Source organism: Nansenia antarctica, assembly GCF_963989245.1.
Source record: "Nansenia antarctica genome assembly, chromosome: 8".
Lineage (NCBI taxonomy): Eukaryota > Metazoa > Chordata > Actinopteri > Argentiniformes > Microstomatidae > Nansenia > Nansenia antarctica.
The window spans coordinates 58,521,287-58,665,465 of record NC_137678.1 but is presented as its reverse complement, the minus strand read 5'-3'; the positions used below and the strand labels follow the sequence as shown (position 1 = coordinate 58,665,465).

Genomic DNA, 144,179 nt, shown 5'->3' with positions numbered 1-144,179 from the left:
TTACCTGTGTGCAGGAAGAACAACAGACGGCGCAGGCGGCAGACCAGAATAGATGATCGTGGAATGAAGATATTATTATTATGCCGTCTGTTGTTCTTCCTGCACACAGTTAAAAATATCCAGGACCAGCAACAAACCCGGCGATTTTTTTACTTGCTCCGGACAAGTGTTACTGTCGAATCCTGTGAACACAATAGGCTACTTGTGGACAGGATTCACAGCATGTGTATGACTTACTGATCAGTTGTACCACAATGGTGTTGTCCTCCTTTTCTAATTCGCTGCCGTATTTTCACAATATCCTCCATGTTTAGTTTCTTCCCACACTGGACGTAGCACTGGCGCCTGTCGTCATGACCAGAACAAGCAGAAGCATCCATCATTGCCCAGATGGGGAGTTCACAGTGCAAGGAATCCTATGAATAAAGATGATCAAAATATTAAAACAAGAGAGAAGAAATGTAATATATTTGGGAAACAGTAGCCAAGCTATATGTAGGTCCATATATACAAATATATATGCATTTTGGACACTGACAGAATTGTTGTTATTTTAGCTGTTTACCAAAACATATTCAAGTTACAGTTATAGAATGAATATGGCCTTAAAGTGCAGACTAAATACCCTCTTTAATTTGAGGGTATTAATATCCAAATTGGAGGAAATTGGGTGTAGAAATTACAGCTCTTTAATATGTAGCCCCCTCTTTTTCAAGAGACCAAAAGGAAAATACCCTACGCTTCGTGCTTTGAATTGCCGTATTACCCTACATGGAACCGTTGGAATTGTTTTGATAGCACATTTTGTTTAGGAATTACGGTAATGAGAACAATGTGTGTAAAATGCATGGCCGTTTTTATTAAGGCGTTTATTTTATATAAAACGATTTATGACAGTTTTATAGTGGTATTGACAAAAACCGTTGCTATTTTCAAAAACCGGGGTTTACGGTACAACCGTCAAATCGCCCAACCCTAGTATCTGTGAGATCTACGCAGTGTTTCCTATATTCCTGATGCTGAGCTGCACTTTCCCCTCTTTGTGTATTCCGGTAAGCTGTCTCCAGTTAAAAGGTAGAAACCCATGCTACTTTACTGAGCTCTCTGAATTAATTCAGGAAGAAACCACGCTTGTCCTGAAGCCAGAGCTACTGATAGACTATCCTTCAGCTCAGAAATAGATGTACTGCCATGATTATAAAGTCTAAATCAAGTTACTATTTAAACACCATCTCTGATTCTGGCGGTGATCCAACTACATATTGGAAAGCAGTTAAATCACAATAAATAGTTCCTCTCGCTGTCAACGTCATCAACTTTTATCCAAGTCTAACATCATATAGGCGGTGGGCCGAAGCTGTCTATCTGCTTTCGTTTGTGAAATGATCGATCTACAACTACAGACTAGTTGATTTTTTCATATAAGCTAAATAGTTTTTTTTGGAACATGTTTCCGTCAGTTGGTAGACGTTGGTCGATCAACGTTTTATGAAAAGTAAACTTACGATCCATAAGTTAATAAGGAGAATGATTGGGGCTACTATGCCGCTAACCAATCAAAACCAGTTAAAGCGTCACCTGACTTGACGTCTGCCAATGATATTCCTTCAAAATACGGAACTAGGAAGTAAACAACGTATTATCTGGAAAGACGAGAAGACTGAGTTGTTTCGGATAACTTTACTGTCAAGTAATGTTTCAGGTAAGATGTGCACGTCATACTAATTCATATCACATAATTAATGAACAAGTCCATGTCATGTTGTGTCAATACAAACATGTTCTAATATGCTATTTTAGTGAAAAATCCAACCAAACGTCACCCGCGATTGTGAAGCTAATGAATTAACAAGCTATCTAACTTTAAAGGGTACAATAGCTAAGTTACCAATGTCAACTATGTCTATTCTCAATCATTTCAGTAATAATTGTGCCAAATTGGGACCAGTAACATTAACTTGTGTGTGAGTACGTTACAGTATGTGCAAGCATGTTTTTGATATTGTCAATCGTCTCACTTTTACGAGGTGAGCTGGTAAGACAAAACCCAAGACTAAATGTATCTTCACTTGCCTTGCCTATAATTGACGAGACTAGACAAAGATTCAAGTGTTTAGAGAACATTTATAACACTAGTGTGTTTTCGCAGGGCACGCAGTACACAGACACATGTCTGTACATGGTAGGTTGTTAGATTTGCATGTGCATCTCCCTTTCACACATTTTGTTTTTTTGCAGGAGCAGTATACAAGCTCTAAAACTGAAATATTTGTCCCGTCTGCATATTATGCACTGGGCGGGAAGAAGATGTGGTTTTTTATTTAGGCTGAACGTAGTGGTAGTCTTTGAGCGGAGAAGTCTAGGCTTTGGTGGTGTATCATTTTCAGTTTGACCTTCTGCTTCTACTACATTGTAAGGGAGGGGGGGAGGGAAGGGAGAGAGAGAGAGAGAGAGAGAGAGAGAGAGAGAGAGAGAGAGAGAGACATATGATACTCTATGCATTGTAATAGTAATGCTTCCAAAGTTATAGCCTAGTTTATTTACAACTCTCCTAATCTGTTTCCCCAGGTAACCCCAGATGCTCAGCCCTGGACTGCACTGCACATCTTCTGGACCTGACCTGACAGGGCTGACCCTGACCCATTGATGCCTTGTTCATATCTTGTTCATGTCATATCTTAGCTTGTTTATATCATATTGTTAATAATGTTAATGTCATATCATGTCATATTAATCTTAGCTTGTTTATATCATATTGTTCTTATAAATAACTTATTGCTATAAAACACACCTGCAGCCTCCTGTACTGATTTTTCCCTTCTCTTGCGGGCTCTTTCAATGTTTCGTATGTTGGCATACTGCATATAGCATTGTCTATGGTAGCCAATATTGTGGTTATAGTGGTTCTCCAGCTGCACAGCCGCAGAGAGGAAAGCGCTACAGAGAGTCGTGAGATCGGCCCAGTAGATCATCGGCGCCCCCCTCCCCTCTCTGGAAGAGCTGTACAACACACGCTGCCTCAGGAAGGCCTCCAAGATCTCCAGAGACCCATCCCACCCTGGGAACGAACACTTTGTTCGGCTGCCCTCGGTCAGGCAGTTCAGGACCATGTCAGCAAGGACAAATAGACTGAAGCTCAGCTTCTACCCTAGGGCCATTCAGGCCCTGAACACAGCAAATACCTAGGTTCTAGGCCCTGGACAATCTAGACAATTTGATGGCAGCTACTAGATTGTAATCAAGTGCAATACTGAAACACAACTGTGAACATTTCAAACCTGCAAACTGCGACACTTTAAATGAATGTGCAATAATACTATGTGCAATATGACAACCCTCTGGTACATAAGGTTCAGAGATAGGAAATGTTAGGATATGTATAGCATAGCATAGAGTACAGCACAGTGTTTTATTTGTATAGTATAGTATAGTGGATAGTGTACATAGCCTTTATTTATGTAAACCAGCTCTTTTCCCTTCTTGTTTTTAGTATTTTTTTTCCTAGCACCAGGGGAGCCCCCCCTCCCAAATATATATAATACCTATAGTTATATATATATTTTTACAGCCCTTTCTGCAATTTGGCTTTCTGCAGTGTGAAGATTCACCCACTGTAGAGAACAATGTACAAATTTGGTCCAACTTGCATCTGAAAATGCTGTAATATTGTCCGTTCGGTTTGTTAAATGCATACAACACTCCATAATTCATCACATCTCGTTATTTCCCAGCGGTTGCTAGGGTTAACATACAGTCAGTTGCTAGGATCTAGTTCCAAGATGGCCGCGCGCTTAGACGCTGCGGCTCGGGGGGCGACCACACTGGTGTTTCATTGTGTTTTAAATTACCTTTGTATGTTCACTCTTTTTTTAGTACTTATAGGGAACAGTTGTGTATATAGTACCTACAGCAGGCTCGACTTATTAGAAGTCGGCACGCAAAACGACAGGATAGTTAGGGCGGATTTCCTGGAGCAATACAACATTGACACGGACATCGCCAGGCTACCGGGAGAGCCCTGGTTCACAGTCCCCTCCCTGAGGCGGAGACGCCGGCGGCGGGATCGTAGGAAAAAGCGAGGCCGGAGGGGAGGCCTGCTAGCAAGGCTAAGGAGAAGCCCAAACAAGCCAGCTATTCCAAGCATTTTCCTCTCAAATGTCAGATCCCTGACAAATAAGATGGATGAACTGAGACTACAGGTGGCAAAAAACAGCATCGTAGGGGATAGCTGTGTGATTATTCTGACCGAAACCTGGCTAAATGACAACATTGTGGACGCTAACGTTAGCTTAGAGGGCCGAACGCTTCATCGCGCTGACCGCACGGAGCTTAGCGGTAAGTCAAGAGGAGGTGGGATCATAATATCGACGAAGGATAGCTGGTGCTTAAACACGAAAACTGTAAGTAGCCACTGCTCACCAGACCTAGAATACTTGACTGTTAAATGCCGACCCACATACCTGCCTAGGGAGTTTAACGCGGTGCTAATTACATGTGTGTATATTGCACCTAGCTCAGACAGCAAAGTAGCATTGGCGCGACTATACGACGTCATTAGTAGCCAACAAAGTACTGATCCACAGGCTATTCACATCATAGCGGGGGACTTTAATCATGTCGACCTGAAGGCAGTACTACCCAAGTTCTACCAGCATGTAAAATGTGCAACGAGAGGAGAAAAAACACTGGATAAGGTATACACCAACATCAAACGTGCTTACAAGGCTAGTCCGCTAGCTCATCTAGGCATGTCTGACCATGTGTCAATCCTCCTGATTCCTGCATACACCACAATGGGGAAAAGTGCTCCCACCACCACTAAGACTGTCAGAACCTGGCCAGAAGGGTCCGCTCCACTGCAGATCTGCCTAAATGACACCCTATGGCAGGAATATGAGCATGAGGACCTGGAACAGTACACGTCGTCGGTTCTGAACCACATAGTGAACTGCACCAACTCAGTCACCGTGGACAAACGGGTCCGGGTCTACCCCAACACGAAGCCATGGATGACTGGGAAGGTCCAAAAACTGTTAAATGAGAGGGACAACGCCTTCTTCGCAGGGAAGCGCACACCGCTGTACAGCTCCACCAGGGCCAACCTAAAGCGCGGCATCAAAGCGGCCAAGGCAGAGCACAGAGAGAAGATTGAGGAATGCCTACTGAGCAACGACTCCAGGCGGATGTGGCAGGGGGTTCAGCAGATGACAAACTTCAGAGCCAACAGGCTCACAGCCGCAGAGGACGACCCCCTGCAGGCGGGAAAGCCTCGGGGCCGGATGGCGTCCTGGGACGGGTGCTGAGAGACTGCGCCGACCAGCTGGCCGGGGTTTTCACCAACATCTTTAACCAGTCCCTGTCCCAGGCCACCGTCCCACCCTGCCTGAAAACCTCAACTATCATCCCAGTCCCGAAGAAAAGCACGGTGAGCTGCCTAAACGACTACCGCCCGGTGGCACTCACACCAATCATCATGAAGTGCTTCGAGAAACTAGTCCGGGCCCACATACTCACACGCCTCCCGCCCAACCTGGATCCATACCAGTTCGCCTACAGAGCCCACAGGTCCACAGAGGACGCCATAGCGACGACTCTCCACGCCACTCTATCCCACCTGGAGAGGGGAAACAGCTACGCGAGACTGCTCTTCGTGGACTTCAGCTCCGCCTTTAACACCATCCTTCCAGACAGGCTAGTGACCAAACTACTAGACCTGGGTCTATCACACTCTATATGTGCGTGGATCAAGGACTTCCTGACCGACCGCCCCCAGAGGGTGCGGGTGGGCCCCCACACCTCCACAGCCCTCAGCCTCAGCACTGGGTCACCCCAGGGCTGCGTGCTAAGCCCCATCCTCTACAACCTCTACACCCACGACTTTACCCCCATCCACCCCAGCAACTACATCGTAAAGTTTGCAGACGACACCACCGTGGTGGGATGTATCTCGGGGGGGACGAGGCGGCGTACAGGGATGAGGTAGAGCAATTGAGCAAGCTGTGCAAGGTAAACAACCTGCTGCTAAACAAGTCAAAGACCCAGGAATTCATCGTAGACTACAGGAGGAAAAAGTCCGAGATCCTGCCCCTGCTCATCGACGGAGAGAGCGTGGAGATGGTCTCAAACCTCCGTTTCCTGGGACACATCATGCGGGATGACCTGGCCTGGAAGGACAACACTAAAGGCACCATCAAGAGGGCACAACAGCGGCTATACACCCTGAGATGCCTCAAGAAACAACACAGCAAGCAGGAGATGCTGGTGGCCTTCTACCACGGCGCAGTGGAGAGCATCCTCACCTTCGGCATCTCCAACTGGTACCACAGCTGCACGGCAGCGGAGAGAAGCGATCTACAGAGAGTCGTGAGAACAGCACAGGGGATCACCGGCGCCACCCTCCCCTCTCTGGAGGAGCTGTACAAAACACGCTGTCTCAGGAGGGCCTCCAAGATCTCCAAGGACCCGACCCACCCTGGGCACGAACACTTTGTCAAGCTGCCCTCGAACAGGAGGTACAGGACCCCGGCCGCTAGGACAAACAGACTGAAGGACAGCTTCTACCACAGGGCCGTCAAGGCCCTGAACACAGAAAAGGCCTAAGTTCTGGGCCCAGGACAAGTCCAGACGGATTGTATGGCAGCTAGTGCTGAGGCACAAACATGTACATTTTCAAGCCTGCAAACTGTGACACTTTAAAAAAAATGTGGAAAAATACTTTCTTGTGAAATATGACAACCCTATTTGACTATCTGTGCAGTATAGTACAGTGGATTGTGTACATAGCCTCTATTGATGTAAACCAGCTCCTTACCTTCTTGTGATTTTATGCATCTATGCTTTTTCCAAAATGTGTTTCTTTTTCCTTTCTTAAACACCAGGGGAGCCTCCCCTCCTAAATTTCGTTGTTTGGTACCTGTACTGTAACAATGACAAATAAAGTCTATCTATCTATTAACAGCCATTGTTTACATTTCGGGGTCCTAATGAAGCCGTACTCGAATTCTGATTGGTTTATCAACTAGAGCGACCAGCGATGTGCCTGAGCAGACAGACTATTAATTAAAAAATAAGTTTGTGAAAATCTCCGACATAATACAGCTGCAAACAAAATTGTTATAGACTTAGAATTACTTAATATCGTATGTAAGAGATCGTTTACTCTGTAGATGGAAAAATATAAACTTCGCGATAAACGCATTCGGCCCACCACCTAATATGGATACAAACAGAGTGGCGCTTTCCACCAGCATTTTATCAATCACTCCCACTCCTACCGTCAGGTCGGCGCCTCCGTTGTTGTTCAAGCTAGTGTCGCTTTCCCAGTCTTTGTGTAATAAGTGAAGTTGTTGTAATGTTTGCCCTCTGGCACAGTTATAAACTTAATAAATGACTCGTGTTGTCTTCAGTCTCAGCACTGTGTGCGTTTATGGATCCACCATCTTAGTTCCACATCCCGTTTCCTGGTCTCGCGAGAATAACTGACGTCTTTATGACGTCTGAAGTTTATTTGTATAGCATTTTTCATACACCAGGGGCAATTCAAAGTGCTTTACAGTTTTTTGAAATACAAATATGATACACAAACAAAATACAAATATGATGCCTTAGGTTAGGAGAGAGACGTCAGCTATTCCCGTGAGACCAACGAACAGGTCCATACACCGTCCGCTAGGTGGCGGTAATGCGCCTTAAGTTGGTCGCAAACCTTCAAACTGAGAAGAAGAAGAAGCCCAACGAACGGGATGTGGAACTAAGATGGCGGATCAATAAACACACACAGTGCTGAGACTGAAGACAACACGAGTCATTTATTACGTTTATAACTGTGCTAGAGGGCAAACATTACAACATGTTCACTTATTACACAAAGACTGGGAAAGCGACACTAGCTTGAACAACAACGGAGGCGCCGACCTGACGGTAGGAGTTGGAGTGATTGATGAATGAAGCAGAGAGCTGCTAGATACAATGGTCAGTAGAGAGCTGCGTTAGTGATACACGATCATTATTACATACTTATTCATTACAATCAAATACAATCATGTTCATAGATGTGGCTTTGTTTGGCTAGTTAACCAGCCAACTCTGTAACATTACCCTTGGCCTAGTGAATTACTCATGACATGACGTAGGCCTACTAGTTCCCTCTCGTCCGCATTTCAGACAGCAAATGTTACCAGCCCTTTATAAACAAGCACAAACACTTTCCACCACTTATCCATGGCACTTTTTGTTCAGTAAAAGATTGCATTTCATGTTCGAAAGGCGCTATATAAATAAAGCTTTACTTACTTACTTACTTACTTACTTACTTACTTTTACACTGCTGTACTGAAAAGGTACTGAACCGTGACTTCAAAACCACAAACTGAAATGTGTCTGTACCGTTACACCCCTATATATTTTAAATGTAACAATACAAACTTGATCTATTCAAATCTGTAATCTCTTACCTTTCATTCGCTATTTTCATTTCGTCTGCACTCTTATCCTGTGGCCTGTAAATGGTATTTGAAAATCATGGCATGATCAGCCTATTTGCTGTGTTGTCAACACAGAAAAAGCTAAACTTTTGGTTTTCCCTTGAAAAAGAGGGGGCCACATATTAAGGAGCTGTAATTCCTAGACCCTTCCTCCAATCTGGATAGGAATACCCTCAAATTAAAGAGGGTATTTAGTCTGCACTTTAAGGCCATATTCATTCTATAACTGTAACTTGAATATGTTTTGGTAAACAGCTAAAATGTCCAAAATGCATATATATATATATATATATATATATATATATATATGTGGACCTACATATAGCTTGGCTACTGTTTTCCACTTCTGGTAAAAAAATAACATAAAATATGTTTTGATTAAATTTCTTCACTCTTGTTTTAATATTTTGATCATCTTTATTCATAGGATTCCCTGCACTGTGAACTCCCCATCTGGGCAATGATGGATGCTTCTGCTTGTTCTGGTCATGACGACATGCGCCAGTGCTACGTCCAGTGTGGGAAGAAACTAAACATGGCGGATATTGTGAAAATACGGCAGCGAATTAGAAAAGGAGGACAACACCATTGTGGTACAACTGATCAGTAAGTCATACACATGCTGTGAATCCTGTCCACAAGTAGCCTATTGTGTTCACAGGGTTCGACAGTAACGCTTGTCCGGAGCAAGTTAAAAAATCGCCGGTTTTGTTGCTGGTCCTGGATATTTTTAACTGTGTGCAGGAAGAACAACAGACGGCATAATAATAATATCTTCATTCCACGATCATCTAGTCTGGTCTGGCGCCTGCGCCGTCTGTTGTTCTTCCTGCACACAGGTAAAAATATCCAGGATCCAGCAGCGTTGTCGGGCTCGCGCAAACAAATCCGGCGAATTTTTTACTTACTCCGGGCAAGCGGGCAAGCGTTACTGTCTAACCCTGGTTCAATAATTCACCATAGGGTGCCAGGTGTACAGTATGCTAATGGTGGTCATTGAATTGATATGATGAATTATACTGCCAGGTGCATAACTATAATCTTAGCCAAGTCATTGTATTAGCTCAGTACATTTCAGCAGCAGCTAAACAGTTGGTAATTAAAGGGCAGAACTATAAGCACATCTAATAGATGAATGTCATGTATGATAACGCAGCAAGCTTGCTTGAAAGGGAGCTGCCAGTCAAGCGTGCAAAGTCCACGCCCATACAGCCCTCTAATAGAAGATTATTGTAATTTTTTCTTGTGTAAAGTATTGGACACAAAATACAATTGGAACCGTTTAATGTCTACTTTCCAGACCCTTTAATTACAAAGAAATGCAATCAGTAATCCATAGATTATTGCATTTGCAGGACATGTCCTGTCAGTCTAGATGGGCTTTCAGTGAACTGGTTGGCTGTCATTTATAATTGACTCTGCACTGTTTGTGCCTCCATTGTTTCTAGCTGCAGGTCCTCTTCAGCTCATGTAACCATGTATGAACCAGAGTCCACAGAGTCCCCCGGATCTGGCAGTGGTTCTCCAGCCCTGAAAATCACACAGTGGGGTCCAGAGAATGTGGCAGTGAAGCTGGAGGAAGAAGATGTAGAGGAGAATGGTGTGATGGTGAAAGAAGAAGTGGAGGAGAAGAGAGTGATGGTGAAAGAAGAAGATGGAGGTGCAGCTGTAATGCAGAAGGGTGTGATGGTGAAAGAAGAAGATGGAGGAGAAGAAATGAGGGAGGAGGGAGTGATGGTGAAAGAAGAGGTCGAAGTAGAAGTGGAGATTGAAGACACGGATGGTAAGTCTTTGTTGTATAGTGGTGAGGTTCATTGCACTGCTGTAAAATCAATGCTGCCAGTGGCAAGGCAAGTTTATTTGTATGGCACATTTCATACAACAGGGGCAATTCAAAGTGCTTTACATCCATTATTTAAAAATACAGCAAGAGGAGCATAGCAAGAAAATAAAAACGACTGAATAAAAGCAAATATAAGAGGTAAATAGATAAAACATTTAACAAGACAATAGTTCATGGATAAAAGACATTGATAGAAGTGTTTAATCATAACTGCTGCAAAACATGAAGGTTTTCAGCTTAGATTTAAATAGGTTTAGGGTTTGCGCCTGTTGATTTCTTCAGGGAGTTTGTTCCAGGAGCATGCAGCAGCGTGACTGAAAGCTGCTGCACCGTGTTTTGTTTTTACTCTTGGAATTATTAGCTGATTAGTCTCAGCTGACCTTAGGGGCCTTGCGGGAATATAGGGTGGGAGGAGATCTGATATGTATTTTGGTCCAAGACCATTTTCTGTGAGAGACTGGTAGCCAGTGTAGGGATCTCAGGATTTGTGTAATGTGTTCAAATGTATTCATTTTTGTTAGGACCCTAGCAGTTGCGTTTTGGATGAGCTGCAGCTTACGAACAGACCCTTTACATAGGCCTGTTAGTAGACCATTACAATAATCAAGTCTACTCGAAACAAATGCATGGATGAGTTTTTTTTCAAGGTCTTATTTGGACATTCATTCAAACCTTTATTTAAACTCGTAAGTTACTGAGGTTGCCCTCATTTGAAACCTCTCATTCTTGTTATGTTTTTCAGGTGATAGTAGGCTGATTTAGTTATCGAGTTTATGTTGAAGTTTAGAGTCTAGAATTACAATAAGATTTCTGACCTGTTTTTTAGTTTAGAGAGAGAATCAAGTTTTGCACTGACTTTCGATCTTTTGTCAGGTTTACCGAATAAAATTATCTCTGTTTTGTCCTTGTTTAATGAAGAATGGACAGACTCTCACATGTTCATTCTTCCCACGGGCAGTTCAGTTCAAACCCTGTATGTCTGATATGTTTGGAGACCATGGCGATTATTAAAAGCGGCAATGTAAAGCGTTACAAGACTAAACCCATCTTTTGAGCAGAAACATACACACTCAAATCTGAACCGAGGACATAGAAAATACACGACAGGGCTCGACAGTGCGACTGTTTTGGTCGCATTTGCGAGTGAATATATTTCTGTGCGACTATTGAAATACATTCAATAGCACCAGTGCGACTAAAAGACTGCTGAAGTACTGTCATGCGCAGTCAATCTTATGTGTATAAGCGATGAGGGAATGAAAACAGTGTCGCAGAAATGCTTCACGCCTGTCCTATATGCGCTTAAAATGCGCATAATGGCTTGACGCCAGCTGGTGAAACCGTAAACCACTCGCGTGAAACGGCTATATGTATACTTTGTGGAATAGGTTCATTGTTATTGTTTGAGGCTAACGGTAAGTGATACATGGCTTGTAAATATACTTTAATTTTAGGACGTGCTCAAAAGCAAGGACTGTGTGATCATCTAATTATGTGTAGTTATGTGTTTTTAGCATGTTGATGTTCTATCAGCATGTTGTTATGTTATTAAAATACAATTTAGACGTTCGTAGCGCTGTGTTTTGTTAGCCGCTAGCTGTTAGCAGCGTTTGCTTCCGGTTTCATGACAAAGTTTAACCCTATATGTGCCTGAGGTCTAACAACATTCAAATGACTAACTTCGTCATCTTTTTTCGGATTTCAATATATGACACGTCATTTGAAAGCTTATGATCTGTAGTTCCAATCCACAACACGTCACATTTGAAAGTGTTTATGTATTTTTTTTACATTTGAAAGTGTATATTTTATATTATACAATATACCAGTCATATTCTGGAATGTGTCTAAATGTTAAAGTTCCATAAGTATAAGCAAAATAAAGTAAAAAAAACAGTTTGTAAATAAATAGTAGCATTAAAAAAAAAAACGGACGGTGAACCGTGACCCAAAAACCGAGGTTCATACCGAACCGTGGGCCAACTGAAATTAATATTCTTACTTCCCCTTTACATTGTGTGAGTCCATTTTTATTACAGCCAAGAGCCGGTTATGGTAATGTTGATATTTTATGATTATGATAATTTGTTGTCGTCATACGAAAACTGCACAATTTTCATTGTGCTCCTGAAATTCTTGGTGTGCTACTATATGTGTCAACATGGCAGCACAGTGCTGCTACCTGGGGAAAAGGGAAGCGTCACGCCCTGCACGATGCAGAGCCCAATATGATCCATCCACCAGAATTCAAACACATTCATTCACTGCCCAACAACGTGCTAATGAATGTTCCCTTCAAGTTGCTTGCATTTTGCGTCAACATAAAACACATTTACTGACGGTCATGAGTGGTAGCTGAAACCTTCCTTGTGGGGAAACAAAAATAAGAGTTTTGTGAAAAGATCAAGCAGATCAAGCGATGTACCTATGTAGGTGTAGAGATACCTACGTCAGCATCATCAGCCACAAGGGAAACCGAAATATTAACCCAGGACATGCTAGCAAAACAGAAGAGAGAGGGAAACTCAAGCTACACTTTATATTTCGTTTTTTAATTTATTTTTCAAAAATGTGCACTTTATTTTAAGATGAACATTTTTCAAAAGCTCTGTTATGTATCTTTACATTTAAATGCAGCCCTTATTTTACATGAGAAAATAACATTTATTAGTACTTATTAATCTCTCCACTTCAAAGTGAAAATCTACAATATTGTTGAAATATTATTGAATTGTACTTTAATATGTATATTTACTATATGTATATATGTTACGGTACATGTGGGAATACGGTACATGTGGGAAAACTAGGGTTAGGGTTAGACTTGGTACATGCTAGCATGTCTAACCCTACCCCTAATCCTAACCCTACCCCTAATCCTAACCGTAGCACCCTAGCACCTAACCCTAGTTTTCCCACATGTACCGTAACATATATAAACCCCTCAAAAAAAAGTTCCGAAACGTTATTTTGGTTGATTAATCCTCCCCTTTAATAATACCAATTGGTATTGTATTTTATATCGTTGGAAAGCCTGATTAGTCACCTGTACAACGAGGTACAACTTATAATAATAATAATAATTAATAATTCATTAAATGTATATAGCGCTTTTCCGAGGCTCAAAGACGCTGACAATATAGGGGATATGGGAAACACAAAAACAACAAGTAACATGGAACACAGAGTCAGAGTGGCAGTATAGGTGAGACGAGAGAAGGGCAGGGGGAGGTGGGGGGCAGGTGAGATGGCCGGGAGTCCAGGGCAAAACGACAGGAGCAGCAGGAGGGCGAAACCAAGCTGAAGATGAAACCAGAGTACAGGTGGGAGCAGGTCAGTGGATAGGCTGGGAGCGACCAGCAGTTGGTGGGCAGCGAGCCGTGTAAGCGTGAACCAGAGCGACAGCGCGGTGCCGCCGTTGCCGTTGTCATCTGTATTGCCAGCCTGGGACCGAACCCGCGCGGCCGGCCAGCCTAGCCGTGCCATGCCAGCGACCAAATCCCGCAGTAGTGAGTGAGGGTTGGGAAGGACTGACCCTCACCTGCGGAGATGGCAACCCCCAAACCGGGGAGGGAGTGGTGGCTACCTCCCGGGACGAGGGTAGTAGCACAGCACGGCCAGGCTAGCGATGTCTGAGAGCGGCGCTGAAATGCAGCGGGTCGGTCAGCAACACAGAGCCGGGGGACAGGAACGATGGTGTCAAGAAGTGTGAATCCAGTGGGAGTTAGGGGTCCAGTGATGGGGTTAGTGGTGGCGGTGAATACTGTAGTCCGGTAGTGGAGGCGGTGAATACTGTAGTCCGGTAGTGGAGGCGGTGAGTACTGTAGTCCGGCAGTGGAGGCTGTGAGTACTGTAGTCCGGCAGTGGAGGCGGGGAGTACTGTAGTCCGGCAGTGGAGGCGGTGAGAGGCGGGAGATGGCGGGGGGGGAAAGCAGCGGAGGTCGGCGAAAAAAATCAAACAAAACAAAGTGAAAAAATACTTGGAAAAGAAAACAAGAAAAATAAAAAGCGGAGACCTCCGGGGGAAGACGGGCACACAAAACAAGGTAGACGCCGAAAACAAGAAACTATAGACACTTTAGGACAGGACACAAAAAGACAGGACAGGGAAACAGAAGCGGCAGTCACAACGCGGACGCCAGCGATGCTCTGAACTAGGGCTGCAACGTTTAGTCGACATAATCGACGACGTCGATCATAAAATCTCGTCGAAGTGGAATTTTAGTGTCGACGCATCGTATATATTTTTTTTTTAAAAAGCACCCGGGAGCCATGCAAGAATCAGCTGGGTAAGTTTAAGCTAACGTTGTTAGCCAACTGGCTAACGTTATATTGTTAGGGTCGTAATGTTTATGTTAGCTTTACTGTTACATGTTGGAAAACAACGTCTCATGGACAGGGCTGTACATGCTATGAGCGTTTGTGCTATTCATTTATTTGCCCTGTGGCACGCGTGTGACAGACAGAGGCGCTTGTATGTAACGTTACGTAGCAGGGGTTTTCCATGTTGAAGCCAGGAGAACGCGAGATGAAATGAAGTGAGGGGTGGTCGCTATTAAAATACCAGGTAGTCATGGTGGATGATCATGAATGATGCTTGATAAGTGAATGCTATTTCAATTATGTTGAGTCCGGGTGACATTCACAGGTGTGCAGACTTGAGAAGGTGAGGTACAACATGCACACAACTAATCGAAAAAATAATCGACAGATTAGTCGACTACCAAAATAATCGTTAGTTGCAGCCCTACTCTGAACCCAGAAACGCAGCTACGGCAAACGCAACAGGACAAACGACTGTAGGGATCATGCATTCATGGAATGAACAACACAGCTAAACATGTGGGTAGCGGCCCAAAAATATTTGCCAAAATCCCCTATATTCTTCTGTTGGTATTCACTCTCGTTTTGAGTTGCTTGGTGGATTGGATGATTGCACTCTCCCACAGTAATAAGGAAAAAACAACACATATTGGCCATTTTTACACTTTATTCATTTTACACTGTCAGGGACCTCAGTAGCGTGTGGAAGATCCATACGCAGTCACAACAGCTTGGCACCTCCTCCTCATGCTGGTCACACACTGCTGTGGGACGGCATCCCATTCCTCAACCAGGATTTGCCGCAAGTCAGCCAACATGGTTGCGTTGGTCACTCTGGCACATACAGCACGCCCAAGCTGATCCCACAAGTGTTCAATTGGGTTGAGGTCTGGACTCACGGCAGGCCATTCCGCCCTCTCCACTGCTCTGTGATTATCCTGGCTCTGTGGGGGCGAGCGTTGTCCTCCTGGAGGATGGAGTTAGGTCCCAGAATCTGGAGATATGGGATCGCCACTGGCCCCAGAATATCATTCCTGTCAATTAGGTACCATTCAGGTGCCAGTCACACACCTGTGACTGACATACACCTGCCAGCACTTGAAGCTCAAAACGAGAGTGAATACCAACAGAAGAATATTGCAGGGGATTTTGTAAAAAAAAATTGGCCCGCTACCCACACGTTTAGCTGTGTTACTCATTCCACGAATGCATGATCCTTACAAGTTGTAGCTCGTTGTAAAGGTGACTAATAAGGCTTTCCAACGATATAGAATAAGAATCGACTGAAATAACGTTTCCAAACTTTTTTTGAGGAGTTTATATATAGGCACTGAATCATAACGTAATCTAGACATTATAATGTTCCAGACCTTTGCTTGAGGATATTTTCTCTAATTGGACCTTGTTGAATTTTAGCTGAATACCCCTGATATAGTCGTCCGGTGAGAGGGCTATGTATGTCATCTGCATATTTGTGGTAGGCAATTTTGTTCTTTTTTATGATGTGTCCCAATGGAAGCATCTAGAGATTGAATAGGAGGGGGGCTGACCCTTGGGGAACCCCACATGTCATTTTTATTTGGTCGCACACAAAGTTGCCAATGGAGACATAATAGCTTCTGTCCTGTAGGTAGGATCTAAACCAGTCTAGTAGCACTTGCCCTGGCAACTGAAGGGCGCAGTTCAGCCAGCTTTGATGAAACGCCTCCTAGGATTACGGTGCTAGTTGTCCGTCTTCCATTCCGTTTCAAAGCCTTCTAAATCATCCGAATCAGTTATAACATTGTCATAATAATAATAGTAATAACTTTTATTTGTATAGCGCTTTTCCTGCAAACGTTGCATCATCAATATCACTCCCTTCAAAACTAACTTCAGAAACTTCTCCGCTGTTGCCAAGATATCGTGAAAAAATATATAATCTGCACGTGCGTAGATACTCCCACGTGTATATGTTGATGCATTCCATTGGCCAAGAGACCAGAAGAATGTGGAAAAAATACACATACTACAAAATGTCGTATCCGCTTTCCCGGCTTGAAAGGTAGAACAACGCAACAGCGCCCCCGGTTTAAATGAGTTAACCATTGTGTTACTCCCCCAATCCACTTGGTCATACAATTTGACCTTTTGACCCTTGTATTATGTTGGGACAAACTCACACGTATATGACGTACAGGCATGTTTATATTATTTTATTTTGTTACACTTTTTCTTTAACAATATATTTGAGAAACCAGAGAGACACCATCATGTTTTGCAGTATAAACTATAGTTATATATCTATTTAAAATAATATTCTTCTTTTTGACAACTTTGCTCAATGTTTTGCACAAAATGTGTTTGTAACCCTGTATATGTTCATATTCTTACAGATGAGCAGAGCTCCAACCCAGGTTCAGACAGCGAGCCCAGCTCCACCACATCAGGAAACCATAAACAACACAGACACTCAGGAGAGAAAACACACCACTGCTCCCAGTGTGGCAAGAGTTTCAAGGAGGCAGGACACCTGAAGACACATCAGAGAATACACACTGGAGAGAAACCTTACCAGTGCTCCCAGTGTGGGAAGAGTTTCAATCATACAGGACAGCTAAAGAGACACCAGAGAATACACACAGGAGAGAAACCATACCAGTGCACACATTGTGGAAAGAGTTTCAATCGGGAACAAAACCTAAAGAGCCACCTGAGAATTCACACAGGAGAGAAACCATACCAGTGCTCCCAGTGTGGGAAGAGTTTCAATCGGGAACAAAACCTAAAGAGCCACCTGAGAATTCACACAGGAGAGAAACCATACCAGTGCACACAGTGTGGGAAGAGTTTCCCTCGGGCAGATAACCTAAGGACGCATCAGAGAATACACTCAGGAGAGAAACCATACCAGTGCACACAGTGTGGCAAGAGTTTCAATCAGGAACAACACCTAAAGAGCCACCTGAGAATTCACACAGGAGAGAAACCATACCAGTGCACACAGTGTGGGAAGAGTTTCAGTACAGGAGGAAGCCTGGAGACGCATCAGAGAACACACACCGGAGAGAAACCATACCACTGCTCCCAATGTGATAAGAGTTTCAGTACAGGAGGAAGCCTGGAGACGCATCAGAGAACACACACCGGAGAGAAACCATACCACTGCTCCCAATGTGATAAGAGTTTCAGTCAATCAGGACACCTAAAGAGGCATCAGAGAACACACACAGGAGAGAAACCATACCACTGCTCCCAATGTGGGAAGAGTTTTAGTGAAGGAGGAAGCCTGAAGAGGCATCAGAGAACACACACAGGAGAGTAACCATACCACACCACCTTATACCACCCTCTACCACCCTCCCATCACCCTCTACCACCCTCCCATCACCCTCTACCACCCCCTATCACACTCTACCACCCATATACCACCCCCCTATCACCCCCTACCATTCCTAAATAAACATTACTTAAATAATAATAATAAATAAATGTTACTTAGCGTGTGCTTGATCAGTGTGGTTGATTTCACATGACAGTCGACATTACTCATTCCAGGTCCCGCGTTTCTCTGGTATAAAGCTCTCCCGCTGCTTCCTGATACCAATACTCATATCTATAATAAGGACAACAAGATAAACACGGAGGACGTCTAACATTCTTTTTAATTTATTTTAATTTATGGGTTTTTCAGTTCAGTTTCAGTCACAAACACACATGTAGGCCTACATCACAAACATATCAACAGAAAACAAAACAAAACAAACAAACAATAAACAAATAATGATGAAAGAAAAAGAATTACAACAACAATATATATTATCAAATTAATGCAAAAGTAAAAAATAAAAAACATAGGAGGGGAAAAAAATCAAATAAAAGTACAAAGGTCAGATAGGTAGGTAGGTCAAAGGTCAGATAGGTAGGTAGGTCAAAGGTCAGGTAGGTAGGTAGGTCAGATAGGTAGGTAGGTCAAAGGTCAGATAGGTAGGTAGGTCAGATAGGTAGGTCAAAGGTCAGATAGGTAGGTAGGTCAGATAGGTAGGTAGGTCAGATAGGTAGGTAGGTCAAAGGTCAGATAGGTAGGTAGGTCAGATAGGTAGGTCAAAGGTCAGATAGGTAGGTAGGTCAAGGTTGCTGCTAGGTCAAGAGAGGGATAAAGGTTTCAGTTGGGAGGTGGCGGGGTCATTTTAATGGCATCTATATCATGTGAAAATGGCTGCCAGATTTGGTCAAATTTGAGTAGGAAGCCTCGTAGGGTATGCTTGATTTTCTCCAGTTGCATGAAATGCAGTATGTCTTCAATGACGTCTAACATTCATAACCACACATTTTAAGACGGACATTCACACATCAGAACATCTCAGTAGCCTAGTTAATGGCAGGAGTGAGTTCTAAGCAGAGTGTTGAAAGTCTCTAGATCCGGCGCATATATGTGTATTGACTTAAATGTGGCAGACTTTGCATTCCTCAACACCTTCTGAGAAGGAGTGTGTGTGTTGGACCCGTGTGGTTGAGTTTACATGACAGTGGACATTACTCACTTCTCTGTTATAAAGCTCCCCAGCTCCTTCATGATACCAATACTCGTATCTATTTCCACCTACATCGTTTTTATGCACCTGATAGAACACAAACATAAATGGTTGAAAGGATTTCAACACATCCATGCTATTTAATGTAACAGCAATGTCAGAAAGATTCCCCAGATTAGAGAGGGATAACAGTCTCACTCTGGTCAAAGTGATTGCACCAGGTTGGGTCTTGGTTCGTGGTCAGTGTATCTCTTGGTCATTCATTCATTTTGAGAGACCGCATTTCCAGTATAAATGCGCCTCCCAATCAGTCTGATTAAGAACACCTGTGCTGACCTACAATGCAATGGTTGATCTTGTTTATGGGACTATATTCTGTGGCGGAAGGATATGTATTCTGAAACGATTAATGATTGTAAATAAATGAATTTACATTTATGTTACAACTGTGTATTTTTTATATTATATGGTGGCTGTTGTAGAAAAGCAATTGACCATCGGAGGGCGGGGGTTGTGGAGACATTTACCACTGGTACTGAGCTTGGCCTCGTGCCACAACCCTGTACCAGTGGTAAATGTCTCCACAATCCCCTTCCTCTCATGGTAAATCGCTTACTTTTTATTCATATTCTTAGACCGCATGTTCGTTTACAAGACAAGAGTGCCTCTCTCTCGTTCGATCTCACCTGAGAAGTGACAGATGTGATGATATGTTTGTGTCCAACACCAAGCCTATAGAGGGACATTCTGGTTGGTCCTACCCGGTGTGACAGGCTGCATCATGTTTGTGGTGGGCTTTCCTGTTGGGCCTAATTTACACCTGTCAACATTTGAAAAGCTCCTGGGGCGTGCCACCACCCGTATACCGTTGTCCATATAGAATACCCAGAGTTCCCACACCTTCTGAAACATCACATTCAAGCACGGCAAGGCAAGTTTATTTGTATAGCTATAGCACATTTCATACAACAGGGGCAATTCAAAGTGCTTTACATACATTATTTAAAAATACAGCAAGAGGAGCATAGTAAGAAAATACAAATTACAATGAATAAAAGCAAATAAAAGAAGTAACTAGATAAAACATTTAATAAGACAATAGTTAATGGAAAAAAAGACATTGATAGAAGTGTTTGTGTTTAATCATAACTGCTGCAAAACATGAAGTTTTTTTTAGCTTAGATTTAAATATTTTAAGGGTTTGGGCCTGTTTGATTTCTTCAGGGTGTTTGTTCCAGGAGCATGCAGCAGCGTGACTAAAAGCTGCTGCACCGTGTTTTGTTTTTACTCTTGGAGTGATTAGCTGATTAGTCTCAGCTGACCTTAGGGGCGTTGCGGGAATATAGGGTGGGAGGAGATGAAGAGAAAACATCTTGGATTGAACAGCCTTGATCGTATTGTGTGTGGTGTGCGTCGATATTCCCATTTCAGCACCCCACATACATAAAGATTATCATTACGACAGTCTAGTCTCGTTCCCCAAGCCAGAAATCAAACGTGATCTAACGTAGTACCCTGACTGACCTGTACGAGGCAGCCATGTGACAGGGCAAATAAAGTGCCGAAGAACGAAAAGAAGAAGTCAGCTCGCTTCTTGATTGGCTACATTCCATCCACGTCACAATCGGACTCGCAAGTAGGGTCTCGTTCCCCAAGCCAGAAATCTAACGTCATCTAACGTCATCTAACGTAGTATCCTGACTGACCTTATAACAACTCCCCCTCCTACTTATGAAACGACTGTGTTATCACAAAAAAAGGTATAAACAGAACAACCACAAGGCAAGACAGACCCCGTAACTTCAATGTAAATAATATCTGTATTAGACCCTCTTTAGGGTTTCAAGCACACACAATAAACAACAAATGAAATACAAAGGAATAATAAATTCACTTCACTCCTCCAGCAATAATAATAAACTGAATTTCTCAATAATTATAAAGTAGGTGCTTCAAAATGATTACAGGAGTTTAGAATGTTTCTTTTCCAGTTACTCTTCTGCTTGTACATAAAGCAGAACATGCCCTCCACTTATACATCAGAACTGGACCATTTTGATTCTGATGACTGACAGTTATCTATATCTACCCCTCAGGACCTCATCACTATGAGCAGTTATCTATATCTACCTCTCAGGACCTCATCACTATGAGCAGTTATCTATATCTACCTCTCAGGACCTCATCACTATGAGCAGTTATCTATATCTACCTCTCAGGACCTCATCACTATGAACAGTTATCTATATCTACCTCTCAGGACCTCATCACTATGAACAGTTATCTATATCTACCCCTCAGGACCTCATCACTATGAGCAGTTATCTATATCTACCTCTCAGGACCTCATCACTATGAGCAGTTATCTATATCTACCTCTCAGGACCTCATCACTATGAGCAGTTATCTATATCTACCCCTCAGGACCTCATCACTATGAACAGTTATCTATATCTACCTCTCAGGACCTCATCACTATGAGCAGTTATCTATATCTACCCCTCAGGACCTCATCACTATGAACAGTTATCTATATCTACCCCTCAGGACCTCATCACTATGAACAGTTATCTATATCTACCCCTCAGGACCTCATCACTATGAACAGTTATCTATATCTACCCCTCAGGACCTCATCACTATGAACAGTTATCTATATCTACCCCTCAGGACCTCATCACTATGAGCAGTTATCTATATCTACCCCTCAGGACCTCATCACTATGAACAGTTATCTATATCTACCCCTCAGGACCTCATCACTATGAACAGTTATCTATATCTACCTCTCAGGACCTCATCACTATGAGCAGTTATCTATATCTACCTCTCAGGACCTCATCACTATGAACAGTTATCTATATCTACCCCTCAGGACCTCATCACTATGAGCAGTTATCTATATCTACCCCTCAGGACCTCATCACTATGAGCAGTTGGTTATCCAGTATATCCACTTCCCTGCTGTGCTGCATGGCTCCTGAGGGGTATTCCACGAAGCTCGATAAAGTTCTAAGCCTCGATAAAGTTTTAAGCCTCGAAAATGTTAGCTTGCGTTCGGTGCCATCAATGTGGCTCAAATAATTCGCTGCTTGGTTGAGCTCCTTCTGAGTCAGATATAATTAGCCTGCTCGCGACCAGGCTAAAACACAGGCTATAGTGAGACGCGCGTCAAAAAAGGCACACAGGCGGAAACTAAACCCCGAACGACAGTTCCTCATGTGTCTTTTAGGAAATATTAGTTCCCACTTCACACGAGATAGATAGATTAGATAGTTTGACTGTGTGATAGATAGATAATTTGATATTTTGAAAGTGTGATCGATCGATAGATAGTTTGATTGTGTGATAGATAACTTGATATTTTGAAAGTGTGATAGATAGATCGATAAATCAATAAAGAAAAGAGTTTAAAAAAAAAAAGTAATTGTGTCAACTTGCATTGCTGTCATCACAGCGGTCTGGCTGGCGTAGTGGTTAAGGCAGCCGACTGGAGTTCCAAGTGTTCGAGACTTGACTAAGTCTTTTTTTTTTTTTTTTTTTTACATTTAACCGAAGATTTCATGCAAAGGCTTCAAACACCATTGTAATCGTGTCCGTTCTTGTAAATTAGCCTGCACCATAATTTTAAAGCCTACATACTTTTTTAGATGAGATTTTAGATTAGATTCAGACAACGAAATGCAGTAAAAAGTGTGTCTGAAGAGGGATTTGAACCACCGATATAAAATGACGAATTAATCCTATGGCAGCGGTCGGTACCACTAGGCCAGGGGTGCTCACACTTTTTGGAACCAAGATCTACTTTTCAAGTAGCCAGTCTGCCAAGATCTACCAGTCTAGTTTCAACATCGCAAACGTACATGCACGTACTACAAACACACACACACACACACACACACACACACACACACACACACACAGTTCCCAGCCTGCATAGTAAACTCACAATACACTTTCCCTCTCTCTGTCACACAGCCACAGGAGAAGACCATCACAAACCCTCCCTCTTTGCTATTCTCGCTCACACACATTCACACACACACACACACACACACACACACACACACACACACACACACATTTGCCAGTCTGCATAGGGAGCCATAGCACAAACCCTCCCTCTCTCTCCCCCTCTCTCTCCCTCTCTCACTCTCTTACACACACACACACACACACACACACACACACACACACACTCACTTTCTCTCACTCACACACTGACAGCCAGTCTGCAGTACCATAGCCAACTACTGATCCAACAAACAGAAAAGTAAACCAGATACAAAACAGGTAGTTCCCTAGTTTGAAAGGAGGAAATAAATGCATTTCTCTACCTTAGTGGGAGACCTGGCACTGGGAGGAGGCAGCTAGTTTCTAGTAGTCAGGGCTGTAGGAGCTGGTTGCAAGGTGTCATCAGCCACTGTGGATCTGTCATCGAAAAGGCAATCTGCAGCCTCGAGAAACTTTTTTCACAATTTCGCCGTCTTTGAATGACTTCTTGTGTTTAACAAGAACGTGACTGACGCGATAAGAAGCTATCGTTGCAGCCGTACGTTTTCGCTCTTTTGCCACATTTCCCTTCTTCGAAATAGCCATCGTAGGTTTGCAGATCAGACAGACGCATTTCCAATATCACATCGTGTAAAAAAGTCCTCCTCCCATTCTGGATGGAAGTTATACGTTATTGGTTTCTTACTTGGTCCAGCTTCCCCACTCATTTGTATAGCCTTTATTTAGTATTATATAGTAAATAGTAGAAATTGGAAGGCTAACTAGGTAATTAGTCTCGCCGGTATTTTGTATTTTGTAGTTGGTGCTGTTGACTGCGCATGCGTGGTGAACCGCGTGTTAGGTGTAGGTGAAAAGATCAGATCTCAGACTGGCTTACCTGTACGTCAATCAAGTGGCAAAAGCCATAGTGAGGATGGATGATAGGCGAACTTTCTTTTTCGTTTTCGTGTTTTTTTTCTTATTTTTATTATTTTTTTCCGTTTTGTTCAATGCCATGCGATCTACCCATACTACCTTTGCGATCGACCGGTCGATCGCGATCGACGTATTGGGCACCCCTGCACTAGGCCATTGTGGCATTATGACGGTTTGTAGCCTGCTGCTGATATCACCACAGTAGTAAATATTCATTTATTAAAATATGAACATAACAATAACTGGGGCTAGTATGACCTACGCATTTAATCGGTCAGCAATTTCTTGCCAAACCATTTCCCTCGCCTTGTTAATTACGGCAGTATTGCACTATTTTACATCTTATTTTTCCGTCTTCATAAAAATCAATAATTCGGAATGCTGCGCAAATGTAGTACCCCTGCAGAGTGGAGTATCTTCATTTCGACAGATCGACTCTTCGGGGCTGCGTATGTCTGCATGCACGCGCCCATATCGAAGATTTGTAAGCCTGTCTTCTGTGAACACTGATGACACAAGGCTGATCCTCGTTCAAGGAATCACCTGAGGCTTGAATTCCAATCTCGAGTTGCCTGAGCGCCGCATTTATTTATATCGCGGCTATACTGATCCACCTTTAGTGGAATGGCCCCCTGGTCAGGAGAACCCTGGTAACCATGATGATGGGCGGTTATGTCCACTGTGTGCTGCTACAAGGCTGCACTCCGACCACTAACGCCAGGTGAGTCCTGTACGTTTAACAACACCAATATAAAACTCATCAATCATTTGGCAAACAGAAGAAAGTTGAAAGTTTAAACGTCAAACTTGATTACAGACGTCAGTAGGTTGAATTACAGTAATACATCATACACTAATCCAAGTTTACAGCCCAATTAGTTTCTCTACTCTTTCTATAAGATATTCTCCTGAACTGTGGGGGATAGGATATGTAGGACCCTTTATTGGGGCCATGTGGGCATTCTAAAGATGGCTCCTTGTGGCCTGGGCCCTACCCCCTGGCCTATAGCCCAGGTGACATCATGTAGGGTCTGCCTAGTTGCTACAGTAAAATGATAGGACCATTGTTGAAGCTATATTTGCATATCAAAAAGGTATAAAGGTGATGAAGGTGAAACAAATGAAATCAGCTGCCTCTTGACCACTCCAGCCAGCTCTCTCATCATTCCAGCCAGCATCACCAACAACTTGTAACTTGTACTTTTGTTTAATAAATAGTCTTAAAACTCAGAAGGTTATTCGTGATCTATCTCAAACAAGTTACTTAAGAAGAAACAACACTAGCGAGTTTGTGTTGTGATTCTCAACAACGTTGAAACGTAGTTCCATGATTCAAAAAATCTGAACATTTTAATTGGTTGCCGACATGCGGACCAAATGATTAGACTGTGTCAGAAATGAGTCCACCTAGCAGTTTAGTTTAGTTTATTAGTTTATTATATCGAGGACAATCCAAATACATGAACCATATAAAATACAGTAAAAAAAGTCAGTGTTAGCCTAGTCAGCTAATTTTCAGTTGAAGTCCCCGGCCAGTTGCAACATGGCATCCTGAAAAGTAACGTCATTAATTAAAATAAAACATTTAAATATTCTAAGAACACGTGACTGAGACAAGGTACCCCAACATCACACTTGACAAAAAACACAAGTAAACAAGCTGAGGTGATTACAAGCGGCTGCAACAAACACTAACAGCGCATAGGGGACAGGGACACATGAAGTCATAGCAAACACGTAGAAGCACACAAGCCAGAGCATGTTTACAAACCACACCACATACACACTTATGGGAGCAGCGACATTTCAAGCACCTAGAAGCCACAGGACAATTACAGGCCACACAACATTAAGCACTTACAAACAGCAATACATTAAACAAACCAAAACATACAAAAAAGGCGTTATGGAGAGGCAGCACAGGAGTCCATCCCAGTAGCGTAGCCACGTTAGGCCCAGGCCCGCCCACTTTACTCATGGGCCCATCCTGAGAAAGCTTCGGTGTAGTTTATTTTCTCATTATTATTAAAAAACCATCGCCAAAAACTATCACCCATTGAGAATATCCGAGCATTCAAACCAAAACAAATAAGAAAATATGTGAACAAATATCAAGTTGAATTACTGTTGTATGCAGGGGCGCCGCTAGGGGGGGGGAAGGTTAGGACGATTCTAAGGGCCCAGCACTGACAGGGGCCCAAGATAATCTTTTTTTATATATTATATTTATAATAATATTATTATTATTATCATAAGGACGTTAATGTAGCCGACTTCAAATTATAATTCTATGTATTAAAAAAAGTCACCAAAGAAACAAACTGGAGTTTTGTTTCTCTATGTTTGACAAAATTAAGCCTTATTATTTACCTGTGTAGTGCCGAGAGACGGGAGTCGGAGGCGGCGTATCAAATATCACAGCTAGACATTTATTGACAGACATGAACGAGTCTCAACCACACGCTTCAAGCAGTAACTATATCTGACGTAACAACTTCGGTACCACGCACTTAACTCTCCGTGCGGAACAATACTCCCAACCCATAGTTCCGTGGGTGAATTATGTCAACCCACCACACCCCTCTATTTAGTCATTGCATGGTTCAGTCCACCGCGCGCGAGCTGCTAGACTAGAGGAACGTTACCGCAAATATTCTGACCAGGAGAGAGACGATGTCGTGAAAGGCGAAGTCAGTCAGGGCCTCAAAAGAGAAAAGCGAAGCCAAAGTCAGGGTCTCACAAGAGAAAAGTAAAGAACGAGGAGAGTGACAAAAAATAAAAATAAAGAAGACTGTTCCGGTTACGATGTGAAAGGAGGTAGACGCGTGGAGGGTGGCTCCCAGTATTTAATCTTTTAAATCTCAACTATCGTGATCCCTTAAACATATTTTTAAGAAAAACAATTAGAAAAAGTTCAGTTGTACAACTTGTCTCGAGGATATGCCCAACAAACGCACCAAAAGGGGCACACGATCATCTACACCTCAACAGCTAAAAGAAGACGCTAGCGAAGTAGCTAATATGGCGGCCGAAGCCTCAGCGAACCTGCCTACCGACCTACAAAATCTCCGCTTAATGCTAGTCACAGACATGAAGGACATGATTAAGGGATTGATTGAAAGCGCCCTCTCTCCACTCAAGGAGTCTTTAGATGCTGTGCAATCAACCACCCTTGACCATGGTAAACGCATTGCTGAATTAGAAAGGGCGCTCAACGGATACAGTGACACGACTATAGCCCTGGAAAAGACCTGTGAACGACTTAGCTCCGAGAATGAAGCTCTCGCTAGCCGCGCGGAGGACATTGAAAATCGGTCCCGCAGGTGCAACCTACGAGTCATCAATATTCCAGAGAACGCGGAGGGAACGGACACTGTTAAGTTCATGGCTGAGTTCTTTACAGAGGTCTGCAAAGATGTCTATCCAACTCCCCCCGTGCTGGACCGTGCACATCGGATTGGCCAAGTACGCCCTGGACCAGGGCTGGACTGGGACAAAAATTAGGCCCTGCCATGTGGCTCAGACCGGCCCAACACAATCGGTCCGACACCCCGATCAACATGCTGGCAGTCTGTTGAATATACCAATTGTAAAACCCCTTATGTAGCTCAAGCCCCTCTTGCCTATCACCTTCACCACATCCACAACACACTCCAAAACCTGGCGTTTCTTTCTTACTTGCTGCCTATGAGCAGACATCTGACTGCCAGCAAACTTGCTCTGGATATCTCCTTTTCTACTTCTTAGAAAATAGGCTTCAGCACACTTTCGGTGTGTAGCACTCTTTTCATGCTCCTCCACATTCTGTTGCGCACATCTCCATCCTGTCATTCCAGTAATACATTTTCTGGGGTCAGTGCTATTGCCAAATGCCATACAGACAAAACAAAACAATGTATGCTGTTCTTCGCAATATGTGAGCCACTTCCTACTGGTGCCATCTGCACATGTGAAATACTTTTGTGCCGCTGTATTTTTGGTTCTCTGCTGAGGGTGGTAATCTAAAAAGTGATCTAGCATGGAAGGCTCAGGACAGGCAAAGTAATTGAAGTCCTGAACGTGGCACTCTGTTTCCTCTGTTTCATCTTTTTCTCTCTCCTTTTCCTCTCTTTCCCTGACACTCTGCTTTTCTGGGGAGGGCAGCAGCAGCTCAACCTGGTTCAACAAGACATGGACAGAGAAGTAAACTAACTGGTTGTCAAAATCAGCAAAGTTCTCATTTACATGTACACACAGGCTGCATGATTGCATTATGTTACACCAGAAGCCCAGTCATTTCAAATGGAAGGTTGCAAGACAACATTATTGGGTTGCAGACTGCATGAGTTTTATTTCTCCATGCAATAAAAAGCATTCATTAGTTCTGAACTAGGCTAGTGTAGATTTTTTTAAAAAATATTTTTATTTTCAAATAAAAAGTATTATTAACACCCATTGTTGGTATTGCATTTATGTCAGTGACAGTGATACCTCAACTTGCTAGCTAGCAACAAAATAGAAAGTCACAAAATGCAGAACACCCCCATCTAACGTTAGCTATAGAGTCCACAGCCAAGCAGCACTAACGTTACACCACGAGAGAGATCACTGTGTGTGCATGAATTCCAGCCAAGTCCTGGTGAAGCGCAATGCAATCATGCTGCCTGTACGGGTTAGCATAAGTCATAAGACATTCTCTGCTGCTGCTCCCTTAATCTGGCCAATGCAAGCGACTAACATAACTTTGCTTTTGTAAAACCAAGTAACAACATTGCTTACCTCTCTAGCTGTGTCCTCTGTCTCCTCCTCAATTGCTAACGGCACATCAGTGCTAACGTTAGTTAGCGGTAAAGATTTTGCTGTGGCAGCCGCAGCTGTAGTAGCTTCTTACTTTTTTTCTCCCTAATTTTCTGGGCACCCCCTTTCACTATCTTATCTACGGACATGACACTGTACTTGGGTTGTCGGCCGAGGGATCAGAGTGGGGGAGGGGGCCGATGGACAGCAGGGCCTAAGCATGTGATTGGGCCAGCCCATGTGTTAGTATAAACGGGGGCCGCCGCTTGATTCAGCGCTAGTTGATGCCGCGTTATTTTGGGCCGCGCTATTTTGGGCTCGGCCGCGCTAGTTTGGGCTCGGCGGTGCTATTATTATTAAAAAAAAATTAAATTGGGGGGGGGGGGGGGGGGGTCAGGCGGCCCGACCGGCCCAAAACTAGCGCGGCCCATCTGCCAGCGGGCAGAAAGATTGTATGGCCAGTCCAGCGGTGCCCTGGACCCACTGGACAACCCAGAGTGATGATTGTCCGTTTCCATTACTACCAGGACAAAGCCCGGGCTCTGAGATGCGATCGTAATCAGCTCGTATGGCGTGGACGTAAAGTACCATTCTTCCCAGACTACAGCATCAACACATCCAAGCAGCGTGCATCATTCGCCCGAGTGAAATCACTGCTCTACGAGAAGAAGGTCAAGTTCTGTCTAATTTATCCTGCTCTTCTAAAAGTGGACTTCAAGGACAAAATCTACGACTTCAAGACTGCCCCAGAAGCACAACGGTTTTATAACCAACCGCTGGAGCGGATGGTGGCGGGGATGCTGACTAGTATATGGCCATATGCGGTGAGCATAAGCTATTCTGTAGCTGACACCGCAAGAGGAAACGATTACCTTCATGACTGCTAGTATAAAGTTAAAGCTATGCTTAGCCTAACTAACTTCTATATAGCATTAACCATTTTTCTTTTTGCCCCGTAATAACGTTACCGTGAACTGTTGACAACCCACGAAGGATTGAATGTATATGACCCTGATCATAAGCCACCGGGGCTGGCTAGCTCTATGTTTTGTTTATACTGTGCTTATTTTTCACCGGGAGGCTGCATCGCTTTTTTGAACTGCGATACTATGAGAGGACAATTGGACCTATAACCGAACTTATATGCCTGATTCGATTGAACACTTTATACACGGACCAGTTTAATTAATCACTGAAAACCGTTCAGACTCTCCATAGGCTTCATAGGATGATGATAACGTGAGTAAACAGTCCCCAGGTCATTATCCAGCTAACTCTGAGCTAATTTCAGGGATTGCTCAACTCATTGACTGTTGTTATTACATAGTTACATAGCGCTGTATTATGGGTTTACTTCTTACCTTGACTAACTGTTTATATACGCGCGCATGCTTAAGTTGACGTTACTTAGCGCTGTATTTCGGGTATACTTTCTCCTATTGCTAATATGTGTGTGTTGGTGTGCATGTGTTTGAATTGACGTTGCGTGATGCTGTATTACGGACCTACTTCCTTCTTTGATTGAATGTGTGTGAGTGTGCTTAACAGTATTGACGCTTCAAACGCCTTTATTACTTTTCATCTATAGCCGGATAGCTCTTGTATGATAGGCTACCTAGAACTAAAATAACACCGGAGCAGGAGCTGGGGTTCGTTGAGGGGATCTGTGACATATCTAAAGGGGCGTGCGTTTATACGCGCGCATATCATTCACGGGGCGGGTGCATACATGCATAGGCAGGTGTGTGTGTGTGTGTGTGTGTGTGTGTGTGTGTGTGTGTGTGTGTGTGTGTGTGTGTGTGTTGCTGTGTGTGTGCTTGTTGCTGTGTGTGTGCGTGTTGCTGTGTGTGTGTGTGTTGCTGTGTGTGTCTGTGTGTGTGTATGTGTGTGTGTGTGTGTGTGTGTGTTGCTGTTTGTGTGTCTGTGTTGCTGTGTGTGTATGTGTGTTGCTGTGTGTGTGTGTGTGTGTGTGTGTGTGTGTGTGTTGCTGTGTGTGTGTGTTTGTGTGTTGCATATATTCTGAACCCCGGCAGCTCTGTTTTAGCGACACTGGATATGGGCTATATTCATTCATCATATTGACACTGTTTCTTTTTGTTTTTTTGTTGTTTGTTGTTGTTTTTCTTGTACTCTGGGAGCCACCCTTAGTGCTTTAAGGTTAGAATGTATAAGAGTTGCGTTAACTGGGAACATTTTGGATGTTTTTTCCCTCTGTCTTTTTCGTTTGGGGAAGAAGACTTAGGGACTGGGGAGGGACTGTCTGCAGAAAAGTGCTACTCACACCAGAGGTTTTATTGTTTGCTTTCTCTTTTTATTCATTTTCTTTCTTTTCTTTCTGTACCTATTTTACCCCATCTATTTTGTTTTGTCATCTGCTTTGTTAAACAAGGAATCATTCGCTCTCCAAGACTCAATCGAAGTAGGCCTTGCAAAGGCATTACACTCACTGTAAGGATGCTTACAATTACTTACCTGCTACACTCACAATATGACCAATTTAGGCAATAAGGATAAATACTCAAATGTTCGGTTCCTATCATGGAATTTGAAAGGCTTGAATGGTCCAGTCAAAAGATCTAAGGTTTTTCTACACTTAAAACGTCTAAAAGCAGATGTTAATGTTAATGTTAATGTTAATGTTAATTTTATTTATAATGCGCCCCCCATCCAACTTTTACATCGGCCCGGGGCGCAGCCCGGGTAAAGGAACAGATAAAGACAAGGACAAGGACAAGGAACACAGAAAGCAAACAGATACAGACTACTTAAACGAACATCTCAAGGGATACAATTTACAACAAATAGGGAGTAGACTTAGGGAACATCATTGACGAAGAGGTGGGTTTTTAACTTGGCTCTAAAGGAGTCCAGAGTGGGGGCAGACTTGATGGCGGAAGGGAGCGCGTTCCACAGGGTCGGTGCTATCACCGCAAAGGCACGGTCACCCTTCCTCTTGAGGTTGGTGCGGGGGACCCTCAGGCTGAGTTGGGCGTCGGACCTGAGCCTGGGCCTTGAGGTGGAAGACAGGTCCAGGAGGTCCTTGATGTAGGGTGGGGCGAGACTGTTGAGAGCTTTGTAGACAAAGGTGCAGATCTTGAACTTCACTCTCTTCTTTACTGGGAGCCAGTGAAGGGAGATGAGGACAGGGGAGATGTGGTCCCTCATTTTAGTGCCTGACACCAGCCTGGCAGCGGCATTTTGGACTAGCTGCAGGCGGTAGATGGTCTTATCAGGAAGTCCAGCATAGAGTGAGTTGCAGTAGTCGAGCCTAGATGAAATTAGCATGAGGACGACCCTCCTCAGGTCACTGGGGGTGAGGAAGGACTTGATCTTGGCTATGATACGTAGTTGGTAGAAACATGACTTCACGACGGAGCTCACTTGTCGGTTAAGGTTGAGCTCGGAGTCAAAGATGACACCGAAGTTCTTGACATGTGGTCTGACAAGGGTGGACAGGCTTCCCATGTTGGTGCTGAGCTGAGTGATGACGGTGGTGTTGCCGATGAGGAGGATTTCCCCCTTGCTCTCATTCAGCTGTAGGAAGTTCTGGGCCATCCACTCCTTCACATCGTGGAGGCAGTCCATCAGGCGCATCAGATCGGCGGGGTCGTCAGTGTTGATTGATAAGTAAAGCTGGGTGTCGTCCGCATAGCAGTGGAATGAGATCTGGTAGCGTTGAGGGATTAGACAGAGGGGGAGCATGTACGTAGAGGGAGAACAAGTTAGGGCCGAGGATGGAGCCCTGAGGGACCCCACAGGTGAGGTTGGCTTGTCTGGAGGAGCTGTCTGCTATGTGGACGGCGTAGGTTCTATTGCTGAGGTAAGGCTTGAACCAGGACAAGGCGGTGTCGGTGATGCCAACCTCCTGCTGGAGTCGATTAAAGAGGATGGCAGATGTAGCCTTTTTGCAGGAAACTCATCTTCGGCTGTCAGATCATGTTAGACTACGTAGTAACTGGGTAGGCCAATACTTTCACTCGAGCCTCAATAGTAGGTCGAGAGGTGTAGCTATTTTAATTAATAAAATACTTAATTTTGTGGTCTCGGAGGTCAGGGTAGATACAAAAGGCAGATATGTTGTTGTGGCGGGTACCCTTTGCCAAACACCGGTACTTTTAGTAAATGTATACGCTCCCAACTGGGATGATGCAAGCTTTGCCAGCAACCTGCTATCGTCCCTTCCACACTTGAACACTCACCATCCTATTTTAGGAGGCGATCTGAACTGTGTGATGAACCCTCTATTAGATAGATCAAGCCCTAGGACTCAACAACAGTCCGCTATGTCTAAACATACCCAGCCATCACCTTGTCTCGAGACATCTTAAGACTCATTTGTCAAGACGTCTTGAGACACGTCTAAGGACGTGTCTATAGACATGGGTCTTAAGATGTCTTGGAAATATGAAGATGTCTTAAGATGGCTTGAGATGTCTTGGAAATATGAAGATGTCTTGAGATGTCTTGAGATGTCTTGGAAATATGAAGAACACAATGAATGTCATAGTATTGTCTCAGCATTTTATTATTTAAAAAACAACATACACAAATACATAATCATACTGTGGATTACTAATTGATAAAGACATTTACAGGAAATTGCAGGAACTATTATAAATAGGAACAAAATGATTATGTGTACAACATTATTATATGAACAAAATTATTATATGTACAAAACCTTTTGTAGGTAGGACACTATTGGACCTCGGCCCAAATCTAGTACTGAACCTGACCCCCCATGCTAAACCATTTGGAAGTACAGTATACTAGGACTCCAATTCAGACACACTGGGGGGCTGTCACAAATCTACTAACTCTAATTATGTAAAATACAAATAAATAAATAAACAAGAATGTGTTGTGTAACAACTCCCCCAAGATTCCCCTCCACCACAGAGAGACTAAACTGTCCTTCTGAAAGAGACTACACTGACATCCTCCATCCCAGACAGACTACAATGACCACCATCACAGTGTGACATGGGAGAGTTACTCCATATGAGAGTAAGGATCTCTGTGGAGTGGCAGGAACACGGTCCCTTCAAACAGGAGCTGTGGATTCTCTGAAAATAAAAGACATCAAGTATCAAGGTAGGCTATAGATTCCCATCAATATTTTTTATACAAGGTCTTTCAGTAAGACTATTTTACCTGACATGGTAGCCCATATGCCTGTGATTTTCACCGGTTGCCTGTGGTTCCTGTCTTCACCAAGTAGGGTTGGGTTGAGTTGGGTTGGGGTTGTCTCCACAAATGACCCAACTCTGATAGTCTTTATATCAAATCTGAGAACGAAATTCAGTATGCTAATTATAAAAGGGGTATGCTATTGATAATAGCATATAATTTAGATTGTTTTTAATGTATTATTTTAGATAATTCATTATTTTAAAATATTATTTTCTTTAGATAAACAACTAAAATAAAAAATCTAAATTAGATGCTATTGATACTGCATAGAAACACATTGATATAATATACTTGTATGTTTCAGGGGACAATGTTGCACTCTGATATTGAGTGTGTCTCTGTGCTGCTTGCCCAGCAAGAGGGTTGTCAATATTTTGGATGACAGGCTTTCCCCTTTTCCAAACCTAGGAAATAAAACAGCATGCATATGATTCAAAGAATGCTCTCTTACAATAAGTTAATACTGACTTATTTGATAATTAATTGTATTAAATATTGTATTGAAATAATTAATACATTTATGATCAACCCCACCCTACCATACCTTTGGTCCGAGGAAGACCTGTTCCTGTGTCAGGATTCTATTCTCCATCCTCTCCATTAGATCAGGTTGCCGCATATTTTTTGACACCTGTAGTTTTGACAGCTCTGGCAACACCTCGTTTCCATGCTGCCTTAAGCCTGTTTTGGAACGAGTTATATTTTGGTACCAACATTCTAGATATCTTTGGTATAACTGACATGCAGGAAATAATACTGTACATGATAAATACAGATAATACAGTTACTTAAGTAAATAAACACATTTTGTAGATGTTCCTACCAAGCCCTCGTCTTTGCCGAAGATCAGTGGCCGATACTAATGGAATGGAATGGAATGGACTTTATTTGTCATTGCTACAGTACAGGTACCAAACAACGAAATTTAGGAGGGGTGGCTCCCCTGGTGTTAGGAAAGGGAAAAAATAATAATAATAACATTTTAGAAAAAGCATAAATGCATAAAATCACAAGAAGGTAAGGAGCTGGTTTACATCAATAAAGGCTATGTACACAATCCACTGTACTATACTGCACAGATAGTCAACTAGGGTTGTCATATTGCACAAAGAGTATTTTTTCACATTATTTTAAAGTGTCACAGTTTGCAGGCTTGAAAATGTACATGTTTGTGCCTCAGCACTAGCTGCCATACAATCCGTCCGGACTGTCCTGGGCCCAGAACTTAGGCCTTTTCTGTGTTCAGGGCCTTGACGGCCCTGTGGTAGAAGCAGTCCTTCAGTCTGTTTGTCTTAGCGGCCGGGGTCCTGTACCTCCTGTTCGAGGGCAGCTTGACAAAGTGTACGTGCCCAGGGTGGGTCGGGTCCCTGGAGATCTTGGAGGCCCTCCTGAGACAGCGTGTGTTGTACAGCTCCTCCAGAGAGGGGAGGGGGGCGCCGGTGATCTTCTGTGCTGTTCTCACGACTCTCTGTAGCGCGTTTCTCTCCGCTGTTGTGCAGCTGTGGAACCAGTTGGAGATGCCGAAGGTGAGGATGCTCTCCACTGCGCCGTGGTAGAAGGCCACCAGTATCTCCTGCTTGTTGTGTTCTTTCCTGAGGCATCTCAGGGTGTATAGCCGCTATTGTGCCCTCTTGATGGTGCCTTTTGTGTTGTCCTTCCAGGCCAGGTCATCCCGCATGTTGTGTCCCAGGAATCGGAGGGTTGAGACTCTCTCCACGCTCTCTCCGTCGATGAGCAGGGGCTGGATCTCGGACTTTTTCCTCCTGAAGTCTACGATGAATTCCTGGGTCTTTGACTTGTTTAGCAGCAGGTTGTTAACCTTGCACAGCTTGCTCAGTTGCTCTACCTCATCCCTGTACGCCGCCTCGTCCCCCCCCGAGATACATCCCACCACGGTGGTGTCGTCTGCGAACTTTACGATGTAGTTGCTGGGGTGGACGGGGTTGAAGTCGTGGGTGTAGAGGTTGTAGAGGATGGGGCTTAGCACGCAGCCCTGGGGTGACCCAGTGCTGAGGCTGAGGGCTGTGGAGGTGTGGGGGCCCACCCGCACCCTCTGGGGGCGGTCGGTCAGGAAGTCCTTGATCCACGCACATATAGAGTGTGATAGACCCAGGTCTAGTAGTTTGGTCACTAGCCTGTCTGGAAGGATGGTGTTGAAGGCGGAGCTGAAGTCCACGAAGAGCAGTCTCACGTAGCTGTTTCCCCTCTCCAGGTGGGATAGAGTGGCGTGGAGAGTCGTCGCTATGGCGTCCTCTGTGGACCTGTGGGCTCTGTAGGCGAATTGGTATGGATCCAGGTTGGGCGGGAGGCGTGTGAGTATGTGGGCCCGGAATAGTTTCTCGAAGCACTTCATGATGATTGGTGTGAGTGCCACCGGGCGGTAGTCGTTTAGGCAGCTCACCGTGCTTTTCTTCGGGACTGGGATGATAGTTGAGGTTTTCAGGCAGGGTGGGACGGTGGCCTGGGACAGGGACTGGTTAAAGATGTTGGTGAAAACCCCGGCCAGCTGGTCGGCGCAGTCTCTCAGCACCCGTCCCAGGACGCCATCCGGCCCCGAGGCTTTCCTGGGGTCCACCGCCTTCAGTACGCGTCTCACCTCATGCTCTGTGAGGGTGAGGCTGCTGAGAGCTGGAGAGAGTGGTGTTTGTGTTGTGGTTACCTCCGTTCGCCCCTCGTCGAACCGGGCGTAAAAGGTGTTCAGCTTTCCCGCCAGCAGGGGGTCGTCCTCTGCGACTGAACCAGATGCTCTGTATACAGGGGCATAGCCTGGCAGCCCGTGTACAGGTGTATTGTCTGCCACATGATTGGGTGCTGACAATGTGGTGATGGAATCCAAGACTGCAATCCTCTTGACCATGGTCTTCTCCATACTAACACCATTCTTGTGAGCGATGACTGAAGTACAACATTCATATAAAACAATTAGCTTTAAGCACCTATATGGCCTTGCAAATTAAATACTGTATGTGTAGTTACATTTACCCATGTCCTTGACCCTGTGGTGGTATCGTTCAAAGCGGTTGCAGTCTCCAATCATGGGGTGGCCCAGCACATCTGTTTGCTCTCCAGTGTGATAGCCACAATGAATGTTGGCACGGTTTGCAACATCTGCTTTCCATATCTTAAAGAAAATATGACACCAAAATGTACTTACATATGCCCAAAATGTACATAATATGAATTAATATCTAATCAAACCACACTGTTTTGATGCAAAATCCTGTAAGAAAAATAATATATATATAATAATATACCCTCTCAAAAAGTTTGTGGTGGTCACATATCTCGACCTGGAGTTGCCTTGCTTCGTCATCCGTCAAACTAGCTGATCGGATCAAAGCCAAGTATCCACTCAGCAAGATGTTGGCTTTAGTCACTAGTCGGCAGGTGTTGCGGCCAATGTATTCAGTAGAGGCTGCTGTAAATGCCTCAGGGCAACACATGACATCTCTGGCTATGATGGGCCACATCTGAATGAGATGGAGTACCTCACAGCCAGTGGCACATGCCAAGTGATGAACATCTGGGAGCTGAAAGTATAATGTGGTGTGTAATGCAATTTCATTCAGAGCTGTTCACACTTCTCACAGGACATGGACTTTGATGACAAAAATGTACTATTTAGTGATCTTAAAACAGTTGCTTGTTATATTAAGTGTGTTCTTCACTTCAACTTCCGTAATATGGAGAAAAAAACCAACAAATTCTAGCGCAATTCAGGATTTGCAGAGAAGAGGACCAAATCACCAGCGGGTGTCACATATAACAAACAGGCAGACTATTAGAGAGAAAGCTAGTTCCCATTGACTTTGGTTGTTCTTTACTGAAGTCAATGGGGACTAGCTTTCACTCAAGTAGTGCTGGCAACCTCCCTGTGTGTTATATGGACAAACTGCACCTGTGTTTCAAGTGGCATGTCGGTGAGGAGATGACACAAGTTTCATTTTTGGGTAAACTGTTCCTTTAACAATTAAATACACCAGCGTCAAAATGTATAACTGTGACTTACCTGCTTGAGCCAGTGTGGTCTGTCAATTGCAACAATCAGATTGGATACGAACAGTTGCAATTGTGTCTTGATGTTGCCCCAAATTAGACTTATTTGGAGTCTTCCAACACCAAGGGCATCTAAGTGGAAGTGATCGATTCTTGTCTGTAACAAAATACAAAGCCAACAGTTGTATTGCTTTTACATGGTTTTATCATTATATGCTTTCTATTTGAATCATTTTTAACACAAGGCAGAGCAGGAGATTTTCAGTCCATTAGTATGTTTTTCTTAGTTGCAACCATTTCCAGCAACATGGCAAAAACATATACCTTGCTCTGAGCTTCATTAGGCATAGGTAACATGCATGTATAGACAGAGCTTACATTAAAACATTTACCTGAATGTGCGGTTCAATGACAATGTCATCAGAGAAAAGCTGGTTGTTTTGGCTGAACAAGGTCCCAGTCTCTGTTTCTTGTCGTTTCCTCGCCACTACACCCATCTCAGACATGCCAGCGATAATGGTGTTGGTGTTGGACTTTGTTCTGCGGGGTGCTTCACTGGCAATCTGTGGGTTGGAGAGGTCGGCCTTGTCGACTGTGCAAATTCTGCATCTAAGAGAGACATCATCTCTTAGGGATGCATTTGAAAGATTTCACACAATGTACATAACCAAGAAGACCAAATGGCCAGAGAAGTTATACTGAATCTAACCGTTTGTTTGCGGTGGAAGACAAACAGTTTGCACAGTGGTTTGCCTGGGGCATATCGGCATTGATCTCCCCAATTCCTCCACATACAAACACATTGCCTCCATAGTAAGGGCAGTTTGCATAATACCCCTCCTGTAGTCTGCGTATGTATGGAGAAATGGCATTCATGCACTGCTCAAATGATGTCCCTGATTTGGAAAGAAGATATATCTCAATCTCACATGAACCATGACTTAGACATTTTAACCATTTGTTAAAATGTGCTGATTATTATGCTACCTGGTTCTCCAAGGCCTATGATGCCCATGTGCTCCCTTTTTGCCGCCTCAGAGCGGGGCAGGTTACCGACTGAAAAGTACATTCCGTTAGTGGAATGGTACTTCCTCCTGTACAGCCCAAATACATCAAAATATAAATGGATGTAGAGTGGCAGAACTGGTACCCCTTTAACGAAACAATTTTATGGCAACCATTACTTCATGCATGTTCTTGTTCAGCTTACTCACAGCAACCTATCATATTTGATAAGCCATGAAACTATGACTTAACAGTGCCAATGAAAAGCAGTAGTGCAATATCATGGTAAGCTTTTTAGCCTACCTGTGGGTAGTTCTCTTTCTGGCTGCCCTTCACTACAATGAGCAGGGAGAGTTGCTACATCTTTGATGTATCTGCTGCTTGGCTCTTCAAATGCAGTGGCAGAGTGGTTGCTGTATATGTAGTAGCCAGTGAACTGTGGAATCTGAGGTATTTTCTGAACCACAGTATCCACTTTGATGGACTTAAATGCATCAGATATAAATAGTTGTTCTCTAACAGGTGTTAGACTGTGGAACTGTTGATGATTCCTCATCTCAAGGCCACGGAAAAGTATTCTGCACCTGAGCACTAGATCCTGGATGGAGCTGTCAAATGCTATGGACTCCACTCTTGCAAGACGCGATCTGCGGTCGATGTTGATTTTGATTATGTCACGGGCAGTTACCTTGAAATATGAAAAATGAATCAAGTTACACAAACTGATGACATGCATCTTTTTGGGTGGGCGCTATTTACCACATTTAAGGGCAGTTACCTTCCCTACATTGGTGCCAATACATTGTATTCCAAAGAGTTTGCTCTCATGAAATAGCCTGGAGTTACAGGCGTCTCTATGGCAGTCGGTCACTGGCACAAAAGTCATTTTTGCCATATGCTTGTTGTTCTCCAAAGTTTTTGCCACTGTTTTCTCCATGTCAAAATAATAAAAAGAAGAATCTTCTCCATGCACACTAATAGTGGGCTTCTCCAGCACGTCAGTGAGCCTAGACTGGTTTCCAGAGTGTATCTGCTTCTTCATGGCGGAGAGGTATGAGTCTTCCACCCCCAGTGAGGTCAGAGTGAAGCACATCATCGTATCTGTCTGTGAATCTCTGAGAACTCTGTCCAGCTCTTCCTGAGATTTCACAATGGGGAGGTTCCGTGTTTTGTAGACATTGACAGCCTTCACCTCTGTCTCTTTGTAGTCAAGCCACTCGTTTAGAGCCTGGGGACTAAATGGGGACTGACTGTAGCCTTTAAGAAGCTCTTTCAGTCCCTCCACGCCTGATTCTCCACTCTTTCGAATGAACTCTGTTGCTGTGGCCAGCTCTTTCAGAAACGCTGTCTGGTACAGTAGCAGCAACTCTGAAAACTGTGTCAGTTTTTCTTTGGTACTCGGGAACCATTTCATCACATAGGCATTGGTGGGGTCCATCATCATGTCCTGACATCTTGTTGTGACCTGTCTCAGTTGTTCTATTACATTCTCAGCCCTAATCAGCAGGTCGAAGCTGACTTCAAATGTAACACAAGACGCTTCAGTGTCCAGATTCTTTAGAGGGTACAGCCAGATGCGCACAGGCACAGCCTTTTCTCCTTGTTGCCCCAGGCGACTCGGGAGGGACTTGTACACTTCCACGGCTGCAGCATAATCCATTGTGTTGGTTTCATCAACATCACTGTAGAGGGTGCAGTGATACGACAGACTGCTGAGTTTCTCTGAGTCTGTTAGACTTGAGGGAATGTCCTCTGAAGGGAAGGTGGTTGTCATCTTCTCGATCACATTTATGAGCATGTTCTTTTGGACTCGCGTACTTCTTTCTTTGATGTTACTAGGTTCGCTATCGAAGACGAAGAATGCCTGAGCTCCATATAGAACAGCCATTACCACGTGCGTTGCCTTCCGACGTTCTCCAACACTCTCCTCCTCGTCAAATATTCTATGGCTAAGCATGTCCAGCCTGGTAGAGGATCTGTACTGTAGGGTGACCCGCTCCAGAAGTTTGGACTGGGCAGGGTGGTTTACATATCCAGCAGCCCCACCGACCTCCACCAACCCAGAGAGGACGCTAGCCCTCAGGGGAAGGGCCACATCCAGAGCTGTGAATCTGTCCTGCAGGGAGTCTCCTTCGATGCACCTGACGTATGTGTGAGGCCGAGGCAGAGACAGACGCATAGAGGAAATGGTGCTGTCATCCCACAGGCACACGTCTGAGCAAAAAGAGTCATTGTGGCAGTCATACAACATCCCAAGATCTAGGGGGCGACCAAGGGCAGCAACCATGACATAATCTGCTGGACAATCTCTGGGGACGTCCTCCTCAAATCCTCTGCAGAAACGTTTTGCTTGACGGGTTAACTCAGTGGTAGCATTTTTCACGGTCTGTTGAATCTGTTCACGATCTCTTTCCTGTTTGACTGATACGACGTCATGGCTTCTGTGCTCCTCTAATGCACATTCGAGACAAACCAAAACCTGGTCTGTCTTACAGAAGACCTCCAGAGCTCTGCGGTGCAGCTTGCAGAGTTTCTCCTCCAGGTCTCCAGTCACCTCCACCAGTTTGTGTCTCTGCAGTGCTGATACGGTGTAGTGCTGCCTAACATGGGCCTCACAGTAGGAGGCAGTGCAGGTCAGACAGAGCTTCACAGCTTTGAGCTTTTTCTCAGGCAGGCAGAGGTCACAGGCCACATCTCCGGGTCCAGCGTAGCAGCGATAAGGCAAGGCAGGAACCTTGAAGCCTGCCTGCTGGAGCTTCTGGATCACCCTTTCCAAGGCTGAGTTTGTGTAGAGAGTTGGGCGTGTTCTGAATCTCTTTCTGCACTGGGGACAGGAGTAGTCCTCTGGCTTGTCTGTGTTCTTCCAGTGAGTCCCAATGCACCTCCTGCAGTAACTGTTACCACAGGGGATGGAGACTGGGTCTTTCAGAACCTCAGTGCACAACGAGCATCTGAAGTGATCGTCTGTCAGCAGACTGTCTGTCAGCTCGCTGGGACCTGGAGAGAAGGCTCCTTTTCCAGATGTGACTGGCTTGTCCAGGTCACTCTTCACGGACAGACCAGGCGATAACCTTTCCTGTTTGACACTGAGATCTCCGTTTTTAAATAGTATTGGTTGATCCATGGAGTGGTCACTTTTCATGGAGAGACCGCTAGGAGCAGGAGATGCTGAATTCAGGGGCCTGACATGTCCGTCTGTAAATGTTATTGGTCGATCCAGGGAGTGGTCACTTTTCATGGACAGGCAGCTCGGAGCAGGAGAAGCTCCTTCCGGAGGCCTGACATGTCCGTCTGTAAATGTTATTGGTCGATCCAGGGAGTCGTCACTTTTCATGGACAGGCAGCTCAGAGCAGGAGAAGCTCCTTCCGGAGGCCTGACATGTCCGTCTGTAAATGTTATTGGTCGATCCATGGAGTCGTCACTTTTCATGGACAGGCAGCTCGGAGCAGGAGAAGCTCCTTCCGGAGGCCTGTCGTCACCTTCAGGACTGTCCATATCCCTCCAGTGATCACCAATGCACTAGCTGGCAACCCAGATACGCTAGCTCTCTTCTCTTCTGTTCTTGTCTTCTGTTCAACACCTCATTCACTCTTCACGACAGCTGTCAATCAAGCCACGATGACGTCCGTGTGGGTGTGGTTCGCGTTGACAGTGACCAATCATAACATGGTATCTACTGGTATCTCGGTATCTAGGTATCCGCCCCAAATTGTCCAAAGTCACGTGATCTCCTCGAGCAGAAATGAACCCCTCGCGTAACAAAGACCGAAATAAATGTATACAAAAATGTAAAAAGTTGACTGCGGGAGGCAGAGAGAAACTCGCGCGCGCAAAACTTAACTGCGCGCACGCAAAATAAATGTATGCGCGCCCGCGCCCGCGAGGTGGATTTATGACCGTGTGAAACTTGCGAAGTTAATATCTGCGCGTGTGGAATTTATATCTGTGCTTGTGGAGTTAATATATGCCCGTGTGGAAGAGAGCTCTCTCCCCCCTTCCTCCCCGGGCGTAGAGAGCTCTCTCCCCCCTCCCTCCCCGGACGTAGAGAGCTCTCTCCCCCCTCCCTCCCCGGCCGTAGAGAGCTCTCTCCCCCCTCCCTGCCCGGCCTTAGAGAGCTCTCTCCCCCCTCCCTCCCCGGTCGTAGAGAGCTCTCTCCCCACTCCCTCCCCGGTCGTAGAGAGCTCTCTCCCCCCTCCCTCCCCGGGCGTAGAGAGCTCTCTCCCCCCTCCCTCCCCGGCCGTAGAGAGCTCTCTCCCCCCTCCCTCCCCGGCCGTAGAGAGCTCTCTCCCAGAGCAGCAGGGTGAAGTCGCTCCTCCATCCACTGACATTAACTCCAGCAGCACTTGGGAATGGAGGCAGGGGGGCATGCCGTCTCTCAGGTAACGCGAAAACAACTCTCCTAAAAATAAAAAACAGTAACATCTCACCAAATGAACACTCATTGCAAGCAACATATTTTTTTTCATATATCTGACTAATAAACTACCTGTAAAAATCATTGAAATCTTTTATAGAAAAAAACAAACTTTCAATCGCATGCATTTTCAATATCACATCACGCGGTAGGCCTACGTGTCCCATTGCATCAACTTGAGAATCCTTGGTAGAAAATACACGTCTTTCGTCTACCTATTTTTCTGTATCTTTCTTTTTTGGGAATAATTAGTTTAGTCCATTTACACCTTTTTCCATCCTCCGCCGTAGTAGTTTCTGTTGACTCCGTCTTCCACAGATGTTTGGTTGAAGCTGCAAAAGAGGGTCCCGGGTCTGGTCCATCAACAGCGGCTGAGACTGCCCTCAATGTGACATCATCTGTCATCGCCCACAGCATCCATTAGGGCTCACTGAGGTCATCTGCTCATTACTTGCTTTGTTGACTATATGGAGAGGAATTGTTGGACGAATCCACCTGCTGCTGCGTGCCGTTTTCAGCAGCAGCCTGCATGTGGGAATACTGGGGGATGTAGGCTCCTTGCATGGCTGTGTTAGCAGGAATGTACACGCCGCTGTTCCCCAGTGAGAGATGGCCCATCTGCTGTGTCATCATGGCGGTAGGCTGCATTGACATGGTGTGGTCCACAGAGGGCGACATCACAGCTGCCGGGTGTTGCATAATGTAAGGCTGATGGGCCATCCAAGAATGATTCTGCACCTGGTAGGTGGAGACAGGAGACAGGAGACATATAAGGAGACATGGCCATCTGAGCCATCATCCTGTTAGTCAGGGTGTACGGAGACGCGTAATACCCATTCTGCATAGCGGCTGAGGATGGATCATAGGCCAGAGTCATCCCACCCAGTCGCAGCTCCGCCTCCCTGGGCCATGTTCGTCCGTTGGGGACAAACGGACTGTGACTGTGCCTCTTCCTCTGACCATCAGCAAACTTACAGAGCAGGGGCTCAGGGGGCGCCAAAGTTCCTGGCACCATCTTGATAAACTTCCCATTGAAGTGGGAGATCACTGCGTTGCACTTCTCTGTGGACTCCATCCTGGCGAAGCCCACCCCTCTGCTGTTCCCACTGTAGTCCCTGAGGACGCGGGTGGAGATGACCTGGCCGAAGGGCCTCAGCAGGCTCTTTAGCTCCTGCTCGTCCACTGACAGGGGCAGGTTGGAGATGTAGAAGTTGGTAGGGTCCTGCTCCTGCTGCTTAGCCATCTGAGCTTGTATTCCACTCGTCTTCAGTCCATGGACTGCCTTCAGGGCTGCTGCTGGACTGTCAAAGTCCACAAACCCATAGCCTTTACATTTATTTGTTGTCTTATCAAGGATGGCCTTAGCCGATACGATCTTGCCATACGGCTGGCAGAGTTTGACTAGATCCAGGTCGGTGGTTGCCGGGGGCAATCTTTCTCCTCCACTTCCTCTTCTATTTCTTCTTTCACCATCATAGCTTTTTCCTCCTCTTCCTCTCTTCCAGCCACCATCATTTCTTCTTCTTCCTCTTTCACTAACACATTATGTTCCAGTGGTTGACTGCAGTCCTCCAACTTCACTGCCACCATCTCTGGACCCTGCTGTGAACCCAGGGACTCTGTGGACTTGGCTTCAGACATGGTAGCTGGGCTGTGAGATGGATATTTCTGCGTTTTCACCAATGTGGAGATACCGGCGCTGCTCAAAACGGCCCTGTCGGAAGTCTTCTGTCCTTATAATATAATATTATGGTCATAGAGACGTTACCTTGCTGTCTGTCCTTATATGGTCATAGAGACGTTACCTTACAAGCTGGCGACCTCGACGGACTCACTATTCCACTCGTCTTCAGGGCATGGACTGCCTTCAGGGCTGCTGCTGGACTGTCAAAGTCCACAAACCCATAGCCTTTACATTTATTTGTTGTCTTATCAAGGATGGCCTTAGCCGATACGATCTTGCCATACGGCTGGCAGAGTTTGACTAGATCCAGGTCGGTGGAAATCATTGAAATCCTTTATAGAAAAAAAAAAACTTTCAATCGCATGCATTTTTAATATCACATCACGAGGTAGGCCTACGTGTCCCATTGCATCAACTTGAGAATCCTTGGTAGAAAATACACGTCTTTCGTCTACCTATTTTTCTGTATCTTCCTTTTTTGGGAATAATTCGTTTAGTCCATTTACACCTTTTTCCATCCTCCGCCGTAGTAGTTTCTGTTGACTCCGTCTTCCACAGATGTTTGGTTGAAGCTGCAAAAGAGGGTCCCGGGTCTGGTCCATCAACAGCGGCTGAGACTGCCCTCAATGTGACATCATCTGTCATCGCCCACAGCATCCATTAGTGCTCACTGAGGTCATCTGCTCATTACTTGCTTTGTTGACTATATGGAGAGGAATTGTTGGACGAATCCACCTGCTGCTGCGTGCCGTTTTCAGCAGCAGCCTGCATGTGGGAATACTGGGGGATATAGGCTCCTTGCATGGCTGTGTTAGCAGGAATGTACGCGCCGCTGTTCCCCAGTGAGAGATGGCCCATCTGCTGTGTCATCATGGCGGTAGGCTGCATTGACATGGTGTGGTCCACAGAGGGCGACATCACAGCTGCCGGGTGTTGCATAATGTAAGGCTGATGGGCCATCCAAGAATGATTCTGCACCTGGTAGGTGGAGACAGGAGACATATAAGGAGACATGGCCGTCTGAGCCATCATCCTGTTAGTCAGGGTGTACGGAGACGCGTAATACCCATTCTGCATAGCGGCTGAGGATGGATCATAGGCCAGAGTCATCCCACCCAGTCGCAGCTCCGCCTCCCTGGGCCATGTCCGTCCGTTGGGGACAAACGGACTGTGACTGTGCCTCTTCCTCTGACCATCAGCAAACTTACAGAGCAGGGGCTCAGGGGGCGCCAAAGTTCCTGGCACCATCTTGATAAACTTCCCATTGAAGTGGGAGATCACTGCGTTGCACTTCTCTGTGGACTCCATCCTGGCGAAGCCCACCCCTCTGCTGTTCCCACTGTAGTCCCTGAGGACGCGGGTGGAGATGACCTGGCCGAAGGGCCTCAGCAGGCTCTCCAGCTCCTGCTCGTCCACTGACAGGGGCAGGTTGGAGATGTAGAGGTTGGTAGGGTCCTGCTCCTGCTGCTTAGCCATCTGAGCTTGTATTCCACTCGTCTTCAGGGCATGGACTGCCTTCAGGGCTGCTGCTGGACTGTCAAAGTCCACAAACCCATAGCCTTTACATTTATTTGTTGTCTTATCAAGGATGGCCTTAGCCGATACGATCTTGCCATACGGCTGGCAGAGTTTGACTAGATCCAGGTCGGTGGTTGCCGGGGGCAATCTTTCTCCTCCACTTCCTCTTCTATTTCTTCTTTCACCATCATAGCTTTTTCCTCCTCTTCCTCTCTTCCAGCCACCATCATTTCTTCTTCTTCCTCTTTCACTAACACATTATATTCCAGTGGTTGACTGCAGTCCTCCAACTTCACTGCCACCATCTCTGGACCCTGCTGTGAACCCAGGGACTCTGTGGACTTGGCTTCAGACATGGTAGCTGGGCTGTGAGATGGATATTTCTGCGTTTTCACCAATGTGGAGATACCGGCGCTGCTCAAAACGGCCCTGTCGGAAGTCTTCTGTCCTTATAATATAATATTATGGTCATAGAGACGTTACCTTGCTGTCTGTCCTTATATGGTCATAGAGACGTTACCTTACAAGCTGGCGACCTCGACGGACTCACTATTCCACTCGTCTTCAGGGCATGGACTGCCTTCAGGGCTGCTGCTGGACTGTCAAAGTCCACAAACCCATAGCCTTTACATTTATTTGTTGTCTTATCAAGGATGGCCTTAGCCGATACGATCTTGCCATACGGCTGGCAGAGTTTGACTAGATCCAGGTCGGTGGTTGCCGGGGGCAACCCGCGGATGTACAGGTTGGTTGCTTAAGACCAAAATAAAACCAGTAACATCTCACCAAATGAACACTCATTGCAAGCAACATATTTTTTTTTTCATATATCTGACTAATAAACTACCTGTAAAAATCATTGAAATCTTTTATAGAAAAAAACAAACTTTCAATCGCATGCATTTTCAATATCACATCACGCGGTAGGCCTACGTGTCCCATTGCATCAACTTGAGAATCCTTGGTAGAAAATACACGTCTTTCGTCTACCTATTTTTCTGTATCTTTCTTTTTTGGGAATAATTCGTTTAGTCCATTTACACCTTTTTCCATCCTCCGCCGTAGTAGTTTCTGTTGACTCCGTCTTCCACAGATGTTTGGTTGAAGCTGCAAAAGAGGGTCCCGGGTCTGGTCCATCAACAGCGGCTGAGACTGCCCTCAATGTGACATCATCTGTCATCGCCCACAGCATCCATTAGGGCTCACTGAGGTGATCTGCTCATTACTTGCTTTGTTGACTATATGGAGAGGAATTGTTGGACGAATCCACCTGCTGCTGCGTGCCGTTTTCAGCAGCAGCCTGCATGTGGGAATACTGGGGGATGTAGGCTCCTTGCATGGCTGTGTTAGCAGGAATGTACGCGCCACTGTTCCCCAGTGAGAGATGGCCCATCTGCTGTGTCATCATGGCGGTAGGCTGCATTGACATGGTGTGGTCCACAGAGGGCGACATCACAGCTGCCGGGTGTTGCATAATGTAAGGCTGATGGGCCATCCAAGAATGATTCTGCACCTGGTAGGTGGAGACAGGAGACATATAAGGAGACATGGCCGTCTGAGCCATCATCCTGTTAGTCAGGGTGTACGGAGACGCGTAATACCCATTCTGCATAGCGGCTGAGGATGGATCATAGGCCAGAGTCATCCCACCCAGTCGCAGCTCCGCCTCCCTGGGCCATGTCCGTCCGTTGGGGACAAACGGACTGTGACTGTGCCTCTTCCTCTGACCATCAGCAAACTTACAGAGCAGGGGCTCAGGGGGCGCCAAAGTTCCTGGCACCATCTTGATAAACTTCCCATTGAAGTGGGAGATCACTGCGTTGCACTTCTCTGTGGACTCCATCCTGGCGAAGCCCACCCCTCTGCTGTTCCCACTGTAGTCCCTGAGGACGCGGGTGGAGATGACCTGGCCGAAGGGCCTCAGCAGGCTCTCCAGCTCCTGCTCGTCCACTGACAGGGGCAGGTTGGAGATGTAGAGGTTGGTAGGGTCCTGCTCCTGCTGCTTAGCCATCTGAGCTTGTATTCCACTCGTCTTCAGGGCATGGACTGCCTTCAGGGCTGCTGCTGGACTGTCAAAGTCCACAAACCCATAGCCTTTACATTTATTTGTTGTCTTATCAAGGATGGCCTTAGCCGATACGATCTTGCCATACGGCTGGCAGAGTTTGACTAGATCCAGGTCGGTGGTTGCCGGGGGCAATCTTTCTCCTCCACTTCCTCTTCTATTTCTTCTTTCACCATCATAGCTTTTTCCTCCTCTTCCTCTCTTCCAGCCACCATCATTTCTTCTTCTTCCTCTTTCACTAACACATTATGTTCCAGTGGTTGACTGCAGTCCTCCAACTTCACTGCCACCATCTCTGGACCCTGCTGTGAACCCAGGGACTCTGTGGACTTGGCTTCAGACATGGTAGCTGGGCTGTGAGATGGATATTTCTGCGTTTTCACCAATGTGGAGATACCGGCGCTGCTCAAAACGGCCCTGTCGGAAGTCTTCTGTCCTTATAATATAATATTATGGTCATAGAGACGTTACCTTGCTGTCTGTCCTTATATGGTCATAGAGACGTTACCTTACAAGCTGGCGACCTCGACGGACTCACTATTCCACTCGTCTTCAGGGCATGGACTGCCTTCAGGGCTGCTGCTGGATTGTCAAAGTCCACAAACCCATAGCCTTTACATTTATTTGTTGTCTTATCAAGGATGGCCTTAGCCGATACGATCTTGCCATACGGCTGGCAGAGTTTGACTAGATCCAGGTCGGTGGTTGCCGGGGGCAACCCGCGGATGTACAGGTTGGTTGCTTAAGACCAAAATAAAACCAGTAACATCTCACCAAATGAACACTCATTGCAAGCAACATATTTTTTTTCATATATCTGACTAATAAACTACCTGTAAAAATCATTGAAATCTTTTATAGAAAAAAACAAACTTTCAATCGCATGCATTTTCAATATCACATCACGCGGTAGGCCTACGTGTCCCATTGCATCAACTTGAGAATCCTTGGTAGAAAATACACGTCTTTCGTCTACCTATTTTTCTGTATCTTTCTTTTTTGGGAATAATTTGTTTAGTCCATTTACACCTTTTTCCATCCTCCGCCGTAGTAGTTTCTGTTGACTCCGTCTTCCACAGATGTTTGGTTGAAGCTGCAAAAGAGGGTCCCGGGTCTGGTCCATCAACAGCGGCTGAGACTGCCCTCAATGTGACATCATCTGTCATCGCCCACAGCATCCATTAGGGCTCACTGAGGTCATCTGCTCATTACTTGCTTTGTTGACTATATGGAGAGGAATTGTTGGACGAATCCACCTGCTGCTGCGTGCCGTTTTCAGCAGCAGCCTTCATGTGGGAATACTGGGGGATGTAGGCTCCTTGCATGGCTGTGTTAGCAGGAATGTACGCGCCACTGTTCCCCAGTGAGAGATGGCCCATCTGCTGTGTCATCATGGCGGTAGGCTGCATTGACATGGTGTGGTCCACAGAGGGCGACATCACAGCTGCCGGGTGTTGCATAATGTAAGGCTGATGGGCCATCCAAGAATGATTCTGCACCTGGTAGGTGGAGACAGGAGACAGGAGACATATAAGGAGACATGGCCGTCTGAGCCATCATCCTGTTAGTCAGGGTGTACGGAGACGCATAATACCCATTCTGCATAGCGGCTGAGGATGGATCATAGGCCAGAGTCATCCCACCCAGTCGCAGCTCCGCCTCCCTGGGCCATGTCCGTCCGTTGGGGACAAACGGACTGTGACTGTGCCTCTTCCTCTGACCATCAGCAAACTTACAGAGCAGGGGCTCAGGGGGCGCCAAAGTTCCTGGCACCATCTTGATAAACTTCCCATTGAAGTGGGAGATCACTGCGTTGCACTTCTCTGTGGACTCCATCCTGGCGAAGCCCACCCCTCTGCTGTTCCCACTGTAGTCCCTGAGGACGCGGGTGGAGATGACCTGGCCGAAGGGCCTCAGCAGGCTCTCCAGCTCCTGCTCGTCCACTGACAGGGGCAGGTTGGAGATGTAGAGGTTGGTAGGGTCCTGCTCCTGCTGCTTAGCCATCTGAGCTTGTATTCCACTCGTCTTCAGGGCATGGACTGCCTTCAGGGCTGCTGCTGCACTGTCAAAGTCCACAAACCCATAGCCTTTACATTTATTTGTTGTCTTATCAAGGATGGCCTTAGCCGATACGATCTTGCCATACGGCTGGCAGAGTTTGACTAGATCCAGGTCGGTGGTTGCCGGGGGCAATCTTTCTCCTCCACTTCCTCTTCTATTTCTTCTTTCACCATCATAGCTTTTTCCTCCTCTTCCTCTCTTCCAGCCACCATCATTTCTTCTTCTTCCTCTTTCACTAACACATTATGTTCCAGTGGTTGACTGCAGTCCTCCAACTTCACTGCCACCATCTCTGGACCCTGCTGTGAACCCAGGGACTCTGTGGACTTGGCTTCAGACATGGTAGCTGGGCTGTGAGATGGATATTTCTGCGTTTTCACCAATGTGGAGATACCGGCGCTGCTCAAAACGGCCCTGTCGGAAGTCTTCTGTCCTTATAATATAATATAATGGTCATAGAGACGTTACCTTGCTGTCTGTCCTTATATGGTCATAGAGACGTTACCTTACAAGCTGGCGACCTCGACGGACTCACTATTCCACTCGTCTTCAGGGCATGGACTGCCTTCAGGGCTGCTGCTGGACTGTCAAAGTCCACAAACCCATAGCCTTTACATTTATTTGTTGTCTTATCAAGGATGGCCTTAGCCGATACGATCTTGCCATACGGCTGGCAGAGTTTGACTAGATCCAGGTCGGTGGTTGCCGGGGGCAACCCGCGGATGTACAGGTTGGTTGCTTAAGACCAAAATAAAACCAGTAACATCTCACCAAATGAACACTCATTGCAAGCAACATATTTTTTTTCATATATCTGACTAATAAACTACCTGTAAAAATCATTGAAATCTTTTATAGAAAAAAACAAACTTTCAATCGCATGCATTTTCAATATCACATCACGCGGTAGGCCTACGTGTCCCATTGCATCAACTTGAGAATCCTTGGTAGAAAATACACGTCTTTCGTCTACCTATTTTTCTGTATCTTTCTTTTTTGGGAATAATTCGTTTAGTCCATTTACACCTTTTTCCATCCTCCGCCGTAGTAGTTTCTGTTGACTCCGTCTTCCACAGATGTTTGGTTGAAGCTGCAAAAGAGGGTCCCGGGTCTGGTCCATCAACAGCGGCTGAGACTGCCCTCAATGTGACATCATCTGTCATCGCCCACAGCATCCATTAGGGCTCACTGAGGTCATCTGCTCATTACTTGCTTTGTTGACTATATGGAGAGGAATTGTTGGACGAATCCACCTGCTGCTGCGTGCCGTTTTCAGCAGCAGCCTGCATATGGGAATACTGGGGGATGTAGGCTCCTTGCATGGCTGTGTTAGCAGGAATGTACGCGCCGCTGTTCCCCAGTGAGAGATGGCCCATCTGCTGTGTCATCATGGCGGTAGGCTGCATTGACATGGTGTGGTCCACAGAGGGCGACATCACAGCTGCTGGGTGTTGCATAATGTAAGGCTGATGGGCCATCCAAGAATGATTCTGCACCTGGTAGGTGGAGACAGGAGACAGGAGACATATAAGGAGACATGGCCGTCTGAGCCATCATCCTGTTAGTCAGGGTGTACGGAGACGCGTAATACCCATTCTGCATAGCGGCTGAGGATGGATCATAGGCCAGAGTCATCCCACCCAGTCGCAGCTCCGCCTCCCTGGGCCATGTCCGTCCGTTGGGGACAAACGGACTGTGACTGTGCCTCTTCCTCTGACCATCAGCAAACTTACAGAGCAGGGGCTCAGGGGGCGCCAAAGTTCCTGGCACCATCTTGATAAACTTCCCATTGAAGTGGGAGATCACTGCGTTGCACTTCTCTGTGGACTCCATCCTGGCGAAGCCCACCCCTCTGCTGTTCCCACTGTAGTCCCTGAGGACGCGGGTGGAGATGACCTGGCCGAAGGGCCTCAGCAGGCTCTCCAGCTCCTGCTCGTCCACTGACAGGGGCAGGTTGGAGATGTAGAGGTTGGTAGGGTCCTGCTCCTGCTGCTTAGCCATCTGAGCTTGTATTCCACTCGTCTTCAGGGCATGGACTGCCTTCAGGGCTGCTGCTGCACTGTCAAAGTCCACAAACCCATAGCCTTTACATTTATTTGTTGTCTTATCAAGGATGGCCTTAGCCGATACGATCTTGCCATACGGCTGGCAGAGTTTGACTAGATCCAGGTCGGTGGTTGCCGGGGGCAATCTTTCTCCTCCACTTCCTCTTCTATTTCTTCTTTCACCATCATAGCTTTTTCCTCCTCTTCCTCTCTTCCAGCCACCATCATTTCTTCTTCTTCCTCTTTCACTAACACATTATGTTCCAGTGGTTGACTGCAGTCCTCCAACTTCACTGCCACCATCTCTGGACCCTGCTGTGAACCCAGGGACTCTGTGGACTTGGCTTCAGACATGGTAGCTGGGCTGTGAGATGGATATTTCTGCGTTTTCACCAATGTGGAGATACCGGCGCTGCTCAAAACGGCCCTGTCGGAAGTCTTCTGTCCTTATAATATAATATAATGGTCATAGAGACGTTACCTTGCTGTCTGTCCTTATATGGTCATAGAGACGTTACCTTACAAGCTGGCGACCTCGACGGACTCACTATTCCACTCGTCTTCAGGGCATGGACTGCCTTCAGGGCTGCTGCTGGACTGTCAAAGTCCACAAACCCATAGCCTTTACATTTATTTGTTGTCTTATCAAGGATGGCCTTAGCCGATACGATCTTGCCATACGGCTGGCAGAGTTTGACTAGATCCAGGTCGGTGGTTGCCGGGGGCAACCCGCGGATGTACAGGTTGGTTGCTTAAGACCAAAATAAAACCAGTAACATCTCACCAAATGAACACTCATTGCAAGCAACATATTTTTTTTCATATATCTGACTAATAAACTACCTGTAAAAATCATTGAAATCTTTTATAGAAAAAAACAAACTTTCAATCGCATGCATTTTCAATATCACATCACGCGGTAGGCCTACGTGTCCCATTGCATCAACTTGAGAATCCTTGGTAGAAAATACACGTCTTTCGTCTACCTATTTTTCTGTATCTTTCTTTTTTGGGAATAATTCGTTTAGTCCATTTACACCTTTTTCCATCCTCCGCCGTAGTAGTTTCTGTTGACTCCGTCTTCCACAGATGTTTGGTTGAAGCTGCAAAAGAGGGTCCCGGGTCTGGTCCATCAACAGCGGCTGAGACTGCCCTCAATGTGACATCATCTGTCATCGCCCACAGCATCCATTAGGGCTCACTGAGGTCATCTGCTCATTACTTGCTTTGTTGACTATATGGAGAGGAATTGTTGGACGAATCCACCTGCTGCTGCGTGCCGTTTTCAGCAGCAGCCTGCATATGGGAATACTGGGGGATGTAGGCTCCTTGCATGGCTGTGTTAGCAGGAATGTACGCGCCGCTGTTCCCCAGTGAGAGATGGCCCATCTGCTGTGTCATCATGGCGGTAGGCTGCATTGACATGGTGTGGTCCACAGAGGGCGACATCACAGCTGCTGGGTGTTGCATAATGTAAGGCTGATGGGCCATCCAAGAATGATTCTGCACCTGGTAGGTGGAGACAGGAGACAGGAGACATATAAGGAGACATGGCCGTCTGAGCCATCATCCTGTTAGTCAGGGTGTACGGAGACGCGTAATACCCATTCTGCATAGCGGCTGAGGATGGATCATAGGCCAGAGTCATCCCACCCAGTCGCAGCTCCGCCTCCCTGGGCCATGTCCGTCCGTTGGGGACAAACGGACTGTGACTGTGCCTCTTCCTCTGACCATCAGCAAACTTACAGAGCAGGGGCTCAGGGGGCGCCAACGTTCCTGGCACCATCTTGATAAACTTCCCATTGAAGTGGGAGATCACTGCGTTGCACTTCTCTGTGGACTCCATCCTGGCGAAGCCCACCCCTCTGTTGTTCCCACTGTAGTCCCTGAGGACGCGGGTGGAGATGACCTGGCCGAAGGGCCTCAGCAGGCTCTCCAGCTCCTGCTCGTCCACTGACAGGGGCAGGTTGGAGATGTAGAGGTTGGTAGGGTCCTGCTCCTGCTGCTTAGCCATCTGAGCTTGTATTCCACTCGTCTTCAGGGCATGGACTGCCTTCAGGGCTGCTGCTGGACTGTCAAAGTCCACAAACCCATAGCCTTTACATTTATTTGTTGTCTTATCAAGGATGGCCTTAGCCGATACGATCTTGCCATACGGCTGGCAGAGTTTGACTAGATCCAGGTCGGTGGTTGCCGGGGGCAATCTTTCTCCTCCACTTCCTCTTCTATTTCTTCTTTCACCATCATAGCTTTTTCCTCCTCTTCCTCTCTTCCAGCCACCATCATTTCTTCTTCTTCCTCTTTCACTAACACATTATGTTTGCATGTCCTGGCTCAGAATCCCCTCCACAGACTGCCAATTTCCAGCAGAGTACACCACTGCGAGGTCGTCTGCATAGGCGTACTTCCGCGAGAGTGTGTTGGCCAGGTCATAGGTGTAGATATTATAGAGGAGGGGGGCCAGGACCGATCCCTGAGGGACACCGTTCTTGAGGCGTCGAAGCCTGCTTAGCTGTCCGCAACCGGTGGTGAGGGTAAAGCTGCGATTACGGATGAGCTCCATGATCATTCTGACCATGATAATGACAGTGTATAATATTGTTGATAGTGTGTATTGCTTAGGACACTTTAAAGAACTGATAAGGTCTCGCTGTGGTTTGTTTTCTGTAAGGTCCCACTATATTCAGAGCTCTTATTGCAATGTTGTCTTTCCTTTTTCCTGATGAAGCCACAGACAACACCCAAAGGCAAATCATCAACTTGATATGTACATACAATAATACAATAAATTCCTCATTCTTCCTGACATATTTGACTTGATTATTAATCTGAGGTTTTGAAATGCCATCATCGATTGAAACGCTGAAGAAGGCAGCTTGCTGCCAAAATGTTGGTCCAATAAATAATTAGCATCAGAGCAAGAGTGTGTGGCTCTCTTTCTTTCTTTGAAAAGCCATCCAACACCTCCCTTCATGAGGAGTGCTGAGCCAATATATGAATTAAGATCCCTCACATAACACCAAGCCTTTGTGAACAATTGATCATGTTTGGTGAGTACACTATGCAGTAGGTCTACATGCATACCTGTGGCACACTTACATGTGTGATGAATAGGTATACTGTATACTGAATCCTGCTGCTGATTTATGAGTAATGTGACTCTCTGCTGAACCCTCCATTTCCCTCTACCATCAGCACTGAGCCATAACAACAGACTGAATGATCACAGATGTCTCTACAGGCATGACTTGACGAGCGGACAGTTATATTGTATCATCAACAACAACAGATGTTGGGGGATATGTCATGTAACGTGACATACACGAAAACATACATATTCCAAGAGTATAAGATAGTATTGTGACGGCCCTGGCCCCATATATTGTCCTGGCCTGTACTAATATCTGTTTCCCTGTCTGCAGAGAGGCCTCCTGCTGGACAGGGTTACTAATCAGTAGAATGCAGGTCAGCTGGTGGACAGCTGATTGTGCCCCACCTGGTTCCAGGATCCAGGGCATAAGAGACCCATGCAGGCCTCAGTAGGGAGGCCCCCTTCTAGGCACCATTATTTTCTATCTTATTTGTTTGTTCCTTGTTTCACACCATGCAACACTCACCTCACCACTTTCCACTACACTCACATTACACCACTGATTTACTGACTACCACACCTCATCTTATTATTGTTATTAGCCTCATTTAGTTTATAATAAAACATTTATTTTCATTACTTTAAGATCGTGTGTGTGTCTCCTGTCTTTTGTCATGGTCATGAGCCTGGCCGTGACAGTATCAACACAGTATCTGTAGGTCAACATCCGAATTGCCTTGTATAAACTGAGTGATTCATAGATAATGACTTGAATGTGACATTAAACAACAAAGTGTTCACTAAGAGGAACAACTCAATCAATCAACTATGCATATTCATATGAACAATGTCACTCTTTGGTACATTCACTGGCTACATGCCAACATGATATGGGCATGAGGTGAGGACTAATTTACATGGATTCTATAAAGATCCTGGAAAGGATATTGTGCTGTGAATGCAATGTACTGTATTTCATAAGTAATGTTAAAGATACTTTCCTGCCATTATAAATGCATCCCTTTTTAAAAGTAGAGTATGCCAAAATGATCCAACAGCGTATACAGTGAAGAGTTTCTAGTCCAAGATAGACATTTACCAGATATTTCTATTAATAGAAACTCACTTTTTAAATTTGACCCCCAGTAAGGTTTTCGGTTGGCAGAAGAATATTATACTATAAGCCCGGCAATTACATATTTACCTATTCATTCACAAATGGTCTACAAGATACATCATTATTTAAGAAAACACTCACCCAGAACCAACTACTGATAGAGCAATTCAAGACTTCTCAAGGGATATTTGATAATAGTGTTTTTATTAGAAGCCCTTTCTCAAGGAAGAACATTCATTAGAGGTTTATTTACACAGAAGTACAGTACTAGAACACATTTTATTTACAATTGACTTTCATACATATTCATGGAACAATATCCTTCTCTTGTTTCACATTGTACATGTAATGTAACAAATGTGCAATGAACTACATACACATTGACTAACATGAAATATAGATGAGCTTATCAACAATCAACTACAGCACCACATAAAGAAATGGATATACAGTACAGTACAGGTCAGCCAATCTACAGTACTAATGTGTATTCTATGCTGTACGTCACAGCAACCAGTACAAACATCTAATCCAATTTCCTCTCCTCATCCTCGTTCCCTATCAACAAGTGAACACAGTAGGGGACGATGGCAACCACACTGAGAGGCACTGCTGCACTCTTACAGAAGGAGAGCGTATAGAACAAGAGCTCTGTGTGGGTGGGGACTTTAATAAAATCATAGAGCTGCAGAGAGGTCAGAGTGGCTGTCACACACATTAGTTTGAAACTGGTCTTGTAGCTGTTCTTCCCCTTGCAGCCCTGTATGAACATCTGAGAGTTGATGGCCAGGCCCAGTCCAAACAAGGCTCCTAGGTTCCTCACCAGACCTGCGAAGGGCGTAGTGTCGAGGTGGATCCAGTCAGGATTGGCACACCATTTTTTGGCTTTCGGTATCGACCACAATAAGTCAATGTCTATCATTTTTAGGAGCAAGTAAAAGCTGACGGCGAAGGAGAACATAAAGAGGCTAGTTTGAAGGTAGACTTTTAAACTTGCTGTGTGGATCGAGGGAATATGCTCAAATGCCTCAGCAACCAGCATACCTGAGAATAGAATTGAAAAAAAGATACAAGTGTAACACTGGTAGTATAGTAGCAATGTCTACTATTATTTGCAAACTCATTTTTGGTCTTACCTGCTAAAACACCAAGGATGACCTGGTGAGGGAAGTGTGTGGCGATAAACACCCTGGAGATGCAAACACTAACTTGGATGACCCAGAAGGTCATCCACAAAAAGGGCCATACAAGACGGAACCTAAAAGGATGGGGGAATTGAGGCAATTATGACATTATAAAGATGCACAACTTTTTTTTACAAGGCAATATAACAGATTGCTAATAGTTACCTCTGGCAGCCCTGTATTGAGGTGTCACTGGGGGATCTGGTTAAGTTGAGGGCTGAGGTGATCATCACATACCACACACATGAGGAACCCATGGCATGACCAGATGGACTACCTGTACAAACAAACACAGCTTCGCTGTCATACAAGCATTAGACATCATAACATCTTCATAAACATATTGCTCAGTTGACAGGATTCTTAATAGGACTGGTTGTTAAAATCCCTAAATATTCAGCACAACAATTGAGTGGAGTTGGAGATGTCCTCTTGGGTGGAGTGGAATTTGGCAATGATCACGTGGTGCCACCAGTACGACACATCTTCAGTTGTGGTCCCCGACCTCATTGGGTGTTTCGGCCAGTTATCACAAGACACCCTCTGCCGAGGTTGGCCCACCACAGGCTGATCAGGCCTGGGTGTGTGTCGCACGGTGGCACCACGTGGTCATTTGGGAGCCCATGTTGGGTCCCTACGTTTCAGCCACAGCCAGTGACTGCTCCGTTCTGCTGCAGTGGACAGTTCTCTGATTGCCTTCCGTTGGGCCTGTCCTCTGATCCCTACTGCCCTCAGGAGCCTTGTGGTGGAGCTGGCTCAGATTTATTGTCAAAGTGAGAATATACAGAATTACAATGAAAGCAAACATTGAAATATGAAACAGAAAATATAATCAAACATGCAATGAAAACAAACCTTGAAATTGCAGAAATAACAGGTAAAAACACATCAGAAGTATATACAATGTCTGCCACTCAGTCATTTGCACCTGCATTTATTTTGCACTAACTCTCCTCAAAACAGTTCCTATAGTGCAACATGCCACTCTTCAAAACAGCTCCTTTTTAATGTGAGGCACAGAGGGACCTGGCCCTTCCTGCAGTATACAGGTGTCTTGACCCTGTCTTTGCCAGCGTCCTTGCACCTCTTGCAGTACCTCCTCATCTCAGTACCATCCGAAGAATATACAGAATTACAATATGCATCCCAAAATGTTTATCCATAGACTCAAGAATCAAGCTTCATTTAACTGTAATTTTAGAAAGACAGACATTACACAATACTATTTCAACCCAAAAACATATATTGGATAGGCAATATGAAATAATATGAATAATGAAAGCAAACTTTGAAATATGAAACAGAAAATATAATCAAAAATACAATAAAACCAAACCTTGAAATTGCAGAAATAACAGGTAAAAACAAATCAGAAGTATATACAATGTCTGCCACTCAGTAATTTGCACCTGCAATTGCACTTCCTTCACCACAAGAATGTTTCCTGGATAGGATTTCAGTATGAGGACAATAGTGAAATAAGATTCATTTTTATCTAATCATGAAAATAGGTTGAACCATCCCGTTAAAAGCCATGATATCTGTGACCACTAAACAGTCCGATACTCCAACCCTACTCCTACACTTAACTCCTAACACTGAGGACCATGTGTTGGTTATTACAATATTTCTAATGAGGTCAAATACAGAATCCATTAGAGGACACAACCTTCCTGTTCTGTGAACAAAGACCACAAGTTACTATAAATACATGGATGAATCTGTCTTCGTTTTTACTATAATAATAATAATAATAATAATATATGCAAACACTTTCATCCAAAGCAACTTACATTGCAGTGAGTGCATTCAACAACACCTCCATATATAGACCTTAAATAAGCTACTTCAACACCTTCATATAGACCTTAAATAAGCTACTTCAACACCTCCATATAGACCTTAAATAAGCTACTTCAACACCTCCATATATACCTTAAATAACCTACTTCAACACCTCCATATAGACCTTAAATAAGCTACTTCAACACCTCCATATAGACCTTAAATAACCTACTTCAACACCTCCATGCGTATGTCCAGAAAATAAGCTGATCTAATAGAAAACTGAGAAGTGCAAGGATGTATATCTTAATGTGATATGATGTACAACATCTCAGTCTTCCAGCTGAAACGTTAGGAGGATTTATTGCAAACTTAACAACATACCAGTATTCAGTCACACTCGGCTTCTAAACACCAAGGCCACATCTGGGTGGAAGGGGCGGTGACATGACGCAGGAGGGGACAAGGACATCTCAACTCCTACGACCTCGATTCCTCCTTCACTCTCCAGGAGGGAGAGGAGGGGAGAAGATGAGAGGAAGGGAGGAGAGGAAGGGGGAGAGGAAGAGAGGAGAGGAAGGGGGGAGAGGAAGGGAGGAGAGGAGGAGATGAGAAGAAGGGAGGAGAGGAAGGGGGGAGAGGGTGGGAGGAGGAAGGAGGGAGAGGAAGGGAGGGTAGGAGGAGAGGACGGGAGAAATTGAGAGAAAATAATCTAGAAAAGGCTAATGTTATGACACAACCTTCTCCCTGAAGCACATGTACATACAGTAGATGATGGTGCAGCCAGAAGACCCCCCCCCCCCTTCTTCTTTAGGGCTCCTGCCTCCTTTATACACCTCCCACACTGGGAGCAGTCGTGTTAACTAGTGTGTGTGTTCTCTGGTGTTTCTTTAGGGATCCTGCATGACTGAAACTCTTCCCACACTGGGAGCAGTGATATGGCTTCTCTCCTGTATGTATTCTCTGGTGTGTCTTTAGGTTTCCTGCCCCACTGAAACTCAGCCCACACTGGGAGCAGCAGAATGGCTTCTCTCCTGTGTGTATTCTCTGATGACTCTTTAGAACGTCTGTGTGTCTGAAACTCTTCCCACACTGGGAGCAGTAGAATGGCTTCTCTCCTGTGTGTATTCTCTGGTGTGTCTTTAGGTGTCCTGCCTCACTGAAACTCTGCCCACACTGGGAGCAGCAGAATGGCTTCTCTCCTGTGTGTATTCTCTGGTGACTCTTTAGGTTTCCTGCCTGACTGACACAACAAATACATAAAGCAGTTTTGCTTTTTGCCAACTATTATACAGACGTGTTGAAGAAATTCAGATATAATCGTTATATCATGTTCATTTCTGTCTCAGGTTAAAACTATTGATATATTATTGATATATTGATATATCACTAGCTAGCTGCAGTACATTAGATTGACAGCAGTGTCTGTGCAATAACAGTATGGAAATGATTGTCATTATGCTACAAACACACTGCCACTGACCTGGTCCTGTCTCACAGGTGATGTGAAACTGTTCCAGGTGAGGGAGTGAGTGATTCTGGTAATAGTGAGTTTCCTGCACCCACCAGTAAGGCCGGTGACCAAACAGAATCCTGAAAACAAGATGGAGTCAGTTGAACATTAAAAACAAAAACAAATGAGTGGCATTCAAATGACATTCAAATAAATGATTGATGCTGGGCATTGGATCAAAGGATTCATGCAATTGTCATACAGATCACTTTAACAGCTACCGTATTCCAAATTGTACGCATAAACATAATTCACATTCTCTCTATCTATCTATCTCTCCCTCTCTCTAACCTCTAATCCAACTAATTACAGGTTTACCATTTGAAAATTAGGTTGAACCAGTCTCCGATAACTGCAACCCATATCATCTTAGTGCCGACAAAATGGCTGAGCTGGAACCAGAGAGGGAAATAGACAGAAAAAATGTTATGAGGGTCTCCCACAGATGACATGAAGTTGAGGAAGTCATGGTAGTCCCTGTAGTTGTGCTGGAGATGCTGGATCACCAACACCTCACTGCTGTGAATGAAGTCCATCTGGGGTTGGCCTCACATACAGTCTCTGGCACAACTGGAACAGCTGCTCCCTCGGCCAAAGCTATAACCACCACTCCATGGCTCCCCCTTTTAACCCCAAAGTGATCCGTATTTATATAAAATCCTGGTATCATAAATCATTCACCAGCTATGGCAACCATGGGCAGATTGGCATGGTTGGAGTCACCCACAAGATGAAAATAAAACGTTGGGCATCATGAAAACTCAGCATTTTAAGGCATGTTACCCAAGGTTGTTTACAGGATAGGTGTGTGGACATTAGATTTTCCACAGGCCATTGCTTTTATTAGTTAATTATTAGTCATTCTATCTACTCCTGGGGGCAGTGTGCTCATGCAGATATACTGTTACAGCACTAAACAGGTTTAATATTTCAGATTGCAATGTTATGATTTTGCATTTCCTATTTCAAGTCCTGTCATCAAATGTTTATGGTTGTTTTCTAAACTGGAAAAATTGCACTTTCAACATGGCAACATGGAGAGTTCACTGGGACACTTAATGATTATGTTGAGGAACAGTTAGTAGGGTTAAATGAGCCAAACCATAATTGACAAGGCCCCATTATCTAGACAACATCCAAGTGCTATATCAAGGCTGGCACTAACTGTTAAAGGTTGACTGCAGTCCTCCAACTTCACTGCCACCATCTCTGGACCCTGCTGTGAACCCAGGGACTCTGTGGACTTGGCTTCAGACATGGTAGCTGGGCTGTGAGATGGATATTTCTGCGTTTTCACCAATGTGGAGATACCGGCGCTGCTCAAAACGGCCCTGTCGGAAGTCTTCTGTCCTTATAATATAATATTATGGTCATAGAGACGTTACCTTGCTGTCTGTCCTTATATGGTCATAGAGACGTTACCTTACAAGCTGGCGACCTCGACGGACTCACTATTCCACTCGTCTTCAGGGCATGGACTGCCTTCAGGGCTGCTGCTGGACTGTCAAAGTCCACAAACCCATAGCCTTTACATTTATTTGTTGTCTTATCAAGGATGGCCTTAGCCGATACGATCTTGCCATACGGCTGGCAGAGTTTGACTAGATCCAGGTCGGTGGTTGCCGGGGGCAACCCGCGGATGTACAGGTTGGTTGCTTAAGACCAAAATAAAACCAGTAACATCTCACCAAATGAACACTCATTGCAAGCAACATATTTTTTTTCATATATCTGACTAATAAACTACCTGTAAAAATCATTGAAATCTTTTATAGAAAAAAACAAACTTTCAATCGCATGCATTTTCAATATCACATCACGCGGTAGGCCTACGTGTCCCATTGCATCAACTTGAGAATCCTTGGTAGAAAATACACGTCTTTCGTCTACCTATTTTTCTGTATCTTTCTTTTTTGGGAATAATTCGTTTAGTCCATTTACACCTTTTTCCATCCTCCGCCGTAGTAGTTTCTGTTGACTCCGTCTTCCACAGATGTTTGGTTGAAGCTGCAAAAGAGGGTCCCGGGTCTGGTCCATCAACAGCGGCTGAGACTGCCCTCAATGTGACATCATCTGTCATCGCCCACAGCATCCATTAGGGCTCACTGAGGTCATCTGCTCATTACTTGCTTTGTTGACTATATGGAGAGGAATTGTTGGACGAATCCACCTGCTGCTGCGTGCCGTTTTCAGCAGCAGCCTGCATGTGGGAATACTGGGGGATGTAGGCTCCTTGCATGGCTGTGTTAGCAGGAATGTACGCGCCGCTGTTCCCCAGTGAGAGATGGCCCATCTGCTGTGTCATCATGGCGGTAGGCTGCATTGACATGGTGTGGTCCACAGAGGGCGACATCACAGCTGCCGGGTGTTGCATAATGTAAGGCTGATGGGCCATCCAAGAATGATTCTGCACCTGGTAGGTGGAGACAGGAGACATATAAGGAGACATGGCCGTCTGAGCCATCATCCTGTTAGTCAGGGTGTACGGAGACGTGTAATACCCATTCTGCATAGCGGCTGAGGATGGATCATAGGCCAGAGTCATCCCACCCAGTCGCAGCTCCGCCTCCCTGGGCCATGTCCGTCCGTTGGGGACAAACGGACTGTGACTGTGCCTCTTCCTCTGACCATCAGCAAACTTACAGAGCAGGGGCTCAGGGGGCGCCAAAGTTCCTGGCACCATCTTGATAAACTTCCCATTGAAGTGGGAGATCACTGCGTTGCACTTCTCTGTGGACTCCATCCTGGCGAAGCCCACCCCTCTGCTGTTCCCACTGTAGTCCTTGAGGACGCGGGTGGAGATGACCTGGCCGAAGGGCCTCAGCAGGCTCTCCAGCTCCTGCTCGTCCACTGACAGGGGCAGGTTGGAGATGTAGAGGTTGGTAGGGTCCTGCTCCTGCTGCTTAGCCATCTGAGCTTGTATTCCACTCGTCTTCAGGGCATGGACTGCCTTCAGGGCTGCTGCTGGACTGTCAAAGTCCACAAACCCATAGCCTTTACATTTATTTGTTGTCTTATCAAGGATGGCCTTAGCCGATACGATCTTGCCATACGGCTGGCAGAGTTTGACTAGATCCAGGTCGGTGGTTGCCGGGGGCAATCTTTCTCCTCCACTTCCTCTTCTATTTCTTCTTTCACCATCATAGCTTTTTCCTCCTCTTCCTCTCTTCCAGCCACCATCATTTCTTCTTCTTCCTCTTTCACTAACACATTATGTTCCAGTGGTTGACTGCAGTCCTCCAACTTCACTGCCACCATCTCTGGACCCTGCTGTGAACCCAGGGACTCTGTGGACTTGGCTTCAGACATGGTAGCTGGGCTGTGAGATGGATATTTCTGCGTTTTCACCAATGTGGAGATACCGGCGCTGCTCAAAACGGCCCTGTCGGAAGTCTTCTGTCCTTATAATATAATATTATGGTCATAGAGACGTTACCTTGCTGTCTGTCCTTATATGGTCATAGAGACGTTACCTTACAAGCTGGCGACCTCGACGGACTCACTATTCCACTCGTCTTCAGGGCATGGACTGCCTTCAGGGCTGCTGCTGGACTGTCAAAGTCCACAAACCCATAGCCTTTACATTTATTTGTTGTCTTATCAAGGATGGCCTTAGCCGATACGATCTTGCCATACGGCTGGCAGAGTTTGACTAGATCCAGGTCGGTGGTTGCCGGGGGCAACCCGCGGATGTACAGGTTGGTTTTGCTGAGCTGGTCCCAGCCCGTGGTGCTGCTGTTGCTGCTGCTGCTCACCGTGCTGGGGTTGAAATCTGTTTGCTTGCTGTGACTCTAATCAATGCATTCTCTCAGCTTCAGAGATGGCAGAGTCCAGATTATCACCTGAACTCGAGCCTTCTCTTGGGAATACACCATCACACATCTCCCAGCTGGGTAAGGACTTGGGAATCCTTTGTTGATTCTCTGCTTTGGATTGTTCTTGGTCTAATCTGTAATACTTACCTAATGGGAGATGAGTTTGATGATTGATTCAAATGACTGGTTAGAATTAACCTATATTACTTCACTTATTCTCATATTTTGTCCATGCAGATACGGATTCTGATGACCCATATGTTGGTGCTCAGCCTTGCTCAAAGAGGAAAGATGGAAAGAAGCAACAAGAAGACACTAGTGACAACTGTCCTGGAAAATCCCTGCACAAGAACGACCAGTGGTTGTCACCTTGCAGTGATGTGTCGAGACCAAAATCATTAGATCCAATTCCTTTCCCTGCTTTATCAGCTGAAGACGAAGGCATAAAACAAGACAAAAAGCCAAGGTTGACCAAAATCAAAAGAGCTGGAGTCAAGAAACACATTTCTTCAGAGAGTCCTGATGGTAGCAAGAGTGTGTTTACCTTTGACATGGCTGTTCCAGGAAACTCAAGACGATCAAGCAGAAGTAACAAAGCAAAAGGATTACCATCAGTCAACAAAAAACATACAGTGCAGTCCCCCATAGAAAGTAAATCAACCACAAATAAAGATGCTTGTAGTATTTCTGCATCTCTGTCCGCACGGTCCTTTGCTCTCTCAAAAGGATTACCATCAGTCAACAAAAAACATACAGTGCAGTCCCCCATAGAAAGTAAATCAAAATCAACCACAAATAAAGATGCTTGTAGTATTTCTGCATCTCTGTCCGCACGGTCCTTTGCTCTCTCAAGGAGCTCAGTGAATGCTTCTTCCTGTCCCAATGAAGATGATGGAGTGTTTGAGGACCAGTGTTGCCACAGTTACTTTGAAAAAGTATTCTGATTACTGATTACTGATTACTCCTTTAAAAAGTAATCTAGTTACTTTACTGATTACTTGATTTAAAAAGTAACTAAGTTAGATTACTAGTTACTTTTTTAGTTACTATTGGCAGCTGCCTAGGCACCCGACCCCCCCCCCCCCCCCGCAACATAAAAATGAAAACTGGTTTTGCCAAAACTCACTTTATTTTAACAGTAACTTAAATTACATAATTAAACTTTAAACAATAACTTAAAACAACAAAATAAAGAGTCTTTCTTTGCCTCACCCAACATAAATACTTGTTTTTAAACAATAAAATAAATATAATCTTTATTTAACACAGTAACTAGCAAGGAGTGGTTTCACAAAACCTAAAACCTACCCTGACCATTCAGATATGATCCTAATATAATCCTAATCCTAAACTGGGTGAGTCTGAGTTTATCAATGAAGAGTGAACTCAGCTGTCAAGACTGGAAGGAGGCCATGAACACGCTATGGAGGCCATGAACACGCTATGGAGGCCATGAACACGCTATGGAGGCCATGAACACACTATGAGTGAAACAGTGGAAAGGGGCGAGTAAACCAGTGGTTGTATCTCATTAACAGAAGCTTCTCAAACCTCTTGTCAGAAAGTCTGTTCCTTCTAGGCGTGAGCACCAAACCTCCCAGACTAAAGAGCCGCTCTACAGGAGCGCTAGATGGGGTTGGAGTGTTATACTTCAAGAAAATGTTCTTAATGTTTGGATACTGATTCAGAATCTGAAGCTCATGCCCTGACCTCAAGTAGTCCATGACTTCCTTTTCTGCCGAGTAGGTCTCCTCTGGCTCCGCCTCAAAAGCAAAAAAGTCCATCTCGCCTTGGTTGGCAGTCGTGGTGGGTACACTGGCAGGGCTCTGTGCTGCAGGAGCAGTTTTGCGACATTCTGCTGTGAGAAGCTCCTTTACTTGCTCCCTCCTACCTTCATCTCTCAGCCATCGGAGTTTGAATTTTGGACAACTAGCAGCTGCGAGAAGGGCATCTTTGTTGTCCAGCACACTGGCAAAACGAGTCTGGATAGCCTGAAAGATATAATTTGATATGTTTATTATTATCTAGTTGTAGCCTATAAGGTCTATTATTTATACCTTTATTTACTAATTATGTATGCAATTAGTTTGTGCAACTGACAACCTACATACTGCAGTATGGTGTGACTCTGCTCCATGTTCATGAATAGTGCAATGAAAATGTATTTATTTATCTTTAAGATGGAACAACATAGCATACCTGCACTATGGCATCTGGAAGGCCTGCAGTCATCTTGGATCGGGTGTCTTTCACAGCAAGGGTCTTCTGCATCAGGACTTCAAGTGTGGGCAGTAAAGTCCCATACGGACAGTCACCTTGTAGGATATCCAGTGCTATAGTTAGAGGCTTCATGACGGTACAGTACTCATGCAGGTACTGGTACTCCTGGTCTTTGAAGCACTTCACTCCCAGCTTGTTGCACAGAGTAGTCAGCTCATTCATGGGGATTTCTGCGATTCTCTTTATGGCTTCGTAAAAGGAATTCCACCTTGTGGATGTCGGTACCAGGAGCTTTCTTTTGTTAACCTCCTCCACCGTTTCTGACGCAACGGTAGATCGGCTTGCTTTCGTCCAGAGAGCTGTGCATTTTGCTGTGCTGCTCCTATACACAGCCTTGCTCTCTGGTTTGGAAGTGATGTACTTCTCCACATCACTTGTAGAAATAAGGTTGAGGGTATGTGAAGCACACCTTTGGTGCGGGGGAAGAATCAGCTGGCCATCACTATCATCCTCAGCTGATAGGATTTCTGACACATCTAAAAAAGTGACATCATCCGTGGCCTCCTCCACCGTCTCATCATCGGACTCTGTGATAGCAGGCTGATAGACTTGAAATGCCTTGACAAAGTTAGATCCATTATCTGTCACTGTTGCTACTACTTTGTTGATTAGTCCATATGAAGAGTGAATGTTTTCGATTTCTGCACCAATAACATCATACGTGTGTCTACCGCGGATTCTCCTACACGCCAATGCAGCCTTGTTGCGGTCTAATGTGGATCTACTAATCCAGTGGAGCGTTACTCCCATATAGCTCCTATTGTTAGCTGTCCAAATGTCCGCTGTAGTTGACACATAGTCGACCTCGTTCAGCGCAGCCTTCAGATGTTTTTCCATCTCTGCATACTCCTTCTCCAAGTACGAAGAAAAATATGTTCTGTGAGGTAGCTCGGCATTGGTAGTAGTGGGGATCTTGTTAATGATGGCACGGAAAGAGGGCGAGTCAACTGTGTTTATGGGCAGCATTTCCTCTACAACATACCGCCCGACCAATTTATTCAACTCTCCCACACTTACAGGTTGTGATTTTGTAGGCCTACTGAAGTCCAGCTTTTGTTGCTTGAGCGGTGTGGGACCTCCCGCAGAAGTCGAGGCCGCGGTCTCTGGGACTTTCTCCGCGAGCTTGACTGTGCTGTGCAGAGATTCCAAATGTTTCTTTAAATTTGATGTTGTGGTTTTACCACAGGACAATATTTTCTTTCCAGCACAGAGTGTACAACGAACATTTATGTTCTTGTCATCCTTTGCTGACACAAACTCAAAATAATCCCTATATTTCCAGCTATTTAACGCATATCTCTGTTCTCGCTCCATTATACGCTTCTGTTTACACTGTGCAATCAGCGTGGTGATACACGTGAGCGATTCTGCTGCACCTCGTGTTGAAAACGTGATCACTGACGTCACTCCCCAAGACGCGAGAAAAGCAATAAATGTTTGTTTACTATCGAACATTACAAAGAAATACTGCATTTAGCCTAAGTTATGAGGTAGTAACGCAATAGTAACGCACAGTCACTCGAATAAGTAACTTTAATCAGATTACTGATTTGGAAATAGTATCGCGATAGAATACTCGTTACTGGGAAAAGTAATCAGATTAGAGTATCGCGATACTTAGTATCGCGTTACCGGCATCACTGTTGAGGACTACTTTTCTCCAGTTAACAACCCACAAAGGCCTCTTTTGCTCAACTTGCCCTCAAAGACTAAGGTTCAGATCCTCTTTGAACCCAGCCCTGGGAAGAGAAAGAGGGGCAAGAGTGAAACCACAGGGCCTATGTTGGCCCCTGCCAAGAGAAAAAAAGTGTGAAGGAGACCTCCTGGGAGTCCAACAGAAACAAGGAATTGCCTTGTTGTGATCCTGCCAAACAGAGAGCATTGTCAACACAGATCCCACACCTCTCAAAATGCAGTTGAACAGAAGCCAGTAAAGCTTTAGATCACCAGGAAAGTCCAAATGTCCTACCTCATCACAATGAAAATGATGTGAATTACTATCATTATAAACACATCACCCTGCAGTATCTTCAGTTGAATTAATGAATGGATTTAATCTAAACTATGTTTTTAGGGCATTTCTGAGATTGACAGGACGGACGGATGAGAGAGAGCATGCCCCATGAATGGATTTAATCTTAAGGCCAATGCACACGGCGTGCGATTTTGTCGCACGACAACATTCAATTCTCAATTCACACCACCGAAGTGTGCGACAAAATCGCACGCCGTGTGCATTGGCCTTTATATGTATTATTAGAAACAAAGCATCAGGCCAGTTAATCCCACCATTGTGAATGACGTCATGTTACAGGCACTTTTAATCACACATCTATAGTCTGCAATGGGTTTTAGATTAATTTTGCGATTAAAGATTGTTCTGCTTGTTTTACTTTCAAGACATAATAAAGTTCTGTAGAACGGGCCAAATTGATGTAATTGTTTTTTTTGTTTGTTATACATCACATGCATTTGTTGTAATATTCTATTCAAGTGTCCTAAGATGTGATTTTATATTTCTTACACAGTGGCACATAGGTTTGGAATGACTACCTTGTTAAGTACGGTATCTCAGTGATGCAAAGACTGGAAAATATTTATCTTTAGAATTTGAATATTTGGCCTACTTATTGGCAATTCAGTGAAACACAACTTTATTAACATCAGGATAGATGGAATGTTATAAAGTGAAGCACATCTGTAGGTGATAGAAAGAAGAAATTAAACATGTCACACTTAAGTTAACGGTTGGAGTATGCCAGCAATGTTCCAGAGAAACTGGTCTTTCTGGATGGATGAGGATGGTTTTTTTTCTACAGCATTCTGTACTTAGTGCTGACCCTCCACAGAGAGCTCTCATTTCAGTTTATGTTCAGTGTCCTGTCATCGTCCTGCTTATTGTTTTGTAAATACCTGTACAAAGTTGCCAGCTATATTTCTACCTATTTATAAAGTTCCACACACATTTTTTACTTGCCCCGGGCAATCGGGCAACTGTTAATGTCGAATCCTGCCGGGTAATACAGAAGTAGTCTTTAGGCCTATGAAAAGACATTAGACACTGGTGATAAAGGTGGAATCATTGTCAACTAGTTGTGTGTTTGGCAAAAAAAAAAACTACATGGTTGTGCGAAGTCAAAAGTCAAAGCTTGTCTTTATAAGTTTGATTATATTCCAAACACAACACTGTTTTATGCAGCCAAAAGACTACCCCGTGCTGACCCCCGAAAATGACACACGCATGAAGAAAAAACTGGACAAGATGATGAAAGAGCTTCATCCAGTGCCGTCGCCACCTTTTTGTAAGACACCTCTGTTCATCTGAAGAATACTATAGTTGGCGTCTAAAAGAGCTTTGTGCTTGAAGGTGGTTTCATTTGAACATGTTCTGTATTACAGATGTGTCCACTTTCATCATTGATGAAGAGAATGGAATAGTCTACAGCCCTGGCACAGACAGCATGGCACAGCGCTGAAAGAGATGAGTGAAAAGGGAGAACCTCTCTCCCACAGGTATATCTTATATACGTATATCACCAATTGCTTGACCCGAGGGTTACAATTGAACCTGATATTTACAGTTATGATAATGTATAACAAGCACAAGGACAGTTATGACACACTCCAAACATTCTGCTGCCACCAATATGAGCAAGATCTTTTACAATTTAGCAGACACTTTTATACAACAGAACTAGCAACACATCTAGTCTGCAATGGGTTTTAGATGAATTTTGCGATTAAAGATTGTTCTGCTTGTTTTACTTTCAAGACATAATAAAGTTGTGTAGAACGGGCCAAATTGATGTAATAGTTTGTTTTGTTATACACCACATGATGCATTTGTTGTAATATTCTATTCAAGTGACCCAAGAATTTTTTTTCTACAGCATTCTGTACAGATACCTTAGTGCTGACCCTCCACAGAGAGCTCTCATTTCACTTTATGTTCAGTGTCCTGTCATCGTCCTGCTTATTGTTTTGTAAATACCTGTACAAAGTTGCCAGCTATATTTCTACCTATTTATAAAGTTCCACACCTTGGGCATGCACCTCAACATTGTTGTCCTCTTCCCCTCTGACACCACCGTAACAGTGTCTCCCTGACTAACACATTTTCTAGTTTATGCAATATACTGGCCATCAGGGCACACACAATAAAGTATTTTCACACTGCACTTCAAGACGTTTTCGCTAAAGGAAGTCGTGTCAATGCCACAATCTAAGTACCAGTTAGTGATCTGTGAGATACTATCATCACTGCTCAAAATAGGAATGTAATTTACTGATAAGACACATAGTTGTGTGGAGGATTGGCATTAAGGTATCTGTACAGAATGCTGTAGAGAAAAAGCATCCTCATCTTTGCAGTGGAAAATTCTGATTTGAACGTATTCCAAGTCTTTGATATATCTCAACATTGTAGATGTCTCTGATGAGGAAGATGAATTACATTTACATTACATTTTTGGCATTTAGCAGACGCCTTATTCCAAAGCGACTTACAATCGATACATTTGGCTAAGCAAGTGAACCATCAATTCATCAGTCGTAGCAGAAAGAGTAATCTAGTTCAGGCCAGGGGCCATTGGCAGTCATTGGGATAGAAGAAGTAATACTTTTTTATTTAAAAAAAGAAAGAAATGGACACAGGAGATACAGTACAAGGGGGGAAGTAGAAATCTTAGGAGACATAGTCTCTGCCAGTCGCTGGTATAGAGGGAGAACAGTAGGGGCCCTAGGACAGAGCCCTGAGGGACCCCAGTGGTGAGGGTTCATGAAGAAGACAACGATTCTCTCCAAGTCACCTGGTAGGAGCGACCCACCAGGTGGGAAGCAAACCAGGAGAGTGCAGTGCCAGAGTTCCCAGTTCTGAGAGGATGGAGAGAAGGATCTGGTGGTTGACTGTGTCGAAGGCAGCGGACAGGTCCCGGAGAATGAGAACAGAGGAGAGGGAGGAAGCTTGAGCAGAGTGGAGGGCCTCAGTGACAGCAAGGAGAGCAGTCTCAGTGCAATGCCAAGCCTTGAAGCTGGATTGGTTGGTGTCCAGATGTTCCATCTTCCGGAGATAATCAGTTGCTTGGATGCAGCACGTTGAAGGGTTTTGGAAGGGAAGGAGAGAAAGGGATACTGGTCTGTAGTTGTGGACAGAGGACAGGTCAAGGGTGTGTTTCTTGAGGACAGGCTTGACTCTGGCTATTTTGAAGGCAGCCGGGACAGATCCTGTGTATAAGGATTGATTGATTGATTGATTGATTGAGAACTTTATTAGAAGATTTGCAGAAGAAGGTACATGAAAGTACATATTACATACACGGTCAACTAACAGGATAAAAACCCAAGAAAGCCACTGGCTTATTTCAATTGGAGTCCTTGATACTCAATTCATCGTTACATGTAAGACAGACAAAAAACTAGTACTATCTACAAGATAATACAGACAAATAACTAGTACTATCTACAAGATAAACATACATCCAACATGGGAAGAACAATACAACAAAACATAAGGTATGTACAGCGGGTAGGACAGGTGGGGACATACACCACAGGTGGGGGCGGGGGACAAAACACAAAGTATGTACAGTGTCAGTAGTCTCCATTCAGGTCATCGTCAAGTTGAGGAGGAGTTGATTACGGTGGTATGGTAAGGAAGGATGTCGGAGGAAATGGAGAAGAGGGGAGGGGATGGGATCGAGAGGGCAGGTGGTTGCCCGCTTGGATGGGATCAGTGTGAGAATCTCATCAGGGAAAGGGGGGGGGGAAATGATAAGCCAGGGACCGAGTGTCGAGCAGAGAGTCTGGAAGGGGTGTTAGCAGCGTTGGTAGGAGGAGGGGGAAAGTTGCTGCTAATGTCACCAACCTTGTTTTCGAAGTAGGTGACAAAGTCATGAATGTCATGAATGTGCTGCTGGATGTAGTCTGATCCAGAAAGACCAGTTTCTCTGGAACATTGCTGGCATACTCCAGCCGTTTACTTAACCATGGAGTCGTTTTTCAGAGAAAAGTTTGAGGGAAATCACACATTGTCTCACCACCCCCAGGGCTTCTCTCAGGAAGGACTATTAGGTTAGACTATGAATTATGTTTTACAGAGGCTTTATAGTGTTGTTTTATTCTGCTCTTATATACCCAAGGTTTTATTTTATATGTTTTTATTTAACCTATATTTAACCAGGTAAGACCATTAAGAACAGATTCTTATTTACCATGCCGACCTGGCATGGGTGGAGGGTAGGGGATAAAAGAAATACGAAAACGTTACAACACATTAAACATGACAAACAAAACAGAGCAGAGAACAAGAACAGTTACAAGCCAAGGACAAATCAGACCAACAAACAATCAACAACAGGCGAGCAGGGGACAGGTCCTAGTTTAGAAGCAATTGCACGTGTCGTTAAAAGTGTCCATGTGTGAGTTCTTGAAGGCTGATTTGGAGGTGAGTTTAACCAGGTGTTTCCATCCGGCCGACCCATGGAGCCCCTCCACTCTCAGCTCATTATGGACTAATGTAGGGCACCTGTGTGTCTCAGCTCATTATGGACTAATGTAATGTAGGGCACCTGTGTGTTTGCTCTCCTGTGTTACTGATGCCCTCACTCCTCTGCACTCCCTGCTCAGTCTGCTCTGTGTATCTTGTCATGTGACGTGTTCCATGTCAAGATAGTCTGTTCCTAACGCAAGTATTGAGACCTTGATCTTACAGTTTCTTTGTTTTCGTGTTAGTCCATATTTTGTATTTCTGCCCTTGTCCTTTTCTCAGTAAAGATATTTTTTATTTTGCATTCGCTGCCTACCGCCTGCTTCTTCCTCTGCACCGCACCTGTGTCCACACCTTACAGCAAACCCTTACCATTGTCAGAGATGATTGGGTGCAAACCTCACTTTAGAGTCATATTGTACTGCCAAATTCAGGACAAAGCATTTCTCTGAAGTTTGATTGATATAAAAAAAATGTTTAACTGTTCTTTGGGAACTATACACTGGATGCTTAAAACACATGCTAAAAACACTAATCCAACTTCTATCCCAACTATATCCTTTGAGATGTTTTAGGTTACTGTACTGTGAATGCTATGGGGATGGTTGCTTTTTGTTTTTGGTCTATTGATGTAAGTGAATACCATGTGGGTTAGCATAAGAGATGGATTCCCTGGGTGTTGTCAGGTGACTGAAACAGAAAGACTATGAGCATGGTATGTGTCAGTTTATTGTATATTTTCATCACAGGCAACTTCATACTCCAACTACAGTCAAATACAAAACATTTTTATGATTAGAATCTTATTACCCTGAATGATTTACAATGCATGTTGTTTAATTAATATCAACATCACAGCACAATTGAAAAATATATGACACAATAATTTACATGAAAAGGGAAAAGGGAAGTTTCACTGTGTCACAGTGGGTTATTTGCTGTGGAAAGAACACATTGGTATGTTTATGTACAACATTTACTGTATTAAGAGTACTTTGCTTTACTTTACTTTTATTTATTTGTATAGCACTTATCAAGACAGCAGTCACAAAGTGCTTCACAGTACATTTGGTAGTATACAGCATAACACAGCAAGTAAACAGGCAACAAATAAAATATATTTGTATAATTCATAAAATGTAAACAAGCACTTCACAAAAGCAATGAAACAAATGATAAAATGATCAAATCAATACAGATATCAAGAAGTAAAACGAGAAAACAACTTATATAAAATAATTGGGTTTTTAAATGTTTTTTAAAAAAAGTGGTACAGACCCAGCTAAACTGACAGTGAGGGGGAGGCGATTCCATAATGTTGGAGCTACAACAGTAAAAGCTCGGCCACCCTTTGTTTTGAGCCTAGACCGTGGGACAATTAAAAGCCGTTGGTCAGACGATCTAAGTGATCTAGGTGCAATGTATTGTGTTAAAAGATCGGAAATATAGGAGTAAGTAAATTAAATCAATTAACAAATCTAAATGTATAACATTATAGTGCAATAACATTATACTGCATGAAACAATACGATAATAAGCAAAAATCTAATGATGTTGTCTCACTGAATGTACCTACATTAAGGTGTTTCAGTAGATTAAGTCTCGTGGAAAGGAAAGATTGTCAATTTAGAAACATAATGTGAATTTTGACATTATGATTTTCTCATGAAGTCAAGTTTGATATTCTCAGTTTTATTTGAAGTTATGTCAGTGGCTGTGGCTTTCATTTCTGTGGAGCCAAACTTGATTTCTAACCTGACTTTGCGGGCCTTGCCCCCAAGGATGTCAGGCATCGGAACAGTGAAGGAGCCAATCTGTTCTATTCCCCACTCATCTACATACTTGATAGATTTAGGATTGCGTCTATCTGTGCTGTAAAAGGTGAAGGTCATTCCTGTCTGATCTGTTTTTATGGGAGAGAAGCTGTGCTCCCTGACTTCATCACAACCCACTGACTGATCCATATAAACCAGTTTCTCAAATATGTCATTACACCACTCTCCGTCTTCATTTGTGAACTTCTTTGCAGGTTTGTGCGCGGATTCATCAAAGATGGCAGAAACAGCAATCCCATAAGTCAGGCCACTTACTCGTGCTGACATCACCTTAGGGTTTACCCCAAAAAGGACAGCTCCCTTGACAATGACCTCCTGGGGATCAAGAGGGCAGAGCACTTTGCGCTGATGATTTCCAAACTTCTTCTTAATGTGACTCTGCAGGATCTTACTTGAGGCATAACCTCCCACTAAGACAATGAATTCAATCTTGAAATCTTTTTTCAGGATTTCCTTAAGACTATTAGTTATTCCTCTAAGGCTCTCCTCAAAGAAGGAACACAGTTTCTTACTTGTGATTTTGATTGACCCTTCATCCCAGGATGCTCCATTGACCTTCTTGAAGAAGCTTTCAATGTCTTGCCTTTTCTGAGCTAATGTTGCCAAGTTAAAAAGGCATCATCTGTACGCTTAAGTACAGAGAATTCATACATTATCGTTTGCATCTCGCTAGGATACTCTCTCTCATACTCATCCCAAAGACCATCAGAGAATATTTCTCTGAGGAAAAGTTTGAACTTCTTATCCACAGTTTCTCCTCCCATGTCATTTCCAGAGGCCCTGGTGAGCTCCTTCAGTTCTCCACCTGGCAGCATCTCATGTACAGTGATGTCGATAGTTCCACCTGGGGAAGCACAATATTAGACCTATAATACAGTACAACAACAACAACAACAGTAAGATAGTCTTCTCCTCTAATGATAGGCATTTTTAATCATTTACCTGAACTGAAGCATGTATATCAGTTTATCTACGAACAAATCACTAAATCCTGATTGTCGCCGCTTTGCTAAATTGCTGACGTAGGCTATGTACAGTATATATAGTTCGTATGAATTAATAAGGATAATAGTATTTAAATTGAAGCAGGACCCCAAACTGAAATGTCCATATTTATAGAGATTGAATGACAAATGCCACTAATTAAGGCAGTCTTAAGGCTGAACAGCGCAACACAAAACAATAGTAACAGTAATAGTTACTGTGGCAATTCATATCAAGGTAGACACGATTTTGTTTTGTCACAATACCAAGTCATGGCTGTCATAATAAATACTTAAATTACCATACCTCCGCAGTCTACAACGATGTACTGTGTCCCAGGTTTTTGCTCCAGTGTGTTCTGGTTTATCTCGTCTGCTATGAAGCCATCAGATGGAAGCTGCTTACACCAGACTGAAGCTGCCTCTGGCTCCAAGGCTATAATCAACTTGTCGGAGTTTGTCTCCGTCACAAGACCAGCCTAGAAATTAGATAGTAAAACATAATACTTTAATGTGTCGGAAATATGGACTGTTTATGAAACCTCTCAACAATACAATCAAAGATAATAGAACACATTTTTGCCTTGAATGGGGAATTTGCCTTAATAATAATAATAATAATAATAATAATAATAATAATAATAACTTTATTTGTATAGCGCTTTTCCTGCAAACGTTGCAGCTCAAAGTGTTTTAATCATTATATAGGCTAATCATCATTTTATTATTTAGTAATTTAAACGCAATATTAAAAAGATGGGTTTTTAGTCTTGACTTGAACATATGTGCTGAGGTTGCATCGCTAATGTAAACTGGCAGTGCATTCCACAATCTGGGTGCATAAAATGAGAATGCAGCCTCACCAAATCTCTTCTTTTGTACATGTGGTACACAGAGAAGACCAGTGAAAAATGATTTCCCAAGCATGCAATAGATAATACAATATAATATGAATATAATTGATATATACACATTTATTATTTGGCTCTGAACGAATACTTTATATTTGTGTTATTATATAAATGAATTTAGTTCAAATAGCCAAATCTATACTCAACTTAAAACACTTTAAACATATAATCAGCTAAATGCATTATGGCATTTACAAAAAAACATAAAATAAACTAAGGGCAATTCGATTGAAACTATAATTTTGTGTTGGGATTCTTAATAGGACTAGATGTTAAAATCCCTAAATAATTAGCACAACAATTGACTGAGTGGAGTTGGAGATGTCCTCTTGGGTGGAGTGGAATTTGGCAATGATCACGTGGTGCCACCAGTACGACACATCTTCAGTTGTGGTCCCCGACCTCATTGGGTGTTTCGGCCATTTATCACAAGACACCCTCTGCCGAGGTTGGCCCACCACAGGCTGATCAGGCCTGGGTGTGTGTCGCACGGTGGCACCACGTGGTCATTTGGGAGCCCATGTTGGGTCCCTACGTTTCAGCCACAGCCAGTGACTGCTCCGTTCTGCTGCAGTGGACAGTTCTTTAATTGCCTTCCGTTGGGCCTGTCCTCTGATCCCTACTGCCCTCAGGAGCCTTGTGGTGGAGCTGGCTACAAAGCCTCTGCAGCCCAACTCCACTGGCCACACCTTCACGTTCCAGCCCCGCCCCTCTGCTTCGACTGCTAAGTTGGCATACCGCAGCCTCTTCCGTTCGAATGCCTCATCGATGGCCTCCTCCCATGGGACCGTCAGTTCTACGATGAAGACACGCCGGCAGGACTTGGACCAGAGGACTAGGTCTGGGCGCAGGTTGGTCGCTGCAATTTCGGGTGGGAAGGTGAGCCTCTGGCTGAGGTCTACCCGCATTTCCCAATCCCGGGCTGCGTTCAGTGGGCCTGAGTCTGGAGGTGATGGCTTGGTCCGCTGTTTCTCCCCTTCCCGGATTGTTTTCCGTGGAAAGGTAGTCTGGGCATTTAGAGGCATGGCGTTGGTGGTTACCCTCTTGTGCTCAAGTTCGGCAGCCAAGCACTTTAGCACTTGGTTGTGGCGCCAGGTGTATCTTCCTTGAGTTAGACTGGTCTTGCAACCCACCAAGATGTGTTTGAGGCTTGCTGGGGCTGCACACTGGAGACAGGCTGGGTCCTCTCCATACCAGAGATGTAGGTTGGTAGGAGAGGGCAGGACATCATATGTGGCTCTGATGATGAAACTTAGCCTATTAGACTCCATGCTCCACAGCTCGTTCCATGTGATTTTCCTCCTCTCCACGCTCTCCCACTTCATCCAGCGGCCTTGCTGGGCTTGGGAGACTGCCTTGGCGCACCTGTCTGCTTCCTCCTGGTGGCGCACCTCCTCAACCATCATCTTCCGCCGTTCGGTTGGAGTAGCCTTTTGCCATGTGGGTGTTGTTGTTTCCAAACCAAGGCCCCCTCTGCCATGTTGGACATGCCCCACTATATCCCGGTGTCTGAGGGCGGTCTTTGCCACCGCAACTGCTGCAGATGGCTTCCATTTCCTCCCCGTTGCTAGGATCGGAGCAGCACCTCTGACGAATGGATCCCGGGATTCTGTGAGAGTCATTTCCAGCCTTGATTTGGCACATTTGTACTCCTCCACCAGGCTTGAGATTGGTAGGGAGAGGGCTCCGTTGCCATACAGGCCTATGCTGCTAAGGCCTCTCGGCAGTCCAAGCCACTTCCTCACTTGTGCATTCACCAGTCTCTCCAGCCGGTTGGCATGGGATAGTGTGACCTCGTAGATGGAAATTGGCCACATGAGACGGGGCAGCAGCCCAAACTGAAAGCACCACAGCTTCAGCTTCCCAGGGAGAGCAGTGTTGTTGATCTGCTTGAGGCCACTGATTGTATCCTGCCTGAGTTGTTCCACCTGCTTCGAGTCTTTGAGTTCTGCGCTATACCAGCGGCCAAGGCTTTTGATAGGCTTCTCCAGAACTGTTGGTATTGGCTCGTTGTTGACGTGGAACCTCTCATTGGCGAGCTTGCCTTTGACAATGGAGATACTGCGGGACTTGCTGGGTTTAATCTCCATTCGTGCCCATTTGATGTTTCCCTGGAGTTTATCCAGCAGGCGTTTGGTGCATGCGTTTGTTGTTGTTATTGTCGTCATGTCATCCATGTACGCCCTGATTGGAGGAAGACGCAGCCCGCTCTTCAACCGTTCCCCTCCAACGACCCATCGGGATGCTCGAATAATGAGCTCCATTGCCATGGTAAACGCCAGTGGAGAGATGGTGCAGCCCGCCATTATGCCTATCTCGAGGTGCTGCCATGCAGTTGTACTGGCTTGTGCTGTAACACAAAACTGGAGGTCCTGGAAGTAGGCTTGTGTTGAATTTTAAATGACAAACTGAAAAGGTAAATTGCATTTCAACAAAATGTGTTAATTCTGTACCGTCAGATGATTAAATTAGGATGTTTTGAAAACGTGCCTTGCATGTAACTGTCCAATCTCACCTCTGCTGCTGCTTCTCTCATGAACTGCTTGGCTGCACCGTCCCATATGGCTGGAACAGTCAGAACCCAGGAGAAATCAGAGGCCAGGAACTGTCTTCCGGACGTGTGTTCTGCGATTGTTTTCAGTGCATGGTCCTTGAGATACCGCAGACTCTCTGTGATCACCTTCATGGCGCTCATCGATTTACCATTCTTTGCAGCTATCATAATATCATTATTCAAAGCCTGTAAAATAATGAAAACGATATGTTTTTTAAAAGAAAGAAAATAAGTATAGGCCTATATAGTATATGCTACTAGTATATTCTAGTGAATAGAAGATAATCATGAAGATAATTTATTAATAGGCCTACTTTGCCGTAAAGTTCCATTTTGAAGTTTTCAAAGAGATAATTTGTCTTCGCATCTGGTCCTTTCATTTTTGTGTATGCCATTTTAGCATCATAACCAAATTTTGGGAATTCTTCATTTTCATCAAACAAAATGCAGGTAGGAGTCTTCGGGGTGTTGTAGCCATGCTCCTGTCCCCAGCGCGGTACCCTGGGTTTTGGTTCCGAACCTTTTGTCAACACACAAAAGGAGTATCCACTATATGCAGTGCCAAAGTCAATTGCTACAATAAATGAATCACCCATTGCATAACCAAAGGCTAGCAGGTTTGAGTTAGAGAAATTATAATTCTACAGTAGGTAGACTGTAACAACTAAACAAGACTACAAGACAGTACCAGTCCCCAGCTGCTTGTAATGGTACAATTTGAAAATCGTGGTTGTATTCATAGCTGAAGTATCTGCTTTCATTTTGAATCCCTGAGAAGCCCACCCACCAAAGTGGGTGTCAGCTAGAGGTATAGCTAAAAAGGAAAGAAACAGACTGACTTACCAAATCCATCTGAAGAGGACAAGAGAAGAGCAGCACGATGAGCAAAACATAATATGTTTTATATATTGTGTTTGTTTAATGTTTGTTTAATATTATTATAACATCTGTTCATGTTGTGCTGAGATGAAAAGGACCTTACAGAAGATCCTGAAGATCCTGGAGAGGCTAGTGTTGCAACACCTTAAGCCCCAGGTGAAGGACTTCCTGGACCCCCGGCAGTTTGCATACCAGGAGAGCATGGGGGTGGAGGATGCCATCATTTACATGCTGCACAGGGCCTACACACACCTGGAGAGGCCACAGAGCATGGTGAGGACCATGTTCTTCGACTTCTCCAGTGCATTTAACACTATCAAGCCATCACTGCTGGCTGACAAACTAGCAGTGATGTGTGTGGAGGACTCCCTGACGGCTTGGATCCACAACTACCTCACAGACAGGCGTCAGTATGTGAGACTGCAGGGCTGTCAGTCTGAGGTGGTGGTGTGCAACACCGGTGCCCCCCAGGGAACTGTTCTGTCACCCTTTCTCTTCACCCTCTATACCTCCGACTTCCAGTTTAGCTCCGACCAGTGCCACCTGCAGAAGTTTTCTGATGACTCCTCTATCGTCGGTTACATCACAGACGACAGGGATGAGGAGTACAGGGCCCTGGTGGAGAGCTTTGTGCAGTGGTGCGACACCAACTACCTTTTGCTTAACACCAGCAAAACAAAGGAGTTGGTGGTGGATTTTAGGAGGAAGAGAAGGACCCCAGCCCCCATCACCATCAAGGGGGTGGAAGTCGAGAGGGTGGACTCCTACAGGTACCTGGGAGTACAAATTAATAACAAACTGGACTGGACTGACAACACCAAGGCTCTTCTCAGGAAAGGGCAGAGCAGACTGTTTTTCCTGAGATGGCTGAGGTCTTTCGGTGTCTGCAACAAGCTGCTGCGAATGTTTTATCAGTCGGTGGTTGCCAGCGTTCTGTTCTTCGCCGTGGCCTGCTGGGGTGGAAACATCTGTGCCAGGGATGCTGCGAAGCTAAACAAACTGGTGAAGAAGGCCAGCTCTGTGGTGGGGACCGGGCTGGACAGCCTAGAGGTGGTGGCAGAACAGAGGATGGGGAAAAAACTGGCGGCCATGCTGGCCAATCCCTCCCACCCGATGTACTGCGAGCTGGCGGGGATGAGGAGCAAGTTCAGCCACAGATTTGTTCTCCCCCGTCAAAGTACAAAAATATTTGGACAGTCCTTTGTTCCAGCTGCACTCCGACTCTACAACCAGGCCCTGCAGGGTGGGGGAGACCTGGAGCTGGAACTTTGGAACTTGGAACTTTTTACTTATTGAGCCTGCACTGTTTTATGTATTTTATTGAATGTTTTCTGTCTGCCCTAACTGAGCTGTTTGACAACAAAATTTCCCCATTGGGGACAATAAAGGTTTTCAATCAAACAGGACCTGACAGCAAGAATGCAGTAAGCCTGCTTCTTTTCAGCAATTATTTTATTAAATTGTTTTAAAATGTAGCGTAAATATTTTTCAAGACTCCAAATTCCTTGAAATGTCCTGAATCAAAAATTGTAAACGGTGTAATAGTTGAATTTATTGTATTCAATTACAAATAATAATAATAATAATAATAATGAAAAAAAAATATATATATATATTTCTATTTCTATTTCTATTCTTCTGTAGCCATGGCCCACATTCTGCAACAACCATTGGGTGTGGAAGAAAGCAAAGGTATGTTAGGTTATGTATGGCAAGCTTCCTACATGGACACTGCGCAATGTTACAAACTTCCTACATGGACACTGCGCAATGTTACAAAAAATGTACTTCAATCTCAATGTTTGCCTGTCAGATGGAGGGGTTATGAGTATATGATGAATGGAAACGATAAGATGAGGGGAGTGGAAATTAATTTACACATATCTTAAATTTGGATGAAGAGCAAAGTGCTCCTCTATTATAATGTTTTATTGTCCTTCAAATAGCATTTTGCACATAGCACATTCATTGAATGCAATACAAAGAAAGGTTTGGCGCAAGGGGCTTAAGTGACGTTTTATAGAAGCCAAACAAAGCGTTCGTGGTTGCATTTGAAGTAACACCTTAACCCTTAAAATGATGTATAGTGTTACAATTTGTTTTATTATGTCATACAATATTGAAAAGCATAACAAACTATTGTATTCTAGTACAAATGACACTAACCTGGACTTGCCAATGCACTTTGGCCCACGCCCTTTTGCCAAGCATTGTGTTGGTGGGGTGTTTGAGGTCTTTTTTCTTATCCACTATTTATAGATGTCAATATTCTGATTCTGCAAACAAAAACGTTCATGTACTTGTTGGCTAATACTTTAATTACTAATGACGATTGTTCCTTTGTTTCGATTACAGACAGGAAACTGAATTGCGGTAACAGTTTTTTATATATATATATATATAATGTCAACTCATGACTCTTGTCATGTGTTCAAAGATATATGTAGGCCCATATTATGTCATTTGAACATTGCACCGTATTATGCTGGGATATGGTAACTTAATAGATGGCAGATAGATGTACAACAATGTAATTATGGTTGTTTCAACAAATTCACTGCATTACCTGTTCTCTTCTGATCAGATACAAAAATGTTGCATGCCAACAAGAACATGTTTCCCTTCAGAAGTACTGTATTATTTACTAAACTATATTGGCTAACAATTTGGATCAGCAATACTGAGAGAGATAAACTCACAAGAGTTGAATCTTCTAAATGAATACAGTATTGTACTACAACAACTTACCAGGGGATTATGATCTTATATGGTTATTCATTTAAATTGCATCTGTGTGAAGTCCAGTATAAAGTTAAGCAAATTACAGTATCAACTGACTGTGTCTATGTTTCTATAGCCTGCTGTATGTACTGCATTTCCCTTCTGAATATCATTTACGAGGTTTGACAAAACAAATAAATAAATAAATACACCAAGAAAGAAAAAAAGAAAGAAAAAGAAACTTGCTGAGCCGTTAATCACTGTATATTTAATATGGACATCTCTATTTTCATATAGCAAAAGTTCATTTCTCCCAAGCTTCCTGCCTTGGGGATGTACAAACTGTGAGAAAACACAGAAAATGTGGGGGTTTTCCACTTACATACCATGGCACACCTCCAATAATTATACAGCATACATGGACAAAAACACTGTAATGTAATTCTATATTTGAGAGGGATTATGAAAACTGTTACAGAGTGAAGACATTATAGCCTAACAAATGCAGATATTTTTTTAAATTATTATTTGTATTTGATGATGTGAAAATTAGATACTGCGTAAATAATGATTGTCTGAAGGTAGGCCATGGTCATGTAGTCATGTGGTGAAATCAAGATCAGTTATTGAAAACATTTTCATTACAGTATGAACGCGATGGAAACCGATTTGAAAACGAGGCTCAACGAGATGAGGTAAATGCAAAATAGCTCAAATAAAAAGTTATTTTTCCCCCCTTTTTTTAAAGAGTATGTCAAACTTAAGTTTACTTTTTTTTATATAAGCACAGGTCACACTTCATTTAGATAGTCCTCTATAATCACAGTTGCTCAAACTGTCAACAAACGATCAAACTATCACATGCAACTCTTTAGGTTAGGGTCAGGGCTCAGGTTAGGATATAAGGTTAATGCATAGTGTGCTGAAATGTTGTTGACAGTTAGTTGAACATCTATTGAACATCTACAAATCTATTATGGACTATCATATATATATTTGATATGGCTAATATGGATAAATGGCAGATAGATTTAGAAATAAAGGGTAAGTGAGGGATGGGTAAACAAATTAAAATGTCATTTGTGTCATTATTTTTCTTTTACACTTTTTAAACACAGGTCCAAATATGAAGAATGCAAGCAAGAATATGCTATTTACAGGTATGATATGCTGAACTATATACAAAAAAATGAAGTAGCTGTTAAACATGAACGAGAGATGATACAGGAGGCGACCAGTTTGTAAGTTGTAGTTTATTTATCTATACAGTTCCATACCTACAAAAGTAAAATAAATTAAATAAATTAAGTACATTTTCATTAAAAAAGAAGATGTAATGAAACAAAATAACAAACAAAACAAAACAAAAGTAGCAAACTTAATTTTTTAACACAGTTCTGGGGTAAATCTGGAAAAAATCTGGAAAGGAGTGATAGTTTAGTTAATTCTGAGACATCTCTTACAGTCAGCCCATGACTGGGCTGTGTATTATGAACAGTAAAATATACAGTCATGTGAAAAAGATAGGATACTTCATGAAAACCGTTATCTTTTTCATCATATTTAAACATGGACATTTGATATTAATATTGAGAGATGGAGGTAATATATCTACACAAATAAAAAATATTTTTTATTAATAGAAATGCAAATACTTAATACTTAAAATGCCTAACATTTTGGAGGAGCCTTTTCCTTTGTTTTTTTGTGTTGTTCCAATGCAAACAAAATAAATAAACATGTGAATACCAAAGCATTTGTAATTGCAACAATTGTCTGGGAGAAGTGGTCGATTATCTGACAGAAATGAGGAGTGCCAATATTTTGGGCAATGACTAGGCTACACATTAAGGAATCATTATTTAAAAAGAATTAAACCGGAAGCTAAAATGTATCAGTCAGTCATCTTTTTGTCTAAAATAATAGTGATATATATTTATAGGTAAGAGTTGCTGTTTCCCCTATGGGAATTATAACATGAAAAAGAAACCTAACCCAATGTCTTTCTTTTAAAATATTTGTTATTGAATTTCGATTTTATTTTTATTTTTTTCAGAGCTTGTGGGGCAGGGCAAATGAATTCACGTTGTTTGCAGAATAGGCTACACATCAACATGTAAATAAAAACAAACAAACAAAAAGAACAATGGCGATGTTAACAGTAAGACTGTAAAATAAGACAGCCCCCCCTCCTTCCACCCTCACCTCTCCCACCAGTTGCTAATTAAATTAAATTGCCTTAAATTGCCATAGGCAGCGTCTTGCGCAGTGAGGATTTGTGTATTGATGTGAGGATGGAATCCTATTGATCATCAGATAGTGCCTGTCCCAAATCATGCTCCCAAGCCGCTTTAATGCTGTCCAGAGGTGGACATGTCAACATGGAATTGTTCCCACACAATGTGGACTGTGCACCTCTGGGTAGCGGGCCAAAAGAGATAAATGTGTCATGATTAGCGTCAGGTTCTTCCGGAAAACACAGTAAAATAGAGCGCATAGTGTCTGACCTGTAAGTATTGAAACAAAGTCGTATTTCTCAGACAACTGGTCGAAATATAAAACAGTTATCTTTAAACGGGTCTTTAAGCCATCTGATGCCTTTCCTGAGGCAGTCTTGAAAGACTGAGTCGTGTCGGGAATCGCTAACCCAATCTCTAAGGAGTTTGATATACGCTCATGGTCAGAAAGTCTCTTGTTAAAAAAATGTTACATTTAAAATGTTCAGTATGACACTCACAAGTCCAAGAAATTAACCCTATACAATGTTTCCTTGCATTACAGGTCTGACACAAAAGAACATGAGCAACAACAAAGGTGGGCTCTTTATTATTCATTTGGCACAACTCTATATTATTGGGTATTGTGTGTGGATTGATAGAACATTATTAGATTATTATAATAATCCACTGTGTGTATCTGCCCTACCCAGTGCAGTTCATTTAATTGTAATTGGTGTAAGATTACTGATTGAAGACATTGTTTTTAACACAGGATCGAGATGGAATCACATTACAAATCCAAGATCAAAGACATAAGGTACATTTCATTAACTGTGTGTATGTAGTGCCTCTACATACCAAAATCACAAGGAGTATGTCATGTCCTTTGATCCTGCTCATAACTGTAACAAAGTAACTGTGTTAATAATGATTGTATTTTTCTTTTTTACACTTTCTGACCACTGTTCCATGTATGAAGCTTGCAAGGCTGAATACGCTTCCTTCAAGGAGAGGTACTGTATGTCATGTTGAACTACAACAAAATGGAATAAAAAGTTGTAATGTATCGGAGGTGGTTTGGAGACCACACCCATTTGACAAGTAGGTTGGCCCCTCACACTGACAGCTCGGCTTTAGCTTACACGTTTGTGCAGATAATGGGTGTTGAAGTGTAACATTCTAACAACATTAGCTAGTATTGTGTGGCGATGACACTAGTGTGATAACCTTGTATGATATCTGAATACATGCCTTGGCTAATACCTAGGCTTTAGCTTAGCAAGTTTATGCATATCTTCCATGTATGAGACATGGGTTTAAACCACGGTTGGACACATTAAGAAAATTGCGATACTGCATACAATGCATGAGACACTTATTCAGTACATTATGGTAACGTTTGTTGGTTCTTGTTTCTTGTTGTCTGTATTTCTCTTCTCTCAAGAATGGCAAGTCAAATGTCCTCTGAGATACAGAGCAGAGGAGATTTGTCTGAAGACCTCACAGACCCCTGCAGAACTTCACAACTCAGACATTACTATGACATTCTGAGACTACAACAATGGCCAAAAATCAGGGATGAATTAAGGTCAAAGGCTGAATACCGCCACATTGCAACTTGGTTAATTCAGGTAACTCAAATGATAATTTTTAACAAGATAATTAATGACCTGTATGATAGCTGAAGTAAGAGAAGACCAGTGACACACACACACCATATTGTACTTATTATGAGACGCTTTCTTACAAACATTCATATAGCAAAAACTAAAAAGTGAATTTGAAAAGCATCTCAGTATCCATCTTTTGGACATCATGAGTTTCAAGGCAAGGCAAGGCAAGTTTATTTGTATAGCACATTTCATACAACAGGGGCAATTCAAAGTGTTTTACATACATTAGTTAAAAATACAGCAAGAGGAGCATAGTAAGAAAATAAAAATGACAATGAATAAAAGCAGTAAGAAGTAAATAGATAAAACATTTAAGAATAGTTAATGGAAAAAAGACATTGATAGAAGTGTTTGTGTTTAATCATAACTGATGCAAAACATTAAGGTTTTTAGCTTAGATTTAAATATTTTAAGGGTTTGGGCCTGTTGATTTCTTTAGGGAGTTTGTTCCAGGAGCATGCAGCAGCGTGACTGAAAGCTGCTGCACCGTGTTTCAAAGCTAAATATTCAAGACATTGTTTGAGTTTTTCTAATAAAGTCACTAAATCATCTTGAATGTTTATATGATCTCTTGATAGAACATTTTTGAGGATGCAAGAGCTGAAATGGAGGAAAAGAAAAATATGATGAAACAATTGTTTCCACTCAGCACAGAACAGAACCCCAAAAAGGTAGGCCTTCACAATAACAATTTTGTTGGCTATTCACACTCAATTTAGCCCCTGCTGTTTCGGCATTTTGTTGTTTAAATGCTTTGAGAGGTATTCTTTTTGTATTATAGGTATCAGAGTATATGCAATTATCCATCCAAAATCTTCAAATCGCAATTTTTCACAGCCAGAAAGATGATAATGTTAAGGTAATGTATTTGCTTCCAATGTATCCCAATAATACATTTTAATTGTGCATGAATATTGAATTGTTCAATATATTATTTGCCAAGACCATGACTTCTGTTTTACACGTTGTACCTCTGCTAAATACAGGTTCACCTCCGGAAATACCAGCATGAAACCTATCACGACCAGGACACTTATGGTCATCTAGCTGCTGAGTGCTTCTGGTTGGGTAGTTTGATGGCTCTGAACAACCCACCTCTACAACCTGACTGGAAGAACTGGGATAAGAAACAATGTTTTCCACCAAACGTGACTGAGGCTAAGGTGGAGACTGAGCCAATGGAGCAACAAGATGTTGCATTCGAGTAAAAAATGAGTAAAAAATGGAGATTACATAATTAATCATCCCTTGTGAAGAGCAGCATTACGTAAAAACAATTATTAAATCATAGTGATTCATTCAATTATGCCAATAATCAATGTCAAAAGTAGTCAAGGGTTGTTATTGTACATAAAGGGGCCCATTCACAGTGGAGATACAGTAAATGGAATTTAGTTAAACACTGTGCACCTCTCCTGTTCATTGGTAAATGTTTTTTAGACTTAAATGTTAAGTGTGAGTTGTGTGTGTAGGGTGGGGTTTGCCTGAAATAGTGGTGTGTCCGAAGATGCTTGGAACAGTGACTTAGTTCAGTTTTGGCTATGTCGTCACTGCTTGTGGTCACTGCTTGCGATCCTGCCTTGTGGTGTTGTCTAGCGCAGTCAAGTGGTATGTTGAAAAATATTAAGTACAATATAGCTGCAGCTACAGTATACAACTTCTTTATCTTGTCTTTTGTAATAATGAGAATGGGTCAACTCCAAATCAGGCACAACATGTATGATTAAGGCTGATCTTATCCAGGGACTATGGGTGTATATACGTTTCTCTGACACATTTACATTGATGTGAAACCTTTTTTTTTTTATGTGCACTGTCCCACTGACTCACTGTCAACTTAAGTGTTAAACAAATACATTAATCCAGCTGCTTAGAGCTAGCATAACGTTTGAAAGGTAAATTTGATTAATTTAGACATGTGAACATGATGTGTTAATGTGATGTGTTGATTTGTGTCCTTTTTAAATCTGTCTTGTTTTCACAGAGGGAAATACATCATTATTGGAATGTTCCCTTACAGTGCAGTATATACTGTCTGTCTATTCTTTGTAAAATATCAACAAATAAAGTATCTGAGACTCTGAAGAGGATCATTGTTTTTTAATCTAAAGATGCAAAAATATCCTCTTACACATACAAGGAGTGTATGTGGGTTATTTGTCTCAGTTGAACCTAGCCAGATATTATCCTATTCAAGTCTGATGGACTGCAAAGAGTCCAAGACTTTGTCCTGTAGGCTATCAAAATAAAAACACAGTTTCAAATAAAATCCTTCTTTCACTCACTCTATAGTCTGGTGTCTGACCTGTAGAGGGACCAGGACTGTGGTGGAGAGAACCCTCTTTGAACCCAGCCCTGGGAAGAGAAAGAGGGGCAAGAGTGAAACCACAGGGCCTATGTGGGCCCCTGCCAAGAGAAAAAACATTAAGTGTGAAGGAGACAGAGCCCTGTGGTACCCCAGTGATGAGGGTTCATGGAAAAGACAAAGATTGTCTCAGAGTCACCTGGTAGGAGTGACCCGCCAGGTAGGAAGCAAGCAAGGAAGCAAGTGTGTGGTGCCAGAGATGCCCAGTTCTGAGAGGATGGAGAGAAGGATCTGGTGGTTGCCTGTGTCGAAGGGAGCGGACAGGTCCAGGAGAATGAGAACAGAGGAGAGGGAGGAAGCTTGAGAACAGTGGAGGGCCTCTGTGACAGCAAGGAGAGCAGTCTCAGTGCAATGCCCAGCCTTGAAGCCGGATTGGTTGGGGTCCAGATGTTCCATCTTCCGGAGATAGTCAGTCAGTTGTTTAGATGCAGCACGTTGAAGGGTTTTGGAAGGGAAGGAGAGAAGGGATACCAGTCTGTAGTTGTGGACAGAGGACGGGTCACAGATAGGTTTCTTGAGGAGAGGCTTGACTCTGGCTATCATGAAGGCAACCGGGACAGATCCTGTGGATAAGGAGGAGTTGATTACGGTGGTAAGGTAAGAAAGGATGTCAGAGGAAATGGATTGAAGAAGAGAGGAGGGGATGGGATCGCGAGGGCAGGTGGTTGCCCGCTTGGATGTGATCAGTGTGAGAATCTCATCAGGGAGAGACTTTTTTTGGAAGTAGGTGACAAAGTCATGAATGTCATGAATGTGCTGCTGGATGTAGTCTGATCCAGAAAGACAAGTTTCTCTCGAACATTGTTGGCATACTGCATAGATGCAAGGCATACTGCCTTGAGGACATCAGGAGCTGGATGAGCAGGACTTTCCTGAAGCTCAACGGCAGCAAAAACGAGGCCCTGCTCATCGGTTCCAAATCCATCCTCACCAACACCAGGGGCCTCATTTATAGAAAGTACTTTGGGGGTAGAAAACCACGTCAAAGTAGTGATTTATAAAATGTCAACGTGAGTCAATTTGACCGTGGAAACGATTGGAGCTCTACGTCAGGTATTGACTTGACATATGCACATTACCTACTGGTTATGCAGAGTTATTACAGGCATGTGAGACGCACTGCCTACTGTAATTCATGCGAAGTGGCTCTTAATAAAATTAACGATGTTGTTATCAGCCGAGAAAATTTGTTTAATTCAAGATTTAAAGGGAACTGATGTTTATGATTGTATTTCAGTCTTCCTTTATATCCCTCCGGAGCTGTCAAGGCAACGCCATCTCCCCTTCAACATGCCTATAGTGTGCTCCACAACGGACCTTGCCCGTTCATGCGCTAAATTATACTGGATTTCCTCCGGTGTCTTGGGGTTCGCAAAGGGAGTGAGCAGCCATGTTTTCAATGTCACCTGAATAAGACCATTATATTATTATAGTATAAGCATTTGCCTGGTTAGTTGTCATGATCAAATGTGACAAATGCAACTTACAGAGAAGCCACCCTTCTCTGCCCTCTCCCGCTTCCAGACGAACGCCTACCCTATATTATAGCACTTGGCTTAATTCAGCCGCTATAATTGAGCCGCTATCACAGGGCGTAAATACAAAGCTCATTCACCTGTGTTCAATTTCAAGTATATTTGGTATTTATAGACGGAATTACGTACGCAATTTTAAACAAGCGCAGCCCGTTTCATAAATAATCCATTTAGAAAAATGTGCTTACGTGCAAGTTAAAGATGACCTTGGTCATCTTTATAAATCACTACTTTGACGTGGTTTTCTACATACGACACAGATACGATCAAATTTGATCCAAAGTACTTTCTATAAATGAGGCCCCAGGTGAGCAGGGGACAAGTCCTACTTTAGAAGCAATTGCACGTGTCGTAGAAAGTGTCCATGAGTGAGTTCTTGAAGGCTGACTTGGAGGTGAGTTTGACCTGGGGCCTCATTTATAAAAAAAAGTACTTGAACATTTTACTTGAACACTTTAACTTGCATTATCAACATCACAGCACAATTGAAAAATATATGACACAAGAATTCACATTCAAAGGGAAAAAGTTTAATTTTGTTTATTTTGTTTGGTTATTTGCTGTGGAAATAACACATTGGTATGTTTATGTACAACATTTACTGTATTAAGAGTACTTTGCTTTACTTTACTTTTATTTATTTGTATAGCACTTATCAAGACAGCAGTCACAAAGTGCTTCACAGTACATTTGGTAGTATACAGCATAACACAGCAAGTAAACAGGCAACAAATAAAATATATTTGTATAATTCATAAAATGTAAACAAGCACTTCACAAAAGCAATGAAACAAATGATAAAATGATAAAATCAATACAGATATCAAGAAGTAAAACGAGAAAACAACTTATATAAAATAATTGGGTTTTTAAATGTTTTTTAAAAAAGTGGTACAGACCCAGCTAAACTGACAGTGAGGGGGAGGCGATTCTATAATGTTGGAGCTACAACAGTAAAAGCTCGGCCACCCTTTGTTTTGAGCCTAGACCGTGGGACAATTAAAAGCCGTTGGTCAGACGATCTAAGTGATCTAGGTGCAATGTATTGTGTTAAAAGATCGGAAATATAGGAGTAAGTAAATTAAATCAATTAACAAATCTAAATGTATAACATTATAGTGCAATAACATTATACTGCATGAAACAATAAGATAATAAGCAAAAATCGAATGATGTTGTCTCACTGAATGTACCTACATTAAGGTGTTTCAGTAGATTAAGTCTCGTGGAAAGGAAAGATTGTCAATTTAGAAACTTAATGTGAATTTTGACATTATGATTTTCTCATGAAGTCAAGTTTGATATTCTCAGTTTTATTTGAAGTTATGTCAGTGGCTGTGGCTTTCATTTCTGTGGAGCCAAACTTGATTTCTAACCTGACTTTGCGGGCCTTGCCCCCAAGGATGTCAGGCATCGGAACAGTGAAGGAGCCAATCTGTTCTATTCCCCACTCGTCTACATACTTGATAGATTTAGGATTGCGTCTATCTGTGCTGTAAAAGGTGAAGGTCATTCCTGTCTGATCTGTTTTTATGGGAGAGAAGCTGTGCTCCCTGACTTCATCACAACCCACTGACTGATCCATATAAACCAGTTTCTCAAATATGTCATTACACCACTCTCTGTCTTCATTTGTGAACTTCTTTGCAGGTTTGTGCGCGGATTCATCAAAGATGGCAGAAACAGCAATCCCATAAGTCAGGCCACTTGCTCGTGCTGACATCACCTTAGGGTTTACCCCAAAAAGGACAGCTCCCTTGACAATGACCTCCTGGGGATCAAGAGGGCAGAGCACTTTGCACTGATTTCCAAACTTCTTCTTAATGTGACTCTGCAGGATCTTACTTGAGGCATAACCTCCCACTAAGACAATGAATTCAATCTTGAAATCTTTTTTCAGGATTTCCTTAAGACTATTAGTTATTCCTCTAAGGCTCTCCTCAAAGAAGGAACACAGTTTCTTACTTGTGATTTTGATTGACCCTTCATCCCAGGATGCTCCATTGACCTTCTTGAAGAAGCTTTCCATGTCTTGCCTTTTCTGAGCTAATGTTGCCAAGTTAAAAGGGCAGGGTACCTCTATGTCATCATCTGTACGCTTAAGTACAGAGAATTCATACATTATCTTTTGCATCTCGCTGCAGAGTACCAACTAAGAAAATGCTCTTTAATGATTACTAATGACAGGGTGTTCATGTCAAGGTTCATTTTGGTCATGTAGGCTGTTTATAGGCAAGGTAAACCTATAAACAGCCTACCGGTACATGATCCACCAGATAACAGTACCCAAAGACCCATTTACTTCATATCTTATGCACAAAACTGAATGACTCAACCTGACCACAAATCCTTCAGTGGCAAAAATCCAGTCCAAGCCATGCAAACGATTTATGTATTGGTCAAGACAATGGTAATCCTGCATGAACTGTCACTACTTCAGTGCATCCTAATCAACAGCTGAACTCCTTCTACGCCCGGTTCGACGAGGGGCGAACGGAGGTAACCACAACACAAACACCACTCTCTCCAGCTCTCAGCAGCCTCACCCTCACAGAGCATGAGGTGAGACGCGTACTGAAGGCGGTGGACCCCAGGAAAGCCTCGGGGCCGGATGGCGTCCTGGGACGGGTGCTGAGAGACTGCGCCGACCAGCTGGCCGGGGTTTTCACCAACATCTTTAACCAGTCCCTGTCCCAGGCCACCGTCCCACCCTGCCTGAAAACCTCAACTATCATCCCAGTCCCGAAGAAAAGCACGGTGAGCTGCCTAAACGACTACCGCCCGGTGGCACTCACACCAATCATCATGAAGTGCTTCGAGAAACTAGTCCGGGCCCACATACTCACACGCCTCCCGCCCAACCTGGATCCATACCAATTCGCCTACAGAGCCCACAGGTCCACAGAGGACGCCATAGCGACGACTCTCCACGCCACTCTATCCCACCTGGAGAGGGGAAACAGCTACGCGAGACTGCTCTTCGTGGACTTCAGCTCCGCCTTAAACACCATCCTTCCAGACAGGCTAGTGACCAAACTACTAGACCTGGGTCTATCACACTCTATATGTGCGTGGATCAAGGACTTCCTGACCGACCGCCCCCAGAGGGTGCGGGTGGGCCCCCACACCTCCACAGCCCTCAGCCTCAGCACTGGGTCACCCCAGGGCTGCGTGCTAAGCCCCATCCTCTACAACCTCTACACCCACGACTTCAACCCCGTCCACCCCAGCAACTCAGTGTTTCCTCTACATGCATTTCATCGTGGCGGTCCGCCACGATGGAATTTCCTCCGCCACCATTCAGATTTCTCAACCCAAAAAAAAAAAAAAGATTTAGGCCGCTTTTCAGACCTTCACAGCGCTAGACACACCCACAAGCGCTGAAACTGGACCAGTCCGTGTGTGTCGCGAGTATTGAACTTGAGGCTGCGTTCGTAAATTCGCTCTGAGAGCCCCGGAGCGCACACTGGGTTCAACGTCATAAAGGGACCAAGTCATTTGATTGGACAAGAGGCATTCCGTGAGTGCTGATCAGATTTCCAGAGCATATTTACGAACGCGCCCTGGCTGTCTCCCCAACACCGCGAGCTAGCGTAGTGTAGTGTAGTATAGGATGCGTAGTGTAGTGTAGTGTAGGATGGAGAGAGAGAGGAGAAGCCTCTCTATGTGTGACCTATGTCCAGTGTACTAGAACCACTCTAACAGGAGTGTTTGTCCGTGAATAACACCGGCTATGCCCGGGGTAGAAACACAAGACTATAGCTGGATAAGGTCTACACGGTCATTTTAAGCCGTCGACCAGCCCTCTACGACCACGGGAAGTCATGTTAAAAGTGAAGATACTTCTGTTAAACTAAGCTAAGCTAAACATCGCTAATCGCTAACTCCCTCCTGGGCTTAAAGTGACAAGTAATAACGTTGTGAAAAAAAACGTCAGATCAGTGTTTTTGTTTTTATTGACAACGGAATTACATGCTGGAAAAACATGCAGACACAGACAATAAGAGACACACGGGAGAAGTACAGGAAAACATTTTATTTTTTTGGGCCATCCTCGAGTTTTGGCTGAAATGACGTCGTTGTTTTGAGCGCGCGTGCGCGTTTCATGCGCGTGCACGCGAAAAAATCGCGAGCGCAGCGCGCGCGGTCAGCACTACCCGCCACCATTGTAAAAATTCCTGGAGGAAACACTGCAACTACATCGTAAAGTTCGCAGACGACACCACCGTGGTGGGATGTATCTCGGGGGGGGGACGAGGCGGCGTACAGGGATGAGGTAGAGCAACTGAGCAAGCTGTGCAAGGTTAACAACCTGCTGCTAAACAAGTCAAAGACCCAGGAATTCATCGTAGACTTCAGGAGGAAAAAGTCCGAGATCCAGCCCCTGCTCATCGACGGAGAGAGCGTGGAGAGAGTCTCAACCCTCCGATTCCTGGGACACAACATGCGGGATGACCTGGCCTGGAAGGACAACACAAAAGGCACCATCAACAGGGCACAACAGCGGCTATACACCCTGAGATGCCTCAGGAAAGAACACAACAAGCAGGAGATACTGGTGGCCTTCTACCACGGCGCAGTGGAGAGCATCCTCACCTTCGGCATCTCCAACTGGTTCCACAGCTGCACAACAGCGGAGAGAAACGCGCTACAGAGAGTCGTGAGAACAGCACAGAAGATCACCGGCGCCCCCCTCCCCTCTCTGGAGGAGCTGTACAACACACGCTGTCTCAGGAGGGCCTCCAAGATCTCCAGGGACGCGACCCACCCTGGGCACGTACACTTTGTCAAGCTGCCCTCGAACAGGAGGTACAGGACCCCGGCCGCTAAGACAAACAGACTGAAGGACTGCTTCTACCACAGGGCCGTCAAGGCCCTGAACACAGAAAAGGCCTAAGTTCTGGGCCCACGACAGTCCGGACGGATTGTATGGCAGCTAGTGCTGAGGCACAAACATGTACATTTTCAAGCCTGCAAACTGTGACACTTTAAAATAATGTGAAAAAATACTCTTTGTGCAATATGACAACCCTAGTTGACTATCTGTGCAGTATAGTACAGTGGATTGTGTACATAACCTTTATTGATGTAAACCAGCTCCTTACCTTCTTGTGATTTTATGCATTTATGCTTTTTCTAAAATGTTATTATTATTTTTTTTTTCCTTTCCTAACACCAGGGGAGCCACCCCTCCTAAATTTCATTGTTTGGTACCTGTACTGTAGCAATGACAAATAAAGTCCATTCCATTCCATTCCATTAGTATCGGCCACTGATCTTCGGCAAAGACGAGGGCTTGGTAGGAACATCTACTTCAAAATGTGTTTATTTACTTAAGTAACTGTATTATCTGTATTTATCATGTACAGTATTATTTCCTGCATGTCAGTTATACCAAAGATATCTAGAATGTTGGTACCAAAATATAACTCGTTCCAAAACAGGCTTAAGGCAGCATGGAAACGAGGTGTTGCCAGAGCTGTCAAAACTACAGGTGTCAAAAAATATGTGGCAACCTGATCTAATGGAGAGGATGGAGAATAGAATCCTGACACAGGAACAGGTCTTCCTCGGACCAAAGGTATGGTAGGGTGGGGTTGATCATAAATGTATTAATTATTTCAATACAATATTTAATACAATTAATTATCAAATAAGTCAGTATTAACTTCTTGTAAGAGAGCATTCTTTGAATCATATGCATGCTGTTTTATTTCCTAGGTTTGGAAAAGGGGAAAGCCTGTCATCCAAAATATTGACAACCCTCTTGCTGGGCAAGCAGCACAGAGACACACTCAATATCAGAGTGCAACATTGTCCCCTGAAACATACAAGTATATTATATCAATGTGTTTCTATGCAGTATCAATAGCATCTAATTTAGATTTTTTATTTTAGTTGTTTATCTAAAGAAAATAATATTTTAAAATAATGAATTATCTAAAATAATACATTAAAAACAATCTAAATTATATGCTATTATCAATAGCATACCCCTTTTATAATTAGCATACTGAATTTCGTTCTCAGATTTGATATAAAGACTATCAGAGTTGGGTCATTTGTGGAGACAACCCCAACCCAACTCAACCCAACCCTACTTGGTGAAGACAGGAACCACAGGCAACCGGTGAAAATCACAGGCATATGGGCTACCATGTCAGGTAAAATAGTCTTACTGAAAGACCTTGTATAAAAAATATTGATGGGAATCTATAGCCTACCTTAATACTTGATGTCTTTTATTTTCAGAGAATCCACAGCTCCTGTTTGAAGGGACCGTGTTCCTGCCACTCCACAGAGATCCTTACTCTCATATGGAGTAACTCTCCCATGTCACACTGTGATGGTGGTCATTGTAGTCTGTCTGGGATGGAGGATGTCAGTGTAGTCTCTTTCAGAAGGACAGTTTAGTCTCTCTGTGGTGGAGGGGAATCTTGGGGGAGTTGTTACACAACACATTCTTGTTTATTTATTTATTTGTATTTTACATAATTAGAGTTAGTAGATTTGTGACAGCCCCCCAGTGTGTCTGAATTGGAGTCCTAGTATACTGTACTTCCAAATGGTTTAGCATGGGGGGTCAGGTTCAGTACTAGATTTGGGCCGAGGTCCAATAGTGTCCTACCTACAAAAGGTTTTGTACATATAATAATTTTGTTCATATAATAATGTTGTACACATAATCATTTTGTTCCTATTTATAATAGTTCCTGCAATTAACTGTAAATGTCTTTATCAATTAGTAATCCACAGTATGATTATGTATTTGTGTATGTTGTTTTTTAAATAATAAAATGCTGAGACAATACTATGACATTCATTGTGTTCTTCATATTTCCAAGACATCTCAAGACATCTCAAGACATCTTCATATTTCCAAGACATCTCAAGCCATCTTAAGACATCTTCATATTTCCAAGACATCTAAAGACCCATGTCTATAGACACGTCCTTAGACGTGTCTCAAGACGTCTTGACAAATGAGTCTTAAGATGTCTCGAGACAAGGTGATGGCTGGGTATGTTTAGACATAGCGGACTGTTGTTGAGTCCTAGGGCTTGATCTATCTAATAGAGGGTTCATCACACAGTTCAGATCGCCTCCTAAAATAGGATGGTGAGTGTTCAAGTGTGGAAGGGACGATAGCAGGTTGCTGGCAAAGCTTGCATCATCCCAGTTGGGAGCGTATACATTTACTAAAAGTACCGGTGTTTGGCAAAGGGTACCCGCCACAACAACATATCTGCCTTTTGTATCTACCCTGACCTCCGAGACCACAAAATTAAGTATTTTATTAATTAAAATAGCTACACCTCTCGACCTACTATTGAGGCTCGAGTGAAAGTATTGGCCTACCCAGTTACTACGTAGTCTAACATGATCTGACAGCCGAAGATGAGTTTCCTGCAAAAAGGCTACATCTGCCATCCTCTTTAATCGACTCCAGCAGGAGGTTGGCATCACCGACACCGCCTTGTCCTGGTTCAAGCCTTACCTCAGCAATAGAACCTACGCCGTCCACATAGCAGACAGCTCCTCCAGACAAGCCAACCTCACCTGTGGGGTCCCTCAGGGCTCCATCCTCGGCCCTAACTTGTTCTCCCTCTACATGCTCCCCCTCTGTCTAATCCCTCAACGCTACCAGATCTCATTCCACTGCTATGCGGACGACACCCAGCTTTACTTATCAATCAACACTGACGACCCCGCCGATCTGATGCGCCTGATGGACTGCCTCCACGATGTGAAGGAGTGGATGGCCCAGAACTTCCTACAGCTGAATGAGAGCAAGGGGGAAATCCTCCACATCGGCAACACCACCGTCATCACTCAGCTCAGCACCAACATGGGAAGCCTGTCCACCCTTGTCAGACCACATGTCAAGAACCTCGGTGTCATCTTTGACTCCGAGCTCAACCTTAACCGACAAGTGAGCTCCGTCGTGAAGTCATGTTTCTACCAACTACGTATCATAGCCAAGATCAAGTCCTTCCTCACCCCCAGTGACCTGAGGAGGGTCGTCCTCATGCTAATTTCATCTAGGCTCGACTACTGCAACTCACTCTATGCTGGACTTCCTGATAAGACCATCTACCGCCTGCAGCTAGTCCAAAATGCCGCTGCCAGGCTGGTGTCAGGCACTAAAATGAGGGACCACATCTCCCCTGTCCTCATCTCCCTTCACTGGCTCCCAGTAAAGAAGAGAGTGAAGTTCAAGATCTGCACCTTTGTCTACAAAGCTCTCAACAGTCTCGCCCCACTCTACATCAAGGACCTCCTGGACCTGTCTTCCACCTCAAGGCCCAGGCTCAGGTCCGACGCCCAACTCAGCCTGAGGGTCCCCCGCACCAACCTCAAGAGGAAGGGTGACCGTGCCTTTGCGGTGATAGCACCGACCCTGTGGAACGCGCTCCCTTCCGCCATCAAGTCTGCCCCCACTCTGGACTCCTTTAGAGCCAAGTTAAAAACCCACCTCTTCGTCAATGATGTTCCCTAAGTCTACTCCCTATTTGTTGTAAATTGTATCCCTTGAGATGTTCGTTTAAGTAGTCTGTATCTGTTTGCTTTCTGTGTTCCTTGTCCTTGTCCTTGTCTTTATCTGTTCCTTTACCCGGGCTGCGCCCCGGGCCGATGTAAAAGTTGGATGGGGGGCGCATTATAAATAAAATTAACATTAACATTAACATTAACATTAACATCTGCTTTTAGACGTTTTAAGTGTAGAAAAACCTTAGATCTTGACTGGACCATTCAAGCTTTTCAAATTCCATGATAGGAACCGAACATTTGAGTATTTATCCTTATTGCCTAAATTGGTCATATTGTGAGTGTAGCAGGTAAGTAATTGTAAGCATCCTTACAGTGAGTGTAATGCCTTTGCAAGGCCTACTTCCATTGAGTCTTGGAGAGCGAATGATTCCTTGTTTAACAAAGCAGATGACAAAACAAAATAGATTGGGTAAAATAGGTACAGAAAGAAAAGAAAGAAAATGAATAAAAAGAGAAAGCAAACAATAAAACCTCTGGTGTGAGTAGCACTTTTCTGCAGACAGTCCCTCCCCAGTCCCTAAGTCTTCTTCCCCAAACGAAAAAGACAGAGGGAAAAAACATCCAAAATGTTCCCAGTTAACGCAACTCTTATACATTCTAACCTTAAAGCACTAAGGGTGGCTCCCAGAGTACAAGAAAAACAACAACAAACAACAAAAAACCAAAAAGAAACAGTGTCAATATGATGAATGAATATAGCCCATATCCAGTGTCGCTAAAACAGAGCTGCCGGGGTTCAGAATATATGCAACACACAAACACACACACACAGCAACACACACACACACACACACACACACACACACACACACACACACAGCAACACACATACACACACACAGCAACACAGACACACAAACAGCAACACACACACACACACACACATACACACACACACACACAGCAACACACACACAGACACACACAGCAACACACACACACACACAGCAACACGCACACACACAGCAACAAGCACACACACAGCAACACACACACATACACACACACACACACACACACACACACACACATACACACACACACACACACACACACACACACACACACACACACACCTGCCTATGCATGTATGCACCCGCCGCGTGAATGATATGCGCGCGTATAAACGCACGCCCCTTTAGATATGTCACTGCTCCGGTGTTATTTTAGTTCTAGGTAGCCTATCATACAAGAGCTATCCGGCTATAGATGAAAAGTAATAAAGGCGTTTGAAGCGTCAATACTGTTAAGCACACGCACACACATTCAATCAAAGAAGGAAGTAGGTCCGTAATACAGCATCACGCAACGTCAATTCAAACACATGCACACCAACACACACATATTAGCAATAGGAGAAAGTATACCCGAAATACAGCGCTATGTAACGTCAACTTAAGCATGCGTCAAGGTAAGAAGTAAACCCATAATACAGCGCTATGTAACTATGTAATAACAACAGTCAATGAGTTGAGCAATCCCTGAAATTAGCTCAGAGTTAGCTGGATAATGACCTGGGGACTGTTTACTCACGTTATCATCATCCTATGAAGCCTATGGAGAGTCTGAACGGTTTTCAGTGATTAATTAAACTGGTCCGTGTATAAAGTGTTCAATCGAATCAGGCATATAAGTTCGGTTATAGGTCCAATTGTCCTCTCATAGTATCGCAGTTCAAAAAAGCGATGCAGCCTCCCGGTGAAAAATAAGCACAGTATAAACAAAACATAGAGCTAGCCAGCCCTGGTGGCTTATGATCAGGGTCATATACATTCAATCCTTCGTGGGTTGTCAACAGTTCACGGTAACGTTATTACGGGGCAAAAAGAAAAATGGTTAATGCTATATAGAAGTTAGTTAGGCTAAGCATAGCTTTAACTTTATACTAGCAGTCATGAAGGTAATCGTTTTCTCTTGCGGTGTCAGCTACAGAATAGCTTATGCTCACCGCATATGGCCATATACTAGTCAGCATCCCCGCCACCATCCGCTCCAGCGGTTGGTTATAAAACCGTTGTGCTTCTGGGGCAGTCTTGAAGTCGTAGATTTTGTCCTTGAAGTCCACTTTTAGAAGAGCAGGATAAATTAGACAGAACTTGACCTTCTTCTCGTAGAGCAGTGATTTCACTCGGGCGAATGATGCACGCTGCTTGGATGTGTTGATGCTGTAGTCTGGGAAGAATGGTACTTTACGTCCACGCCATACGAGCTGATTACGATCGCATCTCAGAGCCCGGGCTTTGTCCTGGTAGTAATGGAAACGGACAATCATCACTCTGGGTTGTCCAGTGGGTCCAGGGCGTACTTGGCCAATCCGATGTGCACGGTCCAGCACGGGGGGAGTTGGATAGACATCTTTGCAGACCTCTGTAAAGAACTCAGCCATGAACTTAACAGTGTCCGTTCCCTCCGCGTTCTCTGGAATATTGATGACTCGTAGGTTGCACCTGCGGGACCGATTTTCAATGTCCTCCGCGCGGCTAGCGAGAGCTTCATTCTCGGAGCTAAGTCGTTCACAGGTCTTTTCCAGGGCTATAGTCGTGTCACTGTATCCGTTGAGCGCCCTTTCTAATTCAGCAATGCGTTTACCATGGTCAAGGGTGGTTGATTGCACAGCATCTAAAGACTCCTTGAGTGGAGAGAGGGCGCTTTCAATCAATCCCTTAATCATGTCCTTCATGTCTGTGACTAGCATTAAGCGGAGATTTTGTAGGTCGGTAGGCAGGTTCGCTGAGGCTTCGGCCGCCATATTAGCTACTTCGCTAGCGTCTTCTGTTAGCTGTTGAGGTGTAGATGATCGTGTGCCCCTTTTGGTGCGTTTGTTGGGCATATCCTCGAGACAAGTTGTACAACTGAACTTTTTCTAATTGTTTTTCTTAAAAATATGTTTAAGGGATCACGATAGTTGAGATTTAAAAGATTAAATACTGGGAGCCACCCTCCACGCGTCTACCTCCTTTCACATCGTAACCGGAACAGTCTTCTTTATTTTTACAGTCTTCTTTTATTGTCACTCTCCTCGTTCTTTACTTTTCTCTTGTGAGACCCTGACTTTGGCTTCGCTTTTCTCTTTTGAGACCCTGACTGACTTCGCCTTTCCTCTAGTCTAGCAGCTCGCGCGCGGTGGACTGAACCATGCAATGACTAAATAGAGGGGTGTGGTGGGTTGACATAATTCACCCACGGAACTATGGGTTGGGAGTATTGTTCCGCACGGAGATTTAAGTGCGTGGTACCGAAGTTGTTACGTCAGATATAGTTACTGCTTGAAGCATGTGGTTGAGACTCGTTCATGTCTGTCAATAAACGTCTAGCTGTGATATTTGATACGCCGCCTCCGACTCCCGTCTCTCGGCACTACACTGGTGACCCCGACGTCAGTCCCGTTGAAGTATCCGAGACTGAACCGAACATGGCAAATAACGCTGTTATTCTCAAATTGCCGGAGTTTTGGGAGACATCCGCGGCAGCATGGTTCGCACAGACGGAGGCGCAGTTCGCCCTCCGTGGGATTGCAGAGGACGCCGCACGCTACTACCATGTCGTCTCGGCGCTGGGGAGCTCCACTGCAGCCAGAACGGTGGGCTTCATTACAGCTCCCCCTGCCCTGAATACTGTAAATATACAGCGTTTAAGGCTCTCCTCCTCAAGACCTTCGAACTGTCACGGTCAGAACGAGCCCGACGTCTGTCCGCAATTCAGGGGCTGGGAGACAGCAAGCCTTACACAGCAAAGACCTAGGTTCTGGGCCCTGGACAGTCTGGACGGATTGATGGCAGCTGCTGGACTGAAAAAAATCAGGTGTAGTGCTGAGGCACAAATATGTACATTTCAAGCCTGCAAACTGCGACACTTTAAATAAATGTGCAATATGACAACCCTGGTCGTCTATCTGTACAGTATAGTATAGTGGATAGTGTACATAGCCTTTATTTATGTAAACCAGCTCCTTCCCTTCTTGTGTTTAAAAAAAAAAAAAAAAAATTTTCTCTTTCCTAACACCAGGGGAGCCACCCCTCCTAAATTTCGTTGTTTGGTACCTGTACTGTAGCAATGACAATAAAGACCATTCATTCATTCATTCATTCATTCATTCATTCACATGGACATGATGCTGAACCTACTAGGTACGGAAGGACCACATTTTCTATTTATTGAACTGTTTCTTCGGCACATGCCAGCACATGTACAGACAGCGCTCGCTAATACGACTATTACTGAACCCCGTGAGTTAGCAGAAGAGGCTGACCGCTTCTTCCTAGCTACCCAGCGTTTTACCCCTGACGTGCTAGCCCCGACACACAATTACACTCCCCCTGGCAGAGACAGGCTAGCTAACAAGGGCCTACCTACCACCGATAGCCGTACTAGCCCAGGCATGTGCTATTTTCACTCACGCTTTGGCGCGAAAGCGAAGAGGTGCCGCTCCCCTTGCAACTACAGCTCGGCGGGAAACGGCAAAGCCTGCGCTCTGTAGTGGCTATGAGTGTGGGCACAACAAACCAGCTACTATTCATCAGAGACACTCTCTCCGGGTGCAAATTCCTCTGTGACACCGGTGCTCAGAGGAGCGTCCTGCCTGCGACAGTGGATGACACCGCCAGGGGAGGTCATGGCCCACATTTAAAGTCCGCTAACGACACCCCCATCCGCACCTATGGCACGAAAGCTGTAGACCTATGTTTCGGGGGTGAGCGGTTTACATGGGACTTCGTCACGGCCGACATCTCTTTCCCCCTCCTCGGTGCGGATTTCCTATGTGCTCACGGACTGCTCGTGGACATCAAGAACAACCGCCTTGTGGACGCACTGACATTCTCCTCACTTGCATGTGTCCGCGGTGAGGCGACATACGGCGGGCTCTCCAGCTCACTCTCAGAGGGTGACAACTATCAGCACCTGCTCAGCGAGTTCCCCAGCTTGACACAGCCCACATTTTCCGCCACCACTACCAAGCATGGGGTGGAGCACCACATAGAGACCAAGGGCGCCCCCATCTACGCTAGGGCCCGGCGGCTCAACCCCGACAGGCTAGCAGTCGCTAAGTCTGAGTTCGCCAACATGGAGCGCCTTGGTATCATCCGCCGCTCAGACAGCCCATGGGCCTCACCGCTACACATCGTGCCGAAACCAGACGGCGGATGGCGACCGTGTGGCGACTACCGCCGCCTCAACGACGCTACGACACCCGACCGCTACCCAGTCCCCCACATTCAGGACTTCTCTGCGCATCTGGCGGGTAAGCTGGTTTTCTCAAAGGTGGACCTAGTGCGTGGCTACCACCAAGTCCCCATGCACCCTTCAGACATTCCCAAAACGGCGGTGATCACGCCGTTCGGGCTATTCGAATTCCTACGTATGCCGTTTGGACTTAAGAATGCAGCCCAGTCCTTTCAGCGGCTAATGGATTCGACGCTCAGAGACATGCCATTCCTATTCGTCTATTTGGACGACATCCTCGTTGCCAGCTCCTCGGAGGAAGAGCACCTGGCACATCTCCGAGACCTCTTCACGAGGCTCAGCCAACATGGCCTGATCATTAACCCGGCGAAGTGTCTGTTCGGGTTACCCTCCATCCAATTCCTTGGGCATCTCATCAACAAAGATGGGGCCGCTCCCCTCCCATCGAAGGTGGAGGCCGTTTCCGCCTTCCCCCGCCCACACACAGCTCGAGCACTCCGAGAGTTTCTCGGAATGGTGACTTTTTATCACCGGTTCATCCACCTTGCAGCCCACACCATGCACCCGCTGTACGAGGCTATGAAGGACAAATCCCCCAACCAGGCCATCGACTGGACGGCCGGGAGGGAAGCCGCCTTCATGGCCACCAAGACCGCCCTAAGCCAGGCCGCCATGTTGGCCCACCCGTCACCCAAGGCCCCTATTGCCATCACCACCGATGCGTCTGACTACGCCATCGGCGCGGTGCACGAACAATGGGTCGCAGGCGCCTGGCAGCCGCTCGCCTTTTTCAGCCGTCAGTTGACGCCCAGAGAGCGCAAATACAGCGCGTTCGACAGGGAGCTCCTTGGCCTCTTTTTGGCAGTCCGCCACTTCCGGTTCCTGCTGGAAGGCCGTGAGTTCACGGCGTTCATGGATCACAAACCCCTCACGTTCTCCATGTCCAAGGTGGCCGAGCCTTGGTCTGCCCACCAGCAACGCCAGCTCTCGTACATATTTGAGTACACCACAGACATCCAACACATCGCTGGCAAGTCCAACGTGGTCGCGGACTGTCTCTCCAGAGCGGTCGTCGGGGCCATTCAACTGGGTCTCGACTACCTCCACATGAGTGCGGACCAGGCCTCCGATCACGGGGTCCAGACCCTCAAGAACGCAGACACAGGGCTACGCTTGGAGGATGTCGCAGTCGGTGACTCAGGCGCAAAACTGCTGTGCGACTTCTCTACAGGCCAGCCGCGGCCGCTAGTCCCTGTGAACTGGCGCCGGCCCGTTATTGAGGCTGTACACAACCTCTCCCACCCCGGCCGGAAACCATCCGTGAAATTAGTTTCTGAGAAGTTCGTATGGCAGGGACTCAAGAAGGAGGTAAGGGGCTGGGTCGACACGTGCGTGGCCTGTCAACGCGCCAAAGTACACCGACATACCAGAGCCCCTTTTGAGCCCTTCACTGTTCCTGAGAGGAGGTTCGACCACGTCAACGTCGACCTTGTGGGACCACTGCCCGCCTCTCACGGCTTCACCTACCTTTTCACCATGGTGGACAGGACGACCCGCTGGCCCGAAGCCGTTCCCCTCTCCTCGACGGCGTCTTCCGACGTGGCCCGTGCGTTCATCGGCACGTGGGTCGCGCGTTTTGGGATCCCGTCTGACCTGTCCTCTGACCGTGGCTCGCAGTTTACCTCGGAACTGTGGAACGCTGTAGCTAGTGGTTTGGGGGTAAAGCTGCACCGCACTACTGCCTATCACCCCCAGGCTAACGGTTTGTGCGAGCGGTTCCACCGCTCAATGAAGGCGGCCCTACGCGCGAGTTTGACGGACGGCAACTGGGTGGACAAACTTCCGTGGGTCATGCTTGGCCTCAGATGTGCCCCCAAAGAGGACTTGCAGTCCTCGTCTGCCGAACTCGTATACGGCCAAACCCTACGAGTCCCCGGGGATTTCATCCCGGATGCCACTGTCCCCTGGTCTGCAGCCAGGCAGCGCTCCTCCCTGCTGGAGGCCGCTGAGGTGTTCGCACCCGTCCCCACTTCACAGCACGGTACCCCTGCTTTCCGGGTCCCCACCGAGCTGCGCTCGTCAGACTTTGTCTTCATTCGCCACGACGCCCACCGCGGCCCCCTACGCCCCCCTTACGATGGCCCGTTCAAGGTCCTACAACACGGGGACAAGACCCTGGTGGTGGACGTTGGTGGTAGACACGAGACGGTCTCCATTGATAGGATCAAGTCCGCTCACGTGGACGGTTCCCGGCCATTGGAACTGGCTCAGCCCCCACGCCGTGGCCGCCCCCCCATGCCCCACCCCCCGCCCCCGGTCGCGGTGCCTTCAGCTGCGCCGGCTGCCCCTGCCCCGGTTCCCCCTGCCCCGGCCCCGGCTGGCCCTGCCCCTGCCCCTGCCCCGGCTGCCCCTGCGTCCCGCACCCGCCGGGGTCGGATCGTCGTCCCTCCCCGACACAGGGATTTTGACTATGGGTGAATGGGGGGGCTTGTGTGGTGGGTTGACATAATTCACCCACGGAACTATGGGTTGGGAGTATTGTTCCGCACGGAGAGTTAAGTGCGTGGTACCCAAGTTGTTACGTCAGATATAGTTACTGCTTGAAGCGTGTGGTTGAGACTCGTTCATGTCTGTCAATAAACGTCTAGCTGTGATATTTGATACGCCGCCTCCGAATCCCGTCTCTCAGCACTACACAGGTAAATAATAAGGCTTAATTTTGTCAAACATAGAGAAACAAAACTCCAGTTTGTTTCTTTTGTGACTTTTTTTAATACATAGAATTATAATTTGAAGTCGGCTACATTAACATCCTTATGATAATAATAATAATATTATTATAAATATAATATATAAAAAAAAGATTATCTTGGGCCCCTGTCAGTGCTGGGCCCTTAAGGCCGATTTAGAGTTCTGCGTCGAATTTACGCAGAAGCCTAAACCGGCCTTTAGAATCGTCCTAACCTTACCCCCCCCTAGCGGCGCCCCTGCATACAACAGTAATTCAACTTGATATTTGTTCACATATTTTCTTATTTGTTTTGGTTTGAATGCTCGGATATTCTCAATGGGTGATAGTTTCTGGCGATGGTTTTTTAATAATAATGAGAAAATAAACTACACCGAAGCTTTCTCAGGATGGGCCCATGAGTAAAGTGGGCGGGCCTGGGCCTAACGTGGCTACGCTACTGGGATGGACTCCTGTGCTGCCTCTCCATAACGCCTTTTTTGTATGTTTTGGTTTGTTTAATGTATTGCTGTTTGTAAGTGCTTAATGTTGTGTGGCCTGTAATTGTCCTGTGGCTTCTAGGTGCTTGAAATGTCGCTGCTCCCATAAGTGTGTATGTGGTGTGGTTTGTAAACATGCTCTGGCTTGTGTGCTTCTACGTGTTTGCTATGACTTCATGTGTCCCTGTCCCCTATGCGCTGTTAGTGTTTGTTGCAGCCGCTTGTAATCACCTCAGCTTCTTTACTTGTGTTTTTTGTCAAGTGTGATGTTGGGGTACCTTGTCTCAGTCACGTGTTCTTAGAATATTGAAATGTTTTATTTTAATTAATGACGTTACTTTTCAGGATGCCATGTTGCAACTGGCCGGGGACTTCAACTGAAAATTAGCTGACTAGGCTAACACTGACTTTTTTACTGTATTTTATATGGTTCATGTATTTGGATTGTCCTCGATATAATAAACTAATAAACTAAACTAAACTGCTAGGTGGACTCATTTCTGACACAGTCTAATCATTTGGTCCGCATGTCGGCAACCAATTAAAATGTTCAGATTTTTTGAATCATGGAACTACGTTTCAACGTTGTTGAGAATCACAACACAAACTCGCTAGTGTTGTTTCTTCTTAAGTAACTTGTTTGAGATAGATCACGAATAACCTTCTGAGTTTTAAGACTATTTATTAAACAAAAGTACAAGTTACAAGTTGTTGGTGATGCTGGCTGGAATGATGAGAGAGCTGGCTGGAGTGGTCAAGAGGCAGCTGATTTCATTTGTTTCACCTTCATCACCTTTATACCTTTTTGATATGCAAATATAGCTTCAACAATGGTCCTATCATTTTACTGTAGCAACTAGGCAGACCCTACATGATGTCACCTGGGCTATAGGCCAGGGGGTAGGGCCCAGGCCACAAGGAGCCATCTTTAGAATGCCCACATGGCCCCAATAAAGGGTCCTACATATCCTATCCCCCACAGTTCAGGAGAATATCTTATAGAAAGAGTAGAGAAACTAATTGGGCTGTAAACTTGGATTAGTGTATGATGTATTACTGTAATTCAACCTACTGACGTCTGTAATCAAGTTTGACGTTTAAACTTTCAACTTTCTTCTGTTTGCCAAATGATTGATGAGTTTTATATTGGTGTTGTTAAACGTACAGGACTCACCTGGCGTTAGTGGTCGGAGTGCAGCCTTGTAGCAGCACACAGTGGACATAACCGCCCATCATCATGGTTACCAGGGTTCTCCTGACCAGGGGGCCATTCCACTAAAGGTGGATCAGTATAGCCGCGATATAAATAAATGCGGCGCTCAGGCAACTCGAGATTGGAATTCAAGCCTCAGGTGATTCCTTGAACGAGGATCAGCCTTGTGTCATCAGTGTTCACAGAAGACAGGCTTACAAATCTTCGATATGGGCGCGTGCATGCAGACATACGCAGCCCCGAAGAGTCGATCTGTCGAAATGAAGATACTCCACTCTGCAGGGGTACTACATTTGCGCAGCATTCCGAATTATTGATTTTTATGAAGACGGAAAAATAAGATGTAAAATAGTGCAATACTGCCGTAATTAACAAGGCGAGGGAAATGGTTTGGCAAGAAATTGCTGACCGATTAAATGCGTAGGTCATACTAGCCCCAGTTATTGTTATATGTTCATATTTTAATAAATGAATATTTACTACTGTGGTCATATCAGCAGCAGGCTACAAACCGTCATAATGCCACAATGGCCTAGTGCAGGGGTGCCCAATACGTCGAGCGCGATCGACCGGTCGATCGCAAAGGTAGTATGGGTAGATCGCATGGCATTGAACAAAACGGAAAAAAATAATAAAAATAAGAAAAAAAACACGAAAACGAAAAAAAAAGTTCGCCTATCATCCATCCTCACTATGGCTTTTGCCACTTGATTGACGTACAGGTAAGCCAGTCTGAGATCTGATCTTTTCACCTACACCTAACACGCGGTTCACCACGCATGCGCAGTCAACAGCACCAACTACAAAATACAAAATACCGGCGAGACTAATTACCTAGTTAGCCTTCCAATTTCTACTATTTACTATATAATACTAAATAAAGGCTATACAAATGAGTGGGGAAGCTGGACCAAGTAAGAAACCAATAACGTATAACTTCCATCCAGAATGGGAGGAGGACTTTTTTACACGATGTGATATTGGAAATGCGTCTGTCTGATCTGCAAACCTACGATGGCTATTTCGAAGAAGGGAAATGTGGCAAAAGAGCGAAAACGTACGGCTGCAACGATAGCTTCTTATCGCGTCAGTCACGTTCTTGTTAAACACAAGAAGTCATTCAAAGACGGCGAAATTGTGAAAAAAGTTTCTCGAGGCTGCAGATTGCCTTTTCGATGACAGATCCACAGTGGCTGATGACACCTTGCAACCAGCTCCTACAGCCCTGACTACTAGAAACTAGCTGCCTCCTCCCAGTGCCAGGTCTCCCACTAAGGTAGAGAAATGCATTTATTTCCTCCTTTCAAACTAGGGAACTACCTGTTTTGTATCTGGTTTACTTTTCTGTTTGTTGGATCAGTAGTTGGCTATGGTACTGCAGACTGGCTGTCAGTGTGTGAGTGAGAGAAAGTGAGTGTGTGTGTGTGTGTGTGTGTGTGTGTGTGTGTGTGTGTGTGTGTGTGTGTGTGTGTGTGTGTGTGTGTGTGTAAGAGAGTGAGAGAGAGAGAGGGAGAGAGAGGGGGAGAGAGAGGGAGGGTTTGTGCTATGGCTCCCTATGCAGACTGGCAAATGTGTGTGTGTGTGTGTGTGTGTGTGAATGTGTGTGAGCGAGAATAGCAAAGAGGGAGGGTTTGTGATGGTCTTCTCCTGTGGCTGTGTGACAGAGAGAGGGAAAGTGTATTGTGAGTTTACTATGCAGGCTGGGAACTGTGTGTGTGTGTGTGTGTGTGTGTGTGTGTGTGTGTTTGTAGTACGTGCATGTACGTTTGCGATGTTGAAACTAGACTGGTAGATCTTGGCAGACTGGCTACTTGAAAAGTAGATCTTGGTTCCAAAAAGTGTGAGCACCCCTGGCCTAGTGGTACCGACCGCTGCCATAGGATTAATTCGTCATTTTATATCGGTGGTTCAAATCCCTCTTCAGACACACTTTTTACTGCATTTCGTTGTCTGAATCTAATCTAAAATCTCATCTAAAAAAGTATGTAGGCTTTAAAATTATGGTGCAGGCTAATTTACAAGAACGGACACGATTACAATGGTGTTTGAAGCCTTTGCATGAAATCTTCGGTTAAATGTAAAAAAAAAAAAAAAAAAAAGACTTAGTCAAGTCTCGAACACTTGGAACTCCAGTCGGCTGCCTTAACCACTACGCCAGCCAGACCGCTGTGATGACAGCAATGCAAGTTGACACAATTACTTTTTTTTAAAAAACTCTTTTCTTTATTGATTTATCGATCTATCTATCACACTTTCAAAATATCAAGTTATCTATCGATCGATCACACTTTCAAAATATCAAATTATCTATCTATCACACAGTCAAACTATCTAATCTATCTATCTCGTGTGAAGTGGGAACTAATATTTCCTAAAAGACACATGAGGAACTGTCGTTCGGGGTTTAGTTTCCGCCTGTGTGCCTTTTTTGACGCGCGTCTCACTATAGCCTGTGTTTTAGCCTGGTCGCGAGCAGGCTAATTATATCTGACTCAGAAGGAGCTCAACCAAGCAGCGAATTATTTGAGCCACATTGATGGCACCGAACGCAAGCTAACATTTTCGAGGCTTAAAACTTTATCGAGGCTTAGAACTTTATCGAGCTTCGTGGAATACCCCTCAGGAGCCATGCAGCACAGCAGGGAAGTGGATATACTGGATAACCAACTGCTCATAGTGATGAGGTCCTGAGGGGTAGATATAGATAACTGCTCATAGTGATGAGGTCCTGAGAGGTAGATATAGATAACTGTTCATAGTGATGAGGTCCTGAGAGGTAGATATAGATAACTGCTCATAGTGATGAGGTCCTGAGAGGTAGATATAGATAACTGCTCATAGTGATGAGGTCCTGAGGGGTAGATATAGATAACTGCTCATAGTGATGAGGTCCTGAGAGGTAGATATAGATAACTGTCAGTCATCAGAATCAAAATGGTTCAGTTCTGATGTATAAGTGGAGGGCATGTTCTGCTTTATGTACAAGCAGAAGAGTAACTGGAAAAGAAACATTCTAAACTCCTGTAATCATTTTGAAGCACCTACTTTATAATTATTGAGAAATTCAGTTTATTATTATTGCTGGAGGAGTGTAGTGAATTTATTATTCCTTTGTATTTCATTTGTTGTTTATTGTGTGTGCTTGAAACCCTAAAGAGGGTCTAATACAGATATTATTTACATTGAAGTTACGGGGTCTGTCTTGCCTTGTGGTTGTTCTGTTTATACCTTTTTTTGTGATAACACAGTCGTTTCATAAGTAGGAGGGGGAGTTGTTATAAGGTCAGTCAGGATACTACGTTAGATGACGTTAGATGACGTTAGATTTCTGGCTTGGGGAACGAGACCCTACTTGCGAGTCCGATTGTGACGTGGATGGAATGTAGCCAATCAAGAAGCGAGCTGACTTCTTCTTTTCGTTCTTCGGCACTTTATTTGCCCTGTCACATGGCTGCCTCGTACAGGTCAGTCAGGGTACTACGTTAGATCACGTTTGATTTCTGGCTTGGGGAACGAGACTAGACTGTCGTAATGATAATCTTTATGTATGTGGGGTGCTGAAATGGGAATATCGACGCACACCACACACAATACGATCAAGGCTGTTCAATCCAAGATGTTTTCTCTTCATCTCCTCCCACCCTATATTCCCGCAACGCCCCTAAGGTCAGCTGAGACTAATCAGCTAATCACTCCAAGAGTAAAAACAAAACACGGTGCAGCAGCTTTTAGTCACGCTGCTGCATGCTCCTGGAACAAACACCCTGAAGAAATCAAACAGGCCCAAACCCTTAAAATATTTAAATCTAAGCTAAAAAAAACTTCATGTTTTGCAGCAGTTATGATTAAACACAAACACTTCTATCAATGTCTTTTTTTCCATTAACTATTGTCTTATTAAATGTTTTATCTAGTTACTTCTTTTATTTGCTTTTATTCATTGTAATTTGTATTTTCTTACTATGCTCCTCTTGCTGTATTTTTAAATAATGTATGTAAAGCACTTTGAATTGCCCCTGTTGTATGAAATGTGCTATAGCTATACAAATAAACTTGCCTTGCCGTGCTTGAATATGATGTTTCAGAAGGTGTGGGAACTCTGGGTATTCTATATGGACAACGGTATACGGGTGGTGGCACGCCCCAGGAGCTTTTCAAATGTTGACAGGTGTAAATTAGGCCCAACAGGAAAGCCCACCACAAACATGATGCAGCCTGTCACACCGGGTAGGACCAACCAGAATGTCCCTCTATAGGCTTGGTGTTGGACACAAACATATCATCACATCTGTCACTTCTCAGGTGAGATCGAACGAGAGAGAGGCACTCTTGTCTTGTAAACGAACATGCGGTCTAAGAATATGAATAAAAAGTAAGCGATTTACCATGAGAGGAAGGGGATTGTGGAGACATTTACCACTGGTACAGGGTTGTGGCACGAGGCCAAGCTCAGTACCAGTGGTAAATGTCTCCACAACCCCCGCCCTCCGATGGTCAATTGCTTTTCTACAACAGCCACCATATAATATAAAAAAAAACAGTTGTAACATAAATGTAAATTCATTTATTTACAATCATTAATCGTTTCAGAATACATATCCTTCCGCCACAGAATATAGTCCCATAAACAAGATCAACCATTGCATTGTAGGTCAGCACAGGTGTTCTTAATCAGACTGATTGGGAGGCGCATTTATACTGGAAATGCGGTCTCTCAAAATGAATGAATGACCAAGAGATACACTGACCAACGAACCAAGACCCAACCTGGTGCAATCACTTTGACCAGAGTGAGACTGTTATCCCTCTCTAATCTGGGGAATCTTTCTGACATTGCTGTTACATTAAATAGCATGGATGTGTTGAAATCCTTTCAACCATTTATGTTTGTGTTCTATCAGGTGCATAAAAACGATGTAGGTGGAAATAGATACGAGTATTGGTATCATGAAGGAGCTGGGGAGCTTTATAACAGAGAAGTAAGTAATGTCCACTGTCATGTAAACTCAACCACACGGGTCCAACACACACACTCCTTCTCAGAAGGTGTTGAGGAATGCAAAGTCTGCCACATTTAAGTCAATACACATATATGCGCCGGATCTAGAGACTTTCAACACTCTGCTTAGAACTCACTCCTGCCATTAACTAGGCTACTGAGATGTTCTGATGTGTGAATGTCCGTCTTAAAATGTGTGGTTATGAATGTTAGACGTCATTGAAGACGTACTGCATTTCATGCAACTGGAGAAAATCAAGCATACCCTACGAGGCTCCCTACTCAAATTTGACCAAATCTGGCAGCCATTTTCACATTATATAGATGCCATTAAAATGACCCCGCCACCTCCCAACTGAAACCGTTATCCCTCTCTTGACCTAGCAGCAACCTTGACCTACCTACCTATCTGACCTTTGACCTACCTATCTGACCTACCTACCTATCTGACCTTTGACCTACCTACCTATCTGACCTACCTACCTACCTATCTGACCTACCTACCTACCTGACCTTTGACCTACCTACCTATCTGACCTTTGACCTACCTACCTATCTGACCTTTGTACTTTTATTTGATTTTTTTCCCCTCCTATGTTTTTTATTTTTTACTTTTGCATTAATTTGATAATATATATTGTTGTTGTAATTCTTTTTCTTTCATCATTATTTGTTTATTGTTTGTTTGTTTTGTTTTGTTTTCTGTTGATATGTTTGTGATGTAGGCCTACATGTGTGTTTGTGACTGAAACTGAACTGAAAAACCCATAAATTAAAATAAATTAAAAAGAATGTTAGACGTCCTCCGTGTTTATCTTGTTGTCCTTATTATAGATATGAGTATTGGTATCAGGAAGCAGCGGGAGAGCTTTATACCAGAGAAACGCGGGACCTGGAATGAGTAATGTCGACTGTCATGTGAAATCAACCACACTGATCAAGCACACGCTAAGTAACATTTATTTATTATTTTTATTTAAGTAATGTTTATTTAGGAATGGTAGGGGGTGATAGGGGGGTGGTATATGGGTGGTAGAGTGTGATAGGGGGTGGTAGAGGGTGGTAGAGGGTGATGGGAGGGTGGTAGAGGGTGATGGGAGGGTGGTAGAGGGTGGTATAAGGTGGTGTGGTATGGTTACTCTCCTGTGTGTGTTCTCTGATGCCTCTTCAGGCTTCCTCCTTCACTAAAACTCTTCCCACATTGGGAGCAGTGGTATGGTTTCTCTCCTGTGTGTGTTCTCTGATGCCTCTTTAGGTGTCCTGATTGACTGAAACTCTTATCACATTGGGAGCAGTGGTATGGTTTCTCTCCGGTGTGTGTTCTCTGATGCGTCTCCAGGCTTCCTCCTGTACTGAAACTCTTATCACATTGGGAGCAGTGGTATGGTTTCTCTCCGGTGTGTGTTCTCTGATGCGTCTCCAGGCTTCCTCCTGTACTGAAACTCTTCCCACACTGTGTGCACTGGTATGGTTTCTCTCCTGTGTGAATTCTCAGGTGGCTCTTTAGGTGTTGTTCCTGATTGAAACTCTTGCCACACTGTGTGCACTGGTATGGTTTCTCTCCTGAGTGTATTCTCTGATGCGTCCTTAGGTTATCTGCCCGAGGGAAACTCTTCCCACACTGTGTGCACTGGTATGGTTTCTCTCCTGTGTGAATTCTCAGGTGGCTCTTTAGGTTTTGTTCCCGATTGAAACTCTTCCCACACTGGGAGCACTGGTATGGTTTCTCTCCTGTGTGAATTCTCAGGTGGCTCTTTAGGTTTTGTTCCCGATTGAAACTCTTTCCACAATGTGTGCACTGGTATGGTTTCTCTCCTGTGTGTATTCTCTGGTGTCTCTTTAGCTGTCCTGTATGATTGAAACTCTTCCCACACTGGGAGCACTGGTAAGGTTTCTCTCCAGTGTGTATTCTCTGATGTGTCTTCAGGTGTCCTGCCTGCTTGAAACTCTTGCCACACTGGGAGCAGTGGTGTGTTTTCTCTCCTGAGTGTCTGTGTTGTTTATGGTTTCCTGATGTGGTGGAGCTGGGCTCGCTGTCTGAACCTGGGTTGGAGCTCTGCTCATCTGTAAGAATATGAACATATACAGGGTTACAAACACATTTTGTGCAAAACATTGAGCAAAGTTGTCAAAAAGAAGAATATTATTTTAAATAGATATATAACTATAGTTTATACTGCAAAACATGATGGTGTCTCTCTGGTTTCTCAAATATATTGTTAAAGAAAAAGTGTAACAAAATAAAATAATATAAACATGCCTGTACGTCATATACGTGTGAGTTTGTCCCAACATAATACAAGGGTCAAAAGGTCAAATTGTATGACCAAGTGGATTGGGGGAGTAACACAATGGTTAACTCATTTAAACCGGGGGCGCTGTTGCGTTGTTCTACCTTTCAAGCCGGGAAAGCGGATACGACATTTTGTAGTATGTGTATTTTTTCCACATTCTTCTGGTCTCTTGGCCAATGGAATGCATCAACATATACACGTGGGAGTATCTACGCACGTGCAGATTATATATTTTTTCACGATATCTTGGCAACAGCGGAGAAGTTTCTGAAGTTAGTTTTGAAGGGAGTGATATTGATGATGCAACGTTTGCAGGAAAAGCGCTATACAAATAAAAGTTATTACTATTATTATTATGACAATGTTATAACTGATTCGGATGATTTAGAAGGCTTTGAAACGGAATGGAAGACGGACAACTAGCACCGTAATCCTAGGAGGCGTTTCATCAAAGCTGGCTGAACTGCGCCCTTCAGTTGCCAGGGCAAGTGCTACTAGACTGGTTTAGATCCTACCTACAGGACAGAAGCTATTATGTCTCCATTGGCAACTTTGTGTGCGACCAAATAAAAATGACATGTGGGGTTCCCCAAGGGTCAGCCCCCCTCCTATTCAATCTCTAGATGCTTCCATTGGGACACATCATAAAAAAGAACAAAATTGCCTACCACAAATATGCAGATGACATACATAGCCCTCTCACCGGACGACTATATCAGGGGTATTCAGCTAAAATTCAACAAGGTCCAATTAGAGAAAATATCCTCAAGCAAAGGTCTGGAACATTATAATGTCTAGATTACGTTATGATTCAGTGCCTATATATAAACTCCTCAAAAAAAGTTTGGAAACGTTATTTCAGTCGATTCTTATTCTATATCGTTGGAAAGCCTTATTAGTCACCTTTACAACGAGCTACAACTTGTAAGGATCATGCATTCGTGGAATGAGTAACACAGCTAAACGTGTGGGTAGCGGGCCAATTTTTTTTTACAAAATCCCCTGCAATATTCTTCTGTTGGTATTCACTCTCGTTTTGAGCTTCAAGTGCTGGCAGGTGTATGTCAGTCACAGGTGTGTGACTGGCACCTGAATGGTACCTAATTGACAGGAATGATATTCTGGGGCCAGTGGCGATCCCATATCTCCAGATTCTGGGACCTAACTCCATCCTCCAGGAGGACAACGCTCGCCCCCACAGAGCCAGGATAATCACAGAGCAGTGGAGAGGGCGGAATGGCCTGCCGTGAGTCCAGACCTCAACCCAATTGAACACTTGTGGGATCAGCTTGGGCGTGCTGTATGTGCCAGAGTGACCAACGCAACCATGTTGGCTGACTTGCGGCAAATCCTGGTTGAGGAATGGGATGCCGTCCCACAGCAGTGTGTGACCAGCATGAGGAGGAGGTGCCAAGCTGTTGTGACTGCGTATGGATCTTCCACACGCTACTGAGGTCCCTGACAGTGTAAAATGAATAAAGTGTAAAAATGGCCAATATGTGTTGTTTTTTCCTTATTACTGTGGGAGAGTGCAATCATCCAATCCACCAAGCAACTCAAAACGAGAGTGAATACCAACAGAAGAATATAGGGGATTTTGGCAAATATTTTTGGGCCGCTACCCACATGTTTAGCTGTGTTGTTCATTCCATGAATGCATGATCCCTACAGTCGTTTGTCCTGTTGCGTTTGCCGTAGCTGCGTTTCTGGGTTCAGAGTAGGGCTGCAACTAACGATTATTTTGGTAGTCGACTAATCTGTCGATTATTTTTTCGATTAGTTGTGTGCCCGCGGCAGTGGCCGCGGGCTCCAGTGCATGTTGTACCTCACCTTCTCAAGTCTGCACACCTGTGAATGTCACCCGGACTCAACATAATTGAAATAGCATTCACTTATCAAGCATCATTCATGATCATCCACCATGACTACCTGGTATTTTAATAGCGACCACCCCTCACTTCATTTCATCTCGCGTTCTCCTGGCTTCAACATGGAAAACCCCTGCTACGTAACGTTACATACAAGCGCCTCTGTCTGTCACACGCGTGCCACAGGGCAAATAAATGAATAGCACAAACGCTCATAGCATGTACAGCCCTGTCCATGAGACGTTGTTTTCCAACATGTAACAGTAAAGCTAACATAAACATTACGACCCTAACAATATAACGTTAGCCAGTTGGCTAACAACGTTAGCTTAAACTTACCCAGCTGATTCTTGCATGGCTCCCGGGTGCTTTTTAAAAAAAAAATATATACGATGCGTCGACACTAAAATTCCACTTCGACGAGATTTTATGATCGACGTCGTCGATTATGTCGACTAAACGTTGCAGCCCTAGTTCAGAGCATCGCTGGCGTCCGCGTTGTGACTGCCGCTTCTGTTTCCCTGTCCTGTCTTTTTGTGTCCTGTCCTAAAGTGTCTATAGTTTCTTGTTTTCGGCGTCTACCTTGTTTTGTGTGCCCGTCTTCCCCCGGAGGTCTCCGCTTTTTATTTTTCTTGTTTTCTTTTCCAAGTATTTTTTCACTTTGTTTTGTTTGATTTTTTTCGCCGACCTCCGCTGCTTTCCCCCCCCGCCATCTCCCGCCTCTCACCGCCTCCACTGCCGGACTACAGTACTCCCCGCCTCCACTGCCGGACTACAGTACTCACAGCCTCCACTGCCGGACTACAGTACTCACCGCCTCCACTACCGGACTACAGTATTCACCGCCTCCACTACCGGACTACAGTATTCACCGCCACCACTAACCCCATCACTGGACCCCTAACTCCCACTGGATTCACACTTCTTGACACCATCGTTCCTGTCCCCCGGCTCTGTGTTGCTGACCGACCCGCTGCATTTCAGCGCCGCTCTCAGACATCGCTAGCCTGGCCGTGCTGTGCTACTACCCTCGTCCCGGGAGGTAGCCACCACTCCCTCCCCGGTTTGGGGGTTGCCATCTCCGCAGGTGAGGGTCAGTCCTTCCCAACCCTCACTCACTACTGCGGGATTTGGTCGCTGGCATGGCACGGCTAGGCTGGCCGGCCGCGCGGGTTCGGTCCCAGGCTGGCAATACAGATGACAACGGCAACGGCGGCACCGCGCTGTCGCTCTGGTTCACGCTTACACGGCTCGCTGCCCACCAACTGCTGGTCGCTCCCAGCCTATCCACTGACCTGCTCCCACCTGTACTCTGGTTTCATCTTCAGCTTGGTTTCGCCCTCCTGCTGCTCCTGTCGTTTTGCCCTGGACTCCCGGCCATCTCACCTGCCCCCCACCTCCCCCTGCCCTTCTCTCGTCTCACCTATACTGCCACTCTGACTCTGTGTTCCATGTTACTTGTTGTTTTTGTGTTTCCCATATCCCCTATATTGTCAGCGTCTTTGAGCCTCGGAAAAGCGCTATATACATTTAATGAATTATTAATTATTATTATTATTATAAGTTGTACCTCGTTGTACAGGTGACTAATCAGGCTTTCCAACGATATAAAATACAATACCAATTGGTATTATTAAAGGGGAGGATTAATCAACCAAAATAACGTTTCGGAACTTTTTTTTGAGGGGTTTATATATGTTACGGTACATGTGGGAAAACTAGGGTTAGGTGCTAGGGTGCTACGGTTAGGATTAGGGGTAGGGTTAGGATTAGGGGTAGGGTTAGACATGCTAGCATGTACCAAGTCTAACCCTAACCCTAGTTTTCCCACATGTACCGTATTCCCACATGTACCGTAACATATATACATATAGTAAATATACATATTAAAGTACAATTCAATAATATTTCAACAATATTGTAGATTTTCACTTTGAAGTGGAGAGATTAATAAGTACTAATAAATGTTATTTTCTCATGTAAAATAAGGGCTGCATTTAAATGTAAAGATACATAACAGAGCTTTTGAAAAATGTTCATCTTAAAATAAAGTGCACATTTTTGAAAAATAAATTAAAAAACGAAATATAAAGTGTAGCTTGAGTTTCCCTCTCTCTTCTGTTTTGCTAGCATGTCCTGGGTTAATATTTCGGTTTCCCTTGTGGCTGATGATGCTGACGTAGGTATCTCTACACCTACATAGGTACATCGCTATCTGCTTGATCTTTTCACAAAACTCTTATTTTTGTTTCCCCACAAGGAAGGTTTCAGCTACCACTCATGACCGTCAGTAAATGTGTTTTATGTTGACGCAAAATGCAAGCAACTTGAAGGGAACATTCATTAGCACGTTGTTGGGCAGTGAATGAATGTGTTTGAATTCTGGTGGATGGATCATATTGGGCTCTGCATCGTGCAGGGCGTGACGCTTCCCTTTCCCCCAGGTAGCAGCACTGTGCTGCCATGTTGACACATATAGTAGCACACCAAGAATTTCAGGAGCACAATGAAAATTGTGCAGTTTTCGTATGACGACAACAAATTATCATAATCATAAAATATCAACATTACCATAACCGGCTCTTGGCTGTAATAAAAATGGACTCACACAATGTAAAGGGGAAGTAAGAATATTAATTTCAGTTGGCCCACGGTTTGGTATGAACCTCGGTTTTTGGGTCACGGTTCACCGTTCGTTTTTTTTTTTAATGCTACTATTTATTTACAAACTGTTTTTTTTACTTTATTTTGCTTATACTTATGGAACTTTAACATTTAGACACATTCCAGAATATGACTGGTATATTGTATAATATAAAATATACACTTTCAAATGTAAAAAAATTACATAAACACTTTCAAATGTGACGTGTTGTGGATTGGAACTACAGATCATAAGCTTTCAAATGACGTGTCATATATTGAAATCCGAAAAAAGATGACGAAGTTAGTCATTTGAATGTTGTTAGACCTCAGGCACATATAGGGTTAAACTTTGTCATGAAACCGGAAGCAAACGCTGCTAACAGCTAGCGGCTAACAAAACACAGCGCTACGAACGTCTAAATTGTATTTTAATAACATAACAACATGCTGATAGAACATCAACATGCTAAAAACACATAACTACACATAATTAGATGATCACACAGTCCTTGCTTTTGAGCACGTCCTAAAATTAAAGTATATTTACAAGCCATGTATCACTTACATATAGCCGTTTCACGCGAGTGGTTTAAGGTTTCACCAGCTGGCGTCAAGCCATTATGCGCATTTTAAGCGCATATAGGACAGGCGTGAAGCATTTCTGCGACACTGTTTTCATTCCCTCATCGCTTATACACATAAGATTGACTGCGCATGACAGTACTTCAGCAGTCTTTTAGTCGCACTGGTGCTATTGAATGTATTTCAATAGTCGCACAGAAATATATTCACTCGCAAATGCGACCAAAACAGTCGCACTGTCGAGCCCTGTCGTGTATTTTCTATGTCCTCGGTTCAGATTTGAGTGTGTATGTTTCTGCTCAAAAGATGGGTTTAGTCTTGTAACGCTTTACATTGCCGCTTTTAATAATCGCCATGGTCTCCAAACATATCAGACATACAGGGTTTGAACTGAACTGCCCGTGGGAAGAATGAACATGTGAGAGTCTGTCCATTCTTCATTAAACAAGGACAAAACAGAGATAATTTTATTCGGTAAACCTGACAAAAGATCGAAAGTCAGTGCAAAACTTGATTCTCTCTCTAAACTAAAAAACAGGTCAGAAATCTTATTGTAATTCTAGACTCTAAACTTCAACATAAACTCGATAACTAAATCAGCCTACTATCACCTGAAAAACATAACAAGAATGAGAGGTTTCAAATGAGGGCAACCTCAGTAACTTACGAGTTTAAATAAAGGTTTGAATGAATGTCCAAATAAGACCCTGAAAAAAAACTCATCCATGCATTTGTTTCGAGTAGACTTGATTATTGTAATGGTCTACTAACAGGCCTATGTAAAGGGTCTGTTCGTAAGCTGCAGCTCATCCAAAACGCAACTGCTAGGGTCCTAACAAAAATGAATACATTTGAACACATTACACAAATCCTGAGATCCCTACACTGGCTACCAGTCTCTCACAGAAAATGGTCTTGGACCAAAATACATATCAGATCTCCTCCCACCCTATATTCCCGCAAGGCCCCTAAGGTCAGCTGAGACTAATCAGCTAATAATTCCAAGAGTAAAAACAAAACACGGTGCAGCAGCTTTCAGTCACGCTGCTGCATGCTCCTGGAACAAACTCCCTGAAGAAATCAACAGGCGCAAACCCTAAACCTATTTAAATCTAAGCTGAAAACCTTCATGTTTTGCAGCAGTTATGATTAAACACTTCTATCAATGTCTTTTATCCATGAACTATTGTCTTGTTAAATGTTTTATCTATTTACCTCTTATATTTGCTTTTATTCAGTCGTTTTTATTTTCTTGCTATGCTCCTCTTGCTGTATTTTTAAATAATGGATGTAAAGCACTTTGAATTGCCCCTGTTGTATGAAATGTGCCATACAAATAAACTTGCCTTGCCACTGGCAGCATTGATTTTACAGCAGTGCAATGAACCTCACCACTATACAACAAAGACTTACCATCCGTGTCTTCAATCTCCACTTCTACTTCGACCTCTTCTTTCACCATCACTCCCTCCTCCCTCATTTCTTCTCCTCCATCTTCTTCTTTCACCATCACACCCTTCTGCATTACAGCTGCACCTCCATCTTCTTCTTTCACCATCACTCTCTTCTCCTCCACTTCTTCTTTCACCATCACACCATTCTCCTCTACATCTTCTTCCTCCAGCTTCACTGCCACATTCTCTGGACCCCACTGTGTGATTTTCAGGGCTGGAGAAGCACTGCCAGATCCGGGGGACTCTGTGGACTCTGGTTCATACATGGTTACATGAGCTGAAGAGGACCTGCAGCTAGAAACAATGGAGGCACAAACAGTGCAGAGTCAATTATAAATGACAGCCAACCAGTTCACTGAAAGCCCATCTAGACTGACAGGACATGTCCTGCAAATGCAATAATCTATGGATTACTGACTGCATTTCTTTGTAATTAAAGGGTCTGGAAAGTAGACATTAAACGGTTCCAATTGTATTTTGTGTCCAATACTTTACACAAGAAAAAATTACAATAATCTTCTATTAGAGGTAGGGCTGCAACGATTAGTCGATTAGTCACGACTAATCGACTATGAAAATTCGTCGACGTGAAATGTTGTTGTCGACTAACCGCATAAAAATTTATATTAAAGAAAATACGTTTTTTTTTTTTTTTTTTTTTAGCTAACGTTGTTAGCCAACTGGCTAACGTTATATTGTTAGGGTCGTAATGTTTATGTTAGCTTTACTGTTACATGTTGGAAAACAACGTCTCATGGACAGGGCTGTACATGCTATGAGCGTTTGTGCTATTAATTTATTTGCCCTGTGGCACGCATGTGACAAGACAGAGGCGCTTGTATGTAACGTTACGTAGCAGGGGTTTTCCATGTTGAAGCCAGGAGAACGCGAGATGAAATGAAGTGAGGGGTGGTCGCTATTAAAATACCAGGTAGTCATGGTGGATGATCATGAATGATGCTTGATAAGTGAATGCTATTTCAATTATGTTGAGTCCACCAGCGAGCTGTCTGTAAGATAAACAGCGCCAAGCGTAGCCTACTAACGTGAGCTGTCTGTAGTCTAGCCAGCAATGCTAGCTAGCCAATCAACTAGCTCTGTGAGCAGCTGTAGCTTGGCGTAACGTTAGGTTAGATAGCTAGTTAAGCCGGATTTATGCTTCTGCGTCGCCATTTACGCGCAGCGAAAAGCCACACGACTAATCGCGACTAATCGGAAAAATAATCGACAGATTAGTCGACTACCAAAATAATCGTTAGTTGCAGCCCTAATTAGAGGGCTGTATGGGCGTGGACTTTGCACGCTTGACTGGCAGCTCCCTTTCAAGCAAGCTTGCTGCGTTATCATACATGACATTCATCTATTAGATGTGCTTATAGTTCTGCCCTTTAATTACCAACTGTTTAGCTGCTGCTGAAATGTACTGAGCTAATACAATGACTTGGCTAAGATTATAGTTATGCACCTGGCAGTATAATTCATCATATCAATTCAATGACCACCATTAGCATACTGTACACCACTGTACTGGTGAATTATTGAACCAGGGTTCGACAGTAACACTTGCACGGAGTAAATAAAAAAATCACCGGATTTGTTTGCGCGAGCCCGACAACGCTGCTGGATCCTGGATATTTTTACCTGTGTGCAGGAAGAACAACAGACGGCGCAGGCGGCAGACCAAACTAGATGATCGTGGAATGAAGATATTATTATTATGCCGTCTGTTGTTCTTCCTGCACACAGTTAAAAATATCCAGGACCAGCAACAAACCCGGCCATTTTTTTACTTGCTCCGGACAAGTGTTACTGTCGAATCCTGTGAACACAATAGGCTACTTGTGGACAGGATTCACAGCATGTGTATGACTTACTGATCAGTTGTACCACAATGGTGTTGTCCTCCTTTTCTAATTCGCTGCCGTATTTTCACAATATCCTCCATGTTTAGTTTCTTCCCACACTGGACGTAGCACTGGCGCATGTCGTCATGACCAGAACAAGCAGAAGCATCCATCATTGCCCAGATGGGGAGTTCACAGTGCAAGGAATCCTATGAATAAAGATGATCAAAATATTAAAACAAGAGAGAAGAAATGTAATATATTTGGGAAACAGTAGCCAAGCTATATGTAGGTCCATATATACAAATATATATGCATTTTGGACACTGACAGAATTGTTGTTATTTTAGCTGTTTACCAAAACATATTCAAGTTACAGTTATAGAATGAATATGGCCTTAAAGTGCAGACTAAATACCCTCTTTAATTTGAGGGTATTAATATCCAAATTGGAGGAAGGGTGTAGAAATTACAGCTCTTTAATATGTAGCCCCCTCTTTTTCAAGAGACCAAAAGGAAAATACCCTACGCTTCGTGCTTTGAATTGCCGTATTACCCTACATGGAACCGTTGGAATTGTTTTGATAGCACATTTTGTTTAGGAATTACGGTAATGAGAACAATGTGTGTAAAACGCATGGCCGTTTTTATTAAGGCGTTTATTTTATATAAAACGATTTATGACAGTTTTATAGTGGTATTGACAAAAACCGTTGCTATTTTCAAAAACCGGGGTTTACGGTACAACCGTCAAATCGCCCAACCCTAGTATCTGTGAGATCTACCCAGTGTTTCCTATATTCCTGATGCTGAGCTGCACTTTTCCCTCTTTGTGTATTCCGGTAAGCTGTCTCCAGTTAAAAGGTAGAAACCCATGCTACTTTACTGAGCTCTCTGAATTAATTCAGGAAGAAACCACGCTTGTCCTGAAGCCAGAGCTACTGATAGACTATCCTTCAGCTCAGAAATAGATGTACTGCCATGATTATAAAGTCTAAATCAAGTTACTATTTAAACACCATCTCTGATTCTGGCGGTGATCCAACTACATATTGGAAAGCAGTTAAATCACAATAAATAGTTCCTCTCGCTGTCAACATCATCAACTTTTATCCAAGTCTAACATCATATAGGCGGTGGGCCGAAGCTGTCTATCTGCTTTCGTTTGTGAAATGATCGATCTACAACTACAGACTAGTTGATTTTTTCATATAAGCTAAATAGTTTTTTTTGGAACATGTTTCCGTCAGTTGGTAGACGTTGGTCGATCAACGTTTTATGAAAAGTAAACTTACGATCCATAAGTTAATAAGGAGAATGATTGGGGCTACTATGCCGCTAACCAATAAAAACCAGTTAAAGCGTCACCTGACTTGACGTCTGCCAATGATATTCCTTCAAAATACGGAACTAGGAAGTAAACAACGTATTATCTGGAAAGACGAGAAGACTGAGTTGTTTCGGATAACTTTACTGTCAAGTAATGTTTCAGGTAAGATGTGCACGTCATACTAATTCATATCACATAATTAATGAACAAGTCCATGTCATGTTGTGTCAATACAAACATGTTCTAATATGCTATTTTAGTGAAAAATCCAACCAAACGTCACACGCGATTGTGAAGCTAATGAATTAACAAGCTATCTAACTTTAAAGGGTACAATAGCTAAGTTACCAATGTCAACTATGTCTATTCTCAATCATTTCAGTAATAATTGTGCCAAATTGGGACCAGTAACATTAACTTGTGTGTGAGTATGTTACAGTATATGTGTGTGCAAGCATGTTTTTGATATTGTCAATCGTCTCACTTTTACGAGGTGAGCTGGTAAGACAAAACCCAAGACTAAATGTATCTTCACTTGCCTTGCCTATAATTGACGAGACGAGACAAAGATTCAAGTGTTTAGAGAACATTTATAACACTATTGTGTTTTCGCAGTGCAAACACAGACACATGTCTGTACATGGTAGGTTGTTAGATTTGCATGTGCATCTCCCTTTCACACATTTTGTTTTTTTGCAGGAGCAGTATACAAGCTCTAAAACTGAAATATTTGTCCCGTCTGCATATTATGCACTGGGCGGGAAGAAGATGTGGTTTTTTATTTAGGCTGAACGTAGTGGTAGTCTTTGAGCGGAGAAGTCTAGGCTTTGGTGGTGTATCATTGTCAGTTTGACCTTCTGCTTCTACTACATTGTAAGGGAGGGGGGGGAGGGAAGGGAGAGAGAGAGAGACATATGATACTCTATGCATTGTAATAGTAATGCTTCCAAAGTTATAGCCTAGTTTATTTACAACTCTCCTAATCTGTTTCCCCAGGTAACCCCAGATGCTCAGCCCTGGACTGCACTGCACATCTTCTGGACCTGACCTGACAGGGCTGACCCTGACCCATTGATGCCTTGTTCATATCTTGTTCATGTCATATCTTAGCTTGTTTATATCATATTGTTAATAATGTTCATGTCATATCATGTCATATTAATCTTAGCTTGTTTATATCATATTGTTCTTATAAATAACTTATATTGCTATAAAACACACCTGCAGCCTCCTGTACTGATTTTTCCCTTTTCTTGCGGGCTCTTTCAATGTTTCGTATGTTGGCATACTGCATATAGCATTGTCTATGGTAGCCAATATTGTGGTTATAGTGGTTCTCCAGCTGCACAGCCGCAGAGAGGAAAGCGCTACAGAGAGTCGTGAGATCGGCCCAGAAGATCATCGGCGCCCCCCTCCCCTCTCTGGAAGAGCTGTACAACACACGCTGCCTCAGGAAGGCCTCCAAGATCTCCAGAGACCCATCCCACCCTGGGAACGAACACTTTGTTCGGCTGCCCTCGGGCAGGCGGTTCAGGACCATGTCCGCAAGGACAAATAGACTGAAGCTCAGCTTCTACCCTAGGGCCATTCAGGCCCTGAACACAGCAAATACCTAGATTCTAGGCCCTGGACAATCTAGACAATTTGATGGCAGCTACTAGATTGTAATCAAGTGCAATACTGAAACACAACTGTGAACATTTCAAACCTGCAAACTGCAACACTTTAAATGAATGTGCAATAATACTATGTGCAATATGACAACCCTCGGGTACATAAGGTTCAGAGATAGGAAATGTTAGGATATGTATAGCATAGCATAGAGTACAGCACAGTGTTTTATTTGTATAGTATAGTATAGTGGATAGTGTACATAGCCTTTATTTATGTAAACCAGCTCTTTTCCCTTCTTGTTTTTAGTATTTTTTTTCCTAGCACCAGGGGAGCCCCCTCTCCCAAATATATATAATACCAATATATATAATAGCAATTTGGCTTTCTGCAGTGTGAAGATTCACCCACTGTAGAGAACAATGTACAAATTTGGTCCAACTTGCATCTGAAAATGCTGTAATATTGTCCGTTCGGTTTGTTAAATGCATACAACACTCCATAATTCATCACATCTCGTTATTTCCCCGCGGTTGCTAGGGTTAACATACAGTCAGTTGCTAGGGTTAACAGCCATTGTTTACATTTCGGGGTCCTAATGAAGCCGTACTCGAATTCTGATTGGTTTATCAACTAGAGCGACCAGCGATGTGCCTGAGCAGACAGACTATTAAAAAATAAGTTTGTGAAAATCTCCGACATAATACAGCTGCAAACAAAATTGTTATAGACTTAAGAGAATTACTTAATATCGTATGTAAGAGATCGTTTACTCCGTAGATGGAAAAAGATAAACTTCGCGATAAACGCGTTCGGCCCACCACCTACTTGGTGAACAGGTGGGTTTTGAGGGCTGATTTAAAGGTGTCCAGGGTAGGCGTGTTGCGGATCACTGTGGGGAGAGAGTTCCAAAGGGTGGGGGCTGCCACACTGTCTCTTTCCCCAAAATGTTGTTCTCTTGTTATCCACCTTTCCCAGCAAAATTTTTAATATTTTACATAACCAAATCCTCCTTTTACACATGCACGCCTGCACACAAATATACAGGTACTCTAATGTCTCTTAAGTAATGCCTCTGAACATATTTGATGTAGTAAATCACCAAATTACTGGTTATGAATAAATGTGTGTTTATTATTAATAAACCCCACCCCTCCCCTACATTGATTATACATACATTGATTGTATGTGTTCTATTGTAAAGTGCTTTGATTTGCATTTCATGTACGAAAGGCGCTATATAAATAAAGCTTTACTTACTTACTTACTTATACACCATCATTGAATTTGTTTCTAAGAAACCACTGACAGTTTTCTACAGGAAGTGTAATGATAACACCAAGGTACATTTATACTATTTCGAATTATTTGGGATATTTTGCTTTGTATTAGTTTAAAAGTGAAACAGCGTTTTTGCTTAGCAGCTGAATTAGAAATCTCAACTCGTCCCCATGTGATAGTGTTGTGGCCAGAACGTTTGACCTGCCTAAACATGAGTTTTGAGTGAAGTGCCTACACTAAGGTGACCAGATTTCTCAGATGCAATCTGGGGACATTTCCAACTTTTTAGGAAAAATGTATACATTTTATCATGATGAAATACAGAAACGGGGACAATTGCTGTTTCATTTATTTTGACCTTATTTTGACCAATTCATAGCTTTCATGTGACGTCACAGCATAGTGGAAACGCCCACCTGACGGGCAAAAGGCACTGCCCGTGAAGTTGCAGAGCACCAGGAAACACAGTAGCATTGGTTAGAAAACAATCATGCCAGATAGTTGCTGTGCAATCGGGTGTACAAACCGGCGAGGAGATAGGCAGAGACTCACCAGAGATTCATGCTTGGCCATGATAAGTGTGAGATGTGTGTTGTGTTGTGGTATGTGCTCTTGTGGACGTAACTAATGAGTGACTATACATACGCATCCAATGTCCTTCCAAACGAGCAGTCTTGCTTCGTCTCAAACACAACATGTAAGGTATGTCCAACTTGGCGAACGTTTCCCAGTGTTTCCAATTTGCGCGAGTTCCTCAACTTGCGAGAGTTTTTCAACTTAATGTGATGGCTATCATGTCTGTCAAATTATCAAAAACGAAAGTAATATAATATATTATGTTGCCGCGGTGTGGTATGTACGCGTATGTAAATGTTTGTTTGTATGTGTGTCACTTCTGGGTCGGGCCTATCCCCGATCGGAATTCAAAAGCAAAGTTATCAAACAAAATAACTTGTATCAAACCAAAACGTGTATCAAACAAAACAATAAATATTTTCTAATGTGGTGGTGGTGGTTTATCGTGATGGTTGAAAAACTGTGTCGCACCCTCACGTGTCAGGACTCATCAAGCCCAAGCAAGGAGTACTTTAAATCAATGAAACGAAAATATGATTGAACATGACTGACTGGTTGATATTAAACTGGTTTAAATGATTATTGACACAATTAATGTATGGATTGTCATTCGATGTTGTCTCTCTGTTTTTGTTGTAGCTAATTATGCATTCAGTATTAGATGTGTGTGCAATGTGAGATTACAAATACATTGCTACTCGAACCAATTATTAATTAGTCTGTTCTCATTTATGTTGACCATCGTGTAAGGGTTTGAGTCAATAACATTTCACTTGAATATGCATGCCTACACATTATTCCAAGTGCCTGTTAGCTGCGACGTTTGCAGGAAAAGTGCTATACAAATAAATGTTATTATTATTATCGACATCGAAGCTTACACTTATTCAACGTCTATGCGTTTTACTCAAGTGTTTTTTTCCCGTCTTTTTTTTTTATTTTATGTCTTTTTGTTATCAGGATATGGGCTATTGTTTAGCAGGAGTCAGCCACCTGTTTGGTGGTGGCGTTGTGTTGTGTGTAATTAATAAGCTCTAAACGGAGATAGAACCTTATCATTCTAAACGGAGATAGAACCTTATCATTCTAAACGGAGATAGAACCTTATCATTCTAAACGGAGATAGAACCTTCTCATTCTAAACGGAGATAGAACCTTATCATTCTAAGCACACGATACATAGCGACCCAGACGCACGCTGCTTTTTCGCCATGCTTAAACTGGGCATAGTCATGGTCTTTGCTTGGCTGGCTGGCTGCATTAACCTGTTGTTGTTACTTGTATGTTCATTACGTTACTTCAAATGAATGCCCCCTAAGTCAAATCCATCAACTGAAGATAACTCGTGAGTTTAGAATGATAAGGTTCTATCTCCGTTTAGAATGATATGGTTATATCTCCGTTTAGAATGATAAGGTTCTATCTCAGTTTAGAATGATAAGGTTCTATCTCCGTTTAGAATGATAAGGTTATATCTCCGTTTAGAATGATAAGGTTCTATCTCCGTTTAGAATGATAAGGTTCTATCTCCGTTTAGAATGATAAGGTTCTATCTCCGTTTAGAATGATAAGGTTCTATCTCCGTTTAGAATGAGAAGGTTCTATCTCCGTTTAGAATGATAAGGTTCTATCTCAGTTTAGAATGATAAGGTTCTATCTCCGTTTAGGGTAGTTCAGAGATATTGAGCGTCAAAGTTTTTACATTCCATTATGTTTTGTGAGATGGAACCTTTGTATTTTATTAACCGTTTGCGTCCACTCGCGATGTTGCTATGATACTTTTTGCCCGTCAGGTTGGTGGTTGCTAGGGAAGAAACCACGTGACTGAAAGCTATGAATAAGACACAAGCAAGAATACTCAAGTGTAACAACTGGAATGTGCCTCTCAACATTAGTGTCAGTGTACTGTAAGTGGTATTAAAAGTAATTCTTCAGGTTGACGAGCCAACCATCAACCAAGATTTAACACTTAATTTCCTGCATTCTGGTGAATTTGTACACACTATTGTGCTTTTTATGCCCATTTTTATCTCCACTACCCTACTCATACTTTAAGCCTAACATAATGTTTAAGCCTAACATAAGACTAATGATGTTGTCAAAATTCTGTATATTGTATTGTATTTTTATTAATAATTTAAAACAACTTTATACACCCACTGCATATATTTCATTGTATTATCATTGAGACTGTCTGCGTGCTTTCCCCACGCTTGGATGTAATTCACTGAGTGGTGAAGAATGACCTTGTTATTGCTCCATTCAATCATAATGAGCTCGTTAATGGGGAACAATCAGGGCTGAAATGCTTTCTATTGAATGTAACGATCGTCCATTAACGGGTAATATGCATACATTGACGTTATAAAGGGGTGGAGGACCCCATGGGTAGGACCCTTGGCAGCAGGTTCGGTGACAATACAAGCCAAGATAAAAAAAAATAATTCAAAAAATGAAATGCTTGAAACGGGGACTTTTCCGGGGACGGTTTGTTGTCGGGGACGGGTCATCCAAACCGGGGATTGTCCCCGGAAATCGGGGGCGTCTGTCACCTTAGCCTACACATAGACGCCATTTTGAGTGAAGTGCCTACACATAGACGCCATTTTCCCCGTCAAGTCCGTCTTCGTCCAGTGTAAAATCAATAACTATTTGAAGCCTCCAGTAATTTAACTGTAGTCATTCTTCTAATAGTTCAGACTAATGAGGTATAGTTAATGTAAACACACGTAACGATAGCGCAAGTTCCACCAGAGAACCGACACGGACGGTTTCATGCAGTCCATTTCATGCAGTTAAAACCTCAGCACACACCGGTGTAATTTAGAGCATTCATTGACATTTGATGCGAATGAAACAGCTGCCTACAGTACAGAATACAGATACGGCTCATGTTTATCTTACCTGGCTGCACTCGTGAAATATTCACCTCGACGTTTATAAACTTGTTCTGATCCACCTGCTCAACTTCGTCACGACCAGGACGCAGTCACTAGAAGGCTTAAGAGAACTTCCGGTTTTCCCGGAAACTTCAAAATAAAAGATCGAACTATAAAATGTCTACTAAAACGCTGATAGAGATATTATTGGACCGTTTTCCACTGATATTGTTGATGCAGTAATCACAATATATTAATTGCAAATGAAACAAACATTTTAAATGAAATCATATTTCTTTTTATTATTATTATTATTATTATTATTATTATCTGCCATGTATACATTGGATATACAGTCCCTGACAAAAGTCTTGTCACTTATCCATTTTGTAGAAACAACAGTTTATAACCTGACTTTTAATTAATCCATTGGTTTTAGAAATGGCTCATATGAAAGCAAAAACCATCCCAAATTATGTTTAATATACCAAAATAAATTTGCTTCACTGAAGAATTTTAATGAACACAGAAAGGTCAGATTTTGGCAAGACAAAAGTTTTGTCGCCTACAGAGAGTAATGTGAAAATTGAACAAATAATTTACTTCAAATACTAAAATATGTTGCATAACTTCAGTGAATTAAGTAGTGGTGCTATGAGATCCATATCTAATATATTGTATGACTTCCATGAGGTTGAAGGACTGCATCCATGCGGTTCGGCAATGATTCATACAATTTATTGATGAAGTCATCAGGAATAGCAAAGAAAGCAGTCTTACATGCCTCCCAGAGTTCATCAAGATTCTTTGGTTTCGTCTTCCATGCTTCCTCTTTCATTCTACCCCAGACATGCTCAATGATGTTCATGTCTGGTGACTGGGCTGGCCAGTCCTGGAGCACCTTGATCTTCTTCGCCTTGAGGAACTTTGATGTAGAGATGGAAGTATGCGATGGAGCACCATCCTGCTGCAAAATTTGACCCCTTTTATGGTTGGGAATGTAAGAGGTAGCTAATACTTCTTGATATTTTAGGCTATTGATATTGCCTTCCACCCTGCAAATCTCTCGCACACCTCTGGGTGAATCTTGGATCCATGCGGGCTCCAGTAGGTCTCCTGCAATATTTGCGGAGGCTGTGATGTATTTCTCAGATTCATCTGAGAAATCCACCTTCTGCCACTTTTCCAGCGTCCATCCTTTTAGCAGGCTGTGGGTCTTGGCAAATGCCACACGTTTTTTTAATTGCCTTTTGTTTAGTGCTGGTTTCTGGGCACTGATTCGACCATGGAGGCCATTTCGAGACAGAATTCTACAAACTGTTCTGGTTGACACGGGGACTTGAGGTGACCAGGCCTGGTGGAGCTCTGCTGCAGTGGAAAAGGGTCTGGCCTTGGATTTTCGAGCCAACAAACGGTCCTCCCGAGCAGTTGTCTTGCGGGGTCTGCCGGACCTGGGCTTGTCAAAAACATCTCCAGTCTCTTCAAATCTTTTTCTTATTCTTTGTACTTGACGCTGAGACACATTGAAGGTGTCAGCCACCTCAGCAGTCTTCAGCCTCTTGATAATCAACGCTTTGGTCTCAGGGTGAATCTTAGGCATGTTGTCAGAGGTCAAGTTGCAGTTGATGTGAAGGTCTGGTGTGCTGGGTCATTATGCAGTAGAGCTAGGCTATAAGACACACCTAGGACAGCAGCTGGTAAGAGAGGGAACACAACACATCTGTCTGTGTCTGGTGTGATAAGGATGGTGGCATGACCCTATTACATCACCTGAAAGGACTGTGTCAGGAAACACACACACACACACACACTATGTGGTATCCCTCTTTCTGAGACCGGGGAAAAGTGCACACACAAGCCAGAGACGACACAAAACCGGAGGAACAGTTAGCCACTCTAGGTGTATTTTATTAACACAAAAGAACCAGGGCAATAAGGCCAGCTCAAGGCTTCTCCAATACTCAAACTCAGAAGGGGGGTGGTAGAAGGATAGTCGGGGGGCTCTGTAGGCGTCCTCTCCGGCTGTCGGGGCCTTTCCAATAGGCTGCGCCCGACTGGTGTCTCTGGGGTAGCTGTGGGTAGGAGGTGGGCCAGAGGTGGCTAGTACGGGTAGCCGTTTGGTGTACCGTCCCTCTAGCCTCCGGCTGTCGGGGCCTCTCCAATGCAGTCAAAGGACCTCGGTCTGGCAGCAGAACAGACAGTTAATTACAGTAAAACATAGATACAGTGCCGTAGTCAGGCTCTCACCCCCACGTGCATGCTTCTCCCTCCTCTACCCCCTTTGTCTGCCCTCTTTATCTCCTGTCAGTTGGTTTTCTCCCTGCAGCTCTTTAATTGGGGAATGCAGGGCAGCTGTGCATATCTGTGGGGTTTCCCTGCATCTCCCCAGGGGCTGGAATGGGCGCTGTCCACGGTGCTGTGTTTCACCCTCGGTCTCAGTCAAGAGAGGGATGCCACAACACACACACACACACACAAACACACACACACACACACACACACACACACAAATTGGAGATCCTGGGTTCGAATCCCAGCGGTGCCTTTCAATTACGGTAAGCTTGCACTCACAGCAAAGTCTATCTTGAAGCTCCACTTCCTTTTATAGGCTTCTCTCAATTGGGTTTACACTTAACACTTTTCAGAACACACTGCTTTGGTAGTAAGTGTCTTGGTCTGCGGTTTCAGGGTTCAGGCTTTGGTATGTGGACACTATCAGCCTTCTTGTTAAAGACCATGGTACTTAGAGTGGGGCTATTCTCATAGTCCAATTAAAGTTAAAAAGTGGGTGAAGCTTTTCCGTGTTACTTACCATACCACTTTGATAGGGTCAGGGTTAACAAGGTTAGGGGTAATAAGGAGAAACTCTACAATGGAGCATCGTTAGGGGGCCTGCTAACTCAACGTGAGAATGGTTTAACGTTTGCTGCAGTCAGATGTTAGAGGAGACACAAAAGTCAGTATCAACAGTAACCACTAGTGGCCCGTCTGGGTTATTATAGAACGCATACACAAACAAGGTTATTTAAACCCCAACAACTGCTGTGGCAAGCATACTTCCGGAAATGGAGATTGAAGCTTAGCGAGGCAAAGACAGTGTCGGCTGCCTTCCACCTTAACAACAGGGAGGCTAAACGTGAGTTTAGGCAGGATGGGCGGATTATATGTGGCGCACGGAGTGGGAGGCAAACCTCCAAACTCCGCGACCACATCCCAGTCGCCGGCCCTGAGCCCCTCGGGATGGACTTGCCAAGGCTATCCTGGGTGAGGCTCAATCATCTCCGGACCGGCGTCGGGCGTTTCCGCTCATCAATGCACAGATGGGGCTTGGCCCCAAATGCGTCGTGCGAGTGTGGCGCAGAGGACCAAACCGCAGACCATGTTATCCTGGATTGCCCGGTGTACCACCCACCCAACGGGATGCATCGTCTGTCGGTATTATATGACGAGACGATGACGTGGCTTCTGGAGGGGTGTCCAGAAATATAGCCCGGGTGAGCCCCTCAACCAGGTCTCGGGGTGGTAAAAGGGTAGCCCCTCGGCCCCGAGCCTGGTGGAGTGGAGAGGAAAACAACAACCCATACGCCGAAGAAGAACTCCTGTGGCCATTATGCCCAAATAAGTGTCTTATATCCCCTTTTTAATTATTAACGTGGAATGGCTAATTTGCCCACTCCATTCTCAACACTACTGCGCCGCCTATTTTGGTGCAAAGTTTATGTTGATTTGAGCAGACACACCTAGAGGTGACACCAACATGTTTTTACCATTCCTGATTTTTGCTTTTACTTATCTTCATTTGGCTCCACTAGGAGAAAGCTACATGAGTTGGTTTTAAGGACAATTCTCAAACATCTGACTCCGGATGATCATCCATTGTCCTCTCACCTCTCCAGTGTTTCCTGTGTGTGTATTTGGGCTGGTAGGTTTCTGTGTGTTGGAGGAGATCGGACCTGTGGGAAACACAATACTTTTAGCAACAAACACACTTCATTGTGTGTGTGTGTGTGTGTGTGTGTGTGTGTGTGTGTGTGTGTGTGTTAGACTCTAAATGACACTAATGGAGTTGGAGCTCACAGTTCTGTATGCCACACACTAACCTTAGATGGAGCAGATAAGCTGATACTGTAAATCATTAACCAGAGGGGTTTATAGTTGTTTTTGTTTTTTACTTACTATTGTTTTTATGTTCAGCACTTGGAGTTGCATTCAATGTATGACTTGTGCTATATAAATAAAGTCTGATTGATTGATCAATGAGGATAATAATCAGCACTGTTAGTTAGTGTCTATAGTTTTATTGCACAGTGTTGATGTTATCCTCAATCAGGGACTTTGGTCGGAGCACAGGTAAGGGAAATAGAGAAGTGAACGTTTGTTCCCTTCTCAATAGAGAAGTGAACATAAACGAGAAGTGAATATGTTGTGATCATTTGAGGAGAAAGAGGAAGAGGAGTGTGAATAGAGACTCAGGTGGGACAGAGATGGTCATCACTGTGCAGCATGGATCATACTACGTACCTTACAACCGCCATTCTACTCTTAATGTCAGGTAATGCAAATTAAAACAGGTACAAATGACATATATATATATTTGTATCTCCTGTACTTCACATGTTTATTGTACAAACCTCAGGCTGAAAGGGGGATAATTATGCTGTTACATATCCACATCTATTTTCCACCCTCTGTCACTTAAGAATATCATGCAGGTTCATGTTATCATGCGTCATCAGACCATCTCACATGTCATGTTGTTTATAATAAATGTACAGTAAAGTGTAAATGTAAAGTACAGAGGACCAGATGGTCACCCAGACCTCTCCTTCTCTCCCCAGGGTGGTGTTGTGGAGCAGGAGTGTTACCAGCAGGTCCCCTGGTTGGAAGGGTTGGAGGGAATGTGACATTTATCACCACCATCACTCCACCAGACATCCCATTTCTTATAATAGAGTGGATATTTAATGGTACTAGTATAGTAACATCCATGCACCCTGGTCTTGACACCATAGGGCTTGGATACAAAGAAAGGATCACTACTGGATCTCTGGAGCTCTGGGATCTGACCCAGAATGACAGTGGAGACTACAGAGCTGTGATAACACCAGCTAACGGCCCCCAACAGAATGGAAGTATTACACTGGGGGTTTATGGTGAGTTATCATTATTGCTTTTTTGATTTCATTATGATGAGGAAGGCTGTGTGGCACAGTGATACAAGTGTATAACCAGGTGTGCCATAATACTGACCCACTGTTAGATGTCTTAATTAGAACAATTAATGTACGAAAATACTTTCGCTGGTGAAAACGGAAAACAGAACAGCTCTGGTAAATTTAAACGCATCAACATTTGACATGTTACATGTTGTACATATTGTTTCCCCTCTCAAAATATTGTATACATGTTTTTATTTTCTAATGCTATTGTTGAGCTTTCATGTATGGCATTAGAATCAATTGTATGCTAAGTAAAGAGAACGTTGCTATTGTGATTTTAACCAGCCAGCCAGTCTCCAGTGTGGTGATTACTCTCAGTGCTTCTCTTAGTACAGTTCCACATCTATTCTACAGCTCCTCCTCTGGCTCCTCCCTCTCTTACTTCTGGCTGAATTGCAGCTCTGAGGTCACAGCCAATGAGGGACTTTAGCTTGGTGACGGAGGCAGAACTCTCACCATAGCCAATGTGTCCCACTACGACCATACAGTATAGAATTTAATTCAGCTTTTGGTTAACATGCAGTTTTTAATGTTGGTGTTTGACAAGGACCATTTATTAGAGATGGTCCAGTAAACCTAGAAGTGAGGGTGACTCCTCCAGGTGTACTGTATGGACCAGAGACAGACAGACAGACAGGTGTACTGTATGGACCAGAGACAGACAGACAGACAGGTGTACTGTATGAACCAGAGACAGACAGACAGACAGACAGGTGTACTGTATGAACCAGAGACAGACAGACAGACAGACAGACAGACAGACAGACAGGTGTACTGTATGAACCAGAGACAGACAGACAGACAGACAGGTGTTCTGTATGAACCAGAGACAGACAGACAGACAGACAGGTGTTCTGTATGAACCAGAGACAGACAGACAGGTGTACTGTATGAACCAGAGACAGACAGACAGACAGACAGGTGTACTATATGGACCAGAGACAGACAGACAGACAGACAGGTGTACTGTATGAACCAGAGACAGACAGACAGACAGACAGGTGTACTGTATGAACCAGAGACAGACAGACAGACAGACAGGTGTACTGTATGAACCAGAGACAGACAGGTGTACTGTATGGACCAGAGACAGACAGACAGACAGACAGGTGTACTGTATGGACCAGAGACAGACAGACAGACAGGTGTACTGTATGGACCAGAGACAGACAGACAGACAGACAGGTGTACTGTATGGACCAGAGACAGACAGACAGGTGTTCTGTATGAACCAGAGACAGACAGACAGACAGACAGGTGTACTGTATGAAACAGAGACAGACAGACAGACAGACAGGTGTTCTGTATGAACCAGAGACAGACAGACAGACAGGTGTTCTGTATGAACCAGAGACAGACAGACAGACAGACAGACAGACAGGTGTTCTGTATGAACCAGAGACAGACAGACAGGTGTACTGTATGAACCAGAGACAGACAGACAGGTGTTCTGTATGAACCAGAGACAGACAGACAGACAGACAGGTGTACTGTATGAACCAGAGACAGACAGACAGACAGACAGACAGACAGACAGGTGTATTGTATGAACCAGAGACAGACAGACAGACAGACAGACAGGTGTACTGTATGGACCAGAGACAGACAGACAGACATACAGACAGGTGTACTGTATGAACCAGAGACAGACAGACAGACAGGTGTACTGTATGAACCAGAGACAGACAGACAGACAGACAGGTGTACTGTATGAACCAGAGACAGACAGACAGACAGACAGACAGGTGTATTGTATGAACCAGAGACAGACAGACAGACAGACAGACAGGTGTACTGTATGGACCAGAGACAGACAGACAGACAGACAGACAGGTGTACTGTATGAACCAGAGACAGACAGACAGACAGACAGACAGGTGTACTGTATGAACCAGAGACAGACAGACAGACAGACAGACAGGTGTGCTGTATGAACCAGAGACAGACAGACAGACAGACAGACAGGTGTACTGTATGAACCAGAGACAGACAGACAGACAGACAGACAGACAGGTGTACTGTATGAACCAGAGACAGACAGACAGACAGACAGACAGACAGACAGGTGTACTGTATGAACCAGAGACAGACAGACAGACAGACAGGTGTACTGTATGGACCAGAGACAGACAGACAGACAGACAGGTGTACTGTATGAACCAGAGACAGACAGACAGACAGACAGACAGACAGACAGGTGTTCTGTATGGACCAGAGACAGACAGACAGGTGTTCTGTATGAACCAGAGACAGACAGACAGGTGTACTGTATGAACCAGAGACAGACAGACAGACAGACAGGTGTACTGTATGAACCAGAGACAGACTGACAGACAGACAGGTGTACTGTATGGACCAGAGACAGACAGACAGACAGACAGGTGTACTGTATGAACCAGAGACAGACAGACAGACAGACAGACAGGTGTACTGTATGAACCAGAGACAGACAGACAGACAGACAGACAGACAGACAGGTGTACTGTATGAACCAGAGACAGACAGACAGACAGACAGACAGACAGGTGTACTGTATGAACCAGAGACAGACAGACAGACAGACAGACAGACAGGTGTACTGTATGAACCAGAGACAGACAGACAGACAGACAGACAGACAGGTGTACTGTATGGACCAGAGACAGACAGACAGACAGACAGACAGGTGTACTGTATGAACCAGAGACAGACAGACAGACAGACAGACAGACAGACAGACAGGTGTACTGTATGAACCAGAGACAGACAGACAGACAGGTGTACTGTATGAACCAGAGACAGACAGACAGACAGGTGTACTGTATGAACCAGAGACAGACAGACAGACAGACAGGTGTACTGTATGAACCAGAGACAGACAGACAGACAGACAGACAGGTGTACTGTATGAACCAGAGACAGACAGACAGACAGACAGACAGGTGTACTGTATGAACCAGAGACAGACAGACAGACAGACAGACAGACAGGTGTACTGTATGAACCAGAGACAGACAGACAGACAGACAGGTGTACTGTATGAACCAGAGACAGACAGACAGACAGACAGGTGTTCTGTATGAACCAGAGACAGACAGACAGACAGACAGGTGTTCTGTATGAACCAGAGACAGACAGACAGGTGTACTGTATGAACCAGAGACAGACAGACAGACAGGTGTACTGTATGAACCAGAGACAGACAGACAGACAGACAGACAGACAGGTGTACTGTATGGACCAGAGACAGACAGACAGACAGACAGACAGACAGGTGTACTGTATGGACCAGAGACAGACAGACAGACAGACAGGTGTACTGTATGAACCAGAGACAGACAGACAGACAGACAGGTGTACTGTATGAACCAGAGACAGACAGACAGACAGACAGACAGACAGACAGGTGTACTGTATGAACCAGAGACAGACAGACAGACAGACAGGTGTACTGTATGAACCAGAGACAGACAGACAGACAGACAGACAGGTGTACTGTATGAACCAGAGACAGACAGACAGACAGGTGTACTGTATGGACCAGAGACAGACAGACAGACAGACAGGTGTACTGTATGGACCAGAGACAGACAGACAGACAGGTGTACTGTATGAACCAGAGACAGACAGACAGACAGGTGTACTGTATGAACCAGAGACAGACAGACAGACAGACAGGTGTACTGTATGAACCAGAGACAGACAGACAGACAGGTGTTCTGTATGAACCAGAGACAGACAGACAGACAGACAGACAGGTGTTCTGTATGAACCAGAGACAGACAGACAGGTGTTCTGTATGAACCAGAGACAGACAGACAGACAGACAGGTGTACTGTATGGACCAGAGACAGACAGACAGACAGGTGTACTGTATGAACCAGAGACAGACAGACAGACAGGTGTTCTGTATGAACCAGAGACAGACAGACAGACAGACAGGTGTACTGTATGAACCAGAGACAGACAGACAGACAGACAGACAGGTGTACTGTATGAACCAGAGACAGACAGACAGACAGACAGGTGTACTGTATGAACCAGAGACAGACAGACAGACAGACAGACAGGTGTACTGTATGAACCAGAGACAGACAGACAGACAGACAGACAGGTGTACTGTATGAACCAGAGACAGACAGACAGACAGACAGGTGTACTGTATGAACCAGAGACAGACAGACAGACAGACAGACAGGTGTACTGTATGAACCACCTGTCTGTCTGTGTTGAATATGTGTTGAGCAGTGGAGAGCAGTTTTGCACTGGGGGAGGAGCAAGCCTGCCACGGCCAGAACAAACTCATTTGAGGAAGTGATCTTCTGCGTCAGCGCCAACATGTCCAGTGTTGCCCCTTTTTAACCTTCTACTAGAACAGTGGTTCTCAAACCTCTCCTCGGGGACCACCAGCCGTTCCACTTATTTGATCTGTTCCACCACCAGCACACCTGATTCAACTAATCAAGTACAAATCATAATCTCTTTTTTGCAAGGTATGGCTCACATCGGCAGATGTTTCTTGTGAATAGCTAACTCAAAATGTTTGAGAGTTTTTTATAAGTCAAAGTATCTCTAACCCACACCCCCAATCTTGTTTCATTGACTGGACTCCAGGTTTGCTAACTCCTGCCTCCAATTAGCTTTTGTAGAAATCATTAGTCTAGTGATTCACATACATTTTCCAACCTACACTGTCAATGTTTGAATGATGTATTCAATATGGACAAGAACAATACAATAAGTTGTGTGTTATTAGTCAAAACAGATTGTGTTAAGGTTAGCGCTAGGGTAAGGGCTAGACAGTCATTATTGTAACTTAGATGAAGATCAGACCATATTTTAAGACACATTTATAAATAAATGCAGGTAATTCCAAAGGGTTCACTTACTTGTCCTTGCCACTGTAGCTGCCTCTGTATGATCTCTGTGTTCCAGATGGACCTGACACAGTTATTATCATGGGTCCTAATGAAATAGAAGTAGGCCAGACGTTGACATTGACCTGCTCTGCTGACTCCACCCCCACCGCCAACTACACCTGGCTGTTGAATGGAACAGAGATACCAGGACAGTCACCTGTGCTCACTGAAGAGAAGAGTGAATACTCGGACAGTGGGGATTACAACTGTACAGCCTATAATGATGTCACTGGAATCCAAAAATCTGTCGTCCACGGCCTGTCCGTAAAAGGTAAAAAACCAATAAGTCTGTTGCTGAATACATTTTCCATGGGAACCAAACAACGAAATTTAGGAGGGGTGGCTCCCCTGGTGTTAGGAAAGGGAAGAAAAAAAAAACTTTAAAAAAAATCACAAGAAGGGAAGGAGCTGGTTTACATAAATAAAGGCTATGTACACAATCCACTGTACTATACTGTACAGATAGACGACTAGGGTTGTCATATTGCACAATAGTATTGTTTCACGTTATTTAAAGTGTCACAGTTTGCAGGCTTGAAATGTACATGTTTGTGCCTCAGCACTACACCTGATTTTTAGGCGAAGAGCAACTTGATATGAGGCTTTCAAAGCAAGCTCACCGACTTTCGCAGATTTTCTTATCATTGTCTGTTGGCCTTGGAGAGAGTGCAGACGAGCCTGAAAGTAGTCCAGTGCTCTATCTTGTAAGTGGCCATGATTCGTCTCCAA

The 144,179-nt window shown here is 44.1% G+C and overlaps 4 protein-coding genes and 5 pseudogenes across 9 annotated transcripts; all 9 read right to left on the bottom strand.

Moving 5' to 3' along the window:
• Positions 1-43,924: 43,924 nt before the first annotated feature.
• On the bottom strand, positions 43,925-45,486 carry LOC308164495 (RNA-binding motif, single-stranded-interacting protein 1-like; annotated as a pseudogene). Its single transcript has 2 exons — positions 45,313-45,486; positions 43,925-44,975 (listed from the first exon to the last, which is right to left on the bottom strand). The product of its transcript is annotated as an RNA-binding motif, single-stranded-interacting protein 1-like (transcript).
• Positions 45,487-45,848: 362 nt separating this feature from the next.
• Positions 45,849-47,582, bottom strand: LOC308164494 (RNA-binding motif, single-stranded-interacting protein 1-like; the record flags this gene model as incomplete). The annotated part of the gene is made up of 3 exons (XM_080538570.1): positions 45,849-46,658; positions 47,200-47,432; positions 47,567-47,582. The coding sequence occupies 3 exons, from the start codon at positions 47,580-47,582 to the stop codon at positions 45,849-45,851; spliced, it is 1,059 nt and encodes a 352-aa protein (XP_080394696.1).
• A 319-nt stretch (positions 47,583-47,901) lies between these two features.
• LOC308164493 (RNA-binding motif, single-stranded-interacting protein 1-like) lies at positions 47,902-49,945 on the bottom strand (the record flags this gene model as incomplete). The annotated part of the gene is made up of 3 exons (XM_080538569.1): positions 47,902-48,725; positions 49,291-49,485; positions 49,918-49,945. 3 exons carry the CDS (start codon positions 49,943-49,945, stop codon positions 47,902-47,904), a joined length of 1,047 nt encoding a protein of 348 aa, XP_080394695.1.
• Positions 49,946-49,952: 7 nt separating this feature from the next.
• On the bottom strand, positions 49,953-52,003 carry LOC308164492 (RNA-binding motif, single-stranded-interacting protein 1-like; annotated as a pseudogene). The gene is made up of 3 exons: positions 51,976-52,003; positions 51,311-51,543; positions 49,953-50,769 (listed from the first exon to the last, which is right to left on the bottom strand). The product of its transcript is annotated as an RNA-binding motif, single-stranded-interacting protein 1-like (transcript).
• A 7-nt stretch (positions 52,004-52,010) lies between these two features.
• LOC308164491 (RNA-binding motif, single-stranded-interacting protein 1-like) lies at positions 52,011-54,061 on the bottom strand (annotated as a pseudogene). The gene is made up of 3 exons: positions 54,034-54,061; positions 53,369-53,601; positions 52,011-52,827 (listed from the first exon to the last, which is right to left on the bottom strand). The product of its transcript is annotated as an RNA-binding motif, single-stranded-interacting protein 1-like (transcript).
• A 7-nt stretch (positions 54,062-54,068) lies between these two features.
• Positions 54,069-63,655, bottom strand: LOC308164490 (RNA-binding motif, single-stranded-interacting protein 1-like; annotated as a pseudogene). The gene is made up of 3 exons: positions 63,628-63,655; positions 62,963-63,195; positions 54,069-54,885 (listed from the first exon to the last, which is right to left on the bottom strand). The product of its transcript is annotated as an RNA-binding motif, single-stranded-interacting protein 1-like (transcript).
• LOC308163445 (glucose-6-phosphatase 2-like) lies at positions 57,585-62,076 on the bottom strand (the record flags this gene model as incomplete). Its single annotated transcript, XM_080537631.1, has 5 exons — positions 57,585-58,102; positions 58,195-58,316; positions 58,408-58,515; positions 61,507-61,620; positions 61,859-62,076. The coding sequence occupies 5 exons, from the start codon at positions 62,074-62,076 to the stop codon at positions 57,585-57,587; spliced, it is 1,080 nt and encodes a 359-aa protein (XP_080393757.1).
• LOC308164489 (RNA-binding motif, single-stranded-interacting protein 1-like) lies at positions 63,569-65,908 on the bottom strand (the record flags this gene model as incomplete). The annotated part of the gene is made up of 3 exons (XM_080538568.1): positions 63,569-64,472; positions 65,014-65,331; positions 65,900-65,908. 3 exons carry the CDS (start codon positions 65,906-65,908, stop codon positions 63,663-63,665), a joined length of 1,137 nt encoding a protein of 378 aa, XP_080394694.1. The 3' UTR covers positions 63,569-63,662.
• Positions 65,909-75,771: 9,863 nt separating this feature from the next.
• LOC308164488 (heat shock 70 kDa protein 12A-like) lies at positions 75,772-80,998 on the bottom strand (annotated as a pseudogene). The gene is made up of 4 exons: positions 80,717-80,998; positions 80,364-80,588; positions 77,245-77,416; positions 75,772-76,798 (listed from the first exon to the last, which is right to left on the bottom strand). The product of its transcript is annotated as a heat shock 70 kDa protein 12A-like (transcript).
• Between the last annotated feature and the right edge of the window lie 63,181 nt (positions 80,999-144,179).